Source organism: Parasteatoda tepidariorum, chromosome 9, assembly GCF_982258835.1.
Source record: "Parasteatoda tepidariorum strain Cologne lab strain chromosome 9, Ptep-v5.0, whole genome shotgun sequence".
NCBI classification, from domain to species: domain Eukaryota; kingdom Metazoa; phylum Arthropoda; class Arachnida; order Araneae; family Theridiidae; genus Parasteatoda; species Parasteatoda tepidariorum.
Window position 1 is genome coordinate 12,627,726 of NC_141763.1, and position 144,179 is coordinate 12,771,904.

General features: G+C 30.0%; 3 protein-coding genes across 6 annotated transcripts; 2 read left to right on the forward strand and 1 right to left on the reverse strand.

Moving 5' to 3' along the window:
- Nucleotides 1-17,323: 17,323 nt before the first annotated feature.
- Nucleotides 17,324-64,794, reverse strand: LOC107456677 (VPS9 domain-containing protein 1). Of its 4 annotated transcripts, none has more exons than XM_087150890.1 (17): nt 64,661-64,794; nt 56,560-56,655; nt 54,094-54,166; nt 52,725-52,823; nt 49,529-49,619; nt 49,340-49,442; nt 48,807-48,870; nt 47,609-47,660; nt 45,907-45,997; nt 44,339-44,421; nt 41,818-41,927; nt 33,846-34,137; nt 31,826-32,010; nt 28,009-28,072; nt 25,986-26,090; nt 22,046-22,118; nt 17,324-17,541 (listed from the first exon to the last, which is right to left on the reverse strand). In XM_087150890.1, the coding sequence occupies exons 2-17, from the start codon at nt 56,629-56,631 to the stop codon at nt 17,506-17,508; spliced, it is 1,593 nt and encodes a 530-aa protein (XP_087007016.1). In that variant the 5' UTR covers nt 56,632-56,655; nt 64,661-64,794; the 3' UTR covers nt 17,324-17,505. The 4 variants fall into 4 exon arrangements, with proteins under 4 accessions (XP_087007016.1, XP_087007013.1, XP_087007014.1 ...); XM_087150887.1 differs by lacking the exon at nt 17,324-17,541 and adding an exon at nt 17,806-17,883; XM_087150888.1 differs by lacking the exon at nt 17,324-17,541 and adding an exon at nt 17,806-17,883 and having other exon boundaries at nt 64,574-64,700.
- Nucleotides 64,795-64,823: 29 nt separating this feature from the next.
- On the forward strand, nt 64,824-113,511 carry LOC107456685 (F-box DNA helicase 1). Its single transcript, XM_087150886.1, has 20 exons — nt 64,824-65,114; nt 69,516-70,266; nt 73,984-74,111; nt 75,088-75,211; nt 76,337-76,524; nt 77,870-77,998; nt 82,085-82,179; nt 85,189-85,267; nt 88,787-88,876; nt 91,688-91,901; nt 93,900-94,065; nt 98,088-98,224; nt 98,988-99,087; nt 101,543-101,685; nt 102,703-102,772; nt 104,268-104,453; nt 106,913-107,032; nt 109,442-109,545; nt 111,303-111,431; nt 113,071-113,511. Exons 2-20 carry the CDS (start codon nt 69,538-69,540, stop codon nt 113,308-113,310), a joined length of 3,171 nt encoding a protein of 1,056 aa, XP_087007012.1. The 5' UTR covers nt 64,824-65,114; nt 69,516-69,537; the 3' UTR covers nt 113,311-113,511.
- Nucleotides 113,512-124,723: 11,212 nt separating this feature from the next.
- LOC147803319 (uncharacterized) lies at nt 124,724-138,953 on the forward strand. The gene is made up of 3 exons (XM_087150891.1): nt 124,724-124,916; nt 133,660-133,806; nt 137,407-138,953. The coding sequence occupies exons 1-3, from the start codon at nt 124,862-124,864 to the stop codon at nt 137,610-137,612; spliced, it is 408 nt and encodes a 135-aa protein (XP_087007017.1). The 5' UTR covers nt 124,724-124,861; the 3' UTR covers nt 137,613-138,953.
- Nucleotides 138,954-144,179: the final 5,226 nt, after the last annotated feature.

The window sequence follows — 144,179 nt, forward strand, 5'->3', positions numbered from 1 at the left end:
TGTTTTTAAACTTCTGTTACTGTATTTTCACGATAGTTTAGCATCCGAAATGTTTTCTGTGATTGAAATAAAGTGTCTTTCCTGGTGAAAGAACGCATAACGGAATAAAAAATTAAATAAAATGGCGGGGTAAAGGTTCAAATTTCACGTCCGTCTAAGTCCCTTTAATATTAAGCTATAATTTTCAAACTCGGGCGTACAGTTGGCCTCTATGAGAAGAAACACCCTACCAAGGGAAATATTTATAAACCATATAGGGGGTCAGCAAATGCCCCTTAAGTCTTTTGTTTAGCTAACCAGGAGAAGGATACTTAAAGCTATGTAGCAGCGCGATTCACGTATAAACGTGGGTCAACGGCTAAGACCGCGTGCTAGTGACTTACGCCTTAAGCGAGGGTTTGCAGGTTCGAACCCCGGCAGCGATCAATTTTAAAAAATTTTTATATTTTTTTCATTTGTGTTTTTTTTTCATTATATTATATATTTAATGTCTTTTTGGATAAATTAAAGGATCCTATATGTAAAAGAAAATTTTTTTTATTCTGGAAATTTCAAATAATGCTTAATAACTCGAAAAATCCCGAAAAATTAGTTTATTTTTATTTTATTATGTTTTTAAACTTCTGTTACTGTATTTTTACGATAATTTAGCATCCGAAATGTTTTCTGTGATTGAAATAAAGTGTCTTTCCTGGTGAAAGAACGCATAACGGAATAAAAAATTAAATAAAATGGCGGGGTAAAGGATCAAATTTCACGTCCGTCTAAGTTCCTTTAATATTAAGCTATAATTTTCAAACTCGGGCGTAAAGTTGGCCTCTATGAGAAAACACCCTACGAAGGAAAATATTTATAGACCATATAGGGGGGCAGCAAATTTTCCTGAACTCTTTTGTTTAGCTAACCAGGAGAGGGTACTTAAAGCTATGTAGTAGAGCGATTCACGTATAAACGTGGGTCAACGGCTAAGACCGCGTGCTAGTGACCTAAGCCTTAAGCGAGGGTTTGCAGGCTCGAACCCCGGCAGCTATCAATTTTTAAAATTTTCAATAATTTTTTCATTTGTTTTTTTTTACATTATATTATTTATTTAATGTCTTTTTGGATATATTACAGGATCCTATATGCAAAAAATATTTTTTTTATTCGGGAAATTTCAAATAATGCTTAAAAACTCGAAAAATTAGTTTATTTTTATTTTTTCATTTTTTTAATCTTCTGTTACTGTATTTTCACGATAGTTTAGCATCCGAAATGTGTTCTGTGATTGAAATAAAGTGTCTTTCCTGGTGAAAGAAAGCATAACGGAATAAAAAATTTTAAAAAATGGCGGGGGGAAAGGTTCAAATTTCACGTCCGTCTAAGTCCCTTCAATATAAAGCTATAATTTTCAAACTCTGGCGTAAAGTTGGCCTCTATGAGAAGAAACACCCTACCAAGGAAAATATTTATAGACCATATAACGGGCAGCAAATGCCCCTTAAGTCTTTTGTTTAGCTAACCAGGAGAGGGTACTTAAAGCTATGTAGTAGCCAGATCCATGCTTAAACGTGGGTCAACGGCTAAAACCGCGTGCTAGTGACTTACACCTTTAGCGAGGGGTTGCAGGTTCGAACCCCGGCAGCGATTAATTTTTAAAATTTTCTATATTTTTTTCATTTGTTTTTTTTACATTATATTATTTATTTTATGTCTTTTTGGATATATTAAAGGATCCTATATGTAAAAAATATTTTTTTTATTCGGGAAATTTCAAATAATGCTTAAAAACTCGAAAAATCCCGAAAAATTAGTTTATTTTTATTTTATTATGTTTTTAAACTTCTGTTACTGTATTTTCACGATAGTTTAGCATCCGAAATGTTTTCTGTGATTGAAATAAAGTGTCTTTCCTGGTGAAAGAACGCATAACGGAATAAAAAATTAAATAAAATGGCGGGGTAAAGGTTCAAATTTCACGTCCGTCTAAGTCCCTTTAATATTAAGCTATAATTTTCAAACTCGGGCGTAAAGTTGGCCTCTATGAGAAGAAACACCCTACCAAGGGAAATATTTATAAACCATATAGGGGGTCAGCAAATGCCCCTTAAGTCTTTTGTTTAGCTAACCAGGAGAAGGATACTTAAAGCTATGTAGCAGCGCGATTCACGTATAAACGTGGGTCAACGGCTAAGACCGCGTACAAGTGACTTACGCCTTAAGCGAGGGTTTGCAGGCTCGAAAACCGGCAGCTATCAATTTTTAAAATTTTCAATATTTTTTTCATTTGTTTTTTTTTTTACATTATATTATTTATTTAATGTCTTTTTGGATATATTAAGGGATCCTATATGTAAAAAATATTTTTTTTATTCGGGAAATTTCAAATAATGCTTAAAAACTCGAAAAATCCCGAAAAATTAGTTTATTTTTATTTTATTATGTTTTTAAACTTCTGTTACTGTATTTTCACGATAGTTCAGCATCCGAAATGTTTTCTGTGATTGAAATAAAGAGTCTTTCCTGGTGAAAGAACGCATAACGGAATAAAAAATTAAATAAAATGACGGGGTAAAGGTTCAAATTTCACGTCCGTCTAAGTCCCTTTAATATTAAGCTATAATTTTCAAACTCGGGCGTAAAGTTGGCCTCTATGAGAAGAAACACCCTACCAAGGGAAATATTTATAACCATATAGGGGGGCAGCAAATGCCCCTTAAGTCTTTTGTTTAGCTAACCAGGAGAAGGGTACTTAAAGCTATGTAGCAGCGCGATTCACGTATAAACGTGGGTCAACGGCTAAGACCGCGTGCTAGTGACTTACGCCTTAAGCGAGGGATTGCAGGTTCGAACCCCGGCAGCGATCAATTTTTAAAATTTTTTATATTTTTTCATTTGCGTTTTTTTTTACATTATATAATTTATTTAATGTCTTTTTGGATATATTAAAGGATCCTATATGTAAAAAATATTTTTTTTATTCGGGAAATTTCAAATAATGCTTAAAAACTCGAAAAATCCCGAAAAATTAGTTTATTTTTATTTTATTATGTTTTTAAACTTCTGTTACTGTATTTTCTTGATAGTTTAGCATCCGAAATGTGTTCTGTGATTGAAATAAAGTGTCTTTCCTGGTGAAAGAACGCATAACGGAATAAAAAATTAAATAAAATGGCGGGGAAAAGGTTCAAATTTCACGTCCGTCTAAGTCCCTTTAATATTAAGCTATAATTTTCAAACTCGGGCGTAAAGTTGGCCTCTATGAGAAGAAACACCCTACCAAGGGAAATATTTATAAACCATATAGGGGGGCAGCAAATGCCCCTTAAGTCTTTTGTTTAGCTAACCAGGAGAAGGGTACTTAAAGCTATGTAGCAGCGCGATTCACGTATAAACGTGGGTCAACGGCTGAGACCGCGAGCTAATGACTTACGCCTTAAGCGAGGGTTTGCAGGTTCGAACCCCTGCAGCGATCAATTTTTAAAATTTTTTATATTTTTTTCATTTGTGTTTTTTTTACATTATATTATTTATTTAATGGCTTTTTGGATATATTAAAGGATCCTATATGTAAAAGAAAATTTTTTTTATTCGGGAAATTTCAAATAATGCTTAAAAACTCGAAAAATCCCGAAAAATTAGTTTATTTTTATTTTATTATGTTTTTAAACTTCTGTTACTGTATTTACACGATAGTTTAGCATCCGAAATGTGTTCTGTGATTGAAGTAAAGTGTCTTTCCTGGTGAAAGAACGCATAACGGAATAAAAAATTAAATAAAATGGCGGGGAAAAGGTTCAAATTTCACGTCCGTCAAAGTCCCTTTAATATTAAGCTATTATTTTCAAACTCGGGCGTAAAGGTGGCCTCTATGAGAAGAAACACCCTACCAAGGAAAATATTTATAGACCTTTTAGGGGGGAAGCAAATGCCCCCTAAGTCTTTTGTTTAGCTAACCAGGAGAGGGTACTTAAAGCTATGTAGTAGCGCGATCCACGTATAAGCGTGGGTCAACGGCTAAAACCGCGTGCTAGTGACTTACGCCTTAAGCGAGGGTTTGCAGGCTCGAGCCCCGGCAGCTATCAATTTTTAAAATTTTCAATATTTTTTTCATTTGTTTTTTTAATACTTTATATTATTTATTTAATGTCTTTTTGGATATATTAAAGGATCCTATATGTAAAAAATATTTTTTTTATTCGGGAAATTTCAAATAATGCTTAAAAACTCGAAAAATCCCGAAAAATTAGTTTATTTTTATTTTATTATGTTTTTAAACTTCTGTTACTGTATTTTCACGATAGTTTAGCATCCGAAATGTTTTCTGTGATTGAAATAAAGTGTCTTTCCTAGTGAAAGAACGCATAACGGAATAAAAAATTAAATAAAATGGCGGGGTAAAGGTTCAAATTTCACGTCCGTCTAAGTCCCTTTAATATTAAGCTATAATTTTCAAACTCGGGCGTAAAGTTGGCCTCTATGAGAAGAAACACCCTACCAAGAAAAATATTTATAGACCATATAGGGGGTCAGCAAATGCCCCTTATGTCTTTTGTTTAGCTAACCTGTAAAGGGTCCTTAAAGCTATGTAGCAGCGCATTTCACGTATAAACGTGGGTCATCGGCTAAGACAGCGTGCTAGTGACTTACGCCTTAAGCGAGGGTTTGCAGGCTCGAACCCCGGCAGCTATCAATTTTTAAAATTTTCAATATTTTTTTCATTTGTTTTTTTTTACATTATATTATTTATTTAATGTCTTTTTGGATATATTAAAGGATCCTATATGTAAAAAATATTTTTTTTATTCGGGAAATTTCAAATCATGCTTAAAAACTCGAAAAATCCCGAAAAATTAGTTTATTTTTATTTTATTATGTTTTTAAACTTCTGTTACTGTATTTTCACGATAGTTCAGCATCCGAAATGTTTTCTGTGATTGAAATAAAGAGTCTTTCCTGGTGAAAGAACGCATAACGGAATAAAAAATTAAATAAAATGACGGGGTAAAGGTTCAAATTTCGCGTCCGTCTAAGTCCCTTTAATATTAAGCTATAATTTTCAAACTCGGGCGTAAAGTTGGCCTCTATGAGAAGAAACACCCTACCAAGGGAAATTTTATAAACCATATAGGGGGGCAGCAAATGCCCCTTAAGTCTTTTGTTTAGCTAACCAGGAGAAGGGTACTTAAAGCTATGTAGCAGCGCGATTCACGTATAAACGTGGGTCAACGGCTAAGACCGCGTGCTAGTGACTTACGCCTTAAGCGAGGGATTGCAGGTTCGAACCCCGGCAGCGATCAATTTTTAAAATTTTTTATATTTTTTCATTTGCGTTTTTTTTTACATTATATTATTTATTTAATGTCTTTTTGGATATATTAAAGGATCCTATATGTAAAAAATATTTTTTTTATTCGGGAAATTTCAAATAATGCTTAAAAACTCGAAAAATCCCGAAAAATTAGTTTATTTTTATTTTATTATGTTTTTAAACTTCTGTTACTGTATTTTCTCGATAGTTTAGCATCCGAAATGTGTTCTGTGATTGAAATAAAGTGTCTTTCCTGGTGAAAGAACGCATAACGGAATAAAAAATTAAATAAAATGGCGGGGAAAAGGTTCAAATTTCACGTCCGTCTAAGTCCCTTTAATATTAAGCTATAATTTTCAAACTCGGGCGTAAAGTTGGCCTCTATGAGAAGAAACACCCTACCAAGGGAAATATTTATAAACCATATAGGGGGGCAGCAAATGCCCCTTAAGTCTTTTGTTTAGCTAACCAGGAGAAGGGTACTTAAAGCTATGTAGCAGCGCGATTCACGTATAAACGTGGGTCAACGGCTGAGACCGCGAGCTAATGACTTACGCCTTAAGCGAGGGTTTGCAGGTTCGAACCCAGGCAGCGATCAATTTTTAAAATTTTTTATATTTTTTTCATTTGTGTTTCTTTTACATTATATTATTTATTTAATGGCTTTTTGGATATATTAAAGGATCCTATATGTAAAAGAAAATTTTTTTTATTCGGGAAATTTCAAATAATGCTTAAAAACTCGAAAAATCCCGAAAAAATTAGTTTATTTTTATTTTATTATGTTTTTAAACTTCTGTTACTGTATTTACACGATAGTTTAGCATCCGAAATGTGTTCTGTGATTGAAATAAAGTGTCTTTCCTGGTGAAAGAACGCATAACGGAATAAAAAATTAAATAAAATGGCGGGGAAAAGGTTCAAATTTCACGTCCGTCAAAGTCCCTTTAATATTAAGCTATTATTTTCAAACTCGGGCGTAAAGGTGGCCTCTATGAGAAGAAACACCCTACCAAGGAAAATATTTATAGACCTTTTAGGGGGGAAGCAAATGCCCCCTAAGTCTTTTGTTTAGCTAACCAGGAGAGGGTACTTAAAGCTATGTAGTAGCGCGATCCACGTATAAGCGTGGGTCAACGGCTAAGACCGCGTGCTAGTGACTTACGCCTTAAGCGAGGGTTTGCAGGCTCGAACCCCGGCAGCTATCAATTTTTAAAATTTTCAATATTTTTTTCATTTGTTTTTTTAATACTTTATATTATTTATTTAATGTCTTTTTGGATATATTAAAGGATCCTATATGTAAAAAATATTTTTTTTATTCGGGAAATTTCAAATAATGCTTAAAAACTCGAAAAATCCCGAAAAATTAGTTTATTTTTATTTTATTATGTTTTTAAACTTCTGTTACTGTATTTTCACGATAGTTTAGCATCCGAAATGTTTTCTGTGATTGAAATAAAATGTCTTTCCTAGTGAAAGAACGCATAACGGAATAAAAAATTAAATAAAATGGCGGGGTAAAGGTTCAAATTTCACGTCCGTCTAAGTCCCTTTAATATTAAGCTATAATTTTCAAACTCGGGCGTAAAGTTGGCCTCTATGAGAAGAAACACCCTACCAAGAAAAATATTTATAGACCATATAGGGGGTCAGCAAATGCCCCTTATGTCTTTTGTTTAGCTAACCTGTAAAGGATCCTTAAAGCTATGTAGCAGCGCATTTCACGTATAAACGTGGGTCATCGGCTAAGACCGCGTGCTAGTGACTTACGCCTTAAGCGAGGGTTTGCAGGCTCGAACCCCGGCAGCTATCAATTTTTAAAATTTTCAATATTTTTTTCATTTGTTTTTTTTTACATTATATTATTTATTTAATGTCTTTTTGGATATATTTAAGGATCCTATATGTAAAAAATATTTTTTTTATTCGGGAAATTTCAAATCATGCTTAAAAACTCGAAAAATCCCGAAAAATTAGTTTATTTTTATTTTATTATGTTTTTAAACTTCTGTTACTGTATTTTCACGATAGTTCAGCATCCGAAATGTTTTCTGTGATTGAAATAAAGAGTCTTTCCTGGTGAAAGAACGCATAACGGAATAAAAAATTAAATAAAATGGCGGGGTAAAGGTTCAAATTTCACGTCCGTCTAAGTCCCTTTAATATTAAGCTATAATTTTCAAACTCGGGCGTAAAGTTGGCCTCTATGAGAAGAAACACCCTACCAAGAAAAATATTTATAGACCATATAGGGGGGCAGAAAATGCCCCTTATGTCTTTTGTTTAGCTAGCCTGTAAAGGGTCCTTAACGCTATGTAGCAGCGCATTTCACGTATAAACGTGGGTCAACGGCTAAGACCGCGTGCTAGTGACTTACGCCTTAAGCGAGGGTTTGCAGGCTCGAACCCCGGCAGCTATCAATTTTTAAAATTTTCAATATTTTTTTCATTTGTTTTTTTTTACATTATATTATTTATTTAATGTCTTTTTTGATATAATAAAGGATCCTATATGCAAAAAATATTTTTTTTATTCGGGAAATTTCAAATAATGCTTAAAAACTCGAAAAATCCCGAAAAATTAGTTTATTTTTATTTTATTATTTTTTTAAACTTCTGTTACTGTATTTTCACGATAGTTCAGCATCCGAAATGTTTTCTGTGATTGAAATAAAGAGTCTTTCCTGGTGAAAGAACGCATAACGGAATAAAAAATTAAATAAAATGGCGGGGAAAAGGTTCAGATTTCACGTCCGTCTAAGTCCCTTTAATATTAAGCTATAATTTTCAAACTCGGGCGTAAAGTTGGCCTCTATGAGAAGAAACACCCTACCAAGGGAAATATTTATAAACCATATAGGGGGGCAGCAAATGCCCCTTAAGTCTTTTGTTTAGCTAACCAGGAGAAGGGTACTTAAAGCTATGTAGCATCGCGATTCACGTATAAACGTGGGTCAACGGCTGAGACCGCGTGCTAGTGACTTACGCCTTAAGCGAGGGTTTGCAGTTTCGAACCCCGGCAGCGATCAATTTTTAAAATTTTTTATATTTTTTTCATTTGTGTTTTTTTTTTACATTATATTATTTATTTAATGGCTTTTTGGATATATTAAAGGATCCTATATGTAAAAGAAAATTTTTTTTATTCGGGAAATTTCAAATAATGCTTAAAAACTCGAAAAATCCCGAAAAATTAGTTTATTTTTATTTTATTATGTTTTTAAACTTCTGTTACTGTATTTACACGATAGTTTAGCATCCGAAATGTGTTCTGTGATTGAAATAAAGTGTCTTTCCTGGTGAAAGATCGCATAAGGGAATAAAAAATAAAATAAAATGGCGGGGAAAATGTTCAAATTTCAAGTCCGTCAAACTCCTTTTAATATTAAGGTATAATTTTAAAACTCGGGCGTAAAGTTGGCCTCCATGAGCCGAACCACCCTACCAAGAAAAATATTTATCGACCATGTCCATGTACGGGGAAAGCAAATGCCCCTAAGTCTTTTGTTTAGATAACCGGGAGGTGATACTTTAAGCTATGTAGTAGCCCGATCCCCGTATAAACGTGGTTCAACGTCTTAGACGGCATGCTAGTTACTTAAGCCTTAAGCGATGGGTTGCAGGTTCGAAGGAAAATTTTTAAAAGAATGAGGAAAATTTTTAAAATGGTTATATTTTTTTTCCTCTGTTTTTTTACATTATATTATTTATTTAATGTGTTTTTCGATATAGTAAAAGATCCTATATGTAAAAAATAATTTTTCTTATTCGGGAAATTTTACATAATGCTTAAAACTCGAAAAATGCCAAAAATTAGTTTATTTTTGTTATATTATATTTTTAAACTTCTTTCACAATATTTTCTCGATAGTTTAGCATGCGAAATGTGTTCTGTGTCTGAAATAAAGTGTCTTTCTTGGTGAAAGAACGCATAATGGATAAGAAAAAAATTAAATAAAATGGCGGGAAAAAGGTTCAAATTTCAAGTCCGTCTAACTCCCTTTTATATTAAGCTATAATTTTCAAACTCGGACGTAGAGTTGGCCTCTATGAGCCGAACCACCCTTCCAAGAAAAATATTTATAGACCATATTGAAGGCAGCTAATGCCCCTTAAGTCTTTTGTTTAGCTAACCAGGATAGGGTACTTGAAGCTATGTAGTAGCCCGTTCCCCGTATAAACGTGGGTCAACGGCTAAGACCACGTGCTAGTGACTTACGCTTTAAGCGAGGGGGTGCAGGTTCGAATCCCGGCTAAGGTTATATTTTAAATTTTGTTACAATATTTTCTTTTTTTTCACATTATATTATTTATTTAATGTTTTTCGATATATTAAAGGATCCTATACGTAAAAAATAATTTTTTTTTATTCAGGAAATTTCAAATAATGCTTAAACACTCAAAAAATCCCGGAAAATTAGTTTGTTTTTATTATAATATTTTTTTAAGCTTCTTTTACAATATTTTCACGATAGTTTAACATGCAAAATGTGTTCTTTGTTTGAAATAAAGTGTTTTTCTTGGCGAAAAAACACATAATGGATTAAAAAATAAAATAAAATAAAATGGCGGGAAAAAGGTTCAAATTTCAAGTCCGTCTTACTCCCTTTAATATTAAGCTATAATTTTCAAACTCGGGCGTAAAGTTGGCCTCTATGAGCCGGACGACCCTACCAAGGAAAATATTTTTAGACCATATAGGGCAGGGCTCGAAAAAACTCAGAAATTTTACCCGTCCCTGAGGACGGCTTGTCCAACAATGTACCCGTCCTCCTTTGAAACTAACCCGTCGCTTCTAAATAAATAAAAATATAATTTTCACTTATTTATTACAAACATTTATATAAATTGCACAATGAATTAGTAGTTACTAGGATTACAAATACTAGGATTGCATTATACAGTAATAAAAGAAATACTAGCTTACTAATAGTAACCTAGTATTTCTTTTATGAAATAATTTATTTCTTTTATGAAATAATTTAAATGACAAAGGTCAAGTTTTCTGGAATGTCAATTTTTTCGGGGGTACTGCGTTTTTTAAATGAATCAAATATGACGTTTGCCAGTTCCACAATCAAGTCAATGATTTACTGAGATTTCTGCACAGAAATCTTAAAGGGGTTTTCCATTTAGATAAATGTTCATAATTGCGCTTAACGCTTCTTGTTTAAGACCAGTACGTAATGTGTTTTTTTTTTTTTTTTTTTTTTTTTTTTTTGTAAGTTCATTGCTGAGACCGCGCAGTACTCCCAGACAGAGAAAATATCAATTCCATTTTAGGGTCATTTTAGAAATGAGGCGCTAGACTCTTGTAAGATAACAAAAATTGAAAATATATCACGAACATTAACGGGAAAATGGCCGTCCGCGAGGACGTCGGATTCGAGAAATTCGTTGTCCGCGGGGAATTTTTGACCGTCGAGGATGGGCGGACGGGCTGTTTTTCGAGCCCTGATATAGGGGGAAAGCAAATGCCCCTTTAGTTTTTTATTTAGCTAACCGGGAGAGGGTACTTGAAGCTACGTAGTAGCCCGATGCCCGTATAAACGGGGGCGCCTTAAGCGATGGAATGCGGGTTCGAACCCCAGCTGAGGTAAATTTTTGAAATTTTTATATTTTTTTCTTCTGTTTTTTTACATTATAATATTTATTTAATGTGTTTTTCGATATAGTAAAGAATCCTATGTAAAAAAAAAATTTTTTTTATTCGGACAGTGTCAAATAATGCTTAAAAACTCGAAAAATACCGGAAAATTCGTTTATGTTTATTATATTGTTTTTTTAAACTTCCTTTACAATATTTTCTCGTTAGTTTAGCATGCGAAATGTGTTCTGTGTTTGAAATCAAGTGTCTTTTTTAGTGAAAGATCGCATAATGGAATGAAAAATTATGTCCAAGGAACTAACGCTTCACCGTTACAAATTTTGAGCACTTTATGCCATTGATATTAGCGAAAAAGAACTAGAGCTATAATTAGAACATTTCAATCATGATTTGGCCAAGGAGAATAAGTTAGATAAATTTGGAACAGATGCATAAAATAGTAAAAAACAACAATCTCGAAGACACTTTTCCATACATTGACGTTTGTCATATTTCTTCCAAGCGTGACATTGGACAATTGTCACTCATGATAACTAGATGTAGTGGCGCACGTTCATTCTCCATACTAAACTTGATAAAAAATGAACTTAAAAATTACATACGAAAGAATGAGTCATCATGAGCACTGAATATGATGTGTTAGAAATTGATTCTAGCAATGTGATAGAAGGCTTCACCTCTCAAAACGCGTAAAAAGTATTGCTATCTTAAACTTTTGATGAAAATAATGTAATTAAAGCTTTTATAATAATGTATCAATGTTTTACTTTCTTAAAATAAAAATTATTCAAAAGTGAAATTTTTTCTTTGAAATTACTCATAAAGAGTCCCCTAATGAAGACAGGCCGAGGGCCCTTTAAAACGGCTCTGCTTTTTGGATTATACATTTTCATTTAATAAAGTTTAATATATTACATTAGCGCTAGTTTCGTGTACAAAATGAATAAATAATGAAACTGTGATTTCGTGTTCAGAAGGAATAAATAATGAATAATGAAACTGCTCACACTTTATCGTTCTCATTTATCTGCTATATAACTAAAGTTTTTTTGGAGAGTATGCATAGCGCTATCGAAAGACGGAACTCCAAAACTAGCACAGCAGTACGTTGTAGTTCTGGGAGGTAATGTCCCAATAGTTTCGTCAAGAGAGCTGTCCAAAGTTTAGAACAATTAATGTTAATTTTACTTTTTGTGTATTTCACCATATCTCGAAAACTTATAAAAAGAATTTGAAACATTTTTGCTCTCAGTTATAAAATTCGTTTATCCAAAAGAAAATTCTATGCTAAATATAATTTATAGTAAATGTTCATTATTTATTTAATAATAGTCGAAAAATTGAACTGCAAGGTAGAAATTTTTTTCGAAATTTAACTTTTCACTAATTGACCGATTTCACTGAAATTTTGCTATTTAAAATTGCATTCCTTAAAATGATGTAAAAAAATTTTCTACTATACAATTTAAAAATTTTAAGACTTATAATAAATAAAAAACAATGATCATTTACCAAAAGATATATTTAGAGTGGAATTAAATTTAAATAAACGAATTTTACAATTGTGAACAAAAATCTTCCAATTCGTTTAAAATGTAGTCAACAAAAAAAAATTAACATGAAGGGATTCAAATTTTGGAATTCTCTTCTGTCCAAACTATTGGAACCGTATTTCCAGAGTTCCGGCTGCCCCCAATAACTTGGGGGTCAGACATCTACATCACCAAAAAAAAAAAAAAAAACTGGTTTACTCAGAGAAAGTGCATTTTTGTGTCTGATTTCGTAAATTATTGTTACTGTAAGACTATGTCTTTTTTTGTGTTAAAAGGGCATTTATATTCCATTTCTTTACTATTTGATTAAAAGCGGCCAAATACTGTCTTTGGAGATTCCTGACATCATTTCAAATCAACTTAAATAGAGTTGAAGCGTTTAATGCTCATTATATGAATTATTTGCTTATGCTTTACTGCTATTTTTTAACCTGAGTTAATAGTGCTTTGTTTTTTCAATCAAGTGGAAAACTGTATTCTTTCTTCTTAGAATAAATCAATTATATTTTAAATGGGAATAAAAAGTACATTGAATACTTAATTTCTGGATCATTTTTAATAATATTAATGTACTTAAGTGTGTACTCAATAAAAGTTAATTTAAAAAAAGGAGCTGTTTTTGTACATTGTTTTAAAAAATGCTGCAAATCAAGTTTCGTTTCTTTTTTTGCCTACTGTGGCAGGTAACACAACTTTTTTTTTTAATTATAATTAATTTAAGACAGAAAGTAAGATTTGTATACTATTGAATTTGTAATTTTTGTTGGGAAGAATATAATTACATGTAGAGAATTGGCATTTTATGTTTAAATTTCATATTGGTTCAAAATCAAAGTCACTAATCCTAACCAATTTCAAGCATTGATTCGAAATAAGTACTGTACTAAAATTTGGATATATGTCCAATTTTATTGTGTTTTTAATCGATTTTATTAACACACTGCGTTTTTATTTGAATTTATTAACACAGAAACTGTTTGTGTAGAACAGTTTCAGTGTTAATAAATTAATACAATTAATTAAAATATGGTGTTTTATGTTTTTTAAAGTGTTGACCACGCTGTAATTGGTCTTGAACCTGGAAGGTTCTGGGTTCGAATCCCGCTTAGTGCATAGGTGTAATCTGTCCTTTTAAGGGTGACGTTGATCCACCTTATTGTGACCCACAAAACAGAAATAAACAATAGTGCCTGTCACGTGCCATATGTGGTGGGCATTGAAATAATATTTTTGAAAAATATTAATCTTTGGAATGTCTTGCACGTCATTCAAAGTCATCTTAAGGACTAACATTGAGTTAGCTACATTTAAAAAAAAAAATCTTTCTTGAGTATCAAATTTTATAAATTAGAATGTCTTTAAAGATTAACAGAATATTGTATTTTAAGTTTGTACGATTGTATAATATTTTTATGCTCAATTGACTGAATTAAATGATAAATTTTGTATTATGTCTTTTGAGAATATGTCTTTGTAAATCTGTTCTGGATCTTTCTTTTAGTATCTTGCTTTTTTTTTTTTATGTGTCACGTTGATGCATTCTTTTATATATATATATATATATATATATATATATATATATATATATATATATATATATATATATATATATATATATATATATGTTACGGCGAATGACCGAAATAAGTGGTTGTTGACTTTCACTGGTGATAATGTCGACAAACACCAAATACGTAGGTGAAAGATCGAATATTTCATTAAATTCTTGTACATTCGGACCCTCACCGGTGTATGTCAACAATCACATAGTCGCTTTGGTGAATGTCCGAAATATTTGTTATATCCAATTTTATAATAATTTATTCGTTGATATTATTATATTCATTTGATATATTTATATTTATTCTGTATTTTAATACTTACTGGCGATAGATTAGAAGAAACATCAGTGTTTGGAGTATCGGGCAAATATATACCGGGCAATGGCACTTGACCTTAGAAAAACATCAGTGTAGGGTATACCGAGCCACTTAAGGGGTTAAGTGTCACTGCCCGGTATACCCTACACTGATGTGTTTTTAAGGTTAAGTGCCACTGCCCGGTATACATTTGCCCGGTATACCCAACAGTGATGTTTTTTTAAGGTTAAGTGCCACTGCCCGGTATACACGAAATATCGGGCAAATATATACCGGGCAATGGCACTTGACCTTAAAAAAACATCAGTGTAGGGTATACCGAGCAAATGTATTTCGGGCAAATGTAAATGTATGGCCCGATACTCCAAACACTGATGTTTCTTCTGATCTATCATCAGTAAGTATTAAAATATCGAATAAATGTAATTATATCCACGAATAAATTCATATCAAATCGAATGTAATAAATATTTCGGACATTCACCAAAGCGACTCTGTGATTGTTGACATTCACCGGTGAAAGTCTGAAATAAGGGTATTTAGCAAATGTTTCGGACATACACCAAGCGACTACGTGAATGTTGACATTCACCGGTGAATGTCGACATTTTCGAGACTTCGGTCATTCACCGTAACATATATATAACGTCGTTGCCGAGAGGAAGGATAAAAACAGGTCTTAGGCAGGGAAAGAGGGCACAATATTTAATTTTTAGAGAGAGAACAATCATCAAAGCGACACAAAATCGTTGTGTTCTTCAATAAAAGTTAGTTTCCCAAAACTGTGGCTTTTCTTCAAGTCAAGTGCTATAGCTTCTGTTGTTCAATACTTATCAGTGTTTCAATCAAATGACTTATCCCCTCTACAGAGGATCAAAATTGTGATGGCATGTCTTCCGATCATCCTCAAGGATGTTTCCCAGACCGTCGCCAGTAGCCCATTGTGCAGCTCTAGTGCGACGTAAATGAACAACAACAACAACAACAATGACTTCTACTATGATGAAATGACTTCTACTAACGTACTATTGGACATATTTTCTAAATTTAAGAAGTTTTTAATTAGATACAGTAGCAATAAATTCTAAATTGAAATTTATTTAAACTGAAACAGTTGCAGTGAAATAGTAGTAAGCTTGTATATAAAGTAAATTAAGTACCTTGGATATATATTCTATAAAATAGCAGCTTTCCCTTAACACTAGAAAGACGGAAAATTAGTATATACCTATATTGCCTAAAAGCAGTCAAAATGACTAGATTGTGAATGCGTAAATAAATTTGTTTTTAAATTAATTTTTAAATTTTTTTATATTATTTGCAGTTATATAACAAGCTATTAGTAAATATTAAATATAAAAAAAATTATACATTTTACAAAAAGTCACAAAATTCTAAGAAATTGTGTCATTATATACATCATTGTTTTTCTAATTGAAATTAAGAGCAGTCAAAATGACTTCCTTAGGCAATCTAGTGTTAATATGTATCTTCAAGAAATGATAAATAAATGAGATACATTTTCTTTTGATAATTTTTATTTTTACCTTTTTATTTATTTTTTAGTGGTAAGTAAGAGTACAGCATATGTAAAAAGTATAAAATAGAACGAAAAAAAATGTATAAAATTGGATCAGACAATTTGAAGCATGTATATTTTTTTCATTAGATCTTTCTATTTAATATATAGGTTTAACAAGTTGCTTTGCACTAATTGGTACAAAATAATTGCTATATGTTCTTTATGTCCATTATCTGATATAGCTATAGTTTAAAATTGTTCTATGCTATCCCTTCGTTTCATTTGAAATCGCATCCTCCTTTAAAATGATTTAAAAATTCTATATCTTACATTAAATATAAGTAATCATTATTAAATAAAAAGTAATAAATAATTAATAAAATGTCTATTTTGAAATTGAATCTATTATTAAAATTTTTACTAAGTTAATTAAATTAAATTAATTTATTTCAGTTAATGGAATTAGGTACTCTTTTTTTTTTTAGAAAGTTAGAGAGTTACATGGCATAAAATTCTCAAAAAGGGAAATAAACTTCAAAGTGCACAAACTTTTGGCCTCTTTCCTGTTTGAATCTATTTGGGCCAAATTTTCCAGATTGTGACCAGCTCCATGTTAAATAAATAATTGACATTAGATGTCAGAAGGGTACCTATTCAGAGAAAGTATATTTTTGTATCGCTTCATATCTTTATTAATAGTTAAGAATATTTGAGATCAACTTTTCAAGCAATTATGATTGGCCACCTAGTACATGAAATCCGATTATTAGATCAAAAGTTATTGTTTTTTCTTTTCGTGTAATAACACCGATGTGCTTCTTCGTAGCAACACTGATGTGCAATCTTCGTAATAATGGGCAATATTTGAGTAACAGCACCGATGTGCAACAATAAAGAGTTGCGGAAGTCAAACTTTTATTTTTCAGTGAGCTTGAAAATCGAATCATGTGATCTTTGAAGAAGTCCAAAGTGGTATACTTTTTCCAAAAAACGCTTGAGGTTTTGCTTGTGAGTGAGCTATGACCACAAGTTGTAGCTGAAGTCATTCATAATTTGTCGCATTGCATTAAAATACCCTTATTTGCATAGAGTAGTAAAATTACAATTAATATCATCATATTTCAGTTATTACTGTTTTGTTTGAAAAAATACATATTTTTTGGTAGTTTTATACCAGACTTTCTGGTAAAATATATTTTGATATAATATGTTGATAAAATATATTTAAAATATATTTATATTCGGTATAAAACACATTTAAATTTTATCAAAAATTAAAAAAATGAAGATAACATTTTGAAAAATTAATTCAAACTTAATATTTGAGAGATTTGTTTGTTTAATATGATAGAAAAGAAAATGTCAACTATGGTATGTCTATTTTGTAAAAGAGTAAATCAGTTAATGAATAAGTAGAGCAAATGAGTTCCTTTAAAAATTTAAAAAGAATGAAGAAAGAAACAGTATACATATTTTGTATACAATTTTATTTTAGAAAATACAAACTTCACTTTACAATAACAAAATTTACTTTATAATCAATAATATCTCAATGAAATACATCAACAAATCTCTATAAATATATAGACTAGATATTGTGTAAAACAAAATTAACATTCAAAATAAATAATTTTTTTCTTCTTATTCTCCTCACCCGTCATCTTTTTTGTTACCTCCATCAATCAGCTAAAAATACAATCAACAGAAAAATTGATGTCAATTATATGATTGATATTATCTACTTTGAAAAACACACAAATCACTTAAATTTAATTAACATTTTAGACTTGCCAAAGTTGTGGAAAAAAGCATGGTAACGTAACTTTAAAAACAAGTTTTCAAACTTAAACATTGAATTAAAAAATTAAAATTTAAAGAAATTATACTAAATAAAATATTTATTAAATGAAATTTTTTTTCATAAAAAAATTCAGCAATTACACTTTGCATTATAATATTCTACAGTTAACTTTCTATTTCATAACAGTCGTTGAACAGCCGACAATCAGCTAAACCTCCATCAATCAGCTAAAAATACAATCAACAGAAAAATTGATGTCAATTATATGATTGATATTATCTACTTTGAAAAACACACAAATCACTTAAATTTACTTAACATTTTAGACTTGCCAAAGTTGTGGAAAAAAGCATGGTAACGTAACTTTAAAAACAAGTTTTCAAACTTAAACATTGAATTAAAAAATTAAAATTTAAAGAAATTATACTAAATAAAATATGAATTAAATGAAATTTTTTTTCATAAAAAAATTCAGCAATTACACTTTGCATTATAATATTCTACAGTTAACTTTCTATTTCATAACAGTCGTTGAACAGCCGACCCAATTTTGGGTTTACGAATGCTAATATTAAATGCTGTAGCCTTGTAAGTTTGAACTAATCTAGAAGACAAGGAAACTCCTGGATCAGTATGATTTGTTATATGAACATGAAGGACTTTGTGACTCGACAGATTTAATGTGCATCAGTCACCATTTACTACACGAGGAGCCTTCGCCTGGCTGGGAACCCACGAACTCTTGGCCATGGGACCAGTGCCCTACCAACCAAGCTATCCTGGCCCTTCCATTGTTAGTTTTTTTATAACCGTCGTTGAACAGCCTACCCAATTTTATGGGTTTACGATTACTAATGCTCAACTCCGTAACCTTGTCATTTTGAACCCAATCCAGAAGACAAAGGAACTCCTGGATCAAGCATTGGGAGAAATTTGCCTTCGTGGAGGACTTTTTGTGGAGCTACCCTGCATTAGCATTACATGGAGATGAAGACCACGAGAACCTCCCACGGTTAGCCTGATGGCAAGGGGACTCTAACCCATGATCCGCCTACCACTGAGGATATTTCACATCAGCACTGTGGTCAGTGCAAGTCGGATGTGAAATTCGCATCAACCAGCCATCGCCGGGATCGCACCCCTGTTCACCTCATTGGAAGGCGACCGCTCTATCCCCTGAGTCATCGCGGCTCTCTACTGCTAGTTTCAAAATATCATTTAACTCTTAATTGGAATAATTTATTCTTGCTAAGAGCTAATTGATATTCTCTTGAAAATTGCAATTTAGATTAATTTTGAACGCTTTAAAAAAAATGCTCTTGAATGCTTTTAAAAAAATCCTTGATTATTGTACAGAGGATGATTGGGAGCGAGTTCTCTTCAGTGATGAGTCGTGATTCAGTCTGTGACTCAAGGCATGTTCTGATCTGCAGAGAGCCTGTGAGTTGGTATCAGCTTTGTAACATTGTTAAAAAGGGCCGCTATTGTTAAAGTGGTCTGATGATTTGGGCAAGCGGGTATATCAACATTCTTCAACAGAGGTGAGTATTCTTGACAGGCAAGGGATGAGATCTTTCTGCAGAGCATATGGACTAAATTTCATCCTTATTAAGGGTGCATAGCCAAATTTTTCAACAGAAAATAAGCACCCTTTAAGCACTCAAAAAAAATTTTAAGCACTATACACATTAACAAAATGCAAAATAGTTTTCAAAGACTTCACATGATCATGATTAAATAACTAGTTCCTGACAAAGAACTCTTTTCTTGATCACATTAGCCAAGATAGAGAGATTTTTCGGATCGATATCAGAGGGTGGAAAATTAAGCCTGAAATTGAGAATATCTTGTAAAATACAGCAGAGGTGCACATGAGAGTGCTAGAATCTCACCAAACTCAGCTCAGTAGATGCACACGTGGACTCGCAAGTATTTCATCAAAGATGTAAAATGAATGGCGCTTTCATCAGCTATGGATAAATGGTACGCCGGATTGGATTGTGGTCAAATTAATTGTAAAAACGTTGAATAGAACAATGCCAAAAGCACGCTTTTGCATAATATGTGGCGAAAATCGACTAGCAAAAAAAATTTCTTTTCCGGAAAGGGAAAATCAAGCACTTTTTAAAACCATCCAATGAAAAAAAGCACCTGCCAAGGGCTTTTAAAAAACGAAAATCAAAAATAAGCATCTTTAAGCACTTTTTAAAAATGCTACGAACCATGTTATTAATAATGCCTGCCCACACAGGGCTCAGGTGATGGGCAAATACCTCAATTCAATGATAGCGATGTACCCCGAATTTAATTCCATCAAACACGTATATTAAGAAATATCAACCCTTTATAAAACACTGCTATTTAAATATTATTTTCATAAACCCCTTTATGAAAGTTTATAGGACTACCGGTTGGGAACCGATAGTTCAATAAAATTATAAATAGTAATATTCATAGACCCTTCTGAAAGTTTATAGGACTACCGGTTGGGAACCGATAGTTCAATAAAATTATAAATAGTAATATTCATAGACCCTTATGAAAGTTTATAGGACTACCGGTTGGGAACCGATAGTTCAATAAAATTATAAATAGTAATATTCATAGACCCTTATGAAAGTTTATAGGACTACCGGTTGGGAACCGATAGTTCAATAAAATTATAAATAGTAATATTCATAGACCCTTATGAAAGTTTATAGGACTACCGGTTGGGAACCGATAGTTCAATAAAATTATAAATAGTAATATTCATAGACCCTTATGAAAGTTTATAGGACTACCGGTTGGGAACCGATAGTTCAATAAAATTATAAATAGTAAGATTTTGTTGTCATAAGCCACTTAAGCAAGGGGTGGGATTGCTCTTTTTTTCCAGTTTCACCTTCTATAGCCGAGAATTTGACTTTTGTTGCACCCATACGTGACACCCGTTTATGGGTTGGACCCATTTATACATCCATTCGTTCAATCACAGATCGTAATTTTGACCAAAACCGGAGAACAATCAATCCTTAATTCAGCACCCCCAGAGGTTTAATTTGTTATGGGAACATGGAGGACTTTGTGACCCGACAGGTCTAATGCGCACCTGTCACCATTTACTACAGGCGAAGCCTTCAGCCGGCTGGGTTCGAACTCCCGCTATCACGAACAAGAGTGCAGCGCTCTGTCGACTGGCAGGCTTGGCCCCATTTGTAATATAATTAAAAATAATAAAATAAAGTATTCCTGCAACAGTTCGTTGTAGGCCTGAGGGCTCATGAAGATATGAGCTCCACAATTTCGTGACCAAATGTCTGATTGTGCAAATACACACAATTGCGCACAGGCTACTTCTACTTTCCAGACAAGCTGGTATGTATGGAAAAAGCTGCAAAGGCTTCAAGTCGCACTGAGGATTGTAATCCACCTCTTCAGAATGACAGGTCTGGTAAAATTATGAAATAAATCGATATATTTAACGTAGATTTGCAGCAAATCAAAAATATGTAATGTACAGATGCATATTTGCAGGGGTGATTGTGAGCCCAACTCAAAAATCCTGAAAATTTCTTCAGTAAAATCATTAATGACGCACTTCAAAAAATTAATGTTTTTATAAATTTAAATCATTGATTCACAACATGAAATTCCAAATAAATTACGTGCAGCATAATTTAAATTAATAATTATGTATAAGTTTACTTTTATGTCTAATCACATTTATTATTCTACTAGAAAAAAATATTTACAAATGAAAGAGATGCTAAGTATAAATTCTAGTTCTAAAGTTTTTAAATAAAATATACAAGAATTTTATACATAAATGTGATCCATGATTTCTTGAAACTTCTGCACCTTGGATTTCCGGATCGCGGTTAGCGAAAAATCCGGAATTTTCCGGTGCACAATCATCTCTGTATATGTAAAAATAATAAAAGAAATCTGTTTGCTTATTCTCCAACTTAAATTTGACTTTGATAGGACTAATAGTATATTAGGCTAAAATATTAAATAATAATATAATAGTATATTAAACTAAAACTAAACTCAGTGGCGCAACAGCCCATAGAGGGCCAAGGCCTACTGTGCCCATCTCAGTTTTCTTGACCTTGGGCTCTGGGGTGTAGGAGCAGACGTTCCGATCAGGTGGTCAGCGGAACGCGGCACCCCCAATGTTTAGTTCCCAAGCATGCTTGGTACTCATTTATCGACCCACCGCAGGGATAAAAGGCTGAGTCAACCTTGCCCGGCCGGAGGATCGAACCAGGGACTTGTGGCACGACAGCGCAAAGCGCTACCGCTCACCCACCGGGCGTCATAATAGTATATTAGACATCACTATATTAGGCTAAAATTAAAAGTATGTTACAAGGAAAAAAAATTAAAATACAGGAAATAAATTACTTTTTTCATTTCAATATACTTGAATGCAGTCAGAAATGATGATAACGCATATCCTTCTTCTCCAAACATAAATCTAAAAATTAGATAACAGATATACAAAATTGATAACAGATTAAGTTATACAGATAAATTAGATAGCAGATAAATTAGATAACAGATATACTGAACTATAATTTATGAATTATGAACAATTTTTTATGCAAATATAATTAAAAAAAGAATTAGAATTTAGGACATTTATAAACATGATAAAATATGAAACATACTGTCTTTATCCATTGTAAGCAACGAATAAGTCTTACAGATATGAAATTTAACATTAATGTAGATGGTAGAACACATTCTGCATCTTTCTTTTTTTTTCTCTCTCTAATTTTAGATACTTACTTTTAATTTTTATTTTGGAAGTGATTATTCTTGTAAATTGATCTTAAAATATTAAATATGATCATGTACTAAATTACCACTCGATCTACTATGAGAACTACTTTAACTTTCCATTTTATTTAATTTTAAAAATCTAAAATTTTGTTGCTTTATTTTCTAGATTTGCAAATTCAATTTTTTCCCTATTTTATTCATTTCATATTTTCTGAATCTTACTTTTAACCTTATTTAATATTATTTTATCTTAACGATCCTTTATTTAATTTTTAATTACTGCCTATTTCATAGTAAGTAAACTTACATCATTTTGACTATAAGTTTTTGAATGGTGAATGAAATAGTAAAACTTGAAACAGTTTTTTTTAGCTGGCAGGCTAAAAAAAATTTTGGTGCAGTTTTTTGTCAGCTGACACTAGCTTTAACATTTTTTTCTTTATAATGTTTATGTTTTATTTTCGTTTTGGTTCTTAAATTGTAAAAAAAATATGCATTTTTGAAGGATTTCCAATTAAATTTCGTGTAGTTTAATATATTTAATTAGTTAAAATAAAAAATTTATTTACCGGAAAGAGAAAGTGAAACAAAATTTATAAATTTACTCGCAATAATATTTTTACCAAACTTGCCACAACAATTTCAGAAAAGAGCTATTTAGATGAGAGCTATTCAGAAAAGAGCTATTTAGATTAAAGAGCTATCTTATTTAGAGAGCTATTTTTGATGATACAACCTAATTTCGCAGTTAGAGGTAACTAAAGACGATGCTATCAATGATTTACTTTTAGAGTTTGAAATTATGTTAGAAAAAAAATTATTTTAGAAAAAACAAGTATCTCAAACCTCATCTCATCTTTTAAAGCTAAAGAATATTTATGATATGAAATTAAATTTAAACTTAAACAAAAAACATAATTGTTTATTTGCTTAAAATAGCTTTATCATTCATAATAGGTAAACTTGTTTTTACACATAATTGTATCAGTTGGGATCATTTTTATAGACGCTACATTTTATTCATTGATCCGTCTTTTCATGAGGCCAACAAAAGTGGCATTTCCACACCAAGAAAATGACACTGACTAATATTAAAATTGTTTGCAAAAAATCATGTACAGGGTATCTGCTACATTTGGCATTTTCAAATCCATAACTTTACATGACCAATTCCAAAATTTTTTAATGACTTAACAAAGTTGCTATTTACTCTAACAAAAACACAACAATAAATTTAAAAAAGCATTATACAGTGAAACCTGCCAAGTTGACCACCCTTGTAAGTTGGGCACCTGCATAAGTTGACCTCAATTATCAAGAACGGAATTTTTCCTATATAATATAAAGAAGCAAAACCTTTGTAACTTGACCACCTGTCTATCTTGTATGTTGACCACTGAAATAAGTCAATTTTGTCTAGGAGTATTATGGAATTCTATTCTAAAACCCTCATAAGTTGACCAGAAAAAAAAAATTTCAGAAAATTTTCTGTCATGTTAGCAATGTGTGTTAAAATTTAACTTGTTTGGTGAAATAGTGTAAAAAGCTAATCTAAACCCTTTTGTGAGTTGACCATCAGGGGAAACTGTAAGGGGTCAGCTTTTGACCATTTCTTTCATCCGTTCATTGAAAACAGGTATGTTAGTTGAAAAATTGCTCTTCCAGTCACAATAGTGAGCATTTGAATAAATGAATGCTCTGAAATATGCTTCGATCCTTTATTTATGGTCTTTGATATTTTAGGGTAGTAAATAAATTTTAAAGTGTTCAAATAATTTTATTTTGTTAAAGTTTTCAAATTACATGTTCTTGTGTTCTGATATTTTAAGAAATTATATTTATTAAACGCTTCACATGCATAACTAACGAAATAATTTTTTTTTTAAAAATTAGTTAAATATTAGAATTATATGTATCAAATTGAAGTTCATTCAGGTTTAAACGCATTTCTTAAGATATTCATTTGCATATTTTCTGAATAAATTTTTTAAGTCAAGTAAAAAAAAAAAATTTAATTTATAGCAGCGAAAAAGTAAACAATGACCCACCCCCTCTATAAGTTGGCCACTTGTCTAAGTTGACCACTAAAACAATGCACCACAAGTAGTCAACTTACACAAGTTTTACTGTAATAACATTCATTGAAATGATAGGTATAACCAAAACTGTTATACTCTACATCTTCATATATTTATAGATTTTAAATTTAAAAAAACAGTGTAAAGAAAGAGTTGAAGCACTAAAATAGCTGAAAAAATACAAAAGCAAATAATTTTTTTCTCTTTTTCTGCAGAAATATATTCTAAAATTACTTTTCTCATTCATCCGAAAGGAAAGAAATATTCCTGATTTTTCTGTTCTCATTTCGGAATCAAAAAAATGTGCCAATGACTGGCTGGCTTGCTTCAACTAGAATTTGAAATTGATAAAATAAAAAATAAAAAAAATAATAACAACAATTCTGAAATCACAGAAGTTTAAAAGATAATTTGCTTCAGAAATTATGTTTTTTCGTTCATTTTTTTGAAAAAAACATCATAATTTTTAAAGAACATGATAAAAACATTTTATATTTTAATGAAATATGACTGTGAGGGGATTTTGTTACAAATTCAGATTACCATGAAATTGGGGGGGGGGGGATTCAAATTCCATTTTAAAAATAAGATTTTTTGGAGACCTCAATTCATGACTTTCCATGATTTTTTTTAAAATAGCTTAAATCAGGGGTGGCGAACCTTTATACACCAAAGTGCCATTTTCTCTAAAAAAATTGCTTAATGAGGTCATAGACGTGCCGTCAAATAATTTTGACTTCGTGATTATTGGGAAAAGAATACTAGTACTAAATACTATGAACTCAAAACTTTTTATTTACATAGAAAAAAATACATTTTGCAATGTCTCAGTTATACAAGTAATTCTACTTAAAGTAACATCAGTGTGACTTCTGTTGTTGCAGATTAGGTGACCAATAACTTATATTAAGTTGTAAGATGTTAGTTTAAGCAGGATTGTTGATTTTTTTTTGCTAGTTATTTATTGTTAACTTGTTTTTTACTGTTAATAATTGTTTTTTCGCATTAATTTTTAATTTTTTTATTAATAATTGCTTATTATTTTGTTTGTTTTTTGTGAATTTTAATTTAATTGTTACATATACTTCATAGCATAATAACATTTCTGTAATAATATGTGATAGTGTAACAACAATTGTGATCGGTGGAGTGCCCAAAATATTGTGTCGCGTGCCATAAATGGCATGCGTGCCATTGGTTCGCCATCCCTGGCTTAAATCATGACATTTCAAGACAAGTTTTGTTTAATACAGAATTTCATGACTTTCCATGATTTTCCATGACTTTCCAGGTGCGCAGGTACCCTAAATCATTGTCCAAGGTACACTTGGACAATAATTTCAAAGTCAATGGAAGCAATTTCTAAGGACGACCCATCTCCATCAACGACCATTTTACAGTGGAACGTAGAGTGGTCGCTACAGAGAAGTTTCACTGCATTAAAGATACTACAGAACAATTTAAAAAAAATAATAACTTACTTAACATCAAACAATTGTTCAATTGCATAACATTCAGACGACATACGAGGTAGTTTAGACTTTACAAGAATAAAGCTCAGTATTGGCATAAATTCATCAGCTCCACTAGAGAGAACATATCTTTTGTAATTGCATTTTAAAATATACATCAAACTAATGGATCTACCATCACAAAGTATTTGGACGGTAATGATCATTTTAAAATCCATTTTCATAAATAAACCCTGGAAGTCAAGGCTTGCTTAGTTATTATGTTCTTTAATATTTATATTTAACTTCTATAAAAAAAAAATTTTGTCAAATGAGTGTAAAGGTAATTAATTTTAAAATTTATGAGCTATATTGCCACAGTACTTCCTTTTAGTAAGTTTTTTCCATATAAATAACATAATATCTACACTACAAAATTCTAATTGAAACAAAAAGTAAATTATTTCTTAAACTGTTTGAATTCCTACAATTAGTTCACACTCTCCCTATATCTTCTTCAAAGTTTCAATCATTAAGAAAATACTTTTCATTCATACACTTGAGTTCAAACAATTTTTTTTAAAACTTGCAGTGAGTGGATGACACTTGATGTTGATACAGTTTTTTCAAATATTAATTCATTCATTAAATTTAATAAATTAATTTTAGTTTTATATGGGAGAAAAATTGTAATTATTTAAAAAAAAAGCAACTAAATTAAAAAATTTCTTTGTCGATCTAAGTAGGAATCGACTTTAAAAAAATTTTTTATTACTTGTTAAGAAATGCAAATAATAAAAAGACTTGATGTTTCAGTTGTCAATTGTGCCCTCCAGTGATGTGTTGCACAGTTACCTCAAGAGGTAAATATAGATAGTCCCCCCCCCAAAAAAATAAGGTGCGAATAGGCCAGTTACGTCAGTGGATTGACACATTTCATGCTGTGGATCCACAGTATATTACAATGGATAGAAAACGGCAATGGATAAACTACGAGGGATAATTGTGACGACAAACATAAGATGGTGTTTTGCAAACAACTGAATAGTTTTCACTTAGCTATTGGCAGGACCGTCTTAATAGCAAGCAGGCTGTCATGCTGTTTAAAATCGAACTAAAAAAATTTCACATACGTAAAATATAGCACTTTTAACATATGCTAATACTTTTTTAACAAACTTAAACACATTTTTATCATCCCAAAAACTTAATGCACATAAAATAAAGCGTTTTTCAACTATGCATATTTCTTTAAAAAAAATTGAGATGCTAACTAGTTGCATCATCATAGTTGGCCAGACAGACCAATGTGGGCCAATGCCTTCCTCTGAAGATTTCTCCATAATGACTTCCGATTTATCTCCGATCTTCAATTCTTTTCATTAGTTGCAAGAAAATCAGACTCCACAGAGTCAGACAAAATTCCCAGTGTTTTTCCAGTTTATAAAGGAAAACTCAAAACTCCCTGTTATTTTAGATGATTTTTAAATTCCCCATATTTTCCAGGTTTTTCCTATTCTCCCTGTGAAGTGGCAATCTTGAAATCTTTTAACAGTTGGAAAACAGCGTGATAACTTCAACATCTACAGAAAGAAAGTTTCAATTTCTTTTATGGTTTCAACTCTTAAAAACAATCCCCCTTGTTGCAGTTTCCCCCTTTCTTATTCAATGAGGAAGTAATTCTACACAAACTGACACAAATATGAAATGAATAGTCATTTAAATAATCGAAAGAAAATTTTTTTTAAAAAAAGGATTGTGGAACTGTTTAAGGTATAGTTTCACTTATACAATTATTCTTAAAAGCAATGAGGTTAGGCTAACTATTAGAGAATTTTAATTATTAAGGAAAAGTTTCTTCAATAACTATCCACAAAGGCAATTTTATTCTGTTACTGAACAAACCATGTTAATATTTACCAAGTCTTTCAATATAACATTAAAAGCAAAACATTTGTTATATAAATAAGCTGATCAGCATAAAATGATAAAGAGAGTAGGGGAAAAAATGATTTTAGTAATAATTGCCTTTTTAAAGATAATGTATACATACATTCTTGTTTTTTGATTTGTTCTGCCATGAGAAGGTGAACCACAGATGATCTGAGATACTTGAACTGCAAAGAAAATATTTCGGAATTAAACAAAAAAATGGTACACATTTAGTTTGAGAATAAAACAATCAAGTAAAAGAAATGATACAGCAGAATGTCCATAACAAAATCTCTCTCTAGAGAACTGATTTACTAATCGGACATTCAAAATCTGTACCATTTAACAAAGTTGGGCCCCAAAAATGAATTTTTTTCAGATTTTTGTCATTTTTAGACATTTATCTTTTAATTTTCAACATTTTTGAAGAAAGCAACAACTAATTTTAAAAAAGTCAGTCTCTGATTATCCCGAGTTATCTCGGATATGTATATATTGCAAATATTTATCATCCCGAGAAAATGTGGGCTTTGCAGAATTTGTCAGTACATTTTGTTCTATCACGTTTTTACTGGGTCGGAAGTAAAAACCATAATATATTGTGATTGGAAGTTTGCCAAGTTTTATTTGGGAGTTTTGATGTTTAACTGTGGGACTGCAAGCATGTTTTCTGCGATTGTATATAGGATGGTTGCTGAATTTACATAACAATAAGAGTAAAAAAAAATGGCGTATTCCTTCACTAACGTTTGAAAAGTATCAGTTTGTGTTGTCCCTCGTTTTAAGAACTATCATACAAAGACTAATATTTAACTTCTTTCATTTGCCCCAAAATAACTCAGGATAGTAAACTGACATTAAATTAAAGGTTTCTTACACATAAAAGAAATTCAAATTTCAACTTAAAACTTGTGTATTATGTTTTGTTTTAGTTCCTTGTATTTATTAATAAAATAAAAAAAAGATGTTCATTTTTTGCATTTTTTTTTCTTCAAAATAATTGGTAAGGGAAGTGTTAAATAAAAGAAAGCATCAATTAAATTAAAAAGTTGAAATTAGTTGAAACCCTAGTAGCAAGATTAACTGAGTTAATCGCAAGATTAACTGAGTTAATCTTTATAAATTTGAAATTAGTTCGCAATCCCAATGCAAATAAATCTTAAATTCATGAAGATTGTTTTCAAAGAATGTAATAATTGGGATTATTAATCTTCGTAGTGGGTCAAAGAAAAAAAACGTGTATTATGTATTAGTATTAGTGGCACACAACCTTCTTGAGTCAAGGGCCACTTGCACAGGTGTGGCAGCATGCTTACATGCTGATGGCTACTACTTTTATCTAAACATTAGTGTTCTAAGCATTAAATCTTTTTATCAATCAAGTAACACATCACATAATACATAAATTAAATTCATTTAAAAATAAATTCTAACAATTAAAAAAAACTGCAACACTCATAGAATAAAAGCAAAAAAAAAAAAAAAAAAAAAAAAGGAACATGAATAATTCATTGAGTAACCTAAATTCAAATTAAATATTTTAATTGAAGAAAATTTATAGCACTTAAACTAAAACTAAAATTTTTTACATCAACGAGTTTTTAGACAATAATTAAAAATTAGTTTAAAGTTTTAAATTAAGAATGAATTTATAAAAAAAATAAAAAAAACACAAACCTTAGCAACAATACAAATAATCAAAAGCATTTATTTAAAAAGGTTTTCATTCACTAAAAATGCTTTTTCAAAGCAAGAAACGGGAAAAAGTGTTTTAAGATCTTAAAATAATAAAAAAATTAAGTCTCTTGATGTACGGACAGTTACAAAATAGTTCAAATTTAGTATTGTCCATAAATTATGTTTGAAAGTATATTCAAATTAATACAATATCGCACTGGTTGGATTTCCAAAGAAGTAGCAGAAGTTTGTTATATTGAAATACAGTTTGATGTATATCTACCCTACCAATTCCGTGATCTTTATGAAAATATTTAATTTTATTTAAGGAAAGATATTCAAAGAGATAATTTGAAACTATTAAAATGGATAAGTCACGAAATAATACATTATTGCGAAAAGGACTGATACAAAACTACACATACTTTTCATAAAAAAAATTTTTAGGTCTACAATTTTCAACAAAAGCATATAGTTAATAATTACATGATCCACCATTTTAATTAACAGCTTGAAATAATCTATTTGGCAAAACCAATAGAAAGTTGTTTAACACTAAACATACCATAAATGGTCAAATGACCGTTTAAGAACTTTTGCATCAAAAATGCGCTTATCATCTTATCGTTTTTGCATATTTGACTTCATGACTTTTTCTTACAATAATATTCAGTAAATATTTTATTATTATTATTTTTTTAATATTTTGTTTGTTTCGAATAATACTTGTCGTATACCTATTTCTACCACAACCGGTCATTTGACCAGGAGAACAATTTATTGCTTTATAAGGCGATGTAATGCGTGTTCAACGTTATTTATTCGTTAGTTATTCGATTAGTTGCACATTTCTGCAAAGACTGTTGCGTAGTTAGTTCAATCAGAATAACTGTGACTTCAAATTTCAAGAAAGTAACCAAAATTTATTTAATATTAAATTAAAATTTGGCATTTTTGCGTCAGAAAAAGTGACAAATTTAAATGTTTGGGTATATTAGTAGTTTTTATTTTATTTTATTTTGATAGCTTTACTTCATTTCTAACTAACCATTAGTTTTAACCCAGAAAAATGTCGAAACTATCAAGACAGCACAAGTTCTTAGAAGAAATAATATTAATTATGAGAATAATTATAAGAATTATAATTCTCATAAGAATTATATATTCTTAAAATTATTAGAAAAATTATAAGAATTATAGAAATAATAATAATTAAAAGAAATATATTTGCCGAAATTGTACAAAGGAAACACTCTGTATATGTAAAAAATGCATTGAGCAATGAATTAAAAATTCTTATTCTTTGTGTTTGTAATACATAAGAATTGGCAATATACAATTTTGCTTAATTATAAAAAAAAATTTATTATATTTCCTTCCTAACATCCATACTTCATACATTCAATCAACAAACATAAAGTTCGGTCATTTGACCGGCTATGGTAGAAATAGGTAAATACTAAGTGTTGGTATCAGAATTGGCAGGGTTTACGACAGAATGGTTTAATCCATGGTTTAAACCGTCTTGCTCAAAACTGTCTTAAACTGTTAATTCAAATTATGTCACAATTAAAAAAAAATACTGCGAAAAATAAAAGATTAATTTTCGAACAAGAACAAGTTTTTGGTTTATTAAAAATGCTTATTATTATTTGTAATATTGCATTATTTTTCCTTATGCAGAAACATAATTTTTCAATATTGAAAGCACACTTATTCATTTTTAGAGGATAAGGTATTCACTTTTGTTGTTCAATGAATTGTAGTGCTTCAAAAGTTATAAATCTTTTCGCATTATATTATTTTCCTTTAAAAAGTAAAACTAAATTGTATAAAAAATATCAAATATTTATTGACATATGTAGTTATTATGTGTGCATTGGTTACACCTATAGAATATTTATCATTTACAAAGTTCAAGGTTTTGGACACTTTAAGTCAGTTTCAGCCAGTTTAGGACAGTAAAACCCACGAGTCCAAAACCAGTTTAGGATTTCCAAAACCCTAACCCTGGTTGGTATGTTTAGAGTTAAGTATTCCAACTCTCTAAATATAATTCCAACTATCCAAAAAAAAAATCAAAACTCGAAAAAGCTAGTTGCAATTTATTTTATTAACCAATGCAGATAGAAGAAGTTACATATGTGCTAGATAGCATTTATACATATTTTTGCATCACACTGTATATGCAGAAAAGTATATAAAGATTTAAAAAAAATGAGTACCACTTAGATAGCATAAAAAAAATACATTTAACTAACCCAAAATTTTTAATTTCTCCACCAAAGACTCAGTTTCAGGTAAAGATTTTAAAATAGATATACATTGCTCACTAATTCCAAGAACAGTGTTACTTTGAGTAGTAATTCCAAACTCAGATGGTACAGAATTTTGAAACATTCTCATAGCTTCCGCAATTTTGTATTCAGCAATGATATTTTCAATTCTAAAAAAATGAATAAACAAATACCTTTTTAAAGAACAGTTTAAAAAAAAAAAAAAAGAATTTTGATAGGTTTCGTTATACCAAATACAGTGTGCAAAGCTAAATCTTTCCCCAATAAATAAGTACCTTTTAAGTACTTTTTAAGCACTATATACATTAAGAAAATGCAAAATAATTTTCAAAGACTTCACATGAGCCGCAATGGCTCAGGGGATAGAGCCCTTGCCTTCCAATGAGGCAAACCGGGTTCGAATCTCAGTCGATACGAATTCCGCATGCCGACCACAGTGCTGACGTGAAATATCCTCAGTGGCAAATGGATCTTGGGTTAGAGTCCCCTTGCCGTCAGGCTAACCGTGGGAGATTCTCATGGTCCTCCTCTCCATGTAACGCTAATTCGTGTTAGCTACATCAAAAAGTTCTCCACGAAGGCAAATTTCTCCCAATACTCAATCCAGGAGTTCCCTTGTCTTCTGGATTGGGTTCAAAATTACAAGGCTATGGAGTTGAACATTAGTAGTCGTAAACCCATAAAATTGGGTCGGCTGTTCCACGACGGTTATAAAATAAAATAAAAGACTTCACATAATCACGATAAAATAACTAGTTTCTAACAAAGAACTATTTTACTTGATTATATTAACCGTTATAAAATGATCGAGAAATTCTTCGGTTCAATATCAGAGGGTATAAAATGAAGCCTGAAATTGAGAATATCTTGCAAAATGCAGCAGAGTTGCACATGAGAGAGCAAGAATCTCACCGAACCCAGCTCAGTAGACACACGTATGGACTCCCAAGTTTTTCATCAAACATGTAAAATGATGGGCGCTTTCCTACGCTATGGATCGACGGTACGCCGAAATTAATTGCGAAGACGTTGAATAGAACAATATAAAAAGCACGCTTTTGCATAATCCGTGGCGAAAATCGATATGTTAAAGAAAAAAAATCTCATTTTTGAAAAGGGAAAATTAAGCACTTTTTAAAAACACCCAATGAAAAAAGCACCTTTAAAGGCTTTTAAATCATGTAAATTGAAAATAAGCATCTTTAAGCACTTTTTAAACATGCTACTCCCCATGTAATACTTACTTTATAATACATTATTTCAAACTTAACCTTCGATAAAATCAAATTTATTTTTTTTGTAAAAATTTTCAAGGTGTCCCCTCTTTAGACGAAGCCAAGTTCCTTGAGTTTTTTTAAGTAAAATTTTTAAAATTTTGCAGATTTTTATGAATCAAAAACTAACATGGCTTTAATTCTGTTTTGAAAATTTCCTCAAATATTCATACCTTATTCAAATATTTGTAGATATTAAGAATATTACACAATACCCAAAAAGTTTTAGTGTAAAATTTTAATTTCACTACATACTTTAAAGTTCAATGACATTAAGAATAAATAAATAAGAATTAGAAATTTAAATTAAAAATGTTTTAATAATTTTACTTAAACTACTAATATTTTCTACGATTTCATATCTAATATGTTTAATATTTAAAGAAATAATGATTTTAATATTTTAAAAAATTGAGTTTAAAATTCCAAAACTATGAATAAGTTTTACTAGTTAAAAATATTTATGAAAAATAAATGATTATGTAACTGGTGAAATTGGAACAACATATGATTCTGACATGCAATTTTGCTTTTGAAAAAGATAAGAAATAAGAAGACACTATTTGAGTTACCTGTAGTAATAAACTATACATTTTACCAAAGTTTAAAAAGTAATTTTACCATGTTTGTCATTACATCAATGTACAGTTTTTTTTCATACTTTAACATTAGTAGGTAACAGCATTAAGGAGAGAAAAAGAACTACATACCTATATAAAACTATTAAATTAGACCAAACAGACTTCAAAATAAATTGTTCTACGAAGCTCAAGCAAATTTCTTCTGAGTCCAAAGGGAGGAGAGATTTGTAAGCCAAATAAAATATGTCAGCAACACAGCTTATCGTGTACATAATTTCTGAAGAAATGGACACTAAAGCTTTCTGGAGAGTTACTAAATTATGCTTGGCAATGCCAGTTTTTTCCGAATCTTTGCAAAAGACCAATTCATCTGGATAGTCTTCAACATGCAATAAATTTCCCTCAGCATTTAAGTCCACACCTGTAAATATATTTAAAAGAAATAAATATTTTAATTTTTAAAAGAAATATAACTACTAGTTACGGCATACCCTCCAACTGCTACGGAATTTCCGTAGTTTCAGAAATCTTCTTTTCAGACGGTAGCAAAATTAATGTCTTAATATTTAAAAAAAATTAATTTTAGCGTAACTTGTCCACTATTACTCATAAAAGTGCAGGCCATATGGCTAGATTCTTAAGTTCTGATAAAAGTTTTATGAGAGATCCATTTGCTTTAAAAATTTCTACTTTGGTTCACTACCACTAGAAAGAATTATTTTCAAAATCCTCATAAGTTGGAGGGTATGAGTTACAGTATTCTCTCAATATCTCAGATTTTTGTGAGGAGAAAGTTCCAAAGTTTGGACCCCTTAATGTTAATCTTACTTTTTGCGTTTTTCGCGAAATCTCATGAGTTTTTTAAACAAATTGAAAACTTTTTGCACAGAATTATAAAATTAATAATAAAATTTAAAATTAATAATAAAATTAAAAACATAAAATTTATAATTAATGAAAAAAAAAACCTGAATAATTTTCGAACAGGTGATTGGAACTTCACATATGCCTTAATCTTAAAGGTTTAAAGGGCTAATTTGCTAATTAATTAGGAACACAATATTTTAAATTACAAAATTAGACATAAAAACGTATTTTCCACGTATAAGTTAATCATCAAATTTTAAAATAGTTGTTTCTTGAAACAACGATTTCTTAAGAACTATATAACCCATTTCATTCAATTTTTTTAATTTCTCATGTAAAATAACATTCTTTAAAATGATGCAAATTTTTTTATATTTTACAATTCAAATATTTTTCAACCACTATTAAATGAAATAAATGATAGATAATTATTTTAAATTAGTTTTTCATTGGAATTATCTTTGTTTAAACAAATTTTATAACAGAGTACAAAAATGTTCTTGATTCACTTAAGAAGATCTTGAGATATGGCAAAAATTCACTAAAAGTAAAATGAACATTAAGCGACCCAACCCCTCTTTTGGCCAAACAATTAGACCGATATTTTCTAGAATTTGGCAACTCTCACAGTTTTAGGGTCAGAAAGCAGAACCCCTGAAAAAACACAAGTTCATCTAAAGAAAGAATAATTTTGTTTCAGACTTTGTAACTTAAAGTTTCGTCTGCTTCAAATTATTAGCATATAGGTGGTGTTTTCAGTATAAACAACAAAGTAAACATAAAAATGTAATGTAATAATAATGTAATGTAGTAATAATGTAATGTAATAATAATGTAATGTGTAATATAATGTAATATATGAAAATATAAATGTAAACAACAACAAACTTGAGCTCTTGACTTGCTCTTCTTCCGGTTAGAAAGTACACAACTGCTTACTATGACTTATTCTGCGAGGCAATATTTTCAAACAGGTAATTTTGTTTTTAATAAAAGAAACAAATAAATACAATTTCTCATCTCAAATCTGCTATATATCATAAGATATTAATGATATGAACTAATTCTGGTGAGTTTGAAGTAAAAATTTATTTTAGTTATTTAAAGATACATTGTTAAACATGGTGATATGATTGCGAGATTTTGAAAGAGCTAGCTTTTTCGGCAGCTCCGATTTGGCCTCTTTTTACGTGTTTATTACAGTTTGTTCTTGATGCAAGACATGAACCATCATACGTTACTGTTAGCACAGTGTTCAAGCAGCGAGATTAAGTTCATTCTACAAATTATCATCTAGTTATAAATTTTGAAGTTGGTACATTGTTAAGAAGGTAAGAAGCATTTCATATGGATTTTTTTTTTTCAAATGACAATTCTTACGTCTTGAAATGACAGTTCTTCATATGACGAGTCTTATAACGATTCTTCTTTTAAACACAAATAATAAATCAGTTACCATGTATACAACAAATGATACTCAAGAGAGTATCAAAGGGCCCGTTCAAAAAGTACGTACATCCCGAAGGGGGGGGAGGGGATTTGCTATATTGTACGGTTTTGTACGATGGGGAGGGGGGGAGGTATTATACAAAGTACGTACATTATAAGCATACACCAAATTTAAATTTGACTTTTTCCTACACACTCCTTAAAAAATATTTAATTTTATTTAAAACATAATTATTTCAATTTTTATGAAAAAGGGGGTTAGTCTAATAAAATGTACGTACTCTAAGGGGGGGGGAGTAAGACCTTCTGTACGGTAATGTACGAAGGGGGGGAGGGGGTTAAATATTCTCCATTTTTGTGTACGTACTTTTTGAACGGCCCCAAAACATAATCACATTGTGAGCTAAAAGGCTTCAAAACACACCAAAAACAGTAACCAGGAAGTATAGGCAGTCAAGAGCTTGCAGCGCACTCTGGTGTAGAAAACACCATCGATTTAAAGTTAGACCCATGAACCATTAAGATCTAGGTTATACAGCAAAATCTTTCAACAAAAAATAAGCATCTTTTAAGTACTTTTTAAGCACTCAAAAATATTTTTAAGCACTATATACATTAACAAAATTCAAAATAATTTTCAAAGATAAAATAACTAGTTTCTGACAACAAACTCTTTTCTTGATTATATAAGTCGTTATAAAATGATCGAGATATTTTTCGGTTCGATATCAGAGGGTGGAAAATGAAGTCTGAATTTCAGAATATCTTGCAAAATGCAACAGAGTTACACATGAGAAGGCAATAATCCAGGGTTCGCCAAGTGGGCCCACTTTGAAAAAACCCACTAAGAACAATAAGTGGGTTTTTTCAACAAAAATTTTTTTTTTACTAACACTTATTGATAAACATTTAATTTCATATAATTTATTGTGAAGTATAAATTTGTCAAATAGAGTTGCATGATTTATATGATTAAGTTTTTAATATTTGTAAAGTAAAAGAAACTCTAATCTATAATTTCATAATACTATTGAAAACTTTAGGTGGGTTTTTTCAAAAAGTAATATTTTAATGAAATTACATCAGATAGAAATTCAAAAAATATAGTCTGTAAAGATAAATTTTTCAAATATAGTTGCATGCTATATATGATTAATAAACAGGTTTATAATAAAGGAAGATGGAGACATCATTTTCCAACCATCATAGCACTAAACAGGTTTTTTTCATGGAATATTTTTAATAAAAAAAATATTATAACACAGTAAATAATTTAAGATGCAGGCATAAATTTTAAAAATACAGTTGCATTGTTATACATGATATACAAATTTAAGCAGAAAACAAATTTTTGTAGATATAAAGAGACACTGAAATCTTATAACTTTTTAGTATAATTGCTCTTTTTTCTTGCTTAAACTTAAACTTTAATCAGACTAAGATAGAACTTAAAATTAACTTCATTAAATATGAATAGTTTTTTTTACCCAATTGCTACCAATGGATATCATTTTTAATTCACAAAAGCATTTTTAATAAAAATATTTTTTTAAGCATAAAAATATCTATTGTATAAGTAAAAGGACTGTCACTGACACACCCCTAAAAAGAAAAGTAACAAAATAAGGCAAAACAAAAATAGTATGAAAATATTTCTAGAAAGGGGGTTCCCCCATGCTTTACTTAAATCAAATTTGGTCATGTCTAGGCAGTTAAAGTATAGTTTTGGTTTTGATGCTGACATAGTGGTCTGCTTACAGTCCAAATCAAAATATCTGATATTAGTGAGTCTTCTTTCATAGTGAATTTGAATATAGTTTAGGATTGTTTTTAAAGCTTTTTATTTTTAAAAAATGCCGAAAGCAATAGGAAGTGGAAGAAAATCTGCATGTGAATGGAATGAGACAATAAAAATTGATGGAGATTCAAAATGTCAATGCAAACATTGTAAATAATTTTTGAGCTGTAAAATTGAAAGAATCAAAGCTCATTTGCTAAAATGTGCAGCTAGAAAAACTAAGCAAAGAGAAAATGATAAATCCAACCAATCTGAAATTGCTTTAATGCAAGATTCCGTAACAAGTAGTGAAATTTCTTCAATAACTAGCTCAGTACCAAGCACTTCTTCTTGCAATGCCTACCAAAGTAATATTTCTGATTTTCTTTGCCGAACAACAGCTGTGCAAAAGAAAGAACTGGAAAAAGCTGCATCAACTTTTCTTTATGCAGGAAATATACCTTTCAATGTTGCTGAACTTGATTATTTTAAGCAAATTATTGAAAAATTAAGGCCAGGCTATAAACCACCATCTGCTAAAGATATTGGAGGCAATCTTTTCAATGAGGCTGCAATGGAAGTCGATCAACAACTTATAGAAATGGTCCAAAACAGTAGTTTAACTCTAGCATTTGACGGTTGGTCTAGTGTGAAAAATGATCCTACTCAAGCAGTTACCATTCATACAGGAACTAGCAGCCATCTTTTGAAAGTATATGATGCAGGCTCGGTAAAGAAGACATCTCATCAATGTGCATCAGTTGTGGAAGCTGCTATTAAAAAATGTCAAGAGAAATTAAACAGCACAGTATGTAGTAACCGATAATGAAAATAAAATGGGGAAGATGTGGGAAATTTTAAAAGAAACACATCCAAAACTTATAACCTATGGATGTTCTGCCCATCTTTTAAATTTGGTTGAAAAAGAAGTATCTCCTAATACTGTTATTGGACACATCATGGAAGTTAACAAATATTTTAGAAATGTGCATCAAGTACATAGATGGGCAAATGAAAAAAACTGCTTAATGCCCCAGTTACCAAATGATACTAGGTGCAGTTCATATTGTGGCTGCGTAAAAACTTTAGTCAATAATTACCATAAATATCGTGAGATTGCTCTTAAACATCAGAATGAATTCAATAAAAATGCATCAAAAATATTAAATAATGTTGGAATTTACCAAGAAGATATTAATTTGGAAACGCAGTTGTCAATAGTTTCTGAAGCTTTAAATAAGCTTCAATCAGAAAATACCTCAATTTCAGAAGCTGTTGAAATATGGATAAACTTAATATCATGTGAGGAATTAGAAACCTCATTTATTAGCTTATATTATGGATCCCAAAACAAGAGGACAACTTCTAAATCATGATCAAGAACAATTAGCAGAAGACTGGCTTTCTAAGCATCACTCAGAATTTCTGCCAGGTGTTATGGCATTCAAAATTTTTGATCCTGAGTACTTTCCAAAATCAATGATGCATGACACTGTTATTCAACAGTTTTCCTCTCAAAAATGGTGGAAAATTATGGCAAAAAAAAGTGAAAAAAATTCCAAGCTTCCACAAAATTTCTGCAAATTCTTTTTTTCTTTACGCTTAGCACCAGCATCCTCTGCCTCCATCGAAAGGCACTTTTCAACCTTCGGTTTGGTGTGGAGTAAACTACGAAACAGATTAGGAATAGATAAAGCTACAAAACTAGTAAAAGTGTATCGCTATCTAAGGGAGAAATGTGGACACTTTGAATCTGGTGTATAATAATAATAAATAAATAAAATTGGACCTTTTTTTTAAAATTAACTCTTAACTTCTGCTGACAATTTTTAACTGTTTGGAGAAAGTTTCTCATCATCAAAAAAAAAAAAAAAGTAGCTACCCTTTTTAAATATTATTTTTACGATTTCACTTGAATATAATTTATTCTGTTCCTTTCAATCATATCTTTAAAAAAATTGTAAAGAAACAAAAAAAAAATTTCTTTTACTAAGTGATACATTAACTAATTTAAACAGTTTTATTTTCTGCTTTAAAAGAAAAATAAGCTTAAACTTTTTATATATATATTTTTTTTTATATTAATATGTTTTTTGAAATTAAAAGTATAAAGTTAAAATTATTTATCTAAAAATAAAGCCTTCTTTCTAAGGTTAAATATTTGAAGGAAAAAAAATGTGACGAACTACTAATACTCTTTATAATTATACGTCATTTTAATGTCACTTTCTATTAATCTTATTATAAATATATGGAAGACCATCAAATACTTATATCTGTTTTATTAAAGTTTTATTTTATTTTAGTTCATTTTATTTTAGTTTTTACTGATTATAAATATTTACTGATTATAAATTTACGATAGGTAATATTTTTATGTGCTTATTAAATATAGTAAATAAATGTGTGTGGAAACAAAAAGATTAATAAACTTGTTCCTTTTATATTACTGTTGCATTTATATTATATAATGCTTGAGTTAAAAATTGTGAAACGTTATGTCTTAACAATAAAGAAGATTCAAATATGTATTAGTGACAATGCGTTCTTTAAACTTATTTTAATTTTGTTATATGTATTTTATATTAACTTTTTGGATTTATTTCTATTTTTAAGCTTATACAATACTATTTAATAATAAAAATAATTATGCAGTAAAACTTTTTAAGATCATGTTTACTAAATGAAAAAAAAACAACTTTCCTCCGGTTTTTTCGTATAAAACCCAATTTTCCCCAGGTTTTTTCAATAAAACCCATGCGGGTTGGGTTTTTTTTTAAAAAAACGGTTTTTTCAAACCCTGCAATAATCTCACCAAACCCAGCTCATGAGACGTACATCAACTTGCAAGTATTTCATCAAGCATGTAAAAAGATTGTCGCTTTCATACGCTATGGACCAACAGTGCGCCAAAATGAATTGTGAAAACGTTGAATGGAACAACGTGAAAAGCACGCTTTTGCATAATATGTGGCGAAAATCGACATGGTAACGAAAAAATCTCATTTTCGAAAAGAGAAAGCTAAGCACTTTTCAAAAACATCCCATGAAAAAAGCACCTTTAAGAGCTTTTAAATAATGAAAATCGAAAATAAGCACCTTTAAGCACTTTTTAAAAATGATACGCACCATGTTATAGTATAAGAAATTCCGATCCCTGTGCCAGAATTTTTTGGAGTTATCTGCGACAAAACTCTCTAGCACTAATATCTTCCTGCAAGATACTTTTAATAATAACAGATGTATATGTTACTAATTTAAAATAACAAAAGTGCTGTGTTCACAAAAAAAACTATATACTTTTTTTTAATTGAACATGTAATAATTTTTTATTCTAATATTAAAGATGAAATTCTTGGATTTTTTTGGGGGAGAAAACACACTAATTATTTCCTTTTTGTATTTTGTAAATAACCATCACAATAAAAAAAATAATTAAAAGTCACGAAATCTGTAGTAGTAATCGCCGATAAAAAGATCGACCACAAAATCACGCGAATCTGGCTTTTCAAATGCATGTTTCATTTCGAGAGTAGGTTATTGTAATAAATAATATAGTGAAAATATCGGATTTAAAAACTAAGGAGAAATCAATCGCAATAACTGGCAAAAATTTGATACAATTATTGCCTGAAAAATAAATACTCAAATGCACGATTCTAACCTACCATATTGTTCGAAATATATCGGTATACTTAAAAACCATGTTAAAATCAATATCTGCCGAAAAAACAATCAAAACCGTTACATTGATTGTTGTAAATTGAGCACATCAAAAAGAGATTATCTAAATGCATGATTAAAATTTTACGGGTAAATTTCTGTAGAAACGAAAATATTTCACTTTTAAAAAGAAAAATCTTTCTGCAAGAACTCTGTAACACGTCGCTGCGATTCTGCCATGGGAATTCCGATCATTAGTTATTCAGGGTATTTACTAATTTATTTTTCTAACTGTACATTGTTTCTTTTGCTTATATCTCACATATTAGAAATGTTTGCACTCACTTGGTAAAAGCTTCTGGAATTGAGAATAATGTCTTAAACTTGCGTCGACATCTCTTTTTATGTTTGTCTTAACCATTGTTATCCATTGGGACAAGGGATGATCACTGCATCTGTGTAAGAAGAGATTTTTAAACATTTGGGTAAAGAAAAATTTAATTGTGTTAAACAAATATTTTTTAATTTATTAGATACTATTACAGTTGTGAGAATTTGAACAAGATGTACTATGTATTACATATAAAAAAATGTCACATGATTTTAAAACCAATATGAATATTCAATTTAGTTGTTTTCATTCTATTGTCATGAACCTGATAATAAAATAATTGAGTTCATTTTGTCAGTGCCATCATAAAAAATACATAATATTGTACAATGTGTATTAAGACACGATACGTATTGTACAAATTTAAGGATTTCATATATATTAATGTCAAATGATTTAGAACAAGGTCACAGATTTTAACTATAGTAAAAAAATAAATTAAGGTTAATAGTTGAAATTAAATAAATTTAATTCCAATAAAGAATAATGCAAAAGAATATACAAGGTCATTGCCACTTACATGGTAGTAAAATGAAATTCCTTAAATTAAGTATTATGATAAAAATCTACATAAGCATTGCAAGATATCCATCTAATTCCAGAAAAAAATAATGAATCTGTTTGCATAAAATTTTTGCACAGTTTTAAAACTAACATTAAATAAATAAAAATGAATTAATGGGTCATTAAATTGCTATTAAAAACGTATTAGATTTGATACATGAGAGCATTTATTTAAGATACAACATAGTAAGCACAGAGTTATTGTGATAGAAAAAAGTATTTATTTTTCAAAGAAAAAAAAACTGTTTGCATTAGTTGAACTTTTAACAGTCCGCTCAAAAGAGAACTAAGATATTTTCGCCAGTAGGCTGCCATCTAAATGAAATCCTGGAATGTTAGCACAGGGTGCCTGGGTAAATCTTTTAACAAAAAGTAAGCACCTTTTAAGCACTCAAATATTTTTAAGCACTATATGCATTAACAAAATGCAAAATAATTTTCAAAGAATTTACATGATCATGATAAAATAACTAGTTTCTGACAAAGAACTCTTTTTCTGGATTACATTAGCCACCAAAAAAATATAGAGAGATTTTTCGGTTCCATTTGAGAGGGAGGAAAATGTATCCAGAAATCGAGAATCTCTTGCAAAATGCAGCCGAGTTGCACATGATACTGCAAGAAGAATTCCCACTGAATCTAGCTCAGTATATGCATATGCGGACTTGCAAGCGTTTCACCAAACACGTTAAATGATTGCCGCTTTCATACGCCGCGGAACTACGGTATGCTGAAATGCATTGTGTTTGAATGATTTGTGAAAATGTTGAATAGAACAATGTGAAAACCACCCTTTTGCATAAACCAAGGCGAAAATCAACATGGTAAAGTAAAAATGTTCATTTTCGAAAAGGGAAAATTAAGCATTTTTTTAAAACTATGTAAAAAAAGCACCTTTAAGCACTTTTTAAAAACGTTACACACCCTGTAGTATAGTACATATTTGTGAAAAGTACTAAAAAAAAATTTTTTTAAGAATTTCATCTATGAAAAAAGTCTAACCAAGGAACATTTCCAATTAACCAAAAACGTCTAATTTAGGAAAGTTTTTTTGCAAAAAGCACCAATATTTTCATGTGATCAATAAGATGCTTCTGCCTGTTGTGCTGGTATCTAATGGAAATTCACAAAACTTTTTGAAGAATTTAACTAGAGAAAAAATAATAAAGAACATTTTGGTAATAGTTTGTAACTGGAGGCATCTTTTGTATTTGAAAGTATACCAATATACATGAAAATAAATAAAGAACTAATTACATAACAGTAAACAAAAACTCAAAAATAAAAATAAAGGCCAGAAAAAATATCATAATAAATAGAAAGACGTTTCAGCAAAACTAAACAAAATTTATCGCCAAATTAAGGGATCACCGATTCTAAGCCTTAACCAAACAGTTTAATTCATACATGTTACATTCCTGCCAACATTGGAGGAATAAGTAACTGAGATTTTACTAGCAACGTTTTTCAGGCCACGAGTAGAGTTTTAATATATAATGCATAATCATGCAAGTCAAAAAGAGAAATTCAAAATCTGAAATAATATAAGCACTTACATTTAGCGAAGTAAAAAATATGTATATAAATCTCAATCTAATGAAGATTTTTTTAAAATGATTATTTATAATTACTTAAACTATTATAATTTATAACCGCCTTAGTATAGCAGACTCAATTTTGGGCTTACGGCTACTAATGTTCAACTCTTCTTTGTAATTTTGAACCCAATCCATGGAGAAATTTGAGAATATAAGAGTAAACTCTATACATTCGTAAAATACAGGAGTGTTCATTAAAAAACAGGAGACCTGGCAGGTATGCATGATACCTTTGAAAAAAATGCGGCTTATCATTATTTTGTTTCAGTTATAATATAACAATCTGAGGAGAGAGATAAAAATAATTAATTACCTCATTGTTGTTTCGAATATTTTTTTCACAGCATCCACGTCAGAAATTTCCCAATAATTTATTTTCCAGGTGCAAGGCCATGTCTTCATCATACAAAAAATGACATTTTATTAAATAAGATAAGATAGAACAGGGTGCATAGCCAAATCTTTCAAAAAAAATAAGCACCTTTAAAGTACTTTTTAAGCATTAAAAATATTTTTTTAAGCACTATATACATTAACAAAATCCAAAATAATTTTCTAAGACTTTACATGATCATGATAAAATGACTAGTTTCTGACAAAGAACTATATCTCTTGATTATATTAGCTGCCATAAAAAGATCGTGAAATTTTTTGGTTCGATTTCAGAGGGTGGAAAATGAAGCCTGAAATGGAAAATATCTTGCAAAATGCAGCAGAGTTGCACATAAGAGTGCTAAAATCTCACCGAACTCAGCTCAGTTGACGGACATGCGAACTCGCAAGTATTTCATCAAACATGCAAAATTATTGGCGCTTATCATACGTTACGGATCGACGGTAGGCCGAAATGGATTGTGGTTGAATTAATTGTAAAAACGTTGAATAAAACAATGTGAAAAGCACGCTTTTGGTGAAAATCGACAAAATAAAGAGAAAAAAACTCATTTTCGAAAGGGGAAAATTAAGCACTTTTTAAATTATCTAGATATATATACACATAACGTTCCCACTATTGGCTAGATATTTATTTAGTGGTCAAAAAATATATTATGGTTGACAAATGTAAGAAAGTTCAGCCTATAACAGTACATAAATTATTTGTAGATGCATATCAAAATTGTACAGTGTGCAAAAAATAAACAGACCACCTTGAACATTTTTGACCCAATGATCGGAGTTTCAAATAATAGGACTCAATCTTAATGATTTGAAGGGATACATATGCAAATTAATTAGTGCAAACGATATTTTAAGTTACGGAATCAGACATGAAAACATATTTTGTCTGAATAAACATGCCTTTTTGATGACGGATTCGGATTTTTGATCCTCAAAATATAGGGAGTAGCCACAATCTGGAAAATAAGATCCCAATTGTTTGGTCAGGAGAGCAGTCCAAAGCTCGGACCCCTTAATATAAATTTTACCTTTTGCATTATTTCGCCATATCTCGAGAACTTTTTAAGCAAATCAAAACGTTTTTGCACACAGTTATAAAATTTGTTTATCCAAAGATAATTCCATAATATAACTTTTAGTAAATATTTATTATTTCATTTAATGACAGTCAAAAACATTTTGAATTTTAAAGTGCATAATTTTTTTAAATCATTTTAAAGAAAGTAATTTTACAAGGTAAATTGAGCAAAATTGATCTAATAGTTCCTGAGAAACCGAATTTTAAAAATAAGTCTTCTTTAAAATTCGATCTCTCAGGAACTATTCGTTTGATTTTGCTACTCATATTAATAATGCATTAATTACAATACAAATAATTTGCCTATTTTCTGAAAGTATTTTTAGAAATTTAAAGTTTTTTTCTCCATCTGTTTCTGAATTATAACTAGATAAGTTTATGACTTAATATATAATTGCACTTACTTCAGTTTTTGTATATTCTATAACGGATACAAAGAGGTCTCGTTTTTCTCTTTCACTTTCACTCAGAAGTTGCTGATTTCCAAAAAACTTTCTTAAAAAAAATTAGAAAAAATTTTAAAATGCACGCTATTTGTAACCTATAGTAGAATGCCATAGTTTACAAATAGCCACTTTAAATGATATAAAAAATTAAATATATTTAACTTATCAGAATAAATAAAACAGCGTGTAAATAAGCAACATTTTCATGCTTAATTTTAATTCCATAAAAAAAGTAACAAAATAAAATACTATTTGAACTAGTTGATTCAAATTAGAATTTAAATCAATAGATTGACTTATTGTATTTTTTTTATTGTTATTTATTTAGACAGATTAAATAAAATGAATAACAATATTTTTTTTAAATTTAAATTACCAACATCCATTTTAAAAGAATCAACTGATTCGAGTCAATGTACATAGAGATTTGAATGAGTGGTTAAAAAACTAACTGAGTCTAGTCAGAAAATGATTCACATTACGTACAGATTTGAATCATTACTGATTTAAATTTCCTAGACGATCCGTTTTACCAAATTTTAGTTAAATCTTACTTTAAATCTGATGTACAAAGAGCAAAAGAACGGACCACCCTGAATAACTTTTGATCTAATGATTGGACCTTTTAAATATTTATTACACATATTAAATTTTTCAAGCATAAATGTACATTTAATTTTTAGTTGTTCCCAAATCCGGACACTTCGTGACAATAACTTTACCAATTTTAATCAACACCAATGTTTTGCCAATTTGGCCAGCAGAAAAATTATCTTCTCTATTATTAAACAAACACTGGAAGATGTACTCGGAGACAGGCAATAAGACCCAGAACCTGCGCTCCCTACTTCTTGGGTGTCTCAAGCAGTTCATTGGCTTTTAACTTAATGTTTTACTTTATTCCATTTTTAACGTTTTCTTTTTAATGATTTTATGTTATTAATTATTTGTCATTCATCTTTTCTACTGGGGCTTGATTTTACGCTTTCATGGGGGGTTTTTATCACTCTCAACTGTTTACAATTTTTATATTGGTTTTACCTGCTTTTTTCCATTACGATATTTAACTTTTCTGTAATTTTAACTTTTTTGTGTTTGACTTTATTACATTATGATTTTATTGTGTTTGATTTTATTACTATGGTCTTTTGACTGTCTGTTTGCCCCTTTGGGTACTTCTGTAACTTTTATTTCTTTTTATTCTACATTTCCTGCAGATCAATAATCTGTGTTATTTATTGTTTTTATCTACCATGTTATATAATGTGTGGAAGTGGAGTGGTAGATATAAGGGTCCTTGGACCTCCTACCCTATAATCAGCTAATACTATAAGGGTCCTTTGACCTATTTTATATAATTTGCTTGTTTGGCCGCATTTTGTATCATTGTCCCTTGTGGCAATCTTTGATTGAAGTTGTAATCATGTATCAATCCAGTTGTATGATCCTGATGTAATCTTGACGTAAACCCTAAACAAATAGGGTGGGTCATGTCACTATTCAAATATAATCATAGCATATTAATGATACAAATCATAACAACAATAAAGCTAGTGCAATTAGTTTTGAATTAAATTTTGGATTAAGCCACTCAATAATACTTTGTGTAGCTTAATCCAAATGAAAACAAAAATTAGTTGAATTAAAATTTGATAATTACTTCATTTCTTGTTCCGCAACGCTTGCTCGCTCTTTTTGTAATTGTTTTACAGCCAATGGAAATGAGTCAAGGAACAAAATTAAATAGTTCTTAGCAAACTACAGCTACAATAAAATTAACACAGATTCTGCATACTAACAGAACTTAATAGTAATTCATAATAACTTTAAAAGCATAAATAAGTAATAACACATTATTCGTGGAGTTATTGCTAAACCTCGGAAGCCGTTAAGGCGCAGCATAGCATAGCCTAGCCTAGCTAATCTTAATATTAATTACGATATTGCCTTAAAATGCAGAATACAGAATTTTCTGAAATTTACCTACGCAATGTGATTTTCAAATCATTAAAGTTCAAAAGCTTGTTTATCTAATTCCATAAACTAATTCGTTGATTATTTGTATTTATATTCATTCTTTATTTAAGATTGCTAATTTTAATCATAATTTTAATTTGATTTAAGATTGCTAATTTTAATCATTTGACGATTACAGCCTGATAGGAAATAATTGTTTTCACAAGACATTATGACACTTTTACTTGCTATTATTGCTTCTTGAAAACTAAATTTTCAAAATCTCAAATTATGCTATTATATAATCACTGGCTAAAAAAATATAATTAGACAATTATAATATTGATTTTCAACCAATATTGGCTATCGAAATGGGCTACACGTGGCATAGAGCAGAACTCTCTACCTATGGTAACATTTCGCAAGCTTTCACCATTAGTGTGTGGAGAGTCATAGAAGAAGGAAGTATGTTAGTTTCTGTCTTGATTTTCCAACAGATTAAAATCTTTTAAGTTAGGAAACTATATGGAACTGAAAACTACATTAAACATACTTCTAAAAGAAAGCGTTATGGAAATTTTAAAAAATATTTTTAACAAATACGAAAAATACTAAGAAAAGGAAAAATATCATAGTACATTCCTATACAACTGAAAAGAGGAGGAGAAAGAAGGGCCAAAGGCATGGAACAAGTCTTCTCCCTAGATGGCGTATTCGAGCGTAGCTATTGTCTATAAAGCAGAGACATAAAATCAAAAAAAGTTATTTTTTTAAAAGTGAATGCCCTCTACACCACACATAAGAATTATTTCTCAGCAACAATTAAACCTAAGCTAATTTATTAAGTTGAGGGCCTTTAATAAAGTGAAAAACTATGTTAAATATATTAGAACTAAAGGATACTATATCAAATTTTTTCTTCGCTATGACATCATTTTCAGCTATTCGTCTCTCAAGTTCTAGTTTCTGAAATAGTCAGGATATAGTAATTCAATAAAAATGAATCTCATACAGAATTTGTGAAATTTTCATATTTAATCATGGATAACTGAAATTGCTAATAACAATGAGAAATATTTTTGTTTTTGTGAAAAGAACATTCATCCAATTTTTTATCGATTAGATTACATTTTAAAATTTGAGAGTCAAAGATAGCTCTTTCAAAATGCCACTGAAAATTCTTTAAAACATTGCAAATATAAAATTTATGTAGTATAAAAAAAACTTTATCAGATTTTTTCTTGTGTAATTATCTTTTGTACTTAGTTTGCCCCTGATAATTCATAAAATATTGCAAATATATTGCGAAAATTACACGAGAAAGTTTTACCGGATTTGTTTTTGTATTATTATCTTTAGGCTTTTTCAGCACTTTTCTGATAGCTCTTTAAAGCATTGTAAATATGACATGAAAATGGAATAAAAAAAACTTTACCAAATTTGTTCTTGCGTAATTATCTTTCGCTCTTTCAATGCGCCATTGATACTGTTTAAAGAGTGTCGTGTTTTCATTTTGGAGTTTCTCAATAGCTGGAAGTCTAAAAAAAAAAAAGGTTTAAGAAGTGAATGAATAAGAATTTATTTCTTTTGTTGTTTGATTTAAATGAACTAAATGCAAGCATACTTAAACAGATTAAGATTTTCTCTTGACTTCCTTAGTGTTACACATGTGTCTGATTTTAGAACAGGTAGACTTGGAGCAGATGGAGACTGAACTAAAATAAAATACTCTTTTTAAGTTCACCAATAATTGTAAACAATTAGTTTTATGTCATTTGTTCAACTGTTTATAAACACTTCATCAATTTCCTACTTTCTTTTTTTTTTTTTTTGAACATACAATTTTCTGAACAAAATCAAAGATACTTTATTTACGTCGCACTAGAGCTGCACAATGGGCTATTGGCGACAGTCTGAGAAACATTCCGGAGGATTATCCAAAGACCTGCCATCGAAATTTCAATCCACTGCAGAGGGAATGGCTCCCCTGCTTTGGTAGCCCGACAACCTGCGAGCAAAGTCGAGCAATTTAAGGTAGAACAGTTTAACAAGGACCGAATCCGCATACCCTCAGTCCCTACGCAGACTGATCAAAGTGGTCACCCACCCGCTTACACAAAATCAAAGAATTTATTTTATGATTTTATGATTAACTAACAAAAAAAGGCATAAATAAAAAAAAAACTATTTTCTAATGCCCAGGTGACTTTGTTGCCAGTTGCCAACTTGCAATAACCATTAGCAAATAATGTACAATGAAGTACAGTCAGCCCTCTCTAAAAAAAATACTATTGGTTCCAGCAAATTCGATAAAAAGGGAAGAGAAATAGTCTTAAATACTTTCTTTTTATAAAATTTCACTTTTAAATGATATGTATAGTTTGTCTATAGATAGAACGCCCCATCGCCACGAAGTCTATAATAATGTTGCTATGGAAACAAGAAATAGTTCATTGCAAAGAGGAGCGCTTTTTTCTTTCCTGATTCCTTTTCTCTTGCCATTTCAAGTCAAAACCTGCATTAAATAATGAACCAACATCCCTATTCGAAATAGTTAAACCTCGTAACCACCACTCCAGACGAATGACTATGAAAGTTCTTTTCATAGACAAACTATAGTACACAACACAATGTTTTGAAGGAATAAGGCTATTTTAATGATCAATCAGAAATGGAAAACTCTCAAGAATAAGACCACCAATACATAACCACTTGACATATGACCTGAATGTCACATGGTTGTTTATAAAGAAGATGGCATATTTTATTCTGAACATTGCTGGCTAAGATTGAGCTATGTTTTTCCATATAAGTTACAGAATGTTAACTAACATGAAGTTAATTAAATACATGCCATATTGCACATGAAATTTGTTAATGCACAAATCTTTCTTCAGGGTGCGTAGCCAAATCTATCAACAAAAAATAAGCACCTTTTAAGTACTTTTTAAGCACTACATGCATTAACAAAATGCAAAATAATTTTCAAACACTTTATATGATCATGATAAAATAACTAGTTTCTGACAAAGAACTCTTTTCTTGATTATATTAGCCACCATTAAAAGATAGAGAGATTTTTCGGTTCGATTTCAGAGGGTGGAAAATGAAGCCTGAAATTGAGGATATCTTGCAAAATGCATCAGAGTTGCACACGATTGTGCAAGAATCTCACCGAACGCAGATCAGTAGTCACTCCCAAGTATTTCATCAAACATGTAACATGATTGGCGCTATCATACGTTACAGACCGACAACACGCCAAAAGTGATTGTGGTTGAATAAATTGTGAAAACGTGGAATAGAACAATGCCAAATTCATGCTTTTGCATAATAGGCAGCGAGAATCGACATGGTAAAGAAAAAAAATCTCATTTTTGAAAAGAGAAAATTAAGCACTTTTTAAAAACACCCCATGAAAAAAGCACCTTTAAGGGCTTTTAAAAAACGAAAATTGAAAATAAACACTTTTCACAAATGCTATGCAACATGTTCTTGTTTTCTTTTTATATCAATAGATTAAAATTTAAGAATTACGCATTATGATAAGAACAATATCAATTTGTTTTAAAATGTAAAGACAGAGTAAAGTAAATTGTATGTAATACATAAAGTAATGTGTATATTCGCAAATTAAAATAAAAATATTTGAAATTCTGCACACTATGTACTGTTTAAATAAATTAAATTAAAATTGGTTTTTAATTCAACTAACAAATAAAAATCTGGAGTCTTGCTTGAAACTTAAAACAAGTTATAAGCCAGATTTAATTAAACTTTTAAAAGGCATGCAAAGCCAGTACTCCCATTGATGTAACTATCTATCCGTATTTATGTTTTTTATATGAATACTATTCCACATTTCAAGTCGTTTATTTTAAATCCAAAATCAAATATATATAAGCAAATACTAAAATATAAAATCAATAATTTTTTGTGGTTCTTTTAAAAACTAGGCAATTTTGTAAATTGAAACTTTTGCTCTTTTGTTTCAATAAGTTGCGGACACAAGCCCTTTCATAATACAATTAAACTTGCAAGAGCCGTGGTGGCTCAGAGCGCTAGCCTCCCAATGAGGTGACCCGGGTTCGATCACAGCAATAGCTGGTCAATTCAAATTCTACATCCGGCTGGCACCGACCACAGTGCTGACGTAAAAATATCCTCAGTGGTAGGTGGATCATGGGTTAGAGTCCCTTTGCCGTCAGGCTAACCGTGGAAGGTTTTCGTTGTTTCTGACAGCCGAGATTCTCGCAGAATATCATATTTGTCATGTCAACAATAAAAGAGAAACGAAGTTTCTGAATAAATGAGTTTATTTAAAAACATTAGTAATAAAGAATGTCACACACAGAGTGACGAAAAGAAAGAATACAAAATGATCTGCTTCAACAGAAGCTTAAATACAGATAGCAGGTGACGTCATGATCCACGCAAGAACGACCAACAGCAAATGAAAATAAACTGGCCGATCCCCGCAGACCATGACGTCACCGACGCAAGTTGAATGCATGAGATCGACGACGGAAAATCGAACCTCATACCTTTTAACTCCTATTATTTGTCTAACAGTTTCCCTCTCCATGTAACGCAATTGCGGGTTAGTTCCATTAAAAAGTATCCCAATATTTGATCCAGGAGTTCCCTTGTTCTCTGGATTGGGTTTAAAATTACAAGGCTACGGAGTCGAACACTAGTAGTCATAAACTCAAACATTGGGTCGGCTGTCCAACAGCAGTTACAAATAAAATTAAATTAAATTCACAACTACATCTACTTGCCATGTACTATGCGCTGATGACATCGTTTGTGGTATTTACCTGTTTTATCTGAAATGGCAGTTAATCTATCTGAGCACTCATGAATCATACTTAGAACATGCTTCATTTCGCGAATCTTTTCCATCATCTTTTCAAAACCTAATAAAAGGAAATATAAAAGCTTTAGCCTTTCATCACTTCAAGTACTATGTACAGTACTTATAAGAATTTCTTTCCACACTCGCTTTATAACCAGGTCGGGACACAAATATCTAGAAAAAAGAAGAAAAAAAACTTTCTTGGATTTTTCAAAATCAATTTATCCAATTTCCCTGATTTTTGAAACCAATGCCATTAATTTTATTCTTACTTTTTCATTTACGCCATCTATTTTCCTAGAATATCAAAATATTTTGATGTAAGAAAACGTATGAAAATTTTTATTGAACTATTTGCTTTGTGAGAATACTTTGCAATAGTGAATTTTATAACAAATTCAAATAGCTCAATATTGTCTGAACTATTAAAGCATATCATATAAGATGGCTTGAAAACTTGCAAAGATCCTGCCAATCCAGCTAAAGAAAATGACTTTTGTTAAACCCTTTGAGTCATTAGATCTATAATCCAAAGCTTTGAATTTAAAAAAATATTAACCTTTAACTTAAAAGTCTATCAGAAAGATTGGAGATAATTGATAAGTTTAAATCAATATTTTTTTTTTTAATATTTTCGACAGGGTACGAAGTCAAATCTTTCAACAAAAAATAAGAATCCTTTTAAGTACTTTCTAAGCACTAAAAGAATAATTTTAAGCACTATATATGTTAACGAAATGCAAAATAATTTTCCAAGACTTTACATGATCATGATAAAATAACTAGTTTCTGACAAAGAACTCTTTTCCTGATTATATTTGCCACCATAAAAAGATTGAAAAGTTTTTCGGTTCGAAAAATGAGGGTGGAAATGAAGCCTGAAATTGAGAATATCTTGCAAAATGCAGCAGAGTTTCACATGACAGTGCAAGAATCTCACCAAACCCAGCTCAATATGCGGACCCGCAATTATTTAATCAAACATGCAAAATTAATGGCGCTTTCATACGCAACAGACCCACGGAAAGCCGAAATGCATTGTCTTTGAAGGAATTGTGAAAATTTTGAACAGAACAATGTGAAACCCACGCTTTTGCATAATATGTTTCGAAAATCTACACGGCAAAGAAGAAAAATCTCATTTTCGAAAAGGGAAGCATTTTCAAGCACTTTTTAAAAACACAATATAAAAAAAAGGATCTTTAAGGGCTTTTAAAAAATCAAAATAAAAAATAAGCACCTTTAGGCACTTTCCAAAAACGCTATGCACCATGTTTCTAAATTGAAGCACAAATTTAGAAAAAAATTGGAGAAAGAAATAATAAACTTACCAAGAGAGTTAAACATTTCATTCAAATATATTGCTAAAGCCTGAAGACTCTGGACGTATTTTTCAAATGCTGCCTACAATAAATAAGGCATGGTATTTAGACAGAAGTCATGTACAAAATCTTTTAAATGAAACTATTTCTCATTAGACAAAACTGCAAATTCTTAATAGTAAACAGTAGGGCTTGAAATTTAACGATGGTTTGTTGGTCCAGAATGACTGAAATTTCATTCGACATCCAGAAATAATTATTATTGTTCCCTCAGACCAACAATTGATGCAAAGGAATTGTATGCCGATGTGGTACTTGGACTTTTAGTTCAACATTATAGTCTTCATTGTCAAAAAATAACATATTTCATCAGAACTGAGAACATTACACATTTTTTGTATTGTAATTTCTCATTAAAATTCACTTTATAAACTTTTTTTTATTAAAAAAAAAGTGATAATAGAGGTGTTTAAACAGGCCAATAAAAATATGCATGGATTATTTTTCCTTTCTTTTTTTATTGGGTCACTGCACTTTAGAGCAGTAACTAAATTTTCTCAATTTCTACCTATTTGAAACATATAAGCATTTAAAACTATTTTGATAGAACAATTTGTTCATAACGTTATCATTATATTACATTCACAATATTATATTATTCATGATGCAAACATTAGTGATGCAATAAAATCAAGCTATCAGAAAAAGATAAAATAAATTAAATTAATTTAGAGCAGTAATTAAATTTTCTCAATTTCTACCTATGCACAGAAGTTGGTATTTGAAACATATAAATATTTAAAACTATTTTAATATAACAATTTGTTCATAATGTTGTTGATGTATTAAAATCACAATATTATATTATTTATGACGCAAACATTAGTGATGCAATGAAACCAAGCCATCAGAAAAAGGTAAAATAAATTCATTTTTTTCTCAATAAAATAAAAAATATATCACAAAAAAATGATAATACTTATTTCGCTTGAAAAAATAAGATCGACCTCGAAATCACGCGAATTGAACTCTTCAAAAGGGGTTACTAAGTGCATGTTTTCATTTCGAGATTCAGTTGTTGTAATAAATAATATTGTATTTTAAAAGCTTCATGGAGATCAGTAGTAATGACTTCATGAAGAAAAAAAACGAAAATTTCTACAGAAAAGAAAGTCAAATTTTTTACTTCATTATTCTTTATTTTTCATTATTCTCAAATGAGAATAGAAAAATCATAAGCATTTTTTTCCACTCTGATGTGCGAGAAAAGCATCTTTTGAGTATAATTCTGAAGTTAAAAGATAAAATCTTTTGAAAATTTCTGCCCAAAAGGAAAGCAAAATTTTTTACTTCCCAAAGGAAAATTCTTTCTGCAAGAACTCGGTAACATTCTGCTACAATGTCGCCACAATTTTGCCAAGGGGGATACCATATTTTCTGAATTGCAACAACCCAAGGCTTGGTTTCAAATCAGGAGCAGGAATTTATTGCTCCAATGATGGCACCAAACTTCACTTTCCCTTAGGAAGTTATGCCGTTGTTTTTCAGGTTGAGGTTTATGATGCTATTATCTTGTGTTGCAAGATATGCCTATCTACACCCGCTCCAACAGTCAGGCTGCTCTCCTATCACTATAAAGGTGTAAATTCACCACTTTACTAGTGTGGGAGTGCTTCCCGGTCCACTGTGACTTTTCTACTTATAACAAGGTATACCTACATTGGGTACCTGGATATATGGGTATTCATGGAAATGAGCTAGCTGATGAAGCAGCACGAGCTGGCTCCAGTGCAATTTTCTGGGGCCCTGAACCAGCTTTGGGAATTTCTCCCATCTCTTTTAGGGCATCTATATTCAAGCTCTATGGCAAAATTGCCCATGAGCAATGGTGCAACATAAACGGTCAAAGGCAAGCTAAGGAGCTGAATCATGACCATCCCAGTGTACGTCAAAAAGAGCTTCTTAAGTTAAGCAGGAACAGTTTGAGGAAGATCATTGGTCTTCTCACTCGATACTGTATCCTCAGGAGACACCTATACGCAATGGGTATTGAATCTAATTCTTTTTTTGTAGAGGTTGTCATCTTGAAGAGGAGACTTCACAACATATACTATGCGATTGTGAGGTCTAATCTGCTCAAAGATTTCAGCATTTGGGGCAGCACAGCATTAGGACCAAGGAACTGCAAGACGTTCCTGTAAGGTGTCTGCTGAATTTTATTTCAGCCATGAGGCTTTCTTGCTAATCATGATTTAGGGTTTGGGTACAATAGACCTCTGGTCGATGTGCCCAGCTCTTTAGAGCTGCCCATCCTCTAAATCTAATCTAACAACTCATAGCATTTTGAGAGTCAAGTATCCAATACCTCAAGATGGTACATTTTTAAATCTTTTAATTTTATTGCTGAAAACATAATCAATAAAAAAATGCATTCTTTCATTTCTTAGTATCGGGTTAAACAAACAAAAGACTTACATGAGAAAACCCATTGCTGTCTAAATGTACTGCCTCAGCCACTAATCTTAATGCAAGGGATCGATTTTCCATTTTCCACACTTATTTTAAAAAAATCTGAAAGATACATTTATTCCAAATGAAATATTTATGGAAATATAGATTTAGTTTATTCTTTTACTAAAAACATAACAATATGTGAATCATTTTAAGGACAAAAACATGTTACATCTGACTAGGAAAACAACATTAATAACCTTATTCTTTTTTTAAATTTGAAAAAGAATTGAGCTAATCACAGTATTAGTACCCAATACAAAATAAATGCAAAGTTTTAGCAGCAATTGAAAAACTATTAACATATATATAAGAATATATATATAAGTATATATATAGTACACAGTATAAGTATATATATATAGTATATAGTACATATATATATATATATATATATATATATATATATATATATATATATATATATAAAAGAATATACATAGATTTAGTTTATTCTTTTACTAAAAACATAACAATATGTGAATCGTTTTAAGGACAAAAACATGTTACATCTAACTAGAGAAACGACATTAAAAACCTTTTTTTTTTTTAATTTGAGAAAGAATTGAGCTAATCACAGTATTGGTACCCAATACAAAATAATTGCAAAGGTTTGGCAGCAATTGAAAAACTACGAATATATATATATATATATATATATATATATATATATATATATATATATATATATAGCATAATAAATACAAAAAACACGAAGAAAATTAAGAAAACAATAAGATTTATTTACTGCGCATAAGCTGCAAGTAAATAGAACTCATAAAATAAGTTCAAAATGTAGAGAAAACAAGGGAAAATTTACAGAACAATGAAGGAAGGGGAAAAAAATAATAATAATAATAAAAATAACAAGAAACCGGAAGGAAAATAAAATCCGTAAAAAAGGACCAAAATTTTAAAAAATCCGGAAAATAAAAGATATAGGGTGACCTGGGGTAATTCCTGATCAAAAAATGAAACATCTATTTTGTGAAAAAACTATTCAAGATAGAATTTTAATATTTTATGGAAGTTTGAGGCTATATGAGATGAGTCCTATGCAACCTTCTTTTGTTTGAAAATCTAATTAGAATTTAAACGATTTTAAATTTTTAGTGATCAGGAATTATCCCTTCTCTTGATCAATTCTGGGGTAAACCCTGATCATTTCTGGGGTAATTACTGATCACCAGTTTTTATAGTAAACGGGCTGTTGAAAAATAATTATACAATGGTAATTAACAAATAAGACATTAAGATCAAAGAAATAAACCAAAAAGATATGTAAAAGCAGCTAATAAAACTTTTTATTTAAAATCAGGAATAAAAATTAACACTTCAGCTCTGGCAGCAGCTCTCACACTGAAATTTTCACTTTCAATCATTAAAAGAAATTCACTATTTTTGCTTTCTAGAAGCTTAGTATCCTTTTTAAGCTTATAATTTCTCACCATATTTATATTAGGTTAATTTATCAACTTAAAATTTATTCTAACAATGTACACACATAAAATTAAGATAGAAGAAAGGTAAGACAAGCTAGGAATGCTGCATATCAGAACACATTTTTCTTGTATACAGTTAAAAACAAATTTTGTGATTATAGTTAAAATATATTTTATAGTTGTTCCACTTAATAAATATGAACTGTTATTTAAGAAAAGACGATTGACTATTTATTAGCTATTTTTTATACTATTTATAAGAAGAATTGACAATGATCAGGAATTACCCCAGTGATCAATAATTGCCCCATCTGTAGGGGGCAACATTTCATATAGTTTCCTGTAAATTATAATGTTTACAGTAGTAGATGTGAAATAATTAAGCAAAGGCCTACACTATTTTTATATCAAAGAAAAAGAAAGTAACTCAAAATATTTATTATTAAGAGAAGTAGGGGCATCTTTGCAGAAATGTGCACATTTTGAAACCCATCTTTGAAATGGAAAATAAAAAAAGCATTTTAAAAGATACTTATTTTGTTAGATTAAATAAAAAACTGTTATTAAGTAAATGTAGTTATACTTTAGTAAAGTGTACAAGCATTCTTGTCCATGTCTCAAATTTAAAAAAAAAAATTATTTTTTCAAATAAAACTTAGGTGATCATTATTTACCCCAGAAACAGAGTGATCGTGAATTACCCCGGGTCACCCTAATCTTTTTATCATCTCACAAGATTATATCCACAAAAAAGAGTGTTTTCTAACATTGCATCAAAATATATATATATATAAAATCAGTGGCACAACAGCCCATAGAGGGCCAAGGCCTACTGTGCCCATCTCAGTTTTCTTTACCTTGGGCTCTGGGTTGCAGGAGCAGATGTTCCGGTTAGGTATATATATAAAGTACAAGGGTTGCCACTGGTATCTGGAAAAAAATTTGCCGTGTTTTCCCTGCACATATTATTCACACTATATTAAGAGGTAACACACATTCACTATGCTCTTGTGAACCATATTAGGAGCTAGTTTTAGTAGCCTGAAAAACTTGGAAAAATAACAAACAGCTCAACAAAAAACAAATAATGCTATAATAAATAAATTAATATAATATAGCTTTAAAAATCCCATAGATTGCACTTTGAGAGTTCGGCATTTTTTAAAAGACAAAAATAAGAAGCAAAATTCCCAGTTTTTTTCTAACTTGCGTGGAAAAACTCAAAATTACTTGCATTTTCCCTGTTATTTTAGGGGATTTTTAAATTCCCTGTATTTTCCAGATTTTCCCTGTTCTTCCTGTGGAGCGGCAACCCTCAAATATATATATATATATATATATATATATATATATATATATATATATATATATATATATATATATATATATAAGCTCAAAATGAAGATAAAACAAAGGAAAATTACAGATTAATGAAAAAAGGGGGGAAAAGAAAATTAATAATAAAAATAACAAAAACTGGGAAAAAGAAATTTTGAAAAATCTGAAAAAAAGGATCGAATTCTTTTAAAAAATCCGGAAAATAAAAGATATAATCTTTTCATCAGCCCACACGATTATATCAGCAAATATTATATCCGATTTGCGGATATAATCGTGTGGCCCCTTCCTTTGCAACACTCAACTAGTCAGAACAAGTTTAGGTAGAGTGAGAGTAAGGGATTAGTAACACCTGTGGCCCCTGTGGGGAATGATAAATTTGTTTTCTGGTATGTACAAGCTTTATGCTTATGATTTGCTGTTAGAGATTGTGTGGAAGAAGTGCTTACCTCTAAAGATGTCGAAGCGAAAATTAAAAACTCTCAACTTGGAAGATAAAATTAATCTTATTAAGGATGTAGATAGAAATCCAAACATGAAGAAGAAAGATATAGCGTTGAAGCAAGGAATCCCCCCGAATACCCTTTCTACGATATTAAAAGAAAGAGAAAATATCCTTAAACTATATGAATCTATGAACCCACTGTCTAAAAGAATGAAGATGTGTGCCTTTCCCCAGGTGGAATCAGCTCTTCTGAAATGTTCAGCAGTACAGAAATCGAGAAAATGCTATTCCCATAAGTGGTGTTTTGCTACGAGAGAAAGCGATTGATTTTGCTAAACTATTAAAAATAGACAATTTTCATGCTAGTGCTGGGTGGCTAGAAAAATTCAAGAGCAGACACAATATTGTCTTTCGCACTCTTCACATGGAGAAGCTAAAGCTGTCCCTCTTGAAGTATGTGAACAGTGGTTAAAAGAAACGTTACCAAATTTATTTCAAGGATACTCTGAAAATGTTTTCAATATTGATGAAATGGGTTTATTTTCTAAATGTCTTCGAAATAAGACTATGACGTTTAAGGATGAAAACTGCTCAGAGGGTAAAATGAGCAAGGAACATTTGACTGTCCTAGTTGGAAGAAATGCGCCTGGGACAGAGAAATTGCCCTTACTTGTTATTGGAAAATACCGAAATCCCCGATGTTTCAAGAACGTATCCTTTGAATTACAAGTCTAACAAAAAGTTTTGGATGGCATCAGTTTTATTTGAAGACTATGTAAGAAAATTGGATCGGAAATTCTTCGCTAAAAAAAGAAAGTGATACTCTTTATGAATAATGCACAGCATATAGTGATCTACCTAATTTGAAAGCAGTAAACTTGCAGTTTCTCCCGCCGAACCAGGGTTCGTGATTTTTTTGATTTTTTTAAAAAAAATCAAAAGAATCAGATTTTTTTGATTTAAATCGGATTTTTTTGATTTAAATCAGATTTTTTTGAGTTTTATTCAAATACACTGTAAGATCTTTAATTTATGATTAAAAAAAATTATAAATGTTTAATCAAATTAACTTAATATTAAAACTATGTTGTAACAATATTTTAGAAGCTCTAACTAAAATAATTTTTCATTATAATACATGGCTTTGAATGCATAGCAACTGTTTTGAAAGAAATGCATGATTAAAATTTAAAGACTAGATTAAATAGAGAATTTAAAGAATACTTCAGGGGTCTGTCTGGGTTTTTCTGAGAGGTAGCTATTTTGTGAAAATTATATTAAAAAATCAACACAAATATAGTAAAAATATGGATTTATCTCTTCTTACGAGACACAAAAATAAAATTTTAAGAAAAAGTATTTTGTGTGATTATTCTATCATTTTTCCTAAAGTTGAATTTGTAAAGGTACCGTTAAACGGTAGTAAATTTGGCTTGGACAGACCCCTGCACTTTAACTATTAAAACAAAGTTTCAGTTAGCAAACCATAACTTTAATTTAAAATTGTGATTTCTTTTTTTTCCTCTTGATTTTTAAAATGACAAAATAAATGTAGCAGACTGTGTTTATAAATGTAGTCATTCATCAAATAATAAATAAATATTTAATCTAAATGTAAATCAATATTAAAATATTCATTTTTAATTCTATATCAAAATAGATAAGTTAAGCTAAAAAAAAAAGTTAGAAAACCTATCTACTCATTGGAATTTTTTTTCACAAAATTTCTTTACAGAAAATCTGATAATGTCAAAGATACTGTAAACAAATTATGAGAAAAAAATACCAGTTAATAACCCTACTGCATCAAATAGACTTTGAAAGAGTTTGAAAGGGAAGAATGACACTATATTTGGAAAAATACATCTGAATTCATCAGCCCTCTTTTTTTCTTTTTCTATTTTTGGCATATTAGGGTAATTTCTTTTTAACATAACCTCAAGCTTCGGAAATACACATTTTCCACCGATAAAATATGATGTAGATTTTAATTCACGCTTTTTCATTCAAAAGGTAGAATTTTAATTAACATTATTTGTATTATTTTTTAAAAAATATTCATGTTTATTAATTACTTTCTACAGCTATGCAAGTCTATATTAAGACAGCATTAAATGTTTACTTTAATCTGTACTTTCAATCTCAAGAATCAAAACATTTTTAAAAATGTAATTTCAAATGTGTTGGAATTTAACACACACCAAAAAAGTAATTTCATTAACTAAAATTAATTAATGCAGCAATTTATTTAAATTAAATTTTAATACTAAGAAAAGAAAATAATAAAAGTATCAAAAATTTAAAACACTGTTTTTTGACTTTTAAAATCAATATATATAGATAAAAAAAAAATTTTTGATTTAAATCAATGATTTTATTAAAAAAATCATTTGATTTAAATCATGATTTAAATCGTGGTTTAAATCAAGCTGATTTAAATCAACAAACCCTGCGCCAAACACAACAGCAAAGTTGCAGCCGATGGATCAGGGTATCATAAAGTGCTTCAAACAGTCTTATCGTAAAAGGCTTGTCAGAAAAATGATGAATGATATTGAAAACAATATTTCTTTCAAAGTTGATGTACTTGATGCCATAAGGCTACTTTCCAGTGCTTGGAATAATGATGTAAGTGAAACAACAATAAGAAACTGCTTCCGGAAGTGTGGGTTTTTTAAAGAAACAAAGAGTAAACCTGTGATAGAAGAGTTTCAAGATGAGGAAGTAATTGAGAACTCCGATTTCATAAAACATTGCTGTTTGTGGTGATATTTCCGACAAAGAATTTATACAGATCACAGAAGAAAATGATGACAGTGCTGCTGAGGAAGAAGGTTCAGAAACAATAGCCCCAAACATACTTGAAGCGCGTGCATCTCTTGAAGTTCTTCAAAAGTTTCTAGAGAGTCAAGAAGGAATTGATAATTCTATGTTTGTGCACCTGCAGAAAATTGAAAATTTACTGTTTCTAGAGACTCAAAAGGGATTACTTCAACGTAAAAAGACGGATTACTTCAAAAAAACGTAAAATGTAGTACAAATAATAAAGTAAGTTATTATATTATACTTTATAGTTTTTTCTAGAATATTGTAAGCATTTAGAAGATTCGTAATTAATAAGCATTAATTAAATAATCCGGCAATATTTCGAAAGTCCAAAACCGAAACTAACGGTAAGTCGAACTTCCGATATGTCGAAGTTTTTCGTCAGTCCTATCAGATTCGAGTTATCGCGAATTCACTGTATATATATATATATATACAGAAAAGAACCAACTTGAAAGCCACATCATAGCCACTCTTAAGTCACAACACTTTATTTTTAAATATTTATTTAATTATTAATTCTCTGTTACCTTGGCAATCCTAAGCTAGTAAGAGCAGGCACTGAAATGTTCTCAAACTAAACTTGTAGTTACACACTTTTCATTTAAATCAATACATATATATAGACATAGAATGCTGCATCGTAATTTTACTCTGAAATATACTTTTGAAAAGAGGCATTTCTTTAAACTTCAAAATTTTTTGTTTATATAACTTTATATCACTTTGAAAAAATTACAAAAAAATAAATAACCCAAATGATGGACTTCTATGGTTAATAATTATGACTTGGATGCAGCTAAAAATTTTATTTGAGTTTTTAAGCTGTTTTAATTTTTAAAAAAATTCTAATTGACTGCAACATCTCGCAATAATAAAATAGGTTGAATTAAGTCAACTGAATTTTGCACATATGTGATAAATAGAAGTTATATAAATGCTACTATCTTATAACAATACATGCATTTCAATATTTTTGACTGAATCAAAAGATCATGGTTGACTGAATTAAAAGGTTTTATGGATAATTTTTTTAAATAATGGTTTTTACATATCAGTTCTAGAAAGGAGAAATGCACCTCTCAATGTAAAATTTATGACAACCATTTTTGTTTTAGGGAACTTAAATATTTACTGAGCAAAAATTAAAAAAACGTCAGGATATTGTTTGGGTTATAATTGCTTAAATGACGTTTGAAACTTTTTCAACAGTCTAGGATTAAGGAAAACAAAATCAGATATATTTTTGGAAACGGAACAAACCTGGCATGTACTTTATTGATAATTAAATTATGGATTAACAAAGCAAATTTTTTTAAAATGGACTATTCTGACTAAAAAGAAAATGCATTAAAATGAAATATAAAATATTAAGCTTGTTAAAGAATGCTTAAAATCTCATATAAATTTTGAAAATCAACTTATTAAGAAAAATCAATAACGCTTTATAACATTTCCAAAAAACTGAGGACATTTCATTCCTTCAAGGGGCTCCTAATTGAAGTTTACAGTTTGTTTCATCTCTAACAACGTTTCTAAGAAGTATAATTGAACAAATTTCTAATTAAATAAATTATCAGAGTAGAAAATCACAACATACAGTGCGAAAGAGCACGCATGTATATTGCTTTATTGTTCTGCAATTCTTAACATTTTCGACGCAAAAATCTCCCTAAGCTCTTAATAAAATAAGTTATTAGGGGGAAAAAAATCTCTGCATATTTGCGGGAGGGGTACACATGTTTGAACTATAGAACTATGATAAGAAATAATTGAAACAATGTATAGTTAAAAGAAATACTCCATAAATTCAATAACAGCATAATGTAAAAAGAACTAATCCAGGGCATACTACTAATGAAATTTTAAGACGCAATGCAAAATAAACTAAGGATATAACAAATATGTATTACGACTTATTTATTACAATTATCAAATCAAAATCATTTTACTCCACAAAAAAAGTTATTTGTATTCCTAATTTTCCGTTTTTAATTTTATTTAACATACACACCTCTAATTTTCTCATACTTTCAATATGTACTTTCACTTTCTTCGAGTCTTTGTTGTCCTTATTTAGTGTAGGGTTTTATAACGCTTACACCTTCATACCTAGAAAATTCGATGCAGACTGTGATTGGCTTGACAGATTAAGTACAGTGCTCGTAACCGTGATTACTATACGTAAAAGCTAAAAGGTGTTTCAGCTGCTTTAAAAAGTTACGATCCGTTTTTGTTCGTAAAAGTTTCAAACAATTTATATTTTGAAATAAAGATCGAACGCAAAAGTTGAAAAGATCGGAGCAGGAATCCTTCTCCTCAAGTTTCTTTAAGCACCCTTATTTTGTGTTTTGTTTTTGCTTGTTAAGTCGGATTTCGTTAGTTAAGTAATACGTTACAAAGAATTGTTACGCAAATTGTAATGTTTATGTTTTGCTGGTTGATTATCTGGAGTAATTTTTGTTAATGTATGTGATTTCAATTATTGTTTATTCTTTGGGTGAATTTTCTTAGATTTGTGTTCTTTTCTTGTTCTGTTTTGAAGTTGTCATTAGATTGTAATACCACTAAATGATGCGATTTTTGTTTCATAATGGGTTTTTATCAAGTATTCTAAACTGACTGGCTTCAAATTTGCTTATAGTAGTTTTTGAAAGGGTTGCTTATTCACTGGAGCTATGTTTTTTTCCCCTTACCCTGTATACCGAAAATCAATATGTTAATGCTTGCCAAAGATGTTTGTATATTTGATTAAATTTTTTTTCTTCTTCATATGAAGTAATTTTTTATAATAACTTCGATATAAATTTAATCTAATAAGATTTTAGTTTCTTATGAAATTGTATATTAAGAAAAATTAGTCAAATTTGTCTTAGTTACTGTGACAGTAGCCATCTTACTACAAACAGCTCGTAATCGATTCGTTTGTTAAGAAATTGAAAATCCTTATCGAATTAAATTCAAAAGAGGAGACTTATAAATTTCTATAACTTCCAACCTTGAAGGAAAAAGTAAAGTTTTTTTTTTTTTTAATGCATTAGTCTTCTAGTCACATAAGTACAGTTTGCATGAATTATAGTTCAGCGATTTATTATGGCTGTCCGAAGCTAGGTAGTATCAATTATCAACAATGCAATGTAGCTGAAATTATTACGAAAATTTGACTATGTGTATGACTTATATTATACATGTTATATAAGGTATAACATGTATATTACTTTTTTTTAAATCATGGAAAAGTTTTAATAATTCTGAACATCAAATTGCATTGTTCAGCCATGTGATTATTCTGTTAATTTGTGCAATTCCGCTAATCTCAAGACAATCCGTAAACTTCCCAGTATTAATAATTTATTGCTAAATTACAAAAATTGCATGATTTTCACAATTATCTCTACAATATTTGTCAGAAACTAGTTATTTTATCATGATTAAGTAAAGTTTTTGAAAATGTTTCTGAATTTTATTGATATTATGTTTATAAATTAAGAGCTTTAAACGGTAGAAAAAAATTTATTATTGCACAGATCCTAAGAATTTTTTGGAAAGTGATTAAAAATATTTTTTTAGTTCTTCTAAAGTACTTTTAAGGTACTTATATTTGTTGAAAAGTCTGACTGCACACGCTGGAGAAGCATTTTAAGTAATATTTAATTGAAAATTTAATTAATATTTTTTTTAAAAAAAATTTAGTTTATGTAGAAATTTAAAGAAGTATTAACAATTTTCATTATATTATTTCATTTTATTATTAAATTTCATTTTATTATTATATTTCATTATATTATCGAAATTACTTTTCAATTGCTTGATTTCAATTTTCCAATACAAACTGTTGTATAAATAAACCAGCGACTACCAAATGGTGTTCTGGGAAAGAGTCGCAGGGATTCTGAGAGTTTAAATTTTTTAAATTAATAATGATTTTTTAATTTTTCAATTATATTTATATCAAAACAAAAATTTATTTACTAGTTATTTTTATAAAATTTTTGAAGTAACAGAGAAATTTCAAAATTTATAAAAAATTGCATCAGTATTTCTTGTTGAACTTTTCAATTCAAAATACTGTGACCATATTCAGGAATTACAAATTATGTTTCTGTGATAACTATTATCAGCTTTTATAAGAATTCTCTTTCAAAAACTCTAATTCAGCTTAATAGTTTTAATTTTTAGCTGATGAATCCAATAAAATCAAGTTCAGAATTAGACTAGATACAACTCCAGGCTTGCAAATTCAAATGTTTGACATAAAGCTTATTATTTTGAGAATTGTATTGATAAAACAATCATTGAAAAAAATTTTGTTCTTAACGTTAAATCTTATCAAAATACTTAGTAGTTTATTTTTTATGGTTAGTATGTTTACGGTTGCTAATAAATTTTATTTCTTGCTAATAAATTTTATTATTATTTTAAATTAATGAAATTAAAAAAAAGATTTGACTGTTTAATGTTGTTATTTATATTATTATAAAAGTTAGAAAATGGTATTTTTATTGCAAAAATAAAATTTTAAATGCAATAACTACTGCAGTGTTTTCACTACAGCGCGAGAATTTCGCATATTTTTTTCTTTTCTCGCATTAAAAAATTATTACCGCGAGAAATTCGCCCATTCTATAAATCAATTTCAAAATTCGCGAATTTCTCGCATTTTGGAAAAAGCTTCGAATTTCGCCATTTAGAGTAAAATCCGTTTCACTTTTCTTCCTGGATCTTTCATTATTGTAAGCATCTGCCCCATTATCTAGCTTCCCTATTTACCAGTATTGTTCAGAACCTTTTCGAACAACAGAACACAACCACGGAACCCCTTTCAGAACACATTTCTCTGCAACCACGTGTTAGGTTTCTTCATGTAAGACATTAAAATTTTTTATGCACTTATGTAAGATAGACAAATACCTTGTAAAGGCAAAATCTTCTATGATGATGCACCAAAAATATTCAATGCTTTAAAAAATAGAAGGCATTAAAAATGTATTATAATTAAAGAAATGATTTTTTTTCAAGAGTTTTTGTGTTTTTTTAGTTTTTAGAAATCTCACTTAACTTTTTGAAATCTCACCCTGTTTTTAAGAAAGGCTGAGAAATTCTCACCCATTTTTTTTCTATGATGAAAACACTGTACTGTATTTATAATTTATACGTACACATAAAAAAGTGATGGATCAATGCCATCTATTAGGAAAATAGTGAATTAAGTATCCTAAAGTAGAAATGAACTCTGCTCAGGCTTCACAAAATAAAACGCTAATTTTTCTCCCACCTGAAGTCAGTTCGGGCATCACTGATAATGCACGTAGTTGTTGCCCGAGCTGGATACAGGTGGCATTTTAATGGGGTTAAAATTTAATTTCTTATTTAATCTTTAATATTGTTTTTCATTATAAAAATATCTTATGTGTTGTTTTCATTTACATTTATATAACGTTAATTTTTCTCCTGCCCAAAGTCAGTTCGGCCATTGCAAATAATGTACGTAGTTGTTGCCCGAACTGGATTCAGGCAACACTGGCAAGGGGTTAAAATTTAATTTCTTATTTAATCTTAAATATTGTTTTTCATTATAAAAATATCTTATGTGTTGTTTTCATTTACATTTATATAACGTTAATTTTTCTCCTGCCCAAAGTCAGTTCGGCCATTGCAAATAATGTACGTAGTTGTTGCCCGAACTGGATTCAGGCAACACTGGCAAGGGGTTAAAATTTAATTTCTTATTTAATCTTAAATATTGTTTTTCATTATAAAAATATCTTATGTGTTGTTTTCATTTACATTTATATAACGTTAATTTTTCTCCTGCCCAAAGTCAGTTCGGCCATTGCAAATAATGTACGTAGTTGTTGCCCGAACTGGATTCAGGCGACACAGGCAAGGGGTTAAAATTTAATTTCTTATTTAATCTTAAATATTGTTTTTCATTATAAAAATCTCGTATGCGTTGTTTTCATTTACATTTATATAACGTTAATTTTTCTCCTGCCCAAAGTCAGTTCGGCCATTGCAAATAATGTACGTAGTTGTTGCCCGAACTGGATTCAGGCGACACAGGCAAGGGGTTAAAATTTAATTTCTTATTTAATCTTAAATATTGTTTTTCATTATAAAAATCTCGTATGCGTTGTTTTCATTTACATTTATATAACGTTAATTTTTCTCCTGCCCAAAGTCAGTTCGGCCATCGCAAATAATGTACGTAGTTGTTGCCCGAACTGGATTCAGGCGACACAGGCAAGGGGTTAAAATTTAATTTCTTATTTAATCTTAAATATTGTTTTTCATTATAAAAATCTCGTATGCGTTGTTTTCATTTACATTTATATAACGTTAATTTTTCTCCTGCCCAAAGTCAGTTCGGCCATCGCAAATAATGTACGTAGTTGTTGCCCGAACTGGATTCAGGCGACACAGGCAAGGGGTTAAAATTTAATTTCTTATTTAATCTTAAATATTGTTTTTCATTATAAAAATCTCGTATGCGTTGTTTTCATTTACATTTATATAACGTTAATTTTTCTCCTGCCCAAAGTCAGTTCGGCCATCGCAAATAATGTACGTAGTTGTTGCCCGAACTGGATTCAGGCGACACAGGCAATAGGTTAAAATTTAATTTCTTATTTAATCTTAAATATTGTTTTTCATTATAAAAATCTCGTATGCGTTGTTTTCATTTACATTTATATAACGTTAATTTTTCTCCTGCCCAAAGTCAGTTCGGCCATCGCAAATAATGTACGTAGTTGTTGCCCGAACTGGATTCAGGCGACACAGGCAAGGGGTTAAAATTTAATTTCTTATTTAATCTTAAATATTGTTTTTCATTATAAAAATATCTTATGTGTTGTTTTCATTTACAGTTCATTATTTCTCCTTGTGACTATGTCTTCAAAGCAGCCGAGGAAAAAACGCCGGATTGATGATGACGTAGGGGAAGGTTGCGTGGTTCATTGTAACGCCAAAACACTCTTTGATTCAACGATGTATCACAAAAAGCTGGAGCCAAAGAAAAGCCTGGGGAATGCTTCCTCTTCATTCGTCAAAGCTTCTGAACTTATTAAGACCTCTCTGAACAAAAATAGTCCAAGTACGTCGACATGCGCAACTGTGGACCTCGAAAGTTCAGATTCTGACTCGAATATGTTCGAAACCCTCACCCCCAAAAGGTTACGTAAATCAGATGCGACTGTAATTGCTAAAGACAAATTTCGTAGTGCTAGTAAAATACCTGTGCCGACGGGTGCCCGGCATTTGAGATCTAGAACCGTCTCTGGCTCAGGTAAAGCATCGAGGGGTAAAATTTCTAATTACTTCAAGCCTGTACCTGGTACTAAGTCAAAGAAAATTCTTGCTAAGTCTGTCAGAGATGTAAGAAGGGCGGTTGATGATAAAAAATTGGGAGAGAGCAGAAATGAGATGTTTTTTAAAAAGGTGCAGAATTGTTACGGTCTTTTTGGAGATCTGGAAGAGTGTGATGAGGATCAGCCTAATTACTTTGAGAGGCTGCCCGAGCACATTATCGAAACCATCTTGTGTCAAATCCCCATGCTCGATTTGTTGAACTGCCGTTGTGTGTCTAAGTTGTGGAATTCTGTCATTAATAATTCTAAGGTAATTGAAATGGTGCTTAAAGAATTTTAAAGTTCGTTTTAGTAACATTTACAATCTCTTTTTTTTTCTTTCTCCTTTATGACTGTATATGAGTAAGTTGGGTACTTTTCGATTAGCCAAGTGCAAAAAAATTCAACTTTTTTTTTTTCACATGTTTTTATTTTAATTTTTTTTTTTTAATTTTATGTGTTTAAAATATTTGGCAGAGGTCTACATATTGTAGCAACTTTTTGCTTGCTCCCCGCTAATCGAAAAGTACCGTAAGTATTGATTAATGAGTATAATTCTTTTCTGCATTTATGTTGTAATTGAAGAATTCTAGTACTTTTAATGGTTATAACATAGCTGCCAACTCTACTAGATTTTGCCAGTTTCTCCTGGTCTACCAATAAAAATTCTCCTGGTTTTGTACTTTTTTAGAAAATTCCCTGAAACTGAGTAAGTTTCCTTAAAAAATACCTATTGAAGTAGAATTTTGTGCAGATTATTGCTTGCTTGAATATTTAAATAAGTGTCACTATTACATAATAAAGTGAGTCTCATGTATAAAATACAGTTTACTATCTATGATGAATGAAATGTCTATTATTATTCAAAATTATGAATAAACATAATTTATAACATTTCAAGATCATTTAATGTGAAATCATAACTGGAAAATATTGCAGTTTTTCTATTTTGTTAACTATAAAAATCCCTAAAATTCCCTATGGTTTCCTGATCGTTTTTTCAGCAGAAATAAAGCGTGATTCGACTGTAATTAATCTGGGCTTTTTTGGGGGGTTTTTTTTCCGACCCTTTCCATATGATTTTTCAAATTCCAATATGTTATTATGACATGCGCATTTTGAACTTGAGCTATCACTTTTTTGAAGCATTTGATTCAGGACGTAGTTGAAAGTCGTTTGATAATAATTTTTTCGGAAGCTATTTTTCATTCTTTTGGCCCTTTTCACACGGTTTTTTAAATTCTATATTCTTAATACCATGTTATTATTTTGTTTGATATAAGTGGTATCACTAATAAATAATTGGTATCACTATTTGATATATTCGATTCTTGACGATTCTATCGTAATTTCACTGCATTTGATGATTGTGTTTTCAGAAGTTCTTTATAATTTTCTCGGACCTTTAATGTGGTTTTTTAAATTCTGGTATGTTTATTACGAAGTCATCACGGCATTCGAAATTCAAATGTGAATTGTCACTATTTTATGCGTTCGATTCATGATGATTCTATGATAATTTCTCGTCATTTTATGATAGATTTTTCGACAGTTATTAAACATTTTATTGACCCTTTTTACCCGGAAATAGAAATTTGATATTTTTAATACCGTGCTGTTACGATGTGCGAATTTTTGTTATCATTGTTTGATATGTTCGATTTAGGGCGATTATATCGCAATTTCATGGCGTTTGATGATGGCTTTTACGGAAGTTATTGATCACTTTTTCGACCCTTTTACATGGTTTTCCAAATACCTATATGTTTAATACGATGTTTGAAATTCCAATTCATATTATCACTATTTAATGCATTTGAATTGTGATGATTTTATCACAATTCCTTTAAAATTTTTATAGGTTTTTCAGCAGTTATTTATAATTTTATCGACCTATTTCACATGATTTTTCCAAGTTCCAATATTTTTGATACAATGTTATTACGGCGCTCGGTTCATGACGATTTCATTATAATTTACCGTTTTCGAGTGATATCAAGTAGTTCAGAAAGTGCGTGTCAATTCTATAATACTATATAATGTTTTGGCATGAACCTTCGCTGAAACCTAATGGTTGTTTCGATAGCTATTTATAATTTTATCGGCCTTTTGCATATGGTTTTTATATTTTTATAAGATTTAATTCGATTTTTAAATTTTAGTTATCACTTTTTAAGACCTTTGATTTGCTACAATTCCATCATGATTGACTTTTCTTCTGGCAAATTCTACTTGTTTTTTCTTATTCTGATAATTTTTATGTGATATTATTACGACAAGTGAGTTTTTCGATTTAAGGAAATACTACTGTTATTTTAATTTCATAAGAAATTCATTAAATGTATTTTATTTTCCATCTAATGATTTTTAGTTTTCAGACATTAAAAAATGATATATTAAGTAGTGTAGAAATTATACTATTATTGAAATTAGATTGTTGTTTCTAAATTATTTGAAAAGTTATTTTAATATTTCGTTTTGAAAGAGAGTTTCTTTCACTTGAGTTTAAAAAAACCTGTTTCTTTCAGTGTTTTTTTTTTCCATTGTGAAAGAAACTTGCCATGTTTAGAAGGATTAACTTTTGGTACTTTCGCTAACAAATCTCTTTGTTAAAGAGCATTTAACAAGTATTTGTTGCAGCATTGGAAATCGCCAAGAATTTTGCTTTAATCCAGTTTTTTTTTTTAAACAAAATATTAAAATTATGGGTACTAATTTGTTATATGCCTGCACCTGATCTTCTGCATTTTTTTCTTCTCTATAACCACATGAGGCACATTTATTTTGGTGCCTTTTTCGTCATATATCAAAAACGGAATCAATTCAATTAAAAAATCTATTCAATTAAATTCATTTCAATTAAAAAATCCAAAAAATTACTGGAATGACGTAAAGGGGGAAAAAATGAAAAATAGAATGCATAAAGAAAAGTAGGATAGTAAAGGTATGTTTTAGTAGTAATGATTAATTAATATACAAAAAATAAAAACACTTTTTTTAATTAATTTTAACACACTGGAGCTTTAAGTATAACATGTTGTTTATTAACATAATGTAAAATATTATAAATTGACAAAATTTGAAATGAATTTTAATTAATTTCTTTGTTTAAATGTTTTTCTACATAAAAAATTTGTAGTCCAAATTTGGCACATGCAAATACAAGTGCAAATTTGTACAGGCCAATACAAATTTGTTAACGCTGGTGACAAAAAAATTCAAAATTACACATTTATGTTTATTTAAAGAACATAATACAGAATTATATAAGCTTTTAAAATTTAAACAAAGATACTTTCATGAGATTTTTTTATTCTGTTAAATTCAAATTAAAAGCATTATGTAAAATGGAAAATTGTTATTTTTTACCCAGTGAAGTAGTTTGATAAGTGAAGCTTGTCTACGTTTTTATAGAATGAATAAATAGTGGTGTCAAAGTTTAATAGCCCTCAGTTTATTTCAAAAATAAATAAGGATTCATACTACGTTTTATAAATGATATTGTGTTTATTGTAAGTAGTAGGTAAGATATTTTCTTTCTTATTTTTTAAAAAACTGGTGCGACTTTTTTATTAAAAAATTTCAGTTTAAACAATAATTAAAATCATATATTAAACTAAAAATTTTGGGCTTAAAATTTTATCCAAATTTAAATATCCATAAAATTGATTGTCCATAATTAAATTTCAACTTGAATTTAATAAGAACATAAGAATCTTAGAACTTGCTCTTTTAAAAGTATTTTGTAAAAGTACCCTTTTTCCTTAAGTTGAATTTGTGAAGGTACCGCTGAACGGTAGTAAATTTACCCTGGACAGATCCCTAATATTGCATTGTTTAATTGCAATAATTGAATAATATTTACAGTAATTGGTATTGCATAGGTAACCTGGCAAATTCCTTGTATTACCATTACTTTGATTTAATGAGGAAAATATTTATGACTTCACTAACATTCTTTTTATCTAATATGATTTCTATATTTTAGTTCATAGATTGGAAGAAGCTGTACTATAAAATAAAAATGAAAGATTCACGTGCATTACTCGTGATAAAACATAAAGCTCACAAATATGGACTGAAAAATGTTGAGGATGCATTCATAGTGTTTATCAAGTAAGAAACTTTATAGAGTACATTTTTTTAAGCAATTCAAAAATATTTACGTTATTTCATTACATTTGAAACAGATTGCTGATCAATATTCTGGTTCTGGTTGATTTACGGAATAATTAGTAATAGTCAGATTATAATATTTTGCACTAGATCCGGCCTGAAATTATATGCTGTAAAATAACATAAATGTAACAAAAAAATTTCATACTAAGCAATAAGTAAAAAAAGAAGAAAAAAACGATTTATTTGTTTATTTTTATTAAATATATTTTTCAGAAATTATATAAAGAATTGTATGTAAAGAAAACTGAATTACTAGTTCAGATTCTGGCTTTTTTTAATAGCTGGTAAATTCTGATGCGAAAGGAGTGTTTTTAAGCATTCTATGTTGGAATTCGATTGTGCTTCTTTCCATCTAAAAAGACATATAGCTAACCCTACTTCCAAGATTAGGAGAAAGTGGGGTAAAACTTGGCTAACTAATTTTTTAACTTTCTAAGAACTAACTAATTTTTTAACTAACTAATTTTTTAACTTCAGTTGACCCTACTTCCAAGTTTAGGAGAAGTTAGGCTGATGAAGGTGTTTATTAATCTATTTTTTAAAAGAAGATTACAGATTTTATATATATCTAATAGTAGCAGTTGTGAGAGCAGGACAAGCAGGCACAGGATTTTAAAAAGAGCAAAATTTTTTATTTTCTCATCGTTATGAGAGAATGAATATCCAAGTGACACGTCGTTGTGTGATATTTATTTATTTATTTTTTTAATATTTTTACTATTTTAAAAAAGTTATGTTTTTTGTCAACCCCCCCTGCTTTTTGGTAACTGTAGTATTTGTTAAAACCTTATCAATTTTGTTCTGATTCATTTAATGTTTTTAAGAAATCTGTAGTTTTGTTTTTAAAAAATTTCACCCTGCATTTCCTATACTGGAAGAGACATATTTAATAAAATTGAATTATTTCATGTAGATATATGAGTGAAGGGTTTTTGCGAAAACCTTCAAGGGGCATGTATGATCTTTTAATCAAAAATGAGAAAGCAGTGATAGCTGAATTAGTGCTAGAAGAACGATTTCCTGATCTATGCAAAAAAGTAAGTTAAATAACATGAATATGAAATACTTGATTACAAAATATTAGTTTTATTCCTTGTACTTTGGTTCCCTGTGGCAGAATCGCAGCAACACGGTGACATTGTCGCAGAACGTTACTGAGTTCTTGCAGAAAGATTTTTCTTTTGAAAAGTAAAAAATTTTAGTTTTGTTTTCTGCAGAAATTTATACATAATATTTGAACCATGCATTTAGATAATCACTTTTTGATCCGCTTAATTTACTCCGATAGTATCGAAAATCAATGTAATGTTTCGATGGTATTTTCGGCAGTTATTGATATTGATTTTCTCGTGGTTTTTAAATATCTCGATCTATTTTAAACAATATGGAAAATCCGAATCGTGCATTTGAGTATTTACTTTTGAAAGCAATGATTCTATCTATTTTTTGGCAACTATTGATTTCTCAATAGTTTTTAAATTCGATATTTTTTATACAGTATTACGATAATTTATTGTGCATTTGTGTAACCCCTTTTTGAGAAGTCCAATTCGCGTAATTTCTTCGTTGATATTTTTTTACGATGACGAATTTCATGATTTTTAATTATTTTTTGTCATGATTATTTACCAAATGCGAAGAAGGAAATAATTTTTTTCGATACAATTCTAAGTAATTATAAATAATTTTTCAAGTAATTATAAATAATAGTTTTAAAAAACCTTCTTTAGATTAAGATTTGTATATATATTTTCTACCTCGCTACATTTAAGTGCTTATAATATTTCCAATTTTGACTTTCTCTTTTTGTCTTGCATGATGATGCATAATGTATCAAAACTTTACTTGTAGCCTAAAAAATGTTGCTAGAAAATTTCTGTTATTTAATTTCTCCAATGGTGGCAGGTACGTGTTTTGTTAAACAGGAGCATTACGTGGCTATATTTTAATATCTGGTGAGAGAGTAATAGCAGCAGGGAATGAAATACACCTAGTTCTTCTTTATTTTTTTAACTGAAATAATCTTATACTAAATAATATTTCCATCTTCATAATTCTTTTGAAATGTAATATATTTTCTCTTTTTTTCAGACACTAAAATTTTAGTTATTCCTGTTTTAACTTTACTTTAATTTTCTTTTTACTAATAACTATATTTTCAGGAATCTAAACCTTGGAGCATATTCGCTATGGCCATATTGTTGTCTGAAACTGTATGGGATATTTATGGCTTGTACAAAAGCCTTTTTCCGAAAAACTCAGATTGCAATTTACATGATGTTATAAATGCCCTCTACTGTGCTGCAGCTTTTCTCATACACTTCAGGAATACATTACATTTAAATTATGGGTAAAGCATTTTTTTTTTTCAATCTAGTAATATTTGGAATCTTTGTAGTATTTAACAATGATAATAACAGTCAAATTCCGTTTTAGCAGAATTCGAAATAGCAAAAATTTCAATGTAGTGAGTATTTCCCAAATCCCCAAGTGAATCCCCATAGAAACAATGAATTAAAAATACCGATATTATGAAATTCAGATTCACATTTAACAAAGGTGAAACTAAGCAACAATTCTCATTTTTTCTCATGATCAAAACACTTTTCCATTCTTCAAAATTACCCAATGAACTCAGGATTCAAATATTTTTGCCTCTTCAAAATAAAAAGTTTCAGATGTGTACAAAAAAAAAAAAATAAATAAAAAAAACGAATCACTCGAAAGGGACCACTCTGAAAAGACTAAACCCCAACCCATTTATGAAGAAGTAATAATACACAAAGCTTTCCAAAAGAGTAGTTTCCAGTTCAGTTGTTTGAAAATGTGCATAATTTGAAATAGTTTGTTATTGCTACTGGCTGTTAAATCATTTATACAGAAAAAATTACAGCTATTACCTAATTTCTGATAGGTAAGTGATAATAAATCCATTGTTCCTTTTAATTTAATTCTTTTTGTGAGCTTTTAAAATATGATTTGACAGGGTGCATAGCAATTTTTAAAAGTGCATAAAGGTGCTTATTTTTGATTTGAATTTTTTAAAGAACTTTAAAAATGTTTTTTTATTTTTTTATTCAGGGTTTGTAAAAAATGATTAATTTTCTATATTTTAAAGAGATTTTTTTTCTTTGCCGTGTCAATTTTGTCATTATAAATTTTTAAAAAATGCATGATTTTCGCAATTTTCTCTGCAATACTTTTCAGAAGCTAGTTATTTTATCATGATTATGTAAAGTTTTGAATTTTATTGATTTTATGTTTATAAATTAAGAACTTCAAACGACAAGAAAGAAATTTATTACTACACAGATCCTAATGATGATTTTTTTTTTTTTTTTTTTTTTTGCAAAGTGATTAAAAATATTTTTGAGTGCTTGAAAAGTACTAAGAAATTGCTTATTTTTTGCTGAAAAATATGGCTGCGCACCCTGTTTGATATTTTTTACATGTAGAGTACAAATAGATCAAAACTGTAATTAAATGCAATATTTATTATTTTTTTATGTGAAAAATTCCAATGTAACAAAATAAGTTTGGTTAATGTTGAAATTCGTAATATTGGTTTAATGAATTTTCGTTATTGTGTAGTGATTGCTGCAGTCCCTAGGAATTCTCTAAAATGGGAGTCGACTGTGTTTACTTTTTTTTTTTTTTTTACTGATTACATTTATACTTATTTGTTTCCCTTTCAGGCTTCATTACAGAGTATACTATGCTATTTATATGATAGAAAATACTCTGCCTTCTAAACGTGCTATTGGGACACAAACCTTAAAGGTTCCTAAAGGTTTACCGGGACAGCAAAGTATTCATTCTTACTGGTGAGTTTGAATTAAAGGTCCTCTCTTTACATAGATTCATTTTTTAAAATATTAGGTGTACAAATAAGTTTCCACCCTTTTCTATTTAAAAAAAATAGCAGTTAGTTGTGAAAAACAGTACATTATCTTTGAATCAAAGTATTCTTCATTACTAGACACTGCTATTTTCCATCTTTCTGGGAGCATTCAGATACCACTTCATCTTTTGAAGATATCCATGAATCGACTCACTCCTTGGTTTCTTCAAATGATGTAAATTTCTGCTCAGACAAGCCATCTGCTATAGACCGGAATAGGTGATAATCTGAAGGTGCAAGGTCTGGTGAACACGGCGGATGGGGTTGGACTTCCCATTGAAGTGTTTCCAAATTTTAAAAAATCAGTTTTCATGCAAAATCATCTTTCAATGTATCTTGGCTTTAATTCGTATGAAACCCAACTTTCTTGTTTTGGGGTCATTTCCAATGGTTTTAAACAATGTAAAATTGCTTGCTGAGACACTTGTAATCTAAGAGCAAGTTCTTTTTGCTTTTGGGACTGATCATCTTCCAATTCCTTGTCTTTGTACAATTTCGGCCTTCCACTGTGTTCTTTGTCTTCTATGTCAAACTCACTGTTTTTAAACTTCTGAAACTGTTCACGACAACTTATCTCACTTAAAGCAGCCTTACCACATGCTTCTTCAAGCAATCAATGCCCCTCAGCTGAAAATTTCTTCAAATTAAAGAAATAAATCAAAAGTTCCCGCAAATGACGTTTATTTGGTACAAAACTTGACATTTTTGCATGAAAACAAGCACATAATGTAAATCACAAAAACCCCAAAACTCTAAGGTTATGTTGTTACTACTTACAATAAGACGTTTAAATGCAGTCAATTTCTACATAACCTACTAGTAGTACCATTGTGCAACAAATTGTGGGAATATATTTGTACACCCAATATGTTTTTAAAATTCTTGTCATTAATTTTTAGTTACATTTTTAATTATTTCTCATTCCTCAGTAGAATTGTTATTGTGTCTGGGGGGAAACCTATTTCTTCTATGAAACTGGAGACAATCTGAAGAAACTTTACAAAATGGAAGAAACTAAAAATTATTTACACAATTTTTTAACGATGATTATTATGAAAAAGTTTAAATTTAAAGAAGTTAAATTTATTGTAGCAGCAGAAATCCATTGTAAGATATAACTATTTTCAATTATTTTAGCTTTATGTAAAATTTTAAAATCTTTGTATTATTAAGTCAATTTTAGTAATAATTTTTAACAGTGTTTGATTACAAAAGTTAATATGCTATTTACAACTGTAAATTCAATATGCATTTATGTTGGTAGTGTGTATGTTTAATAAATGATTTATTAGTTAAGTAGTATTAATAAAATTTAATTTGAATATTTTAACAATATATAATTTTAAAATTGGGTTTTATTATGAATAGAATGTTAAAGAACTACAGTTATTTCAATTACTTAAGAAATTCATTAAATTTATTTTTCTCTTCAGTTGTTGAATTTTAGCTTTCACTTATTTATAAATGATATATTAAATAGCATAGAAATTAATGCTATAACTTAAACTATATTAAAATTATAAAGTGTTTAAAAATTGTCTTGATATTAAATATTTCTTTTTTAAAAAAAATAGTTTCTTCCATTTAGGTGGAAAGAGAGTTATTTCTTACAGATCGGTTATTTCATCGGTTTTTCCACTGTGGAAGAAACTAGCCACTTCCGTATCTCAGGCTTTCTTTTCATTATACACTCAGTTTTTTAAAAAAATAGTATTCGTAATTCAACGATGTATTCATTTTTACTCATAGTTTTTTATTAAACATTTATATTTGTCTAATTCAAAGGGATTTTCTCATGAAATTTCTGAATAGTAAAAGTGTAGTTGATATAAGTGTATCTGTAAAATTAAAAAATCAATAATTCAATAATATTATACTATCTTCAATTCTTAATTGAAGGTAAAGGTAAAATTACCTTGCCTGTATTTTCTGTGGTGATTCTTCAAGTTTAGCCGAGGGATGATGGACCACTTTTCCTTCGCTTCAGAAGATCGCTTCTCTTGAAAAAATGATGTCATTGTTAAAAATTAACATGGTCTGTCATGGAAGGAATCAACGTCTGACCATTTTTTGAAAGCATTAAATATTCAAACAAAAACGTAACAAACAAGATTAGACGACACATTAATATTGTGAAAAGGAACAGCACATACGTTTCAACCTCTTAACTCGGAAGAGATCATTCAACTTTTGCTAACTTACAAAAACTGCAGTTACGGTTAAATTTTAAAGTCAAATAGCTCCTCGGAGTTTCTCGACAGTACCTTTAATTTGCTGGAAGAAAAAAAACTGTTTTTGCTTGTCAAATATTTTTACAATTGTTTGAATTTAATTTTTTACAGTTCAAGTTAGCTGTATTTGTAATTGCATATTCTCTTTTTGATCTTTTATTTTAACTTAGGTCATTTGTGCATTGTCTAGTTGGTATTAAATTAAATTTTGATTTTATTTGTATTTTAATTATTATTGTTTTATATAATAAGTTTTAACAATAATACATAGTTTTATGTATTGTAAAATGAGGGATATCAAGTTTCTTCCACTGTAGTAAAGCCTACTTCAGGAGAAATAAGTTTCTTCCTACCCAAGTGAAAGTATGAAAGAAACTCTTTTTCAAAAAGAGATATTAAATAAATTTTTCAAAATAAGTTGATAATAAAATAAATTTATCTTCAATAGTTTGCTTCGCTTCAGAAGATCGCTTCTCTTGAAAAATGATGTCATTGTTAAAAATTAACATGGTCTGTCATGGAAGGAATCAACGTCTGACCATTTTTTGAAAGCATTAAATATTCAAACAAAAACGTAACAAACAAGATTAGACGATACATTAATATTGTGAAAAGGAACAGCACATACGTTTCAACCTCTTAACTCGGAAGAGATCATTCAACTTTTGCTAACTTACAAAAACTGCAGTTACGGTTAAATTTTAAAGTCAAATAGTTCCTCGGAGTTTCTCGACAGTATCTTTAATTTGCTGGAAGCAAAAAAACTGTTTTTGCTTGTCAAATATTTTTACAATTGTTTGAATTTAATTTTTTACAGTTCAAGTTAGCTGTATTTGTAATTGCATATTCTCTTTTTGATCTTTTATTTTAACTTAGGTAATTTGTGCATTGTCTAGTTCGTATTAAATTAAATTTTGATTTTATTTGTATTTTAATTATTATTGTTTTATTTAATAAGTTTTAACAATAATACATAGTTTTATGTATTGTAAAATGAGGGATATCAAGTTTCTTCCACTGTAGTAAAGCCTACTTCAGGAGAAATAAGTTTCTTCCTACCCAAGTGAAAGTATGAAGGAAACTCTTTTTCAAAAAGAAATATTAAATAAATTTTTCAAAATAAGTTGATAATAAAATTAATTTATCTTCAATAGTTTGCAAGTCTTTGTTTAAATTATAAGAACGGGGTTGCCACTCCACAGGAATAATAAGGAAAATACAGGGAATTTAGAAATCACCGAAAATGCAGGGAATTTTGATTTTTTTCTTCTTTACAAACTGGGAAATTATAGAGAATTTTGTTTCTTATTTTCGTTTTTTAAAAAATAGTAACCACTCAAAGTGCTATCTATGTGATATTTAAGGATATTTCAGCTGTATTAAACTGTTTAATTTACTATAGCTTTATTTGTTTTAAGTGTGTTCATCTGTTCCTTTTTTTCTCAAAGTTTTTTCAGCAATTGTAACTAGTATAGTTTGCCTAATACAGCTCATAACAAGAGCACAGTAATTGTTTTCCCTCTCTTAATGTATAGTGCATAAATATGTTCAGGGAAAACACAAGGAATTTTTTTTTTCTAGATTAGAGTGGCCTCCCTTAAGAGTTTACAATTATTTTATTTTTGAAGTAAAATCTATTGATCTAGTGCGTAAACTTTGTAAAAACCTGGGTTTTTCCAAATGGATTACCCTATTAAAACTCGGCTAGATTCTCTTTTATAAACTCTGCTTCAAGACAAAAAAATGTATTAATTTAATTAAGATCTTTTTCTTTACAGTGACTCATCCAATTCACAACTGACTTATGAGCAGCTACGAATACTGAACCATTGTATTCAACCCAATCAAGTCATAAAAATTGTAGCTTTAGCTGGTATGTTATGCTATATTTCTCATCTTTTTTTAATAGGCTGTCTTATCTTTACCATTTTCAAATTAACAAGTTTTCATTATGCTATTTTCGATTAATGTGATGAAATCTAAAAGGTTTAAATATGTGTCTTGTAATGGGTAACAGATTGTGGCGTAACTACCACTAAAATTATTGAACATCAATTCACTAGTATATAAAACATTCTAACTTGATTCAATCTGGAGGTACCTTTTGATAGATGACAGTTGGTCTTTCCCCACATTGGTAACCCGGACTTAGATATGATCACGTCTACTTCGATGGATGGTCAGCATTGAACAGTTGACTTTGCTATTTGTGACTGCTTCATTGTCCTCCTCGTTCTTGAAATTCAGTTCATTAAGGAGATTACAAAAATACGTTCAGGGTACTTTGAAGTTTTCAGGTTCGCCAGAGCATGAACTTCGCTACTTGAACCAAGTACGCTAATTACACCACAAGGTCAAGATTAGGACATTTTGTTATTAACAAGCGGCCAGCCTTAGCATTTTTCACTTTGGCCAATTTTTCAAAAATAAAAATTATTTAATGATTGAAAAGATTAATGTAAGGCAGTTCTTTAAAATGCATTTCTCAAAATATGGTAAATAATACAAGGTTGAATGGTGATGACTCAGGGGATAGAGCGTTCGCCTTCCGATGAGAAGAACTGGGTTCGAATCCCAGCAATAGCTGGTCGATACAAATTCCGCCTCCGGCCTGCACCGACCACAGTGCAGGCGTAAAATATCCTCAGTGATAGACAAATTATTTGTTAGAGTCCCCTTGCCATCAGGCTAACTGTGGGAGGTTTTGTAGTTTCCCTCTCCATGTAGCGCAAATGCGGGCTAGTTCCACATTTGCTCTATTCAACATTTTCACAATTCATTCAAACTCAATGCATTTAGGCGTACCGTCAGTCTGTAGCGTATGAAAGCGCCAATCATTTGCATGTTTGACAAAATACTTGCTGTCCGCAAGTGCGTATACTGAGGTGGGTTCAATGAGATTCTTGCACTCTCGTGTGCAACTATGCTGCATTTTGCACGATATTCTCAATTTCAGGCTTCATTTTCTCCCCTCTGAAATAGAACCGAAAAATCTCTCTATCTTTTAATGGCTTCTTTTTTTCATGGCTAATGTAATCAAGAAAAGAGTTCTTTGTCAGAAACTAGTTATTTATCATGATCATGTAAATTCATTGAAAATTATTTTACGTTTTGTTACTGTATATAGTGATTAAAAAAAAAAATTTTAGTGCTTAAAATGTGATTTTTTTTATGTAGAAAGATTTGGCAATGTACCCTGTAATAGGTTTATTTTCTAACAGTCTGTTATTTTTAAATTATTAGAGCATTTGTTTTCTAATTGCCATATTTTCTGTCCTGTTGATATAATATAAAAAAAGAGTTATATATCGCGTCATTAATTTAATGACGTGATATATAACTCTTTTTAAAAAATAAAAATTAAAAAAAATTATAATATTATGCAAAATATTATTTATTTTTGATAATACTTTGTATTTATTATTTTATGTAAATTATACAAATGTAAGTTTTTATGTTAATTTTGTAAATTGCTTTTTTTTTTTTTTTTGTAATGTTAAGATTGATTTCTTTTGCTCTGTGATGCAACAATTTAACAAAAATATCATTAATTAAAAAAATTGCTATGCATAAAATTTTATTTAATTTTAATATTTTTTTATGTATGTGTAAGTTTTTATGAAAATCTGTAAATTACTATTTTTTTTTTCAGTATTAAATTTGATACCTTTCACTCCATGGTGTAATTATTTAACAAAAATATCATTAGTTAAAAATTATTATTTTTATGTTGTACAGAAGAACCTCGATTGGTTGCAAACACCATTCATTGCTAACAATCAGTACGAAAAAATAAAGAATGTGGGTCTGCAAAAATTCTTGAACAATTATAGGAAAATGTAAGGGAAAGTAATAAAGAAATAAAGATTTTGAAATTAATAAAATTTACAATAAGTGTAAAATTAAATTGAAAATAATTATTTATTTAATGCAGAAATATGTACGTAAAAAGACTTATAAACATATTTATTTAACTTAAATATTTGGAAATTTTGGTTTGTGTTCTCTTTTCTTCTCTGCCAAAATAATTTTTTTTTTTATTTGTAAAAGATTATTGTTCATTTTCTGTAAGTTTGCATGAATGCAAAAAGTTCCTCATTTTTAAAGAAAAACTTTGAGGCTTTCCACAGTGATTATGATTCCATTTCACTATCTTCATCTGTAGCTCTTCAGCAGTTATTTTTTGCACCGATATTAGCACAAGTTTCACCGTTTTCTTCAACTGATACATAAACACCAAATGTAATGTTTGCCTGTACTGTAGCAAATCATTTTATTTTTCAGCATTAGTATAAGGAGTCCATATTTTATTAATTTATTTTATCGTCGGATATTTTTTGATCGACAGCCGCAGGTATCTGCTAGTTTCATAAAAAAGATATTGCTAACAGTATTAAAAAAAGCATTTGTGACAAGGCCTTTGAAGCGAGATGATGCAAATGGGAAAACAAAAGATGCGGTAACAATGTATCTAGATTCAAATGTATTAAATTTTATGCTTTTCAGTCCATGCTGTAACAATTTAACAAAAATATTACTAGTTATTAATTGTTTATAAATTTTTTTTCTTTTTTAATTCTTTTCACAATTTTTTCAATTTTTCTCCTATTTTACTATGTCATGCCTGAATCATGTTTTAAAATTATACATTCATCTTCCTTAATTATGATTTGTCAGATTTTTATAAGTTTTGTCTTTATTTTTGTCAAGGATTTTAAAAAATACATATTAAGGCCAGTGAATATGTAGCACTCTGTATATGTATATAAAACCAGTGAAAACTACTCTTCATATGCTTAATAGAGCTCTATATGAATTTTTATTTTTTTCAAAAAGATAAGTCAAATTCTGATTAATGTAGTTTTTTTATTATAATCCTCAGGTACTGGTAAAACAACAACTCTCATTCATCTAGCTCAACTGTATCCTCAAGTTAAGTTTCTCAATGTTATGTATAACAAGTGAGTATGGTTTAATTTATTTAATTATTTTTTTCAGTTTATTCAAATTTCTAAATAAATTCTCGTGGACTGCACAAAATATAAATGTTAGCTTTCTTAATAAATGGAAACAGGCTCTTATTATCTTCAAATTTCCTGAAACTCTCATGACCACTGGATATTTGAATTAGGAAGTTCCTGATTGTTTAAAGGGCTTCTCTGCATATGTTGGCACTGGTTGTAAATCTATTTCGCTATCTTCATTTTGCACATCTTTTTTTCTTTTTTTTTTAACCAACAGCACCTAAGTTTTAACATTTTCATTAGCTGATGGATAAATATCAAATTCGAAATTTAAAGTATTTTCCCCAAACTTTTACAAATTCTCATCTTCTTCATCATTAGTTATTGTTTTTCATTTTTAAAACGAAGGAAATAACTATATATTTTTATTTAATGTCAATAGGTTTTCTAAATGATAGATGAAAAACGATGTGAACAGGTACTTTTAATGCTATAAGAATAGCATTTGTGACGGGAAACATTAAGTGATCAGGGGTCTCACACATCTGTGCAGATGATCTTTGTATCGGTAGCCTTTTTTCCAAGATATTTCAAAATCTCTTTATTTTTCATGTATAACAATTACCCCAGCTATGACTGGTCGATACGAATTTCGCACTCGGCTTGCAACGAACACAGTGTTGACGTGAAATATCCTCAGTGGTATGTGGATCATGGGTTAGAGTCCCTTTGCCATCAGCCTAGCTGTTTGGAAATTTTTGTGGTTTTCCTCTCCGTGTAACTCAAATGTAGGTTAGTTCCATCAAAAAGTCCTTCTTTGGATAGTGTTTGAAATTACAAGGTTACGGTGCTAAATATTAGTTGTCGTAAACCCAAAAATTGGGTCCGCTCTTCAACGACGATTTTAAAATAAAATATAACTCTCAGAATTTAAATTGCACATTTGATTAGTCATTCTTTGACTTGAAGTGACAATCCCACCGTTTTCTTAGTCAACTTTTTTTGCAGTTCTGATTTCCATGTGGATATTAAAATCCAATTATGTTTTATATGATGTTGGTGGATAGTGATATTCAAATCGCTTGTTTGAGTAATCACTTTTCGACATTTCTCGATTAGTTCATGTGGCCAAATTTTGAATAAAAAGCATTTTGTTGTATTTGGTATTTTAGCAGGATTTTCATATGGTTTTTTAAAATCCCAATATATTCCTTACAATAATATTATGCAACGAGAAATTCGAATCGCGCACTTGAGTATTCATTATTTAACTAGATAGTTCTATCGGTTTTTGGATTGATTTTTTGGCAGTTATTGTTATTGATTTTCGTATGATTTTTAAAACTTTGCTGTTTTTAATACGATATAATTTATTAACATGTGAATTTTTAAACATTTGAGATTTTTTATCAATCTTTTTTTTTTTTTTGCAGTAATTGCTGTGGATTTTATGGTTTCTAAAATTGCTAATTATTTAATGCGATGAGGACTTTTAAAATGAGAAAAAAAAAGAAAATTATTATTTTATTTTTTTAAATATTTAATATATATTCCTTTGTGTTGATGAGAAAAATATTTATTGCATAGAACTTAGTTTTCTTTTGTATATGAAAAACAATTTTCAGTGTAAAAATAAATAAATACCCATTGAAAAAAGATTGTTTAGTTTCATAGTGAAACTGAAAAAACCATAATCTAAAACTAACTATAGTTTTTAAAATAATTTGAGATAATTTTTTCTTTCAATAATCACATGAGCCACAGTTATTTTTTTTATGAGATTAGATTTATTGCATTTTATTAAATTAATAAACAGTAATTTGTTGAATGAAATTTTCATCACAGTTTTACTTGGATAAATACTGTTTTAATGCTAACTGTAAAATTTTTATTAATTAATGCTGTAAAACTAATTTGTATTATTTTGGGAAAACCTACTTGATTTTTTTTCCTTTTCATTTTTTGCAGTTTTGAGTCTTATTAAAGTATTGGAATAATTTAAATTTTTACATAACAGGCTTACTTAACATTTTATTTCTAACCATATATTTCTGTAAAAGAAAGAAAAAATCGAGTTTGGAAGATTGCTCCAAATACCTCTGTACCTTGCTAATACCAAATACAGTAGAGAACCATTTATCCGGTATCCAGATAACCGGGAAACCAGAAAACTGGGAAAATTTTTGATCAGTTTTCCCGCCATTTTAAACTAGAATGATTATGAAAAATAGCGGAAATTGAACTCATCCTTGAAGTTGAGTCGAGGAAAATGTAGGGAAGGGGAGAATTTTTTCCCCCGTTTACCCAGAGAAACGTCATTTCCTCTGTGACCTTGAAGGCAGGGGAGGAAGGAATGTTTTATTTTCTCCTTTAGGCTGTCAATCAAGCTCAAGGGTGTAGCATGCTGATTTCGTTTTCTGTTTGATTTACGAGGGGGTGGGGAAAATGCATTGCATGCATATCAGTGAACAGAAGATGAAAGAGAAAAATATATTTATCTATTTGACATCGATTAATAAAAATAAAATCTTTTTCTTCTGAATAAATTTTCATTCTTTGGAAGTGCGGTATCCTTTGCAAGTTTTTATTGATGTGGAATCACATCTGCTGTAATTAAATATCGTGTTTTTATCAACAAAAATAAATAAATAAAAGGAGAATTGTTTATTCATTTAAACATAGGATTATTTACGAAGCAGATTGCAGTTTTGTTTTTCTAATTTCACTACATTTGATATTTTTTTTCTTTTCATGATAAATTGCGCACTTAATAGGTTGTTTTTTTTTGTTCATAAATTTTATCATTAGTTTTTTTTTTAAAATTCCGTTGATCTTGCCTTGTTCCGGGTTTTAATATTTATGCTAGTGCTTTTTTTAATTATCGTTTCGGTTCGATAATTTTCAAGTGTTTTTATTTAGTTAATTAGCTTTCCTTTTATTTTATCGTTTCCCCCGTATAATTAGGTATGAAATATATTGCGTTATTTAACCATTGGTTTTGTTTATATTTGTTAATTTAGGAATTGTAATTATTTTTAAAAAATAAATACGAGAATTTTGTATTTTTTAAACTTGTTTTTCTTTTCTAAACTTGCAATTCTTTTTATTCTTTTAAATGTTATTTTTCTACCATTTTTTTTTTAAGTTTAGGAGTACCTTTCTTTTTTCTCTTACTTTATGCATTGCACTTTTTCCTTGTAATTCACGTTCGGTAAAAAAACATCGATTAACGACACTTTTTGGTCAATCCAGAAAACCGGGAAATTCAGACATCCGGGATAGCGATGGTCTCGAGCATCCCGGATAATTGGTTCTCTACTGTACCTTGCTCCAAATAAAACTGTAAATCCGTTTCAAATTGTCTTTGAGCATTGTTGCAAAGCTATTGAAATTTATCTAAAACTCTGAACATCTTATCACATAAATTAATATCTTAATTAAAAATTAATGCCTTAATACCATTATGTTTTTTTTTGTTTTTTTTTAATTTGGGTTCGCATTTTTCTATTTCGATAGAGCTATATGCGAAGATGCTAAGAAGCGCTTCCCGTCGAATGTAGTTTGTAAAACAGCCCATTCTTTAGCGTATGCAACTGAAGGACTTAGGTAAGCATATTTATTTTGTATTTTCTTATGTATTCAGTAAACAGTAATAACTTCTCACTGAATTAATGTATCCATTCTACATATTTTTTTGATACTCATTCAGGAGTGCACAACCTGCGACCCGCAGGCCACATGTGGCCCTTCGACTGTTGATTTGCATCACTTTTTGACAAGCTCTATTTACATATATTCTATTGTAAATCTGTGTTTCTCGATCGCTTTTTCCACTTTATTGCTTCACAATTTTGCGTGTTTTGTTTTTGTTTTTTTTTAAAGAACCATGCAACATTTAGTACGATATTAAGATACGTGAATTTTGAATTTAAGTTATCACTTTTTGCCGCACATTATTTTTGCAGATTTCATCTCAAATCCAAGTGACTTTTCCTATAAATTTTGTTCAATTAGGATATTTCATTTGAATTCGTATTAATCTATAAAGCATGTATTTATTGGTTTATTTGTTATACTTTCATTCTGTAAAGATTACCTTTTTTTTTTTTTAAAGTTTGAATTTATTTTAAAAAGATTTTTTTGTACTAAGTGATATGACAAAAAAAAAAACGTTTATTTTGTCCAATTTTTTTTTTTTTTTTTTTTTTTTTTTTTTTTTTTTTTTTTTGAAGTATCAGTTTTTTCATTCTTTAATGAATTTTAATAATTAAAAGTATTTTTAAAAATTAAGAGTATTTAATTTTCTGAAAATATTATTCTTAAATTCTAGGTTTACTAAGATCTACTATACTAACTACTATACTAGGTCTAGATATTAAAAAAAAAAAAAAATTAGTTCATATGTTTACAGAAAAATTTTGTTTTTTCCTGTTAACACGTTTAAATACGCGTGCGGCCCCTTTATTATTCCATCTGCTGTGCAAGTAGTCCTTCACTCGAAAAGGTTGTGCACCCCTACCTTGCTAAAGTAATTTTATTTTAAATATGTAATAATAATTTTTGTAGTTTAAATTGTATGCATTGTATTAGTCTTCCTTTAAAAAAATTTTAAGTACTAAACCTAAAGCATCTCTACTGTTAGTATATAAGTGTTTTTATAATTTAAAAAAAAAAATTTCTTTTCTTGAATTATCTTTGGATATCCTAACATAGTTTCAGAGGTTTAGTAAAATATACATCCAAATGAACAAATAAAAAAAATACTTTTATTAATCAGAATTTAGTTGCTAATCATGACCATATAACTAATGAATCTTTTCCTTAAAATGTCTGGCAGATCTTAAATTAAAAAATTTTATGACGAAAAAGAAAAGAAATAAGAGAAACTAAATTAATAAAAGAAAGCAAGATTTCATGATTGACAACTTTAATCTCTGTTTTATTTCTGTATACAAGTTAAATTTTACTCTTCTATTTAAAATAAAATTTTAAACCTAGTTTCTCATGCATGTTTTGAATTTTTTATGAAAATATTCGGTTAAAAAAAAAAAAAAATTATCATTGAATTTCTTAAATATAGATAGTTCATCTGATTATAACTTTGTATTTGAAGTACTTGATCACAAGTATCAAAATTATACAAGTTCATTGACATTTCCTAAAAATTAACTGTCTGATTATAAAATAACTAGAATTAACTCGAAATAATTAATCTTAGGCCTGTCAAATATTCAATATCTGATTAAATTGCTATCTGGTACATTGCTAATATGAAGCAATATTAGCGATAATTAATAATTGCTAATAGCATTGCTAATATGAAGCAATATTAGAAAAAATAATTGCAAATATTTTTTCTACTGAATGTCCCAAAAATTATGATGATTTGAAATATCAATGAAAGAAAAATGTAGGTGATGAAAATCAGGGGTCTGTTTCGAAGAAATTTGAGTCCATTAACGGACCCTTCACAAAATAATTTATCTTTTAATCGGACCCTTCACAAATTTGTTTAGCTTCATTATTGTATTGTTAATCAAATAAACCCTTCCGAGGGGGAGGAGGAAGACAGATGAAAACGAACTGAGTTTTGTCTTCGGCAGACGCTTCTTCCTTTTTTATTTGTCCGAACTGAATATTCTACTTTCAGCAGTATAGGCTAAATATCAAATATTTGTACGTTGCATCTCTTATTTAGTAGCAGTAATTGCTGCTTATCTTTTAAAATTTAATTTTTTTAATTATAATTTTACAGTGTTGAGCATAATCTTGTATCTCTTTACAATTTAAAAACTCCTTTTTTGCAATAACAGGACCCTATTTGCACAAATTCTCAAAAGCAGGACCCTGGTTGAAAGAATATGACTTAACGTTTATTTTATATTCACAAATTACGAGTAATTTTTTCGCAATTTTACAAAAACGGACCTTTCACAAAATGTCTGGACAGACCCCTGAAAATGTACAGTTTGCTGCGCATTGTTTTAGGAACCAGAGTTTTATTTCTAAAACTTTCAAAATAGTTACTATGTTTGATGTCAGGTGGCTCTCCTGACCAAAAAAATAAAAAGCAATGTTTTCTGCTGTATGTCAAATCGTTCAGTTTTTACATAGGTTTTAATTAAATTTGTCTTCAGACTCAACAATATTGTTACTGCAAATGGTGTTAATTTTGAAGTCATTTATTTAGAAAAGTTTTTTTTCAGTTAATCACACCCTCTATTAGCATACGTAGTTACTAATGCTGAAAAATCTGGTTCCTTAAGCAGAACGCCCTTAACCTTTAATTTCTTATCTTCCATTTTTTAAATTTTGATTCATTTTTTAAATTTTAGGTCATTATCGGGACTTCCTATACTAGATACTGATATGTATATGTCTTTGGTATTTTAAATTAAATTAATTTTTTTATTACAGGTTGAGATACAAATTGACCTCTAAAGTCAAACCACATGACTTGGTGACTTTATTAACTCACAAAGAAGGTACAAAACTACATGTTTTTTCCTATGCCAAACTTGTCCTCTCCACCCTGGAATCATTCGTCTGCTCTGCAGATGAGGAGATAACGTTTGATCATATTCCAATGCAAGATTCGAATTCCAAGAGTATTACAGATGCAGACAAAGTGGTATGGAATACTTTTTGTTATTGCTGATTTTTTATACATAATGACAGCTGTTTTTTAAAAAAAATACAGGAAAAAACATGGGTTAAACTGGTTTTTCATAGCCAGTACCCTCAGTAGTATAATTTATTGAGTCAGTCTGCTACACAGTTTTTATAGAGTCTAATTTGCCTGAAATTCCAACTAGAGAAGATTTCCATGTCTGTACCTGCATCAATATAATTTCTAAATTTTGATGACTTCTGGGCAGTTGCATCAAAAAATGAAGAAAAAAAAAAGAATCCAGAGCAGTGCATACTTGAAAAGTAAAACCCGTAACTACCCACAGACATGTATAATTTTTTTTAAAATTAATTTGAAGCTAAACAACCACATAATTTCATTTTTCACAGTGGCGTGTTCATTAGGCAGGGTTCATAGTTGTCCTGCTTTTCTTGATAAAAATTATGTCCTTATTTGTCCTGATGTATAGCATTTTGTCCTGATTATCGAATTTTTTTAGGGTTAGAACTTACAATCTTGATGAACGTGCGAGTTGAAAACTATCATCTGATTTTTTTTTTCATTACTTTCACTAGAAAATAAATATAAAAAAAAAAACTAGACTTAATGTCAAAACTAGTAGTAGTTAAAAAGTGAAATTTGAAATGTTTTCCAGTGTTGGGATTCTTAACAAACCACTAGTGGAAACAGAACTTTCCGCGGTTGACAACTCTCCTTGATGACATACTGTCCACCATTTTCACTTTGGGTATTCTGAGGGTAGGTTTCGGTAGAGTAGAAAGTATTATATTAAAATTTTGCCCCTCTGCCTCACTACGTAACTCATATAAATGAGAAAAATTCGGCATATTGTGACATACATCACATGTACTTCAAAATATGTATTTAACAAGCTTTTTCAAATGGTGTATTTTTAAATAAAATTTTTCAAACTCAAGAATTTAATTAATTTTCATCCTATTCAGTGAAATTTTCGTAACATTCTAATGGTAATTTAACTTAATGGTTTCCTAAACAAAATTTCAGTGGTCTGAGACCAAGAGACCACTGTTAATTTCAAGCACTGTATCGGTGTCAATAATATTTCATCAAAAACAAGTATGTTAATTGGAAAACTTCATCGTGCATTGGTTCAAAACTTCAAGGTTGCCACAGGCGATTATATGCAACTATTTTCGATCTGAGACAACTGTGCCAACTTTTTTTGCCTGAAGAGGCTCAAAAAAAAGCAACATTTTCTGGAAAAGGAGACTTTTCTGTGCTCCTAGCAATGTTTTTTTTTTTTTTTTTAAAGAATGAATTGGGTTGACAACCTGCGACATACGGTAGTTTCTGAGCATAATGAATTTTTTTTCCTAAAAAATGGAGAAAAAAATTTTAAATTGCAAATTTGAGCCATCGCTTTTTAATGTACTCAATTTGCACAGATTCTGATGTAAATCTATTTTGTTTCTCAATCGCCTTTTTAACAATTATCACTTCGAGATTCTGTATGATTTTATAAAACCCAATTTTTAATACAATATTACGATGCGGAAATTTTGAATAATCACTTTTCACAATATTTATATATTTGCTTAATCAATTATTGCTTAAACTGAAAATCGTTTAGAAAAAGTATGTTTTTTCAATGAAAAAAAAATTTTTTGAATGATTTTTTAGTATTTAAAAGTATTTAATTTTTGCAAATATACTACATTTTTTTTATATAAAAATTTAATGCTAGAACACTAACGTTTATATAACAATTAAGTCATTTCATAAAATTTTAGGCATCTTATTTAGGCAACTATTTTCATTGTTTTCGGCAACTATTTTCATGCCTTAGACTACTGAAAGCAACTATATTGTTCAATTTTTTTCTGTGGCAACTCTGAAACTCCCATAAAAGCCATAAATCTACTGACCGTTTATCAAATGGACAAACACCAATTAGGTATGTGCTTAGAGATATCAAGACTAAACATTAATTCACAACTAAGTATTGTACTTTTTTAGAGGTTGCTAAAGGATTCCAAGCTAGTGTGGTCAAAGATGATTGACCGAGAGGAAAAATCCGCTAGAATCACGCATGACGTCTACCTCAAACTGTATCAGTTAAGTAAACCAAGCCTTTCCCAGTATCAGTGCATCATGGTGGATGAAGCACAAGATTGCAATCCAGGTACACGGTTTTCATAATATTGCAAGAAATTATTTCTTATTTTTTGGCTGTTATAAAATGTTATATCATCAAGAAGGCTAATTACAGTGCAAATGGTAATTCCCACAATTGCTTTAAAATTATGAATGTTTATTTTTTCTAAATATTTTAATTGTGTATGTTGATGAAACAGTTATTTATAGAATTCATGAAAAGCTTAAAATAACAGTTTTATTTAAATGAGTATAGGTTAAATTTTGATTTATGTATGAATAAAGCAAAACAACCATGTTCTGTGCCTTTATTTGTGCTTTATTTACATTGTTTTGCTGTGTTCAAGCGATTTATTGTTTAACAAAATATTAAAAACCAGTTTGTTTGTTTTTTAATAAAAAAATAGGTAAATCAGGCAAGGTCGGATGCTTGAAATTTTGGATTTTGTTGAAATTTTCTGGACATGGTCTTTTTGTAAAACTTTTAAGATGCATGTTTGTTTTTTTTATCTTTATAAGGAAAAGAAAAAAAAAGATTTTCTCAAAATTTTAGGGGAGCCAAACTGAGAATCTTCTAGAATTATGAGAAAACACATCAATTTGCTTGTGGCAATACCAGGAGTCTGTCCAGACATTTTGTGGTTTTTGTAAAATTGCGAAAAAACTATTCGTAATTTGTGAATATAAAATGAGCTTTAAGTCACATTCTTTCAACCAGGGTCCTGTTTTTGTGAATTTGTGCAAATAATGTCCTGTTATTGCTAAAATTGATGAAAACCTTTTCAAGAAGATTTTAAATTGTAAATAGATACAAGATTCTGCTCAACAATTACTGCTACTAATTTAGAGATGCAACATACATATTTTATTGACATATTTTAAATAACACAACTTAGTAATGTATCACTTTTAATGTGTAATGCATTAAGTAAACTTAAACAATTCTTCAATTTATAATATTTCTTTTTAAAAAGTTGCCATAAATTAATTTTTATTTACTTAATATTATATTAATTAATTTTATGAATAAATATAAAATGATCAATTACTTATTTACAAAAAAAATATGATTTAATATTAACAAGAATGTGTAAATGTAGAAAATGAAGATAAACAAATTTGTGAAGGGTCCGATTAAAAAATAAATTATTTTGTGAAGGGTCCATTAACGGACCCAAATTTATTCTAAACAGACCCCTGAATACTTTTTGGGAAATGAGTGAATCAGGGCAATGACCGTTATTTTATGTTCTACTCCTTTTACACTGACTATTAAGACATAAATACTTTCAGTACATTATAGTGTAGTCATTGTAATATTGTTTGTTCAGCAGTTTTTGTTTGAACATTAGTAATACTACAATGGCTACACTGCAATGTACTATCAATGACTAGAAAGCTTTTGATTTTATTCAGCTCTGCTTATGCTATTATAATCAGACAAATTACTTAATCTACAAAAAAATGATCGAGACATCCTCTGCTTACTATTATGAATCTTGTTTATAATGAAAGATTAAAAGCTTTACACTTAAAGACATGTTTAGATTTTATTAAAGCCAGTTTTTTTCAAGAGTGAAGAAGATTTGGATTCTTGACATTTTTGATTTTATTAAAATTTTCAAGATATGATCTTTATGTTTAGGATATGTAAAACTATTACACACATATCAGGGCTTAATCCAGGGCGATTTTGGTACCGTTTTTCGGTACCTTCACAAAATTAAAAAAAAAAAATCAGTATTTCAACAAACTTTGGAAAAAAAACGCATCTTTACGAAAATAAAAAAGGAAGTTAGAAGGAATTAAAGTGCTGAATAGTTTTCCGAGCAGTTCACGGAAAAGTGGATTCACAGTGAACGCCGTATGGTACGCCATCGGACTGCGTTCCGCGCAACCGCACTAGCTCGAAAACAGGCTTGATATGCTGACGTCACTTCTCCTAAATACGCCATTCAATCAGAGTGAGTGGTGAAGTTTTTATACTAGGCAACTGGCTAAATTGAGCCAGCGCGTAAACAACTCGACTCATTTTCCCAGACGACAAGTGTTTTTGTTATGATTTAGCGTAAAACGTGTTCTATACGTATTTTTTAACAAGATTTATGAAAAGTTTTTATAATGAAGCGAGGAAGAAATTTAAGTGGAGCGGGTGGCTCACGGAATAGCGATTATTATATGAAGTGTTTACGCACGATCGATAGTATAGGAACGAAATCAATTAAAACATTTTTTCAGTCTGAAAAAACTGAGGAGAAACCGTCACAGTTCTTAATTTTCACAAAATAATTCACTTAATTTTCACAAAAATAAAAAAAAAATTCACAAAAATGGGTACTAGGATTGAAAACCTGGATTAAGCCCTGCATATTTTATTTTTTTGAAGAAACAAAAACTGCTGAACAAAATAATATTTATGCAGGGCAATTACTCCATTACAAAAATTAATTGAAAATTTCTTTAAAAAATAAAATTAGAAAAAAACTGAAAATTCAAGAAATTAAAATATAAGTTTATCAACAGATTTGGAGACAGACCCATCTTCAAGATTCAGTCCTTTAAAATGAGTAATTGTTCTGAGTATGAGCTATAAAGGAAACTCTCTTCGGATTTATAAGTTGTGTGTGTGATATCCAGGGATTGATCCCTCTTGCAAAATTGTATTAAAATTTTTCTGCTATGCAGCCATTAAATAATATATTCTGTGCAGGATTGGTCTAGCCCTCAAAGGGGTTTGATTACTGGGCCTTACTTAGATTCACAAACCACAGAAAAGTCAGGAGATAAAAGTGGGATAATTTAATAGGAAAAAAATGAACTTTTTTTGAAAAAATTGTTTAGTTTCAATGTTAACGTCAAAGATAAGTGTTTTTACTATGCTTCAAATACAACCCTAGCAACAATTATACCTTGGCCCCAGATGGGCTCACTATGGGTCCTATATGAACATGCTTCGACCGACCAATATAGGGCTTATATTGGCTGAATAATGATTATAAAATATTGGGTGAATCAGACAATTCTATATAGGGCCCATATCGGAAAAATATCGGCCCTTTGAACCCTTATTGAACCTAGATTCGTGAATATTGGCCCAATGAGGGCCCAAGTTATTTTGCTACTAGAAAAGAATAAGGCATAACTATAAAATTTATGCAACTACCCAAGCAGCGAAATAACTTAAGCCCTCATCAGGCCAATATTCACGAATCTTGGCTCCGTAAGGGTTCAAAGGGCCGTTATTTTCAGATATTGGCTATATCTAGAATTAACAGATTTACTCGGTATTTTATATTCATTATTCAGCCAATATATGTCCCCCATAAAGACCGATATTAAACCTATATAGGGTCACAATTTTATTTTATAAATATCGTTGAACAGCCGACCGAATTTTGGGCTAATGTTCACCTCCATAGCCTTGTAGTTTTCAACCAAACCAGAAGACGAGGAAGCTCCTGCATCAGTACCCCCAGGGGTTTGATTTGTTGTGGAAACATGGAGGACTTTGTGACTCAACAGGTTTTACAAGCACCAGTCACCATTTACTACACGGGGAGTCTTCGGCCGGCGGGGATCGAACCGAGAACCTCTTGGGCATGGCCCCAGTGCGCTACCAACCAGGCTATACCCGGCCCTATAGGGTCAATATTAAAAAGAGAAAAAAAAAAATTTGACATCCCAGTATTGGTCCTGTGCTACTTGTTCAGATAGGGCCCATATTGAGCCAATTTTAATCCCATCTGGGGTAGTGAAATTGTTGCTAGGGTAGTTCCATAAATCAGGGTAATTTGATAAAATCCGTCTGGGAAAGTCCGAAAAGTCAGAATTAATTTTTTTTTCTTAAAGTTTACAGCTATCCTGTTAAAGCTCATGTTTTATTGAGTTCAAGCTCTAACTTCTGTTCTGTTCAATCTTACACCAACAAAGTTTCTTCTACATTTTGTTGCTTTTTTTGTCGAAAAGTCATTTTGCTATTGCACTTTTCAATGTTGTACACAAAAATTGCAGTGTAATGTTTAAAAATCTGTTATTTTATTTCTCCTCTAGCCATGATATCTGTTGTTCTTTCCCAAAAACTGCCTGTGATATTAGTTGGGGATCCTAATCAACAAATCTATGGGTTTCGTGGTGCTAAAAATGCCTTACAAAGTATTAAAGCCACCCATACTTATCATCTAACCAAGGTACGCTTCTTTCTTTTCAAAATAACTCATGATTATTACTCTAGTGAAAAGTTAAGAATAAAAAAAATTGTTTTTTTTTTTTTTACTAGTTTAAAGTGATTGGCTTATTTAACAATTAAGTAGTTTTATTCAGGTATTCAGAATTTATTTGTGTGTATAAGTATTTAACATTTTTTTTTTTTTTTTTTGTAGTATTGATATCAACTTGAATATGCAGAATTTGAGAAATGTCTGTCTGTTGAACAATACATTTATAAATAACTATAGTGTTAAATACACTTGAAAAAATATTCATCTCTTTTTAAAAACCGTGTATTAAATTTGTATCGTTATTGAGTGTGAATTGATAATACTAAATTAAAAAGAAAAGTTCATTTAAATTAAATCTTAACTTAGATCAAGTTTTTCATGTGAAACTTTTTGTACTTCAATAATCTCTTGCAAATTGAGTTACACTACTTAGTGACTATAATTTTTTTTTTTAATTTTTTTAAATTAGAAACATTTAAGGTCTCTTAATTGCTTTAAAAAAACATGAAATAAATTAAATATACCCTCATTTATATATTATTTATGCTTACATTTTTAATTTATTACTGGTTATTTAGTTAATAAATTTATTTCAACAATAATTTACGAAGAACAGTTTTCTTTTTTATTGATTTTAATTATTTGATTTAAATTTGTTCACAGTCTGTTCAAATGAGTTAAAATTCATAATTTCCGCAGTTTTGATATTCAATTAATTGTTTGTATTTTTCAGTCATTTCGATTCGGACCAGAAATAGCCTACATTGCATCCTCTTGCCTGGAAAGCCTGAAACATGTAACTACAAATACACTGGTTGGAAATGAAAAGCCTTGTAAGACTCTTTTTAATGAGTTTTTTTAGTTATTTTGTATATTTTTATAAACTAATCACTTATTAACTAAAATCATAATTATTATTGTTCAAGCTTAGCACCAAACACTCTCCTGAATTTGTAAAGCAAAGTCAAAATTGTCAGTTCAATATTAAATAAAGAATAAATTAATTTTAATTAGGAAACATGAAAAAAATCTTTCTTTATTGTTCATATGCAAAATTAGAAAGTAAATAAGTTTTAAAAGTATTGATATTTAACTAAGCATAAAATTAAATGTGTATAATATAAATATGTTTATTAAACAGCAAAATCTTATTTCAAGCATCTAATGGAGTATTATAAAACATAAAAGTTTACATTACTTTTATCCACATTTAGTCATATTTTTTTATTTGGCTATTTCAAACATCAAATTTCAATTTACCTAAACATTCTCTTCATATTATTTCTCCAGTTAAAAGTTTCAATATCCATAAAAAAAATCAGATGTAATAAATTATAAATATATTCTTATTATTAATTTATTATTAACGATGTTTTTCTAATTTACAATCAATTATTTCTAAAGGGAAAAAAAGTAATTTAAATTATTCTGCTCTGTGTAATTCAATTTTAAATATAAACTTTAAATTTGAGTTAACTTATTATATTTACCGTATATTCCGGCGTATAACGCGCACTCTTAATACAAAAAAAAAAACTTTGGAATTACGGGTGCTTGGTATACGCCGAATATAAAAAATTATAGATTAAAAAATTTAAATATAGAAAAATACTTTTATTTTTAAAAAATAACATACCTTTACCTATATACTTTATTGATTTTCTTTATTACATAAATAGTTCATTATATTCGTCTTCCGTTATTTCTTCAGGCACGTCATCACAATCGTCTTCATCATCTGTGTTACCCTCATCCATAAATAAACAGTCATCTTCTGATTCGTCCAAATTTTTTGAAATGCTGCATTTTTTTAATGATTTTCTAACCATCTCTGGCTTAATTTCATCCCATGCTTAAAAGCATGGGATGAAATCCATATGCACATGAAATATCCATTCGCACACTGTTTCCAAACTTGCATGGCGCATATGTCCTTCTTTCGTATAGGTTTTCTCGCCCTCCAACATCCAAGTGTTCCACTGTTTTTTTAAATTGGCTTTAAATGGTTTGTTTAAGCAGACGTCCAATGGCTAAACTAATGGTGTCAATCCGCCCGGAATAACTGCCATATTGGTGTTACATTCTTTCAACAATTATCTGTAAGGTGCGACGTAAACATGTCCCACACTAAAAGGCTTTCTGGTTTTCTATAGATACTAGACGAGATATTGCACATGTACAATCCAAATTTTCGTGCTTGTTATACGAAGAGTATATCTTAAAATTTAAAAAAGTTATTAGAAATTACGGGTGCGCGTTATGCGCCGGAATATACGGTACTTGTGTCTTCATAATCCCCTTGGCAGAATCGTGGCAACATTGTCACTTAACGATAACAAGTTCTCGCAGAAAGATTTTTCCTGTGGGAAGTAAAACCTTTTGGTTTTCTTTTCTGCTGAAATTATCCTAAGATTTTCTCTTTTCTTCAGAATTATATTCAAAAGATGTCTTTCTCTCACATTGGAGTGGGAAAAAAATGCTTCTGATTTTGAGAATAATGAAAAATATCATTTGAGAATAATGAAAAATTAAGAATAATGAAGTAAAAAATTTGGTTTTCTTTTCTGCAGAAATTACTATTGATTTCCACTTAGTTTTTAAAATCCTATATTTTTAATACAATATTATTTATTACAACAACTGAATCTCAAAATGAAAACACATCATTTAGTTACCTCTTTTTCATTAGCGTGATTTTGCTTTCCACCTTTTTTCGGTAATTACAGCTACGGATTTCACGCTTATTTTATTTATTTTTTAATGTGATGAGGATATACAAACTAGGAAAGAGTGTGTTTTACCCTACAAAATGTGAGAACATCGAATATAATATTAGAATAAAAACATATTACATATTCAATTTAAAAAAATTATTTTATTTTATCTGGAAAAAAAAACTTTTATTGAAGTTGACGCTTCTGTTACTTTAAATTAGTAACATGTATATTTGTTATTATTAAAAGTATCTAGAAGAAAGATATTAGTACTGGAGAGGTATGTCGCAGAAAGTCTGAAAGAATTCTGCCATAGGGTTCATAATTTCACTGTTTTTTTATTATAAAGAAAATAAATTTTAAAATCTGTCTAGAAATCTTTGCATGCCTTGTTTTTCTGTAACAATATAAATTGTACAATAATTTGATGGTGATCAAATATATCTGCTGATTGGTGTTTTCAGTTTAAAAAAACTTTCATTATTTGTTATTAAAAAGAAAAGCATTTTTTGAGAGAAATTTTTTTATTAAAACTAAATATTTTTAGCGTAAAAATTTCTCTTTTGTGTTTTAGCCTATGTGAATTCTCAAGCTGTAGGGCAATATGCCATTATTGCTCGATCAAATGTTATGCTTTTCAATGAAGCTGTAAGACTGTGTTGCCAAAAACGCATCAGGGAACACGAGCCTTCAACAATAAATGCTGCTTTTGTTGGTGTAAGTATTTAAATAGTGAAATAATTAAATTGTATTTGACAGCTTCTGATTTAAAATGGTTTCAAATTTTTTTATTTGTAATTGCATTAGTTTGAATTACCGAAAGCATATTAGGGAATATGAGCCTTTGATTACAAATACTGCTTTTATATAAAATGGTTTTAGGTTTTTTATTTGTAATTACATTAATTTGAATTACCAAAAGCATTTTGGAGTATGCAGGATGTAATAAATTATAAATATGCAAATCCTGCTTTAACTACAAACACTGCTTTTATTGGCATAAGTATTAAAATTGCATGTTAATATTTAATCTTGAGTGAAAATGTTTGAAAGGTTTTTTATTTGTAATTACACAGCGATTGTATCATCAAAATCATATTAGAATATATGAGCCATTGACTATAAATGCTGCTTTAAATGATGTAAGTATTTAATTTGTATTTAACAGCCTCTGTTGAAGAAAAAAAAGGCTTGCACTAAGCTTTTTTTATATTTATAATTAGTAATTACCAATACTAAAATAAAGTATTTTAAAAATTACCAATTAATGTAAAATTATACTTTGTGATAATAGTTATTAAGCACTTTCTTTGTACCATCAAGTACACTGGAACTTAGAAATTCCCTGTATTTAAAATGGCTTGTAATTTTTCCAAGCAGCATCATGAGTTTACTTTTTTTTCATGATTGTTATCTGAGCTTCAATGTTTAGAAACTGTTCTAAACTTTTATGTCTTTATATTCATTTGATTAAAATTATTTACACTAAAAAAATGCAATTAAAATTGTAAATCTGGAACAAAGTGTATTTCTGGATTGGCATTTTTGTTTCACATACTGTTGTCTTAATTATACAGGGGTAATTTGTTTGCAAAAGCTGTGGTATCATGTAAGAAATTATGGGAACTGATTGTTGTTCAAAATTGTGTCTGACATTTTTTTCCTCCAACAATTGATGTTTTCTTCATTTTCAGTACAATAATTTTTGAGTAATGAATAAATTATTTCTTACAGGGTATTGAAGGCTATGGCTTTCAACAGCTGCTGGACATTTGCAAGCTTGCCAACTATTATAATGAACCAGGTCTGTATAATGTTTCTCTTGTCTATTTTACAATTTATCAATATGAATAAAACCTTTCTTTACTTAAAAATATTAATTAGTTTGTGCTGTTTATAACATGATGCGTAGCGTTTTTAAGAAGTGCTTAAAGGTCCTTATTTTCGTTTTTAAAAGCCTTAAGGTGCGTTTTTCATGAGGTGTTTTTAAAACATACTTAATTTTCCCTTTTCAAAAATGAGATATTTCTTTACCATGTCAATTTTCGCTGCGTACTATGCAAAAGTGAGATGGTCTTATTGTTCTGTTAAATGTTTTCACAATTCATTCAATCACAATCCATTTTGGCGTACTGTCGGTCTGTAACGTTTAATAGCACCCCAATCATGTTACATGCTTGATGAAATACTTGGGAGTCCGAATGTGCGTCTACTGAGCTGGGTTCGGTGAGATTCTCGCTCTCTCATATGCAACTCTGCTGCATTTTGCACGATATTCTCAATTTCATACTTCATTTTCCACCCCTAGAAATCGAACTGAAAAATCTCTTGATCTTTTTATGGTGAGTGACTAATATAATCAAAAAAAGAGTTCTTTATCAGAAACTAGTTATTTTATTGTGATCATCTAAAGTCTTAGAAAAATATTTTGCATTTTGTTAATGTATATACTGCTTAAAAATATTTTTTGAGAGATTTGGCTATGCACCCTGTATAATATTTAAAAAAATTTTAATTAAACTTATTGTAGGAGTTTTTAGAGATTTAAAAATGACAACTGATACTTTAATTTAGGCTGTTGTTTTTCTCACATTTATTTTTCTCTACTAATAATATAGGGACAAAGTTGCTCTCAAATTTTATAACAATCTACGACCGTTAAATGATGCATTATCCAATTAGTGTCTTAACTAGTATTTTTTTTTTAAATTAGAGTTACTATTTTGCAAAGTAATTATAAAAATACACTTAACATTTAATGCTACCAAAAAAATATGTTCTTAATGCAAAACATTTATTTTTAAAAGTCAAAAATCATTTAAAATCTATTATTTATTATCTATTATGAAACTTAAAACTACTTTACTTACATTTAAAACTACTTTTATTGAAATTACAAAAATCAGTGGGGAAGTTCGTTTTTTTTTTTTTTATTATTATTAAAATTCTGTCTTTTTCTAGGAAAAAGAGAATTTTAAATCTTAATCTCTTTTCTCTATTTACTGACTAATATTGGTTAATATGTAGAATGACTTTTTTTTTTTTTTTTTTTTTGTGAAATTATTCAATGTGGCCACTAAAAATGCATGCATTTCTAATAAAGAAGTTTGCAATGTGCTAATTTTTTTTGTGTGTATATTTAAAATTGATTATGAGACATTTTCCATAATAAATAGGCTAGTTTTGATATTTTTTTTATAGAAACTGTAAATAGAAAAAAAATTTTAGAAATTTCCTCTTCCTGAAGAAAGTGAGTTTTATTTTAGTTTAGTATAATAACATATGTTTTTTTTCTACAGGTTATGTAATTAAAGACAAGTTCATTTCAAAATTTAAAACTTATGAAGAGTTGACCAATTATGCTAAAAATGCAGATGATTCTGACTTGTTATCAAAAGTTGAACTCATCAGGTTGCATTCCAATGATATTCCACAATACATCAAAACTATTAAAGAAAAATGCACTCATCCACTGCAGTTGGCTAGTAAGTATAATTTTATTAATCAATCTTATGATATCCATTCTTGTGAAACCACAAATGGTGTAAAGTAAATCACATTGAATGTTGTAATCAATATATATATATATGTACAGTCCGCGACCAAATTATTAGACGCACTATAAGATTCTATGTAAAATCTTAATTATCAGGTGATACTATACAACTTTATTGTTTTTACGCGGCTGAAACCGGTTTGTACTTGTTTACGCTCGTCTATCAATTGGTTAAATTAGATGATGTATAATATAAATTTGACTATTGGATAAATTAGATGATATATAATAAAAATATAGAATATTTATTATAACAGGTTTTATATTTGTATATTATAATAATTAGACCAAATTATTAGATGTACTGTAGTTTTTTTTAATAATGATGTGTTTTGCACGAGTTTATATGCTATACTTTTATATTTAGGCATACTTGTCAAAGGTTTTTATTCAGGAGAATCTTTATATACTTCCTATTTGTATTTATTTTTAACGTATTGCAGTACAATGTTAACCAATTGATACACGAACGCAAATTAATTGTTGTTGTAAATTACTTTTTTAAGTTTATTGTTGCGTTTTTATCGGAGAAAATGGTAACTTTGTTGAGTCATGAAAAATGCTTAGAAATTGTCATGAATTTGAAGAAGATCTGAAATGTAGCGGATACCCTACACTGAATTCTGTCTCACAAAATGACCTGTATGATACCTGTTTGCATCCAAAATTCTGTTGGTCACGCTGGTTATTAATGTACCAGTATTTCAAAATTGAAATGAGTTTTCTCTATATTGCTTCAGTGTTTTCATTAAGGAAAAAAATGAGAGAGAATTTCTCACCCTTTCTCAAAAATAGGGTGAGATCTTAAAAAGTTAAGTGAGATTTCTAAAAATTAAAAAAACGTGAATAGGAAAATATTTCTTTAATTATAATGCATTTTTAACATCTTCTAATTTTTAAAGCATTGAATAGTTTTGCTGCATCATCATATGGAAAACATTCTATATCAGTGTTTTCATTACAGAAAAAAAATGAGAGAGAATTTCTCATCCTTTCTCAAAAACAGGGTGAGGTCTCAAAAAGTTAAGTGAGATTTCTAAAAATTAAAAAAATGCGAATAGACTTGGAAAAAAATATTTCTTTAATTATAATACATTTTTAACATCTTCTAATTTTTAAAGCCTTGAATATTTATGCTGCATCATCATATGAAAAACGTTCTATATCTACTTTTTCATCAGCTTTTCTCGTTAGGCTGCTCAAATGTTTATCAGTCATTTGTATACAATATTTTGTCTTAATTCGGTTTTGAGTGCTAAATGACCTTGCAACAGATGCTGAATAATTCGGAATCACTAAATAAATTTGTAGCATTGAAAAAAATTTAAATGTCTTACATGAATAAATCTTACCTTCGGTGAACACTTGGTTGCAGAGAAATGTGTTCTGAAAGGTGTTCCGTGTCATTCGGGGAGGGGGGGCATTGTGTTCTGATGTTCGCACCAGTTCTGAAACATACTGGTAAATAGGGAAGCTAGATAACAGGGATCGATGTTGAAAATAATGAAAGATCAAGGAAGAAAAGTGAAAGGGATTTTATTCAAAATGGCAGAAAACGAATTTTTTTCCAAAATTTGCGCATTTTGAAATTTATTAATAGAGTGTGCGATCTTCTCGCGTTAATAATTTTTTAATGCAAGAAAAGAAAAAATAAGCGAGGTTCTTGCGCTGTAGTGAAAACACTGATTGCTTTAGCCTGTGATCTTGAAACTTTAATCAATAAAATATGTTACTCAGACAAGCGTATTACCTAAATTTCATAACTGTACAATAATTTTCTCTTCGTATTGGGATTTTTTCTCCATCAGTATATGTATGGAGAAGCAAGTTTTTTATTTGATATTTTAATTATAATTTAACTCCTTGCCAGTGATGCCCGAACTGACTTCAGGCAGGAGAAAAATTAACGTTTCTATTTTGTGAAGCCTGAAGTTACTTGTTTCTACTTAAGGATACTTAATTCACTATTTTCATAATAGATGGCATTAATGGTCCTAGTTTTTCACCGATTACGACTTCGGTCAAGGGACAGAAAATGTTGGTGGGAAATGTGGGTCGAGGGAGGGGAAAGATTTATAAAATTCATGTATTGAAAATCATATTGTTGTGTTTTTATATTATATTATACTAGTTTTATTAAGCTTCAAAATTTTGTTTAATTTGCTGTAATTGAATAAGATGTGTGTGTAATCCATTACTTTTTTATCTGTATGTAAAAATTATAAATGCAGTAGTTTTTGCAATTAAAATTTTATTTTTGTAAAAAAAAAACAATTTTCTAACTTTTATAATAATATAAAGAACAAAATTAAGCAGTCAAAAAAATTTCCATTTTTCTGAAATATTGTCATTGTCATGGGGTTAATAAGATTGTTTGTGTTTAATTAGATGTTGTGTTTTCAACTGCACACAAATCAAAAGGCTTGGAATTCGATACAGTTAGTTTAACAGATGATTATCCTGTTACGAATTGGGGTAACCTTAGAAGGAGAGGTTCAATAAGTTCAGGTTTGTATTCATTCATTTCTTTACAAAAAAAAATTTTATTTACAATTTATTGATTTAATCTTAATGCTTACAAAGATATTTTATAGACTGTTTTATTCTTTTGTTTGAATTTTTTTTTATTCTGCAATATAGTAGTTTTTGTTTTGCTGTTATAATTAGTTTAAATATATATCACATCTTGCTCTTCTAGATTTTTAATCGGTAAAAATTTTATTTCAAAATCTATTATTAGAACCTTAAGAAATACCTAAAATTTTTTTAATCAAAAATAGTCTTTTATAAATGAAATGCCAAATTCTCAGATAAAAACATCTCATTAAAATAAACATGCAGCTTGTTGAGTTGGGCCAGAAATTCACACTTTCCTAGTAGAAAAAGTCCTGCCGTGGACTGATCGTAAAGACACAGTCCCCAGTCAACACCGAGGTCAAACATCACTGGCTACTGTCAGTAAGCGGATGGGTGACCACTTTGATCAGCCTGCATAGGGACAGAGGGTGCTCGGTATCGATTCTCTTTAAACTGTTGTACCGTAAAGTGTTTGACTTCGCGCACAGGTTGTCAGGCTACCAAAGCAGGGGGGCCATTCTTCATGCAGAGGATCGAAATTGCGATGGCATGTCTTCGGGGGTGTTTCCCAGACCATCGGCAATAGCACAGTGTCCAGCTCTAGTTTGACATAAATAAAGTACCTACCTAGAAGAAAAATGTAGAAATTGATAAAATATACATGCAGTTAAACCTGATTATGGTGAATTTCTTTTAACGCAAACTAGCTTTTGATTTCCCGTCAAGTTGTATGCAAAAAATAATGCTTTAAAGTACTTTTAATGTGATTAGAAAATTTATTTCCTCTTCTGACAGGTAAAAAAATTGAACATTCACAGCTCTATAAGAGTAGAAGTGAATGCTTTGTTGTAGTGTTGATAATTTTACGTTTGCAGCAACAGGGTTGCCACTTCACAGGGAGAATAGAGAAAATACAGGGAATTTAAAAATCGCCTGAAATAACAGGGAAAATGCGGGGAATTATGAGTTTTTCTTTAGATACTGGGAAAATGCAGGGAATTTTGTTTTTTATTTTCATCTTTTAAAAAGTTATAACCACTCAAAGAGCAATCTATGGGATATTTAAGGATGATATTTCAGCTATATTAAAAATGGTTCATTTACTATAGCACTATTTTTTTTTAAGTTCGCTAAACTGTTTCTTATTTCTCTAAGTTTTTCCAGCCAGCAATTATAACTAGTATAGTTAGCCTAATACAGCTATTTGAGTGGCAACCCTGAGCAATCAAAGGAAAGATTTGTATGGATTAAACCCTTGACATGCGAAGACGTCTGGGAGATGTCATTTGTTTCTTATGAGTCATTTGTTCTTATTTGTTTCTGAGATGTCTTCAACACAGAGATGCCAACTCTGCTCCGGACAGCGTATAAATATTTTAAAGTGGTAGTTTATTAATTATGATTCTTAATTAAATAAATTCAATTTATTTCTAAAGAATTCTTAGGCTTATATAATTCGCCACTTTATAGTAGTTATGTCATGCTATACCTTTTAAAATGCAAGCAAAAATAGTCAAATATTTGCAAAATTTAGTTTGTAGTTATTTACCGTTTTTTTAAATTATTTTGGTGTGTCCAGAGCAGTTGACATCTCTGTCAACATTCTGTTGCAAGTTGTTGTTTGCAGCTCAATCAAAGATCATTTCTATATCAAAAAAGGATATGTCATGGGGTTAAAAAGCTGTTGAAAGGGGAGGGCATTACAGGAAACCAGATAAACTCTTTTCTGCTATAATAAATAGATATTATAATCGAATTTTCTTTCTTTTTCTGGATGTGAATATGAAGAAGCATGTTTTTCTGAGAAATTACCACCTTGATCTGATCTTTTTTGCTGTTGCCCTAATTCACTATTTGTTTCCAGAATCAATTTCTTTTAAAGACTGTGTTTGATTGGATGATGACGAACTTGTTACAAACTCTGGTATTGTTACGGAAATAAAAAGTTTGCAAAAGGAATTAGCCGATGTAATTTCTTTGGATTCCGAGGATGAAAGGGAATAACAGTTGAATTTACACAGCTTTGTTTCTATAATGTATGCTTACAAAGCAATTAAACTGAACTTTGAGGACTCTGTGACGCCAATGTATTTGCATGCACTTATCACCGTTTTGTACACGGGGAGTCTTTGACTGGTGGGTATCGAACTCATGACCTGTTGGACGTTAGACCAACGCCTTACCAACCATGCTATCCCGGTTGTAAGGTCGCAGCTCTAAATGAGATTGAAACTCGACCCCTGTATTTTTTGACAATTGAGAATTACAATTGACCCTACAAATTGAGAATAAATAATTCCTTTCAAATAGCTGCTTAATTAGTTATCATTTCTATTGCAGGAACAGAAGAAGAAGAATACAATGTTATATATGTTGCTTTGACGCGTGCAAAAACATCTTTGTTTTTACCAGAAAGGTTTTTTCGAGTTTTCCTCTCTGGAAATGTAAGTAAATACATTTATTAAGTGTTTTCTCTAACCCATTTTTTTAAAAATTATTTTTTAAAGCAATAATACAATTTTTTTTTTTAAATATTAAACTACTTATTACAATGTAGACAAATTTTTTTGTGACAAAAGTTTCTTTCTAACTAATTTTATTTGCTAAAATAAATATTTCATGCATTTTGCTCTCATTCTACAATACTTATAATGCTGCTGACAGAAAATTTGTCTTTAAATTAAAGGAGAAGTGTTATTTTTAGTCAATTTTATTCTATATTAGAAAAATCATTTCAATTGTGTTCTTTTTTCTAACATTCTATAATATTTTATTCAATATAATATTTATTTATTTTTAAATCAGTTTCATTTAATGTTTAAATGTCATATCATCCTTAAATTGAAAGGAACACTGTAAATTACAAGATCAAATTAAATTACAAGATCAAATTTTAACATTACTATGATTAAGGATTTCTAGAGGAATTATTGTCACTTGGAATTATTCAATATTTTGAACTATCCTCTTTCAAGCTAAAGAAAGCCTACTTTAAATAATCTGATTTAGAAAAAGAATGGATTTATGTTACAGAAAATATTGTTTGATAGATTAATGAAATTTATATTTTAAGCAATATACAGGGTATCTGCGCACCTGGAAAATCATGAAGAATCATGGAAAGTTATGAATTTCAAGATTGAACAAAATTTGTTATGATTTTAACTATATTTTTTTTTTAAAAAAATCATGGAAAGTCAAGTGGTCACCGAAAAATCTAATTTTTAAAATGGAATTATCCCCCACCTCCTCCAAATTTCATGGTGTCCCTAATATCTAAATTTGTAACAAAATCCCAACTCACAGTTTTATTTTATTAAAATATAAAATAAAAGAAAAAACATCATTTCTAGAGAAGAATCATGGAAAGTTATGAATTTCAAGATTGAACAGAATTTGTCATGATTTTAAATATTTTTTTTAAAAAAATCATGGAAAGTCTAGTGGTTTCCTAAAAACCTAATTTTTAAAATGGAATTATCCCCCACCTCCCCCCAATTTCATGGTATTCCTAATATCTAAATTTGTAACAAAATCCCCACTCACAGTCTTATTTTATTAAAATATAAAATGAAAGAAAAAACATCATTTCTAGAGCAAATTATCTTTTAAACTTCTGTGATTTCAGAATTTTTGTTATTATTTATTTTTTATTTTATCAATTTAAAATTTTAGCTGAACCAAGCTAGTCATTAGTAATTTTTTTTTTTAATTCCAAAATGAGAACAGAAAAATCAGGAGTGTTTCTTTCTTTTCTGATGAACAAGAAAAGAATCTTTAGAATGTGATTCTGCAGGAAAAAAATCATTTGCTTTTGTATTTTTCTTTCAGCTATTTTATTGCTTCAACTCTTTCTTTACTCTATTTTTTTAATTTAAAATCTATAAATATGAAGATGCAGAGTATAACAGTTTTGGTTATACCTATCATTTCAACTAATGTTATTATAATGCTTTTTTTTTAAAAATTTATTGTGTTATTGTCGGAGAACACAGTAACGTTAAATCATGAAAAAGTCTTGGAATTAGTCATGGAAAGTCGTGAAAAGTCATGAATTTGAAAATGTAAAATGTAGCAGATACCCTGAATATATTCAGTTTGTGAGGAAGCATAAATTTTAAATTTTATAATTCTTCAAGTTTATAAAAAAAAAATTTCACCTGCATTGTATTAAAGTAGCCATTTTTTTTTCTGTTTTTAGGAGAAATTTGAATATCCGGTTCTTTCAAAACAGATAGCTGAACCTGGACAGGCAGCTAAATGTGTTGTTTGCAATGAAATGTTTACTCCTCATACAGTTCTGGCTCTGTATCGCAGGCAAATGACTTTGGTGAGAAATTCTTTTATGTAGAAATGCAGTGAACATTCAGGCCCAGTATTTGGTCTGTATTTATAATGTATATTTATAGCCCAATTTTTATTTGCGTCATTTATAGTAATATGTATTACATTTGTGTGATTGTTAAATTTAAAGTTAGGGTTACAGTTTAAAAATTTTCCTAATTATTTTGAATTCCGCAATATGTCTTAATCTATTAAAATGTCCAGATCTTAATGTACACAGAGTTCAATAGGTGTTTAAACACAGATTTGAGTTTCTTTCCTAGAAATTCTTATTGGGATTGGAAATACTTATTGTAATTTTTTTTTTAACTATTAATATTATTTTTTTTCTTTTTGTTATTCATGCTGTTGGATAAAGAAAATATCTTTGAGTATAAATAACTTGAATTCTGAATCATTAAATGCATGAAGATGATCCTCGTAGCAGAATCACGACGACATTGTCGAAGAATTTTGCAGAGTTCTTGCAGAAAGATTTTTATTTTGGGAAGAGAAAACTTTTGGTATTGGTAAAAAACTAAAGTTTTTTACTTTTCAAAAGAAATATCTTTCTGCAAGAATTCTGTAACGTTCTTTGACAATATCGCCACGACATTGCGATTCTGTCATGGGGGAGATTGTTCATGTCTAAATTATACTTCAGTAAACACAAATTAATTGAATGTTCAACTAGAATTATTTATTTGAGGGCTTGAAAGAGGTTTAGCTGTTTCTATTAGGCCTTGTTTGTAGAGGATGGAAAAGATACACATGAAAACCAATATTTGTTTAGATTTACGACAATTTTGAGTAAAATATTTTCGTTTTTGCTCTAAGCTCGGTTAACAGTTAACTTCGTTCTCTATTTAAAGAACTCGCTAAATCCTGATAATAAGTTCGTTGTATAGAAAATTCGTTAAATAGAAAATTACTTTTTGAAATACTTAAACAACACAAAACTGGTTTTAAATTCGACATAATTAAAATAGCAATTGTTACACCTTTATCTTGTAAACTAGTATCTACTATAATATCTTAACCATAAAAGAAATCTGCATGGAAAGCAAGAATAGAGCAAAGCATTATCCAGTGTTACCCTATCATGCTATATACATTTTCAACAAAAAAAAAGCTAAATTTATGTATAAAATAATACATGCATTTATTGTAAAAGTAATTTTAAACATACATTTCTGCGTGTGTTAAGTGCAATTGCTACTGATAAAATCCGTTAATTTTGTCTGAATTTTTCGTTTGAAATGCAAACAAAAAAAAGGGAAAGGAATTTGACTGCTTTCTCTAAAAGTTAAGTGACTTTGAAACTCAATACAATGCAGCTGGTCATTTCTCCCATACAATGCGTTAACAAGTTTGAAATATTTTAGGAAATAGGGAAAGTGGATCTCGAAGAAAAATTCGTTAAATAGAAAATTCATTTCAATTCTCCACAATTTGTACGTTATTTTACGAAGAAATTTCTAAAATTTCCACGGAAAAAATTGAAAATAAAAGTCCAACTGTGTTTAAAAGAAATTAAAATTAATTCAAAAAGAAGAATTAAATACAGTTTAGTCAAAATTTTATATTCATTAAATAATGTTTTCACTGAGCATGTGATTTAGTATTTGTTTTTTCATTTCATGTAGGCCAACGGTCGAAGAATCCAAGGTGGTGTGCTGTGTATGAAGTGTCGTACAGATCCCAAAGTCAGGACCCGTGTCGAATTAGATCCGGTGATCATGTATTTAGACCCGACCGATGACTATGCCCATCGGAGTATGGCCAGCCTTGTGGGTCCCCTTCCAAACGATCCCCCTATTGTTCATAACTCTTTTCCTCCATTTCAAGACAGGGATGTAGTATATATAATCAACATACATGTGTGAAAATGTGTTGCCATGTGTATAGATATTTTTATATTTGCATTTTTTCAGGAATTCTTTTTTGTCAAAATCAGTTGAGTATATAAAAAAAATTGTATTGTTTATACTTTCTTATCGATTTTGCTATGTACATGATGAAATCGATTAATTGTTTTTCGACGTGGCTGTTACATAATATTAAAATAAATACGATCTGTGTGTCTATACTGTGGAGTCTGGTTGATTTTGTTGTTGTTGATTTGTGGTAAGAAATTTAGAGAATTTGCTGACTTGGTCGATTATCTCTGGGACTACTGGACCGATTTTAATGAAATTTGATTTGTACATACATTGATATAATACAAGACAAATAAGCATTCAACAATTGTAATACACATGCATGATCGTGCGTAACACTTGTTGGAGTTAGAAGCTATGAAGCAGCGGTTGCAGAATAATCCAAAAGAACGGGTTAATTGGGGGAATGGTCTCCTGTTACAGATATACAGGCCTTGCAGCGTGATTTCATACTTGAAATAATGCAATTTATCATTTCTTGTGGCAGTTGACCTGAATTGTTCTGTGGCAATTTCATATCTTGAGACTCCAACAAGTCTTGTGCATGATCATGCGCATGTATTACAATTGTTGAATGTTTATTTGTTTTGTATTGTATCAACGTATTGGGAGTACAAATTAGTTCGGTCCGTTTTCAAGAGATGGCTCTGGCTGTTATGAATGTTTCATAGTGACAGGTGGTTTCAGAGAGGTTAAGCATCTGTCAATAATATTCAGTTTATATGGCTTTGTGTTTCATACAAAAACCATGTTTTTTTCTTTGTTGAATATGTCAAATTTTGTGGTAGCGAAGCAGCATTTGCGAGATGTTTTATGTTTCTGCTTTAATTCGAAGAAAAGTGCAGCTGAAGCGCATCGAATGCTTGTAAAAGTTTATGGTGACAATGCTCCATCTGATAAATCATGTAAGGGAAGATTTCGACGTTTCAAGAATGGTGAATGGAGTTGTATACTATGAGCTGCTACAACCTTGCGATTCCATTACGGGCGATCGGTGTAGGCTACAATTGATTCGTTTGAGCCAGATGGCAGTACCAGGATATTTTTATGTTAATTGTAGATAGTTAGTTTATTTTAAATTAGATGCCAGCACTAATCAAATACGTTTTCTTCAAAATTAACCAATCGTTAAGGGGTTAGAGAGGAGAGTCATCTTTTCAGGCTTTCGAAATTTATCAACCTTTCTTCCATTTCAAGTTTGAATCGAACGAAGTTTCTTTTATATTTGAATGAAGTTTTCGAAGTTTTTTATTATATTTAAATGGAAAAAAGGGCGAATTAACAAGCAAAAGAAAAAACTTTGAAGTTTCCATTTGCTTAGTTCAATGAAAAGTCTTTAAACTTTCCAATGTTTGGACAATTTTTGCTGTTACTTTTTTTTTGCGGAACTGCCTGAATTATAAAGCAGAAAAAATATAGACAATGAGTTGAGCTAAAGGAACAGACAGGGTGTTCTATAATCACCGTACTGAATATATACTGTTTCAATTATTGTTAAAAGTTAAATAGGGAAAAAAAATGTACTCATTATGATGGTTCGTAAGTCAATTCATTAGGTAAGTAAGAAATCAATACTGAAATCTAGGAACCTTTTGATAACAGGGAGGGGAAAAAAAGTTAAAAAGATGATTATTCGAAACACTTGCAACCTATAAAGCAATCGAACAGATTTTGATTTCTTTTTCGATCCGCTTTCATCACTAAAAATTCGAAGTCCGATAGAATTTTTTTTTAAAATTTTTTATTCTTCCTTGCTTAACTATTATTGTAGGATTTTAAATAAATACATTGTGGTGTCATATCGAATTTACCTCTTTAATGAAACGTATTATTTATGGGTATTTAGAAATTATCGTTTTAAAAAACATTGGTTTTTATTTAGTATTTTATAGTTGAACTTCAACAACATAAAATTTTGACTGTATATTTCATTTATTGTTTTCTAACAATCAATTGCAGATTTTCATAGTATGAAAAATTTCATTATCGCTTAACAATTAAAATACGACTGTCAGTACATGCACAATAAACTATATTCATTGTTAAAAACTTGTAAAAATACTTTGTAAAATCATTTTTGATCATTTTAACTTGCGCTTTCAAGACTGATTGTGCTCTTTAGAGCTCTTAGGTAATCATTTTGATGAAAGTGATTACGATTTGGGTCAAGAAGAGCCCGACGTAGATTAATTAGGGCCCGGGGCAAAAACTTCTTTTGGGGCCCCCCTTTGTGTCACTACTTCAGTAATGAAGAACCGAACTTTTGGAAGTATTTAAATTTTACGATATGTACAACTTCAGGCTTTTCATTGGACAAATTTTTACATTGTAATTGCAAAAATTTAGCTGAATTTCACCCTAGAAAACCATGGATTTACGAAATGTAGATTTTTTATGTTCATACGATAGATTAATGATGTTGTTGTAGTTAATTTACGTCTACTAGAGCTGCACAATGGGCTTTTTTATTTTATAACCGTCGTTGAACAGTCGACCCAATTTTATGGGTTTACGACTACAAATGTTTAACTTCGTAACCTTGTAATTTTGAACCCAATCCAGAAGATAAGGGAACTCCTGGATCGAGTATTGAGAGAAATTTGCCTTCGTGGAGAACTTTTTGATGGAGCTAATCCGCATTTGCGTTACATGGAGAGAAAGACCACGAGAACCTCCCACAGTTAGCCTGACGGTGAGGGGACTCTAACCCATGATCCGTCTGCCACTGAGGATCTTTCACGTCAGCACTGTGGTCGATGCAAGCCGGATGCGGAATTTGTATCGCCTGGAATTCGAACCCGGTTCGCCTCCCAGCCGGTTCGTTGGAAGGCGAACGCTCTATCCCCTGAGCCATCACCGCTCGCACAATGGGCTACTGGCGACGGTCTGAGAAACATCCCTGAGGATGATCCGAAGACAAGCCATCACAAATTTGATTTTCAGCAGAGGGGATGGCACCCCCGCTCGGTAGCCCAACGACCTGCACGCGAAGTCTAGCACTTTAAGGTAGAACAGTTTAACGAGGACCAATACCGCACACCCTCGGTCCCTACGTAGACTGATCCAAGTAGTCATCCACCCGCACGCTGACCGCTGATGCTTGACTTCGGTGATCTGCTGGGAGCCGTGTCTAAAGATCAGTCCACTGCGAGACTTTTCCTCCAATTCAGACACGTAGTTTCTGAAATTTAGAAGAATACAACAACTGGACTTGTCATACTGGACTTATTCGGGCAGCAATACCAACACAAAAGAGATGCCGAGAAAGTTTTAGAAGCTAACCACTTCGTATGCATCGAAAAGCTTTTGTCTGGCGCTTTTGGTGACGTATATAAAATGATGAACTTCTCTGGCCAAGAAGTTACCGTCAAAGTTGTGTCTCTTGCAGTCACTAAAAAAATAAATATATGAAATTGAAATTTGGTCAAAAATGCGTCACCCAAATATTATTCCCCACCTGCAATATTTTAGCTTCAGTAACCCGGATCTAGGATTTTTTTTAATGCCCGTACACTGGGGCACTTTGAAAAATGCAGTTCTAGACAGGCACTTTTTGAGTCAATTATGTGCCCTAGACTGCCTCAAATCATGGCTTTATGATACTCCTTGTGGTTTGACCTTTTTGCACTCTAATGAGGCCTGCCACTGGGATTTAAAAGCAGACAACATCTTAATCTCGCAAGATTACAGGGCTGTCATATGCGACTTCTCTTGTCTTATTGTTGTTGTTACTTTACGTCGCACTAGAGCTGCACAATGGGCTATTGGCGACGGTCTGGGAAACATCCCTCAGGACGATCCGAAGACATGCCATCACAATTTTGATCCTCTGCGGAAGGGATGGCACCCCCGCTTCGGTAGCCCGACGACCTGCGTGCGAAGTCGAGCACTTTACGGTAGAACAGTTTAACGAGGACCAATACCGCACACCCTCGGTCCCTACGCAGACTGATCCAAGTGGTCACCCACCCGCACACTGACCGTAGCCAGTGATGCTTGACTTCGGTGATCTGCTGGGAACCGTGTCTTAACGATCAGTCCACTGCGGGACTCTCTCTCTTATCTGCGACGAAGGCAATACCAAGGTGAGCCCTTTAACTTATTTGTAATATTGGTCAAAATGTATTGCCAAAAATATTTTAAACTTTAAGATTAAATTCATTATTCTATTCAGTATTTTTTATTATTAAATAGATTATATTATTTTCAAAGTATTATTATATGAGTATAAAATAAATATATTATTATTTATATAATATTTTACATTATAAAAAGTGCAGCGAATCAAAAATATAAGGTACATTTCAATAATTGAAATAAAATTAATTAAAAATAAATTACCAAGAAATATTTTCGTTAAAATTTATATTAGTTTCACTAATTAATTTCAAGTACTAGAATGTTTTTTTCCCCGCGAACAGGAATTATTTTTCTTAGATAGTTAATAACTCATATAATAAATTAAACCAAAATAAAAGTTGTACATTTATATTGAATTAAATTTAAATTTTTTAATCAAAATAAATTATGTATATTATATAAGATTAATCCAAAAACGTTTGTTTCTGGCGGAAATCTGAGTTCATGTGAATAAAACAAGCTATAAAGCAGCGAAGAAAAACGTAATACGCATGTACCACTAGGTGACTCGCAAGAAATTTATAATAAACTAGTGGGCTGCGCCCCCTGCTCGCTACGCTCGCCAACCCCCGAAAATTGCTACGCAATCTTATATGGTTTGCTTTGCAAACCAAACTCGCTTCGCTCGCTACTAACTTAGGTACATTGCAAATGCACAAAATTCTAAGAATTCAAAACAATAATTCAAATCCATGTAACAACTTTTTTTTAAAAAAAAAAATTAACATCTTTTTAGTAAATACTAAGTCATTAAAATAAATTTGAATTCAAATAAATGACATGTAATTCGTTAAACCTATTAGATATGTGCTATAGTAAAAAATCTTAAAGCTTAACAGCACGACTGAGACTCATTTTTCAATGAATTGCTAGTAGCAATAATAAAACAGATAAATTCGTGATATAGTAAATCAAAAATAGTCACATAAATTTGTAATATATAAACTCGTGAGAAAAGCCTGTTCCGACAAAATACTAAAATAGAGATCTATCAACAAAGACTACTGCACTTCTGCCTAGCTTAATAGTATGAGATTGCCGCAGCTGATAGGGTGAATTTCGGAAGAGATCAAATTTGGTGAGAATGCTCTCTCTGGTTATTTCAGTTTCCGTTTTTAAAAGCGCTAAATGTTGAACCACCTCAGCTAGATTTGGCATGTGCCATTTTTAGCGGCAAACATTGGTCGATTTTGTAGCGTTGCCATTCGGGGAGTTGTAATGCGGGTTTTTTTTGTTGAGAAATATATATATATATATAACTTTTATTCAATTACAACCATAGGGGAAAACGTTTAAAGATAACTCCTATACTAGAGGCTATCAAGGGCAGAAACAAATACGATTCTGGGGGCCATTATGAGATTATCCGGTGCGCAACAGTGACTACAACATTACTGGATACTTTTACACCTTTTTCTAAAAATTTTATTTTTATGTTTAAAGTTGTAGAGTCAATTCATCACTTGTATTTCTAAATTTAATATGGCAGGGGTAGCCCGGTTGTTAGAGCGTTGGATCAATGTCCAAGATGTCGTAAGTTCGATTCCCGCCTTTTAAAGTCTTGTAAATGGTGACTCGTGTACGTTAAATCTGTCGGATCACAGAAACCTCCATGTTCCCATAACAAATTATAAACATCTGGTGGGCAGGGGTACTGAATTGGTTATTGATCGCTTTGGTTCAAATCAGAATTACGATCTGTGGATAAATGAATGAAAGTCTCCGCCTTATAAACGGGCTGTGACGTGTGTGGCTGATGTCGTATTCTTGGCCATAGATGGAGCCACTGAAAAACAGGAAACACACCCTTTGCTTTAATTTTGTTTGGTTTCACCCAGCAAGCTTGTTAATATTGACAAGTAGCAGTAAAATCAACAACAACAATAATTAATAAAAATAATTTTGACCACTTTCTGCATTTAAATAATAATGTGATTCTCTGCATTTAAATGTAATAAACATACATACAAAAGCTTGATATCTATGGAAAGCTGAATCAAAGTATAGATTATGAAGTTAGAGATCAATGTTATTAGCCTTGGAGCCAGAAACATTGAACATCACAAACAAACCGAAAGTCCAGCGGAAGTTAAAAATCGTGAACGTATTTCGGAGGAATTCTGCCGTATGCATACAGTTGGAGACTATGATAAACACCAAGTGTAAGATATTGGCGAATGGTAGAGTGCAAACTAGAAGAACAGATAGACATAACATCACCTCAATGTCTCGTCTTAATTCTCCCAACTGTTTGTAAAAATGCAAATACGTGGGATACGCTTAATTCTTGCATTAAATAGCTTCGAACGCTAATAGCACTTAGTAATTAATTTGGAAATCGTTTTTCTTTTAACTCAGAAGCGAATAGCATTCCATAAGTAATTAAAACGCCACACGTTGTGAGAAACAACTTTTTGTTTATTTGAAACATTCCCCCAGCCGTGAAACATAAATCCTGTTTCCTGATTTCGTTGACGATCAGCCAGTGTAAAAGCGACAAATTACTTTTTTCAGATTTGCAGAACGATGCTGCGATGACATCGTGCGACAGATCTTGAAGTTGGCGATCTATGTTATTAACCTTGGAGCCAGAAACAGTGAACATCACAAACCAACCGAAAGTCCAGCAGAAGTTAAAAATCGTGAAAGTATTTCGGAGGAATTCTGCCGTATGCATATAGTTGGACACTATGATAAACACCAAGTGTAAGATATTGGCGAATAGTAAAGTGTAAAGCAGAAGAACAGATAGAGATAACGTCGCCTCAATGTCTCGATGGAGTTTCCTAATTCTTCCAACTGCTCGTAGAAATGCAAATACGTAGGATACGCTTAATTCTTGCATCAAATAGCGCCGAACGATGCTGATGTTGTTTGAGAAAACGTCCACGTAAGCCCAATAGATGTAACAAAACAGAGTAATGCACAACCCGGAAAACACGAAGAAATGCAAGAGGAAGAGTGCGGAAAATATCGCGAATGTGCCGCCAATAAAAAACTTAGTTTGGTATTCACGACTCACGTTAAACATGGCAAGATCCATGTAGTTAGGAAAATCCATTACAATCACTATCACTGAAAATGCCAGATAAGTGAAAGGAACGGCAAAACACACCACGCAGGTTATTGTCGTTTGCAAGTATAAATTCTTCCTGTTTTTCGGAAAAAATCGTTTGAAAGCTTCCAGCTTCCAAAGTAGTTTTAAAATGTCTGCTTTTTTCAGCCACATAGTTACTCTCAGAATCGTCAAAGTTATGTGCATGAGTAAAGTCGATACTCTAAGAATAAAATTGTTTTCTTTTATAATAAAGTTAGTTCCAATAACGATGGCCAGGGAAAGGGCGAAAAATATCTCAACGAAAAGCTTCAGGATGTTTATTAAATTTTGTTTACAACCTTTCTTTGGACTTATACTCCATTTTGTCATATTTAAACCAACGAGAAACATTGATCGTAAGATAATTAGAAAGGCTGGTTTCTGTTCAAGGATCATTTTTTTTTTCCAAACTATTTTCCCTTATTTTAAGAAATTTTTCTAACGAGGCATAGCTTCTTTTACTTTCACGAAAATATATACTTTACAAGGATTAAGTACATTTATTAAAAATTTCATTACTATTTAAGAGCTAGCGCGCAAACGATATATTGTAGGCAAGTAATGATACAAATGTAATACAACAAATTACAAACTCACGTCAGGAAAAAAAGAGTATACAATTACAAACACAATGATGTAATGTAACAACGATCGAAGCATATTTGCCTTGACTTTCTTTGGAACACTTTATACAGAGTAGCCCCCGCTTAACAGCAAATTATTTATTTCTATTCAAATTATCAGTGTGAACTGTAAACGTTACGAAGTCGCGTGAAATCAAAATTAGACCGTAGAATCGGAAAAAGATTATTAATGGATTTCCTCCAAGTAATGCATTCTATTTGAAAGAACTTTTTTTTTTAATTCCAAAGTAATGTTTAGCTACCATTAGAACATTTTCGCATAATTCTTTTGATGGATTTTTCACAGTGATTGATTTTTTTTAAATTGAAATGTCTTCTTAAAGGAAAGAAAAATTCTAATGAGTGTAGGAACATTTTTAGACCTCAGTTACGGTGTAATGGACTTGAACTTTACATTTATGTAACTCAGTTAATAAATAATCACCAAAAAGTTGTTTTTTTTATTTGATGACCAACATCAGTGGTCAGCAAGCTATATTGTCCCTTAGTGACCTACTGGAAAGATATTGGATTATACTTCTATATAATGCTTTTATTTTCTGTATTTTATTACCCATTGGCAAAATGGGTCTTGGTTTGGATTTGATGGCGTCCACACACTTTTCAACTGCGTAATAGAAAACATTGCGCATGCGTTGCTATGGCGACTGCTGCTGTTTTTCTTTTTCTTTTCACTAGCAGGCATTTTTAATGCATTTACATTTTAATAATTTAAAGTATTTTTATATTCTTTTTATTATTAAGTATAATGACTGGTTTGACGGCGATTTCAATATAAATATGAATACTGAAGAAGGAAAAGTATTTTGTGACGTCTTGAAACACGTACAGGATTTGGAAATCAATCCGACGACAAACATCAATGGAGACAGTTTTTGCAACCCATGATTTGAAATGTTTAACGGAGTCAATCCAGAAAGAAAAAGCATTTGACCAATGGGTAACCAGTGATCGTAATAAGTGATCACAACTTTTTTGTTGATTTTGTTTGTTTTATTTTTTTTTTAATTATAAAATACAATGTTTCTTTTTTAGTCTTCTAAAAATTTACTTTACATTATAACTGTCGTTCAACAGCCGAACCAATTTTTTGGGTCTACGGCTGCTAATTTTCAACTCCGTAGCCTTGTAATTTTGAACCAAATCCTGAAGGCAAGGGAGCTCTTGGATTAATTATTGGGAGAAAATTTCTTTCGGGGAGGACTTTTTGGAACTAACCCAACCTTGTTCTCGTGGAACTAACCAACATTTGCGTTGCATGGAAAGGAAAATCACAAAATCCTCCCACGGTTAGCTTGACGGCAAGGGGTCTCTAACACATGATCCGTCTATTACTGATGTATTTTTATGTCAGCGCTATGGTTGGTACTAACCGGATGCAGAATTCGTACCGGGTAGTCATCGTTGAGATTTGAACCCAGTTCACCTCATTGGAAGGTAAACGCTCTATTACCTGAGCCACCACGGCCTTTATTTCTGCATTGTAAGACAATCCGTAATCTAAAATTGTGTGAATTTTTGCGGAAAAAAATTGAAAAATGACCCACTTGAAAAAAAGACAATGCCGACCACTGGTCAAAGTTCTTATCATCGTCTTTTAAATGGTACATTTTAATTTTCTGATTGACACCATCATGGAATTTGGAGTAAATTAATTTTTTCATTAATCTTCATAAAAATAACCACATTTGTTTTTGGAAAGTAATTAAATCAAGTTTACGTGATTTAAATATTGAGCTTCAGTATTCAGCCCGTAATCAACCAATTCATAAAGAATTGTTGTTGTTATCGACGTATGCCTGTTAAGGCTGAGGGTGCGATTGTTCTTGTTTTCCAGTGGCGTCATCTACGGCCAAGAATTCGACTTCTGCCACACCCATTCTTAGCACCCGTTTATAGGGCGGACCCATTCATACATTCATTCATTCACAGATCGCAATTTTGACTTGAATCAGAGAACGATCGATCTCCAATCCAGTACCCCCAGAGGTATTGATTTGTTATGGGAACATGGAGGACTTTGCGACTCGACAGATTTAACGTGCATCAGTCACTATTTTATATTCTTCGGCGGGCGGGGTTCGAACCCACGAACTCTCGGACATGGGTCCACGCCCTTCCGACCAGGCTATCCCAGCCTTCATAAAGAATTAATTATAAATTATAATTATAAATTATAATTATAAATTATAATTATAAATTATAATTATAAATTATAATTATAAATTATAATTATAATTATAAATTATAATTATAATTATAAATTATAATTATAAATTATAATTATAATTATAAATTATAATTATATATTATAATTATAAATTATAATTGTAAATTATTATTATAAATGATAGTTAAATGCGATACGATATTATATCAGCTATATAATGTTAGAAAATTTTGATTCATTATTATTTTTAATTTTGTACATTACTTCATGTTATTTTGATTTTTTTATCTATTATATTTTTTTCTATTCTAAATATTATTATATCTTCCTTAAGAAAAGTACTTTCTAATGTTATTCAATAAAAATCAAATTTTAAAGCAACCATTATGTCATTTATTTTTGATAATTTAAAATGTAATATATATAGACATTTGTTTGCTTCTTTTTGTTTGCAGAAACATGGTTCTACCTCTTTAAAAATTTTGAAATTTTGCATGCTAATATACGCACCTCATATGCTTTTATTTAACTAGTTATTATTGAATTTTTATTTATAACTTTACTTTTAACAGAAAATTTAAAAAGTAGTTTTTTTTTTTTTTTTTTTTTTTTTTTTTTTAAACTTTTAGACATGCCTTATTTGTTTCATCGTTATGTAATACATTGCTTAGATACTATAAGCAAACTACTTCATTTGACTTTTTAAACATAGGCGCATATTATTATTATTTCCAGAGATCTTTCATTTTCTTGACAAAAAGAATTTTGAGCGTGTTGTAAAAATATATTATTATTAAACAAAATCCTTTAAATATTACATTTTAAAATCTTCAAAAAATAAATGCAACGTTTCTTGATAAATTTTAATTATCTAACGAAAATATTGGCCAATGTAAAAATAATACAAATGAGATAGATTGGAAAAATAACGCGATATATTATTGCATATTGATATTTTGACAATATACATACGAAATATACATTTAAAAAAATCATACTTATCGGCAATAGGGACAAATGTTCGTTTTGGCGCCAACAAAGTCGCCAACACATGGTCCTTATAACCGTTAAGTACCATAAACCAGAAAAATTAAAATTGAAAAATTGTGGGTTACTTATGATGCAGAGATTTCGTTGACCGAGAAAAGACTTTCAACTATTTTCATTTAGAAGAGAGATGTTCAAATCGCCACTAAGAAAATGTGTTTTATAAATCGTGTTCTATTCACCTGTAATTCTCATCCCGTTTTTCACGGAAATTCATGCAAACTATTTAAACAAGGATACTATCTTCCTTTAGCCGTGTCGTGCTGACCACAGCAACACCTGCTGTCCGACACTCACTACAGGTCGAGCACCTGCTCGCCAAGAATCAGGAAGCTAAAAAGTAATTCTCCTTTTTTAATTGAAGTAGATTCATTTTGGCGGCATTTTAACCAGCAGCAGATGGAATATTTCTACCTCACTCTCGGCTTGTTCTTAGTTCTATCGTCCATGAAAGGTATGTTGATCTGGGGAAAAACACTCCACGCTCCCCTGCCGGAGCTAGGTGATTTTGATTTATGTAATAATTATTAAAATATCAATTAAAAAAAGTTTAGAACAAAAATTTCGCTTTAACGCTAGATTGCCCAAGTCATTTTGACTGCTTTCTAACTGCTTTTTCATTTGCAAAAAATGTGCAAATAATAATGCATAATTTTTTTTTCTAAGTAAAGTAAAAAATTTTTATTGTTAACATTTACTAATAACTTGTTATATAAATGTAAATAATATTAAAAATTAATTAAACATATTTTTTACACATTAGTTATTATTTCACAATGCAGTCGTTTTGATTGCTTTTGGGCAATATAGGTATATATACTATGTTTCAGTCCTTCTAGTGTAAATATCTTAGATATCAAAATAAGAGGATTAGAAAAAATATATACTGAATCAAATATCGTATAATCAAAAATGATAGAGTATCATATAATCAGTAATTAAGTAGAAATTAAAATTTCTTTAGGGCTCTGTCTAAAAAAAAATTTAAAAAGTCCCGCAAAAAAAAAAAAAAAAAAAAACTAATGTTATTTTTGTAATAACAGAAAAATGTTTTATGTTTTTAGGAAATTAATTCGAAAAAAAAAACAATATATAATCTATTAATAAAATTAATAATTCAAAAATCGTATAATTAATAAATAAAGTTACATTTAAAACAATAAAATGTAATAGGAATTAAATTCGAAAAAAAAAACAATATATAATCTATTAACAAAATGAATAATTCAAAAATCGCATAATTAATAAATATTTACATTTAAAACAATAAAATGTAATAGAAAAAATTTAAAATCTGGTTTGCCAAGTAGACTAAAAAGGAGATAGTAAATTTATTCAAACCTAAAATAACAAAGGTTAGGCACATCATTTTCGAAAGACTTGGGGGGTAGTTTTAGGTGGTGATAAAGGCCTATAATGAAAATTATGCTTCCAACATTTTTCGTTTTAGGTCTTAGAAATAAAAAATAATTTCGCCCCTAATAGTTTTCATGAAACAGTTTTTAAAATTATTATTTTGTTTTATTAATTTTTTTCATTGTAGTTTTGTGTCTGTTTGTTTATGTCAAAAAAATAGTAAATAATAAAATAGAGGTTACTATTTTTGGAAAACTATTAAAGCTCGTATTTATTAAAATTCCAAATAAAATTTAAGCATTCTAGTAAGTCGGAGAATGATCGAAATTTTAATTACTGATACATTTTTTTGTCGATAATATCATGATTTATTTAGTTTTTAACGTTCAGAAAATGATTGAATCTTATATGGCACTGAATCAAGCACAGAACTCCAATCAAAATTTGAAAAAACTAGTTAGTAGGAAAATGCGCCAAAATTTTGATTGGCGATAAAATTCTTTTAATAATCATTTACCGATAAATTCTGCTGTAAATCGATAGATATAACGATAAATCCGATCCTGAAACTGCTGAAAATTGACTTGTCATCAGATACAAATTTTTATATTAGATTTAAGAACTCTAATTAGTTAAAAATAGTTCGAAATTACTGTTAAAGATTGATTCTGGAAATTTTAATGCAAGGTTCCACACAAACAGACGCGACAGCGGTGAATAAAACGGTAGTAAAAATCAGATTTCCTTTAAAAAATAAATAAATAAAAGCAGTTTAAAATTGATCAATTTTACGCACTATACTGTACTAACACATTTTTTTCTTATTTTTCAAGAAATACTGAAAGAAACATTTTATAAATTAAGAAGTCTTTCGATCATGCGATTTCTGATACCAGTCAATGAAGTTTGAAGCTTTTAGAAGTTACAGGGATCGACAATAAATTACAAAAGGAAAATAATATTTTTGATCACGATATGACAAAAAATGCAGCAATAAATTTGTAATTGTTAACAATTATTTTGTTTATTATATGCAATAACTGCACAACATTTTTAAACCTGTATTATAATATTAATGAAAATATGGACATTTTCATGCTAAATTTTTCGTCTTACGTTTTTTTTTTTTTTTTTTTTTTGTTGTTGTTGCTAGAACTTTAAAAATATTTAATAAAATTAAACAAAATTTTTGAAGCAATTTAAAATTAATTACAAACTTTTTTCTTTAAAATTTAAAAAAAAAATTTTTTTTAATAGTTTCATTCTGCGTATGCGTGATCAAGATTGAAAAAAAAAATTTCCTTCATAATTTTGTAGTAAATTGTATATGGCAGCCAATGAAAAAAGCCCGATTTGAATTTAAAAAGTTTCAAGCAATTTTCTAAATAGTTTTTGTACTTTTTAAAAGAAACTCGAAATGGTAAGGGGTTTTCTACAAATATTATTTTGTATCATAAGACAAAATTAAATAACGAATGATAATCCCTTAACACCGAAACATAAGGAAAGAAAATATACTTTTAAGGGGGATAATCCCCAACAATGCCGATGTCAATTTTAATAAATCTTGTTTATTAGTACAAAATGAAATTTGAGAAAAACCCCTTATCATTTTGAGCTTTGCGTTACCCGGAAAGGAAACTCACGAAAACCTCCCAAGGATAACCTGACGGCAAGGGAACTCTTTATATTCTGAGCCATAACGGCTCGGCCTGATTAATAATAAAAAATGGTTGCTTATAAAAAATAATTTCATTGAGATAATGATGAGCTGGAATCCTATTACAGCCAAGCAATCTGAAAAACATTTTCGTGGTTTTTCTTTGCGTGTAACGCAGAATTTGGTAATTTTAATTTCAATTTAATATTTGTTAAAATAAATTATTTTCATGACATTTATAAATATTATGTTACACCAGTACTTAAATTAAACTCTTACTTTGATTTTTTAGGGATGAGTTAAAAATTACAAAATAACTATGAAGAGCATCTCGTTATATTCACAAAGAAAATTGGCTGTCTGGCAAAGACGCTAAAAAATTATATATATATATATATATATATATATATATATATATATATATATATATATATATATATATATATATATATATATATATATATATATATATATATATATATATATATATATATATATATATATATATATATATATATATATATATATACAGGGTGTCTCAGTTAAGCGTTTCAGAACTTCTAAGAGGGGTAGGGGGCATCCTGACGACTCGAAATCATATAGCAATGTGGGGTCGGAAATGCTTTCCTGAAGCGGTGACGTACACAGAAGCACCATAAAGAAAAGAGACCGTAAGTGAAAAATCGCTATAACAATACATTGAAAAAATTATATGGCCTCCTCGGTCACCCGACCTATCATGTCTTGATTTCTGGAGTCATATGAAAACACTGGTTTATGACACCCCTGCTGATAATGCTGGTTGCAAGAATCGCAGTAGCTGCCTGCGAAATATGCCTGGAGTATTGCAGAATGTTCGAATGTCCATGCGCCGGAGATGTAAGTGTACATTGTAGCCGGTGGCAGAAACTTCGAACACTTACTTTGGCCCATGTACCAGATAATTTTTTCAATATATTATTATAGCGATTTTTCACTTACGGTCTCTTTTTTTTATGGTGCGTCTGTGTACGTCACCGCTTCAGGAAAGCATTTCCGACCCCACATTGCTATATGATTTCCAGTCGTCAGGATGCCCCCTACCCATATATATATATATATATATATATATATATATATATATATATATATATATATATACATATATATATATATATATATATATATATATATATATATATATATATATGTTACCGTGAGTAACCGGGAGCAAAATAATGTCGATTTTCACCGGTGAATGTCAACCAGGGGCGGATCCAGAAATTTTTCCGAAGGGGGGGGAGGTCATTGACTCAGATTCCCCCCTCCCCCACAATTAATTATTTTTATAAAAAAAAAATTTTAATATTTTTTTTTTTGAAAAAACAAAAAAACAACTGGGGTTTTAAATGCTAAGTCTTCTCATTTACTTATTTCATAATGATCTATAGAACAATACATAAATAATTCAAGTATTCAAAATCTTTAAATCATAAATGTAATGCGTTTTTTAGAAACTTTGGCAAATCTGTCAATGATTTTTTTCAACATCCAAATCAATTTCTCGATGAATGTTTAATAATGCGAGTCCATTTAAACGTTCTTGATTTTGAGTTGCTCTAAGTTTGCTCTTGAGTTGCTCTAAGTTTGCTCTTGAGTTGCTCTAATTGTGCTAAGTTTCCTCTTGAGTTGCTCTAAGCCAAGTTTTGAGACGTCAAAGAGTTGAAAAGGAACGTTCTGCTGTTGCTGCACTAACTGGCAGAGTTATTAAAATTCTCAACAACCTATCGATTGATTGATGGGCGCAAATCGATGTCACAGGCATTAATAATCTTGGAAAGATCGTTGGGCACTTCAAGTCCTGTTTCTGTTTCACGCTGCCATTTTGCCACCCAAAGACGGTATTCTGTTTCGACAACTTTTACGGAAGCATTTAAGAGATTCTTATAAAACTCGGCAGTTTCACGAACGGCTATAAGATCTTCTTCTGTAACAGTTTGACGAGGTGAAAAAACTCGTAGATTAAAAAGTTTCATCACATCTGGGGAAAGTCTGTCCTTTAAATCTGTTAAAATATTATCTAATAAAGGAATATAAATAGCCTTCCGAAAATATTCTTCAGGGGGTCTGGTTTGATTATTTCTTTGTGTTTGTCGAGAAATTAAACGTTTTGGTGGCAGCTCAACATTTAATTGTTCAGCAACATCTTCAGAAAACATTTGTTGAAAAACAGTATCGACCCTTTTTCTTTTATTCTGGAGAATAGTAATAGTATCAGTCAAAGCGGTTGTGGCCCTTTTTAAATCCAGGGATGGAGTTTTCAAGTTTCGCAAGTTTCCCATCTTCACCTTTATGCAATCTTAGGTTAAACCTGTTGGAGCGCTCGGCGTGCTTCACCATTATTAATTTTTACAATGAAACTATGACGAATTTCGTTTTAATCTTTTGGATTATGATTCTTGAAACAGTGAAGAACATAATTAGATGGATAAAAAAGCGATTTTTCTGACCTACCTAGGTGTCTATGCAGGGCCGGATTGAGAGCCTTAGAGGCCCTAAGCAATTACTAAAATTAGAGTAAGTTTACAAAAGTAAATTTATATAACTGCAAGAGGAATAAAAAAAATTTCAATTAACTCTTTGAAGAGTTTTCAACGCTAACCACATATTTTGTGATCTTAGAGCCGAACTAAAATTATTTTGGTAATTCTGATGTTTTATTTTTTTAAAAATTCCCTGTCCCACAAGCTATTTTTTTTTTTTTTTTTCATTTTAATTCTATGAAATATAACATAATTTTTTATTCAAACTTTCCTGGTGTTCCGTAATATCGTTTAATATGCTCTTGAAATTTTTTCTATCAAATAAGTGAAATTTTTTTATTGTGGATCTCAAATTAATATTCATGTAAAAAAAATTATCGACCATTAACGAATTTCTATAGAGAATAAAAAAATTTGCAAAAGCTTAACACTGTATCAAAATTGAATTAATAATCAATAAAATTAACAAACAATTTTTCTTTTATCTTTGAAAGTGTTGAGACACCTGTGATAAATCTCTGTGAGTTTATAGAATTGTTCTTATTACCTACAGCATTTATTATTATTAACTGAATGAACTCACTTTCGTATTTATAACGATGGTAACATGAAATTGAACTATCTACTACTTTCTGATTAGCTACAGTATTCAAATCTGTACTTGAGCTCCGTGCTTATTGAGAATTTAAGTCGTTTCCTGACCCTAACAAATAGAGTTTATTAACACTATATCGGCAAATAGGACGTATCACAAATAGATATTTTAATTACTTAAGTAGCCAAAGTGCTCCAAATTTCGCCAGCATTCTATTGACAAAACCAGTTACGATTGCTTCCGGACCACTGAAAGCCAAGTTTATTGTCATTTTATAACTAAAGAGAATTTTTTTCGTGAAACAAAACTTCGAATTTCTTCGCTTTATGGGTAGAATCTACAAATTTCAATTGTGTCTGAAACCCAAAGTCTGTGTCTGATTACACTCAATTCATTTATTAAAAATCCCAATCAAAAATATTCTAAAACTATATTCAGTAGCGCGACAGCCCATAGAGGGCCAAGGCCTACTGTGACCATCTCAGTTTTCTTGACCTTGGGCTCTGGGGTGCAGGAGCATATGCTCCGGTCAGGTGGTCAGCCGAACGCGGAAACCACAGTGTTTAGTTCCCAAGCATGCTTGGTACTAATTTATCGACCCACTGAAGGGATAAAAGGCTGAGACAACCTTGCCCGGCCCCAGGATCGAACCCAGGACCTGTGGCACGGGAGCGCGAAGCCACCGGGCGTTTCAAAATATTCTACACCTTTAAAATGTATTCAACATATACAGTTAGAGTACTCAATTAATAATAAGTAAACTTTATAATTGTATCTTTATATGTTACTTCATCTTGATTTCTCTTTTTTTGAAAATTAGTGAATTTTGTTTTGAAAAGAGTTTTGTATTTAAAACAGACTGTATATGTTGAATCAGCCTTTATAACACACTTATATGCTTGTATTGAACACTAATTGATTATTATAAATTTTCGTTGCTTCCTTTTCAAGCCTCGTTGCATTATTAAAATTTAAAAAAGATGAATACTTTTAAAATCAAACCAAGTCTCCTTGAATATGAAATTAAAAAAAAGAAAGAAAAATTAACGCATACAGATAGAGTCGCACTGTTCGTTAGTTCAATTTTCTGGTATACGCGGAAAATTAGTAACATGTTGAAGATTAGTAATTAGAACAAAAACAAAAACCTAGAAAAAATGATTACTTAAAAAATTATTACGCAAAAAACGTATAAATGATTGCGCAAAAAGCGATTACGTTACAGTGATTACGTAAAAAGTGATTACGCGAAAAGTGATTACGCGAAAAGTGATTACGTAAAAATTGATTACGCGAAAAGCGATTACGTAAAAATGATTACGCAAAAAGCGATTACGCAAAATGATTACGTAAAAAGTGATTACGTAAGAAGATTACGTAACGGAGAAAGTGATCACTCAAAAAATCATGACAACCCAGCAGCAAACAACTCAACTCAGCTCGGCAGCGGGAGGTTGCTCAGCTTGTTTTTTGCGGCAGACTTCGAAGAATCTCTACGGTTGCTTCTTTTTCAAGCCTCGTATTAAAATTTAAAAAAGATGAATACTTATACAATCAAACCAAGTGTCCTTGAATATGAAATTAAAAAAAAGAAAGAAGAATTAACACATACTGATTACAGATAGAGTCGCACTGTTTCAATCTGTTCAAGTTTAAAATATTCAATTTTCTGGTGCACGCGGAAAATTAGTAACTGATGTAACTGACTGCTTAGAAAAAATGATTACAAAAACCTAGAAAAAATTATTACTACTTAAAAAATAATTACGCAAAAAAGCGATTGCGTATAAATGATTGCGCAAAAACCGAATACGTAAAGGTGATTACGTAAAAAGTGATTACATAGCGATTAAGCAAAAAGTGATTACGTAAAAAGCGATTACGTAAAAAGTGATTACGCTAAAAGCGATTACGTAAAAAGTGATTACGCTAAAAGCGATTACGTGAAAGTGATTACGTAAAAAGCGATTGATTACGCGAAAAGCGATTACGTAAAAATGATTACGCTAAAAGCGATTACGTAAAAGTGATTACACAAAAAGTGATTACGCGAAAAGTGATCACGCAAAATGTGATTACGCGGGGAGGGTCATGATCCCTCTGACCCCTCCGCTGGCCCGCCACTAATGTCAACAATCACATAGTCGCTTTGGTGAATGTCCGAAATTTATTTTATATTAATTTATTCGTTGATATTACTATATTTATTCGATATTTTAATATCTGCTGAGGATAGATTAGGAGAAACATCAGTGTTCGGAATAAGCGATTACGTAAATGCATACTGGGCAGCCGCAGTTGACCTTAAAAAAAAACATTGATGTAGGGCAGGGGTGGCGAACCTTTATACACCAACGTGCCATTTTTTCTAAAAAAAATTTTTTATGAAATTACAGACGTGCCGTCAAATAATTTTGACTTCATGATTATTGGGAAAATAATAATACTAAATACTATCAACTCAAAACTCTTTATTTACATTGAAAAGAAAATACATTTTGCAATGTCTCAGTTATACGCGTAATTCAACTTAAAGTAGCATCAGTGGGACTTCTGTTTTTGCAGATTAAATTACAAATAACTTATATTAGGTTGTAAGATATTAGTTTAAGCAGGAATGTTGATTTTTTTGCTAGTTATTTATTGTTAGCTTGTTTTTTATGGTTATTATCTGTTCTTTTAACATTAATTGTTAAATTTTTTATTAATAATTGTTTATTATTTTGTTTGTTTTTTGTGAATTTTAATTTAATTGTTACATATGCTTCATAGGGTGTGACATTTGTGTAATAACAACTCATAGTGCAATAACAATTGTGATCGGTGGCGTGCCCAAAATATTGTGTCGCGTGCAATAAATGGCACGCGTGCCTTTGGTTCGCCATCCCTGATGTAGGGTATATAAGGCTGTGGAACTTAACTAAAACTAGCATATATTTCGGACATCTACCAAAGCATTCAATGTCAACATTCACCAGTGAAAGTCAACAACCACCAATTTCAGTTATTCACCGTAACATGTATATATATATATTGTAATTAATTTGATACATTTTATTCACAGCGAGTGCGATGATGTGTTACATTTGCAGTCACTCTCCCAAAGACAACAGAACGGATAAATGCACTGACCACAATTTCCAGTACAACAATGTCTACGTTGATGACTGCAAACTAGGCTGTGAGACGGTCGTGCAATACGATGCAAATGGTATAACATACTGAAGCAGATTGACTTCTATTCTTTCGCTCAAGAGAGGGCGCTCTGAAATGTTCTCTGCAGTTTAAATTAAGAGCGCCCTCTCTTGGGTGACAAAATAAAAGTCAATATGTTTCACATTCATAATAATTGGATTGAATATATTTACTTTGTAAAATCATTATTTGCATTTTAAACAAATGTTATTTTTACCTTTTGTCTCTAAATTGAAATACAGTCGGACCTGTTTATTACGAACCCTGATTTAACCGCGTCCCTTACCAATATTTTTTTGGAAAAAAAATTTAAAAAATCAACATATTTTTTTATTTCATTAATAAATACAAAGAACTAAAACAAAACATAATACACAAGTTCTTAGTTGAAATTTTAATTTCTTCATATAAAAAATAATATTATTTTCCCCATCAGTAAAAAATATTTAATTAACCATCAGTTTACTATTATCCCAAATTATCTCGAAAAAGAAAAAATGTATATTTTTTCTTTGTATGGATGGTGTTTTCTACAAAAGCTCGATACCGCCTAAATTTCCGGGTTACTGTTTCCGTTGTATTTTAAAGCCATTTGGCATCGTTGTGTTTTGAGATTCTTGAAAACAATGTATTTGATTACTTATTACCTGTGTTTGCAATGCTAACAACACTGGTGCTTACAATGCCAAAAGTGTTAACACTAACGTAAGATGGTGCACAACTTGCAACAAGAACAAACAGTAATAAACTTATGGAAAGAGGCCATATCAAGACTGCCAAAAAAGCGAGTTATTCAAAATCTAGCAACCATGTCACCTTTTTTAACTATATATCTTTAAAAAACTAAAACAAATTTGCACTTCAAACTCATTACATATTAACATTAATATCTTATGAAATATGGCAGATTTGAGCTCAGAAATTATCTTATTTATTTCTTTTATTGAAAACAAAATTATCCGTTTGAAAACATCGCCTATCAGAATAACATGTAGTAAGCAGCAGCAAACATTTTAACCGGAACTAGAGTAGGTGACGAGCTCGAGATTGTTATTGTTTACATTTCTATTGAAAACACCATCCATATGTTCACATCTTCTTAATCTGAAAAATCATCTGCATTACTTTCACTTAGCGAGCGCCATTTTTTTACTCTTTTTTTTTTCTATGTGAATGCATCAACCATTGTATGTAGTACAATTGCACACAACACGTCTGCAGTCTCACAAATAGCAAAACTCCCAAACAAATATTGGCAATCCTCCAATCGCAGCAGATTATTATTATTTTTTGTTTTGCTTCCGGTCGAATAAAAACGTGATAAAACAAATCATAGTAATTCTACTAAGCCCGAGTTTACTCGGGATGTAATAAATATTTGAAATGTATGCATATCCGAGTTAACTCGGGATGATCAGGAAAGCGGTTAACGAGATCATAGATTAAACGAGGAAATTTTTAATCAAATGTGTGTGCATAAAAACCTGCTACTACGTTCACAATTAGGATTCAACACAATTTTTTTTTAATTTTTCAGACGAAAGTAAGATTTTGAAGATAAATTTTTTTCCCTGCACATGGAACGTACCATAGTCGTTATAAGAAAAAAAAACTTTTATAGCGATGTCCATTTTTAATCAGTACCCTCTATGCAAATTATTAATATGGAGCAAAAAGGACAACATTAAGAAAAGTTATAGTTTTATGAAAATAAAAAAGTGGTTGTGGTCTCAATTTTTAAAATTTGGAAAATTTCTCCAACACTACATTGTTTGGGTTCTTTGGGAAAATGAATTGATTTGAATGACATCGCAAAAATTGGCGCTTAAAATGTGGAATAACTGTACTTTGTGGTGCTTTCAAGTGTCCAAGAATTCTAAATTTGATGAAGTGTTTTTGATAGTTTTATTTTTATTATTTAAAAAGTGACTATCTTTTTTCAGGACGGAGAAAAGAATATGATCAATAAATTTTCATTCCTTGAAAACCGAGTTTTCAGTAATGGCAGAAAATGTGATTTTTACTTAAAAGAACTCATTAACGTGAAAAACTGTTTTCTGAAAAATAGCCCAATTAATAAATATAGTTTATTTTTTTCATGTATTTTTAATTATCACATAGAAAATGAATAATTCAATCTTTGTCATTTTTTTGCATATTTATAGTGTATATCTTCACATATCGGCTATAGAACAAAGTTCAAATCTAACAATACAGTCAAACCTTCAGTACAGTATTCATACAGTGTTGTGAACCGTCAAGAGACCAAAATTTCGGTTCTCTAAAACCGAGACTTCACTATAACCGTTCCACAAACAATTTTAATTAATCTTTCCAAACTTCCCCTTTTTAATTACACATTATTTAAATAAATGACCCATAAAATGAAATACAAAAATGACTGAAAAATAATACGTAGTAACAAAAATGTGTTAACTTTTATTTTTTAGTACTCTTCGTCTTGCGTACAAAAAAAAATTAGTAATCTTTATCTGATGGGCAATCCTCAACATCAGATATGGAAACACTTCTCACCGATAACTTTTCCTGAATTTATGTCATTCCGCTTTTTAAACCTGTATCATAAAAGTAGTCTCACCAAATAGCTCAGCTAATTCATCGGCTTTGACTTGAAGCATTTGTCCAGATACTGGAAGATTGCGGCTTGTTCGAATGCTGAACCAATTCAATAATGAAGCAAATAAGAAAAAATTCTTTATTGCTACATTCAATGCTATAAATGGTTTTAAAAATCGGTATATGAATTTATTTTGAAGTAGAAATTTCAAAATTATTTTTAAAAAAATGAAGAAAATAAATCAGTCGAAGTCAGAAGAAAGTTCATAATATGCTTCCTCGCTTTTTTTTGGTTCATTATATCCACAAAGAGTAACGGTATACGTGCACTGGAGCGAATATTTCGTTCACTATATCCGAGAGTTCACTATAAACCGTGTTCACTATAGCGGGTTTTGACCGTATTATTTTTTAAATGATAAAATTGCAACAATTATTGTCCAATATATTAGTTCGCAAGAGGATATAAACTGACTGATTTCATAACTGATTGACAATCGCTTTGTAATACAAAAAAGCAATATCAAAACATTATTTTTTAAATGATAAAATTGCAACAATTATTGTCCAATATATTAGTTCGCAAGAGGATATAAACTGACTGATTTCATAACTGATTGACAATTGCTTTGTAAAGATATACAAAAAAGCAATATCAAAACATTATTTTTTAAATGATAAAATTGCAACAATTATTGTCCAATATATTAGTTCGCAAGAAGAAATAAACTGACTGATTTCATAACTGATTGACAATCGCTTTGTAAAGATATACAAAAAAGCAATATCAAAACATTATTTTTTAAATGATAAAATTGCAACAATTATTGTCCAATATATTAGTTCTCAAGAGAATATAAACTGACTGATTTCATCTCTAATTGACAATCGCTTTGTACAAGCTTGCAAAGCATTGAAATATTTTTAAGTAATAAAATTGCACCAAATGTTGTCTAACATATTGAACGTAGGAACTGGGTCTTAAACTGGATATGAGTCATATTAGAGCTGGCTCTTAAACTAATTGATTTCATTACAGATGAAATGGAACAATGGCGTAGGAACTGTCTTCAAACTGAACAGAAACTCTTGAACGTGTGCCACACTGAGAAAACACCCGGATGGAGAATCGTCAGATGTACATGCAACAGGGAACTTTGCAATACAGCTTCAGAAATCATTCCATCTTGTTTCATTATGAAATGTTTAATAATTGTGTTGTGGATGTTGCTCATTAAGAGATAAAGCAAACTAATTCCTTTTTGAAATTGAATGTTTGGAGAAGAGCTCTCAGTGCCCAATTATAATGAAGTTGGTTGGTCCAATTGTAGTATATCGAATTCCGGTTTAGTGCCACTTATAAAAATCTGAAGTTCAAAGTTTTCAAAGTCTAAAATTCATAATTAAAAGAATCGTAACTGAAATTGGGCCTAGAGTCTGAATTTCGATTTAGTGTCTCTTATAAAAATGCTCAGTTTAAAGTTTAGAAACTTAAAATGTCTCAATTAAAAAAGTTGCATGATTAAAAAAAATATTCTAAAATGTTTGCAACACGTGTATAAATTTTAAAAATTTTACTTTTTTCGGTAATAAAGATGAATCTTACAGAAAATTCTAATAGTGTTTTTTGAAAATAGGTGAAAGTGTCGAATTCTAAATTTTATCATTCATACAATTATACCTTAAGCATAGAACCTGAAATATTTTGTTCATTTAAATAATAAATCAAGCTAATAACGTTTCACAAAATGTTGAAGTACACATCTCAAATATTGATTAATGAGTAGAGAAAAAAATAAAAAGAACTACTGTTAAAAATAAATACTACTAACAGACATTTAGTGCCTCTTCACACACTGTAGCCATGCCCCATAAGCTCATGCATATGCCCAAGAAAGTTCCTATATCTAACGTAGTTATAGAGTAACGACACATGGATAACAGCTCTCATAGGCTGAATATTTCTTTACTAAAATGTTAGTTATTTTGCTAAGTTACTACTAGTAGAAAATGTTAAAATCGAGGTCAAAATGAATTTTTTATTTTAAAAGCTAAATCAGTAAATCAAAAATTTACGCAGTTATTCCTGAATTTCCATAATTTTTATCTAGGTGAAAAAACCTCGCCCACTTGGCGATAGTTAAAAAAGTTCAACAACTTTTAAAATATATATCTATAGTTACTTGTAAGCCCAGATAAATCTTTACTGCAAGATGGCAAATAAAATTTAAAATAATAGCTTTACTTCAAACATAAGGTATTTAAACTGTATCTATTCTAATATTTTAGGCAAAAAGAGCTAATTCAAAAAAACATTAGTGACATGAATTTGAAGTGGTTCAAAAAAGGGAAACAATCAGAGAATTATCGCCAAGTGTGGTCGATCTCTTTCTCCTCATATGTGGACAATTATGAAGCTGCTTTTCACAACTCTCTATCTACGTTAGATACAGGGACTCTAATTTGGAACTATCGTTTGTTATGAATCGCTTGTCACGACAGTGCATCTACTATAAAGAATCTTCCATATTTATACACCAAACAAATGTTTTTATTGAATAAAAGATTTTAAAAAATTAACAAAAAGTGTGTTTTTTAAAAATGGTTAACGGTTGGAAATTAAGTACGTTTAATAAAATGTTATGAAGATGTTAATCATAGAAAAATAGATAACCACAACGCATCATTTATTTCTTTGTGGGCAGTAAAAATAACGTTTGTTAAACAGTTCCGTAACGACTGCTGCTACGGTCTTTTTTTCTTCAGAATCTATCAGAACAATCAATTATACAACAAGCGAAATTATAATTATCGGTTTTATTCGTCTTGTGCGACGATAACTCACTCGTTATTTTTTTTATAACCCTATTTTTTTCGTCTACTAATATTCAACTCTGCAGCCTTGTAATTTTGAACTTAATCCAGATGTCAAGGGAACTCCTGGATCGAGTATTGGGAAAAATTTGCCTTCGTGGAGGACTTTTTGATGGAACCAATCCGCATTTGCGTTACATGGAGAGAAAGACCACGAGAACCTCCCACGATTAGATTGGCGGCAAGGGGACTCTAATCCATGATCCGTCTACCACTGAGGAAATTTCACGTCAGCACTGTGGTCGGTACAAGCCGGATGCGGAATTCGTATCGACTGTGATTCGAACCCGGTTCGCCTCATTGGAAGGCGAATGCCTGAGCCATCGCGGCTCTTTAGAATCTATTAGAGATCATATTTGAGGTGGAGATAAGTAAAGGCAAAATTATAATTATCAGTTTTATTCGTCTTGTGTGATGAGAATTCACACACTAAGAATGGCTTTTAGTCTTCCTTTTGAAATAAAATTTCTTTTAGACTTATTTATTTATTGGTACACATACAAATGTAGACTTGTGTACTCAGTAAAGAATGAACAATGGCTTATATAGGGTAAACCAACCAGTGAAGGAACATTTCATGTATATTGATTAAAAATAAGAATTTGAAAGTTTTTCTTTAGAATGGTCGGTAACAATAGCTTACTGCCAAACAATAGAAAGTCATCTAGCAATGTTTTGGATTACCTGGTCAAATAGACTTCTCTGGAAAAAATTTTGAATTTGCTATTATCTGTGCAACACTTTGCTTCTTTGAAAAAATAATAAGGTGTATTTATATGTTAATTGCATGTAATAGTTTCATTTTTCTCACTGTGAAAAAGAGAATTCAAAATATAGTTATTGAAGTTACGTTTCATTTTTTAGCATCATAGCATAATAAAGTACTGATATAAGGGGGTGTTTATTCACTGGATCACCAAACAATGAAAAACCATTAAGGAACAAGTGTTCCTTAACTGTTTTTCTTTTCTAAGTTAATGAAAATAAAAGATAAACTTTAATTTCCTTGTACCTTTAGTGATGTTCCGCATCAAAAGTATGTTAAAAATACGAAAAACAACTTCCAACCAGTGAGGTAACAGGCATGTTCCTTTACTGGGCGTAGATTTCCCAGTGAATGAACAGTATGTGTTAATATGTTGACACTTTAATTTTCAATTCATGATTACAAAATTTTTTTAACATTTTCCAAGTATTTATATGCTATAATTTCAAGAATGGGCTTGTTTTTAAATATTTGTATGGCTTATAAATTCATAAAGAGCATTAAAAAATAACCAAAATTAAGTGTTCCTTTACTGGGTGTTCATTCACTGGTAAGAGCTGTTTCTTCACTTGTTCTTCTTACTACTTGTTATTTGAACCTCCAAAACTTTAAAACAATATTATGTAAGTTCTCTACAATTTTTTTTACATAATTTGCAATTAGTAACAAATATGTCGACACTGTCATTTAACTAAAATTGCGAGTTTTAACTAAAGTTTTCGAGAACTAGTTATTTCAAAAATGCCTAAAGTAAAAGCCTGCACAAGCAAAAAACTGGACAGTTTTGTGAAAGAGTTTGGGTCGGATGTGTTTTCTACTGATGGGAGCATTCTGTTTTGTAAGGCATGCGAGAAGTCAGTAAATTTTGAGAAGAAGTATTTTATATCGGAGCACTTGGAGACATCTAAGCATAAAACAGCAAAAGATAAAAAAGATGGGAAAACACCGACTCTGATTCCCACCTGTTTTCAATTATCTTCTCGCAAATCGGAATTTGCAATGGATTTATGCAGATCATTTGTAGATGCCGGCATTCCGCTGTGCAGAGCCGTTTTTATGTTTATAGGGGCCCTGGGCCTGTCATTATCTGGGGGCCCTTTATGAGTAAATTTAGAGAAAAAATTTTTTTTTTATTTTAAGAGTAAAAAACATATAAATTAATTATAAAAACTTATATACATTATTTTTATCGAAAATTTAAGGTAACAATACTTTTCGCGCTTTTTGAGAGGCGAATCTTCTATCACATCATCAAAATCAATTTCCTGTAAGACATACAGTTTGCTTTGCAGCTCAAAATCTGTAAGACTTAGAAACATCAAATTATGAAGGTGTGCAGAAAATATGCTAGGAGTTAGAAAGAATACAAGAAAATACAGTTTGATTATTAGTTTTTTTTTTTATAATCGTTGAAAAACGGACTCAATTTTGAGCCAATGTTTAACTACGTAGCCTTGAAATTTTAAAACCAATCCAGAAGACAAGGAAACTCCTGGATCTGTTCGCAGAGGTATTGAATTGTCATAAGAACTTGGAGGAGTTTATGACCCCGACAGATTTAACATGCACCAGTCACCATTTTATACATGGGTATTATTCGACCGGCTGAATTTGAACTTCCATTCTCACGAGCAGGAGTCCATAGCCCTACCAACCAAGCTATCGTGGCCAAGTTATTAGTTTATTTTATAACAGCCCAATCAATTTCGAGTTTACGACTACTAATGTTCAGCTCTGTAGCCTTGTAATTTTGAACCCAATCCATCATACAGGAGAACTCCAGGATAAAGTATTGGAAGAAATTTTTGCCTTCATGGAGGACGTTATGATGGAACTAACCCTCATTTACGGTACATAGAGAGGAAGAACACGAGTGCCTTCCACGGTTAGCCTGACGGTAAAGGGACTCTAACCCATGATCCGTCTATAACAGAGAATATTTCACGTCAGCACTGTGGTCGGTAAAAGTTGGGTGTGAAATTCATATCAACCAGCCATCACTGGGATTCGAACTCGGTGCACCTCATTCAGAGGAGAATGCTCTATTCCTTGAGTCCATCTTCATTGAGTAATAACTCTGCGGCAGGTGCCAATTTTCTAATTTTATTAATTGGTACCAATTTTATTGATTTGCCGAAATTTAGTCATCTTCAAAATATAAATGGTAATTCAATCGTAATTTTTGTAGAAAAAAAATGGAAATAAACTGTTCTTATCCATCTGTTCTTAACTTCTTATTCTGCAATAAATGCAGAAGCAACCACGAGGGTTAATGAGCAAAATGAACAGGGAGCGGAGCCTTCTAGTTTTTTAAATAATTGTTAAATTATTCGTTTTTAGCTGGCATACTTAAAAAAAAAATAAGAAAAACATTTTTCAGTATTAATAAATTGTAATTAAAGACTGTCATCAGATGGAATAGAGCCCACGATCTCACAGTTTTGTGTTAGATTTCATAATCATCAGCCCCAAATATACACGCCTGCATTGCGGATATTTTTTTTATAATTTTTTTTAATTCAATAAATTAAGTCATTTAAATACTTGACATTCTGGAAAAATGTTTTCCAAATTACAATTTTTAACGTTTATAACAAGTATCTTCAGTTCATTTAAAAGTGAACCATAATTCGGCTTATCTTATTCATTTTTAGCTTATGTATATGCACCAAAAATAAATTCAAAACTAGACTAGATATAACACAAGGACTGCTAATTTAACTGTCGGATATAAAACCTTATTTAAGATTGATAATGATAAAAAGATGAAAAATCTACATTCCTCTAATTAAATATTTTAAAAATAGTCTGCTTTTAGGTTATAATGTTAATTACCTTAATCGTAATCTCGGGGTTCCGCCGATAGAAGACATTTAATATATCAATGAAACACACTAAAGCTTTATATCAGTTAGCAATTAGTTTTAGAATTACAATTATAGAATAATTATTTTTATTATAGAATGAAAGGTTTTAAAAGACAAATATTTGTTAATATTTAATCAAAGAAAAAACATAACCCATATTGAAATCTAACGAATAGCCCCTGATAAATTTTGTGACTAAAAAATATTGAAACCTGATTGATTTCCGGATTTTATAAACACCTTCTAGTTTTACTATTCAATCAAATTAGTTTCGATGTCTTTCACCTCACCTATCTCATTAGTGATTCAGCATATTTATATATAATTTTTGTTTCGTTCTTACTTAATATTAATTTGTTTGCGACAATTATTTTTTAAACACATTTTTGCGAGAAGCTTAAAAATATAATATTGAGGGCATTAACTGAAATATTATTATTTTTTTTTTGTATGCTTCTTTGACTTATATCATCCACACCGACAAGTAATTGTCTGCTCTAAATCTTGTGATAATGTAAAATGAGATAGCTAAACAAAACGTATGGAGTTATGTATATTCATGTTCAAAAGTATTAATTGTTTTTTTGAATTGACAATTTCAGTCATCTTTTAGGCATTTAAAACTGCAGCATATCACATGAAAGTATTAAATATATTACACAATAAAGTTTAATAAAAGAGAATTCTGATCCTTAGGAACAGATATTAAATAGTCTCATCATCGAATGATGGAGCACAATTACCTTTTAAACAAATTAAAAAAAATTTTACCTTTTAAACTAAAAATTTGCTTATTTTTAAATAATTTATTAATATTCAAATTGTTGAAAAGATGATATGATAACGAAGCTTTTTATTTTATTCAGGCATTTATTTATATTTTTTTCATTTATTTTTATTTTATTAAATTAAATGCACACGTTTAAAATAAAAACAAAGCTGTCAAAATTTCATATATAGTTTCGATTTACAATTTTAAGAAATTGTTTCGACCTTGATTTGGAAATTTAATAGTCTTATTAATTAAAAATTTGAGAAGCCTTATTAACTTTAGACACATAATAACAACAAAAATCAGGGAGTTAAAAATAGAAACGAATATGATCAATAAACAATAAAATCATAAGCAAACTAAATAAATTAATTTTGTGTACGAAATATAATATTACAAATTAAACATATTTCATATTTAGGGGAAACGTGGAAAATTTGGTCATACAGGAGATTTAAAAAGTTTTTTTCTCGTGTTTAAACATTTGTTTAGTTGATGATCATTTGATTTCAATGCTCGATTAATCAAAATCC

Excerpts from the sequence above, each read along its gene's own strand:
- LOC107456677 (XM_087150887.1), bottom strand. The coding sequence starts at position 56,631 with ATGGAAAATCGATCCCTTGCATTAAGATTAGTGGCTGAGGCAGTACAT. Across the intron at positions 54,167-56,559 it reads ACAGCAATGGGTTTTCTCAT|GCAGCATTTGAAAAATACGT; the intron begins GTAAGTCTTTTG and ends TATTTATTGTAG. Across the intron at positions 44,422-45,906 it reads TAGAATATACAAAAACTGAA|ACATGGCCTTGCACCTGGAA; the intron begins GTAAGTGCAATT and ends TGTATGATGAAG.
- LOC107456685 (XM_087150886.1), top strand. The coding sequence starts at position 69,538 with ATGTCTTCAAAGCAGCCGAGGAAAAAACGCCGGATTGATGATGACGTA. Across the intron at positions 85,268-88,786 it reads CTCAATGTTATGTATAACAA|AGCTATATGCGAAGATGCTA; the intron begins GTGAGTATGGTT and ends CTATTTCGATAG. Across the intron at positions 94,066-98,087 it reads AGCACAAGATTGCAATCCAG|CCATGATATCTGTTGTTCTT; the intron begins GTACACGGTTTT and ends TTTCTCCTCTAG.
- LOC147803319 (XM_087150891.1), top strand. The coding sequence starts at position 124,862 with ATGGAATATTTCTACCTCACTCTCGGCTTGTTCTTAGTTCTATCGTCC. Across the intron at positions 124,917-133,659 it reads AGTTCTATCGTCCATGAAAG|CGAGTGCGATGATGTGTTAC; the intron begins GTATGTTGATCT and ends TTTTATTCACAG. Across the intron at positions 133,807-137,406 it reads CGTGCAATACGATGCAAATG|ATGAAATGGAACAATGGCGT; the intron begins GTATAACATACT and ends ATTTCATTACAG.